Source organism: Marmota monax, unplaced genomic scaffold, assembly GCF_021218885.2.
Source record: "Marmota monax isolate L192 unplaced genomic scaffold, Marmota_monax_Labrador192_F-V1.1 WCK01_AAM20220418_F8-fsc00123, whole genome shotgun sequence".
NCBI classification, from domain to species: Eukaryota; Metazoa; Chordata; class Mammalia; order Rodentia; family Sciuridae; genus Marmota; species Marmota monax.
In genome coordinates, this window is record NW_026692159.1 from 494,320 (window position 1) to 638,498 (window position 144,179).

At 38.9% G+C, this 144,179-nt stretch overlaps 1 long non-coding RNA gene across 2 annotated transcripts; it reads left to right on the top strand.

Annotated features, from left to right (window-relative positions):
- The first annotated feature begins 30,272 nt into the window (after window positions 1-30,272).
- Window positions 30,273-90,985, top strand: LOC131423311 (uncharacterized). Of its 2 annotated transcripts, XR_009224689.1 has the most exons (7): window positions 30,273-30,323; window positions 32,087-32,120; window positions 32,953-33,105; window positions 33,188-33,230; window positions 34,003-35,988; window positions 49,538-49,611; window positions 87,407-90,985. It is a non-coding gene; the product is annotated as an uncharacterized LOC131423311 (long non-coding RNA). The 2 variants fall into 2 exon arrangements; XR_009224690.1 differs by lacking the exon at window positions 33,188-33,230.
- The last annotated feature ends 53,194 nt before the right edge of the window (window positions 90,986-144,179 follow it).

The window sequence follows — 144,179 nt, forward strand, 5'->3', positions numbered from 1 at the left end:
ACCCCTTTCAAAAATCAAATTCAAAACTGGGTGCCAGGAGTTGTCACACTGTCCTTTTGTAATTTTTCAAAATCTTTGTCAAAGAATTTCCCAATTTCCTAGAGGGTCAGAATAATATCTGTGCTGGGATGGTTTTATGATGAGACAGTCCTTTCACTAAAAGTAAGGCTCAAAGAGGAGGGGAAATGGAATTATAAATAGTGGGAGTGGTTTAGGGTACAGAGAATTTGGGCGAATGGGAGATTTTTGACTTATGCTTGACAAAGGTAGAAAGCAAATTTCTTGATATTTATGAATCCCCCATGGGATTGCACCCTTCTTTTTCTCCTAAATTCCCAAGGTGAAGCCCCCTTCCAGCCTATCACCCCACTATAGTCTACCTGCTTGTGAACTTCAGAAGCAATTGTAAATTGGGGTGATAAAAGTCAGGGACAGTTTTTGGATGAACTCTCTGAACATCTATTTTGTCAGCATCCCTGCATTTCTGCTTGTCAAGAAACTGGACTGAGAAAGGTTGCTATTTTTCTTAGCTACTGAAGTATAATCCTATAGTCAGTCAGGTGAGGATAGGTATGGTGCCTATCTGCCTAACCCAGGATGGGCAGATGCCTTGAATCACACCAATTCTTTCCATCTGCAGAACACTTGAGGCCTACAGAAGTCTCCCAAATAGCTCATGAAACCGAGAGAGCAGTTGCTATCTACCCATTTCATAGATGATCAAGTATGGAAATTGACACCATAAAACCCACTGGACTGATACATGACAGAATTCAAGTAGAGCCAGAACCCAAAACTTTGAAGGCTTCAAAAAGGCATTTAGCTCTGCAAGGATTCTGAAGTGAGAACTCCTCATGAAATGCACGCCATGCACAGCACCATCTCTTTCCTTGGAATCCTCAGCCCTTCCTTGCTTTCTCTCTTTACCATCTTCCTACTTCTGCTCCCAGATTCCCAGACAATGCCTCTCCTCATCTTCTCTGCTTCTCCTGTGGCCACTGACAACTCTTTCTTTGACTCTACACAAAAGTACAAGGAGCTATCTTATGCCCCTTCCAGGTCCCTATCTCTGCTTCTTTTCTAAGCTGAAATTAAACGACTGGCATATCCTATGAGAAATGAATCTTTTGGTAATTAGAGAAGACCTCTGTGCTGATGCCATAAATGGAGCTGCTTCGGCCTGTAAGATTTAGCCACTTACCCCCCATGGCTCTCAGCTTCTTTTCTATGCATAGGACCACAGTCTCCATTGAGAGGTGGCACAGAACCATAGACTCAAAAGTGGTCATTCCTTATCAGTCTTCTGATTGTGCTGACTGTGCTTTCTCTACAGTGATAAACTAAAACATTGTCCATAGCTCAGTTACTGCTCCCTTACAACTTGCAGCAGGCATTTCCTGTGGATTGAATAGATACTATTTCAGGAGCGTAAACATACTGTAGTTTTTTAATGTATATGAATGTTATGTTTAATTGAATATGAATTGATTTTAAAACATTGCTGAATTTATAGTAGCAGTTTATCAGCAAATAGTTTCTACATGGACAAATACTGCTATCATGTGGAAGTTAATGAAACATGTCAATGTTAAAATGATCTCCTAATATTAGAGAGAGAGAGAGAGAGAGAGAGAGAGAGAGAGAGAGAGAGAGAGAGAGAGAGAGAATGAGAATGAATCTATAGCAAAAAAAAAAAAACAAAAACAAAAATGAGCTCACACTCAGAAGGACCCAAGTTCTAAATATGGCTCCCTATATGCTGAATGATCTGGAACAAGTGAGTTGTTCTCCAGTCTTGTATTTTTCCAGTCTGATAAAAAAATTTGGTTGGGCATGGTGGAGCATGCCTGTAATCCCAGCGACTCAGGAGGATCGCAAGTTCAAGGTTAGCCTCAGCAACTTAGTGAGATCCTGCCACACACACAAAAATAATAAATAAAAAGGTCTGGGGATGTAGCTCAGTAGTTAAATGTCCTTGGGTTCAATCCCCAGTACCGAGAGAGAGAGAGAGAGAGAGAGAGAGAGAGAGAGAGAGAGAGAGAGAAAGAAATTAATTTGCTAACTAAATATTTATTGAGAATTTATTTATTGTTACATTCTGCTAAAATGTGTTCAGTACTTATATCATTCATTAGCCTTTTTAATATTCACAGTAACCCTCTGATATAGGTATTATAATCTCTTTACAGAAAGAAAAAGTACTTGTTATTATTATGGAGTTTCTCCTTTTTAAAATACGTTCATTTCCTCTAGAATTCACTACAACCCACAGTTAGGATTTTAATAATTTTTTTTTTATTTTTTCCAAGCAAAATTGATTCTCCAATTATGATTTACTAAATCGTTTCATCACTTATTTTATATGTATAGCATCTGCTTTGGGTCCATTGTATTCTGGTCCATTGACCTGTCTACCTACTGTACTGTGTTATTGTTTCAATAAGTATAATTTTAAATGATTTGGTGCTTTTATAGGGCATATGTTTCTTTTTTTAATTTTTTTCTTAATATTTTCTTGAGGCTAAAAATATCCAGGCTATTCTTGCCCATCTATTCCCCATGAATGATTAGACTGGTATTTTCAAGTTTTATGGAGGAAAATGACATTAGATTAATCTAACTTAGAACTAACTTTTTCAGAGCATGATATGACCCTTCATTTATCCTTACTGCCTTTCATATTCTTTTTTAAAAAATATTTATTTTTTAGCTGTAATTGGACACAATACCTTTATTTATTTATTTTTATGTAGTGCTGAGGATCGAACCCAGGGCCTTGCATGTGCTAGGCGAGCGCTCTACCGCTGAGCCACAACCCCAGCCCCACTTTCATATTCTTGAATAAAGTAATATAATTGCATTCAAGTAAGACTTATACATTTCCTGTTAATTTTTTTCTGTAGATTATTATTATTTTTTAAATTTTTATTTTTATTAATGTGTTAATTTACATTTGAATGGATTCTGTAGCTTAGGTGTGGACTGTTTCCCAAAGGCTTGTTCCCCTGCATGGTGCTGTTAGGAGGTAGTGGAACCTTTAACAGGTGGGGCCTGGCGGGAGGTCTTCTGGTTGTTGGGGGCATACCCCTGAAGGGGATAATGGGACCCCCAGCCCCTTCCACTTTCTCTCTTCTGACATCCTGGCCATGAGGTGAGCAGCTTTGTTCTGCCACACACTGCTGCCATGATGTGCTGCCTTACTGCAGGCCCCAAGGCAAGGGGGCCAATCAGTCATGGACTGAAACCTACAAACTGTGAGACAAAATAAACCATTTATCTTCAAAAGTTGAATATCTTGTTATCTGTTATAGCAATGGAAAGCTAATACAATGGGGGTACTGTATGATATTTCAATAATAATATAATAATAATATTACTATTATTTTTGCTATTGTAAAAATACAGAGCTCCCTTTTGAATAATAAATAAATTTGGATTTTGAGAACAAAAATCACACAAGCAAAGACTTAGTGAAGAAAATAAGCATGTAGTGTCTAGGGGAGGTGAGGGTTAATTATTGGGTAGAAAAGCTGTATAGATGGCTCCCTATTATCTCCAGGATAAATTTTCTGATAATACTTGCCTCACCTCCTTGATAGGGCTATTATGAAGGTTCTTGAAATGTATGAAATATGTGAAAATTAGTCTTCTAGTCTAATGCAAAATAAGTAGAATTGTTAATCGGGAATCTATATGTGTTAGATGAGTACATTCTGACACCTTGTGGTCACTTAAGGGTATATGTGATGTTGTAATTCCATTGGTTGAACTGAGAATGTGTGGATTGTCTACAGAATCACATTTGGAGATTAAAGTGGGGAGTTAGGGATAATCTAATCCAACCCTCTTGTTTTACATGTGAGAAACGTGAGGCCAGAAAGCGAAGAGACCCTGCCCAGGCTTGCACAACTGCTAATTACAAGAGCTGGGACCAGTTTTTCTGGCCTATTGTTCTTTTTGCTTTATCATGTACTATTTCTATAATTTTACAATTATGGAAAAAAGAACTAAAATAATTATAATATTAGATTCCAGAAAATCATATGTATGTAATTTTTATGTCATTTCTGAGGCATTTAAGTCATTTGTATGAGTGCATGTATATATCTACACAAGCTCTGTGCTTGATGCTTGGGTAAGACAAAGGTTTGGGGCAGGCAAAAGATGAGGAATTCATGTGTGACCTTTAGATAGATGAATAAGCCTGTTTTTATGATGGGTGAGGGACAGTGGCTCAGTCAAGCAGGCATCTAGTGAATGTATTAAAGAGAAAAAAAAAAGAATCCTTTCCACGAAGAGAGAGAGCTACATGCCACAATGGTGTCTTTCCGGTTCATAGAACTCTGAAGCAAATGGTCTTGTAGGGTTCCTGAAGAGAAAGCCAAGAGAGAAGAAAAACCTGCCACAAGTGAGACCCACAGGACTGCTGTGTATGTGCAATTTGTATGCTACACAAAGGGACCTGATGGGTGAGAGCAGGCAGTGGGACCCGGAATTCAGCCTGCACTTTCTTTGCTATGCAGTGAGCCACCAAACCTGTTTCTAATGTGTCACACAAAAGGGATGCTTTGCTAATTCACTAACCCGAAGAGGTATCTTTTTCTAATCCATTTGTCCAGGTAGGACACCTTTCTCTTATTAGCACAACAGCACTGTGTAAGCTGGTGGTGGCCACAATCTCACCTTCTGGAGTCATGCTGCACAATGCTGCTGGCATTGGCTGGAGTTTCCCACTTGTTCTTCCAAGGTCTTTGACTTCTTGTGATAGTCCAGGAATTGTATGGAATGACTGGAGGAAAGGATCCCAGATAGAAGGCTGTGGAAAGAGATCCCAGGGTGGAGACATGTTAAAGACAGATGTAGATTTAGGCATATTAACTTGATATTATATAATGAACCTGAAGTGTAGTTAAATGTTAATAAAATTAATGCATTCCAAAATTCAGTAGAATAATGTTTTGTATTTGCAAAATTGTGAAGGACAATTCACATTAAGTATTTGTCAATATTAATGTGGAACAGTAAAAATCTATTCCATTTGCTTTCTGGTCTGCTCTTGTTATAGCACACATTGGGAAGCCTCTTCCTGGGTTGAGGATCTGTGTTGTCTTTAAAAGGTCAGAAAGCCAGTGTCAGGAAAGAATGAAGAGCCACACAAATTAAATGTTATATTATGTAGGTTTCCTTTTCTTTTTAAGAAAGTGAATCATTCTGCATAAAATATATCAACAATGAATATTTACTTCCTGACTTTACAGACTGTCTTTTGAGATTAGCAGAATTCCCACTAGCATTCAAACAAAAAAAAATAGTAAAACCAAACAAAACACAACTTTAAAGAGAGCTGTGCGCTTGTAAATTGTCTACGTCTAGACTAATTTTCTCTACCACCACAATGCATGCATCAAATTACACTTAAAGTCATACAGCCACGGTTATATTATCTGGTTGGGATTGAGGGTTTTGTGAGTGTTAACCAAAAATAAATGAAAGAGAAGAAAGCAACAATCCCTAAAGAGAATGATCGGGTTTTAAATACAAAAGATTGTAGTATTTCATTTCTGAGCAAATGCTCATCCAGTTATTTTATGGAGAATGCTGATGAATCAATCCACAAGCAGAGACAGAATCATTTAGCATACAAAAGAAGCCCAAGCTTCTTTTCTTTTCTTTTTATTCTCTTTTTATACTGTGAATTGAACCCTGGGGCACTCAACCACTGAGCCACATCCCCAGCCCCCCTCCTTTTTTTTTTTAATTTAGAGGCAAGGTCTCACTGAGTTGCTGAGGCTAGCTTTGAACTCATGATCTTCCTGCCTCAACCTCCTGGGCCACTGGGATTATAGGCATGTGCCACAATGCCTAGCTATTCTTCTGAAATAACTATAATCTAACTGAATGTGAACCATGTATTGTTTTACCTGAATACTTGAAAGAATTTCCATTTTCTCCTTGTGCTCTGATTTCATCATTTGATCTAGATGGTGATGCGCTGAATTTTATGGGTGCTGCAATATATTTGTGAGAGCTTATTGTCTTGAGAGTCAGTAGTAGTGAAATAGAATTACTCCTAGATATAATATTTACTTCACTAATGGTTAATACTACTCATTAAGACCGTTAGTTGTCCTGTTAATTTTCACTCACCTGAATAAACCATGTGTAAATGAAATTGGCATTCCACTAAAAAACACAAAACTAAGAAAACAAGAGAACGTTGGAATTTTACCCAACCATGAATGGTGGCACATGCCTGTAGTCCCAACAACTCTGGAGCCTGAAGCAGGAGGATTGCAAGATCCAGGCCAGCCCGGGCAACTTAGTGCAACCCTATCTCAGAATCGTTTTTTAAAAACTGTTTTTTTAAAAAAGCAGAAAAATAGAGTTGGAGTTGTAGCTCAGTGGTAGAGAGCTCACCTAGCATGTGTGGGGCTCTGGGTTTGATCCTCAGCACCAAATAAAAATACATAAATTTTAAAAAGGTATAAAAAATCAGAAAAATAAATTGTAAAAATAAGTAAATAGTACGTCTCTCTTAGGATTATCATGATGGTTTAATAATATAGTTGATGTTCATAGGCAGTGTCTGGCACTCAACAAATGTCAGCTATCATGTATATATGTATATATATATTATATTATATATATACACACACATACATATATCAAGTAATATATATTACAAATATAAATTACATGTCTCTATATATCAAACAAATGTCAGCTGTTATATGTAGTAATATCTGCATGTGCATAGTAAATCAGCTTAATATACCTCCAACCTCTGGGTAATATTCAGAGACCAAGATAAGTGACTATCTCCTTATTTGGGGGAGATTGTACTGAACAATTAGGCTTGAGATAGAAGAATTTGTGTAATATTATTGGTATATTAAATAGTGTGTTTCAGGTAACAGAGTGTTGGGAATCTTGTAATCCAGTAATTTCTATACCTATATCTACATCTTAATTCCCCTAAGAGAACTTTAAAAATACAGATTCCTAGGTACCAGTCCCCAAATGATTTGGTATATTTGGGGGTGGGGTAAGATACTGAATATTTGTGTTTTAAAAATTTTTCTTCTGGTGATTCTGATTCAAGATTAGTTTTGAAAACTACTGACATGGTGTGGCCTCTGGGTGTCCTAATAATCAAATTCTTAGAATAATCTTTGATCTGTGTAGCTTATGTATTCTCTCTTTAAAAATGATTCCCTTGTTTCTAATAAAGGATCCATTTGAAGGTTGATTCTCTGCTATAAGATTAATTACTCATTTTCCATTCCTTTCATCTCTCCAGTTGGGCTATATCCTCCCACAAACAGGATGAGCTCCACTCTAGAACCTGGGAGCAGTCTGGCCTCCAGGAAGGGTACCGTGCCTAGATTCAATACTACCAGTCTTGTTACAATCCTGTATTTGACTATAAACTCTAGCTATTTTAAATGACCTTGTACCTTGTTCCTTGAGGTACTAACAGAATCCCTTTCCTTGGTTCCCTACTTTTAGGACTAGGGTTCTGCCTTATTCTTGAGAGTTCTCCTTTTTTCACTAGAGTCCTGTTAGTGAACCAAAGTTCATATGGCTGGACCTAGTCACTACTTTTTCCTTTTTTTTTTAGTTATATTGATTTTATTTTTTTAAATACATGACAGCGGAATGCATTATAATTCTTATTACACAAATAGAGTACAAGTTTTCATATCTTTGTATATATTTTCATGCCAATTCATGCCTTTACATGTACTTTGTTTTTCTGCATTATAATTTTTATTACACATATATACCATAAATTTTTCATATCTCTGTTTATATATAAAGTATGTTGACACCCAATTTGATTCTTCATACATGTACTTTGGATAATGACATCCATCACATTCCACTGCCCTTGCTAATCCCCTGCCCCCTCCCTTTCCCTCCCACCCCTCTTTCCTATCTAAAATTCATCTAATCCTCCCATGTTCCCCCTCTCTACCTTTCTATTTCCTTGCTTCCCTGCTCTTGATGTCTCTGTATTCTGACTTGTACTCTCTTTTAGTCAAAGATACCTTTACTTTTCCTTCTGTAATCCTTGTTTCTAATGTTGTTTGGGGGGATAATACTGAGTATAGTTGTGCCTAGCTGAGTTGCTATGAGATTGGGTAAGTGTTATTTCTAGAATTGTTTAGATATTTCCCCAGATCTCTTAGGGTATTGATGCTTTTTACTGACCATGAGTGAACCTATTATAGCCCAGCTGTTTCTTTGAAGTCTGGTCCATTCTATAGCCTGCGTAGGGAAGTCAGACAAGAAGTATAATAGAATGCACTCATAGCAGATGCAGCTTGTAGGAAAGGGAATGTAGCACATCTGTCCTAAGAGTGAGGCTGGGGATAGAAAAGATGCATTTTAGTGGAAGAAATCAATTATGCTTATACAAATGGAGGAGGATCTCTGTTTGAACAGGAGAGTGAAAGATGAAAAGATCTGAAAATTTGACTTAAACACAACCAGCCCTTTAGCAGAGCTACTGAAAATAATTTAAACAATTCTAGGCTACATCAATTTGTTTAATCTTTTCAATAACTCAGTATAGCACAAACATTAATGGATATTATCTCTATTTCATAGACAAAAGATATTAGTGTTCAGTGAGGTACATTGATTTGGATAGTGTTATATATTCGACTCTATAATATCCTCAACTACTCCCACTGCTCTAAATACCACTTATTACTCCCAGTTTTTATCTGTAGTTCAGATCTCTTGCGCAAAACTGTATCCAGCCTCCTATACAATATCTCCAGTAGAATCTCAAATTCAATATTTCCAAACAGAACTTCTGATTTCTATTTTGCTGCTTCAAATCTGTTCCTTGTCCAGTCTCCTCACCCATTACCTGGCACTACCATCAGCCTAGTTGTTTATGCCCATAAACTAACAGTCATGCTAGATTTTATTTCCTTTATTAAAGCAATGACACCCTGTTGACTCTACCTCTAAAACAGGTCCCTTGGGAAACTGAGGCAGGAGGATCTTGAGTTCAAAGCCAGCCTCAGCAAAAGCGAGGCCCTAAGCAACTCAGTGAGACCCTGTCTCTAAATAAAATACAAAATAGGGCTGGGGATGTGGCTCAGTGGTCAAGTTCCCCTGAGTTCAATCCCTGGTACCCAAAAAAATAAAATGAAATAAAATATGTCCTGAAGTTGAACCCTGGTTTCCACCTATTCTGCTTCTACCTAAATCAAGTCATCAACATGTTTTGCTCTTGTAAGAGCCTCTTTCCAACTCTCCACGCTTGCCATTTTCAGCATAGTAGCCAAAATTGTACTTTAAAATCATTTCATGTCATGTCATTTCCCTGCTTAAAGATCCTGCTTTGCATTGCAATTAGATATCCAAGTTCATTTCCATTGTCAATAATAGGATCCTACATGATCTAGCCCTTGTCTGTCTTTTTTACCTTATCTCCTATTTTCTGTATCCCTGGATATGTCAAGTTCATTCAGTCTCAGGACCTTTGCATCAGTTGTTCTTCAGTTCAAGAATTGCTTCCACAAATAGTTTGTTTCTTTTTATCCAGGTCTCACCTTGAGTGTCACACTCTCAGAGTGGTCTTCAGTCACCACATAGGATGCACTGTCACATTACTGTTTGATTTCATTTACTATCTTACATTTTTATTACTTGTTTTACCCTTGTTATCAGTCTGTCTTCTCCATTAAGCTCATAAGCTCCTTTGAGTCCTGGACCTCACCTGTCTTGCTTGCTTTTGTATCTTGGCACCTAGAATGGCGGCTTTACTCCACCCCCCACAATGCTTTGCTGCACAGTATCCAGAAGTATTTTTGATAATCAGAAGTAATTATTCTAGTCTTCTTGTGTCCTTCAGCTGAAACTTGGACTATTTTGATAAATTTTTAGCACCATTCTCTGAAAGTCACTAGAAAATCTCCAAAGGAGAATGTTCAGAATGGTGGAAATTTTTGAAACATATCACAGGAGGACAAGGTCATGAAATTTATGTATTTCATCTGGAAAATAGAAGAATAAAAAGAACCATCTCAGGTTCATCACTATTTCATCATTCTTTTGCTCATTTATACTCTCTTGCTCTCCCCAATTTTTAGTACTGATGCTGCTAGTTGGGTTAAAGAAAATCTCAATTCTGAGCCTTATTATCTCCTTATAACAAAAGACTTCCAACTCATATGGAAATTAGATTTTGTTAAAATTCTCAGTGGAAAAGTTGAGCTTCCTGGGTGACCTTCTGTGATTTTATTTATGCTGTACTGACTGGTCTCGTGCCACCGTAGATGCTGTTCATAGATGCAACTAGCTAGAACATTCACTTAACTCTTTTATGTAAAATATTTAAACACGTTATGTTCTCAAATTTCCTAAGCATTAGCTTGCAAATGCCTTTATCTCCCCACCATATTTTTCTTTATCATCTAGGTTAAAATAGAGTTATTTTTGCTAGTAACACCAGGCATGGGAATATCAACAGCTCAGGATACAATCTCAGCAGAATGTGGTATTAACTCAGTTTTACTGAATGAACTTGTTCTTTCTGTCCTTCTCCAGAGACTGGTTCCTATTTTCCCAATGAAATAAGTCTGAATATCTTACCTTGTTTTAATGTGTGGCTCGGTTGAACCTGTTATTATACCCACTGTGGCTCAGTGGCGCTATTCTTCTTGCCCCAAAAGGGGATTCAAGGGTCAACTCTCACAAAAACAGTACCATTGATGAGTCCCAGATGACTACCTTTAAGCATCCTCCCTAAACAGTTTATTCCATTTCAAATATTTAATTTAATTTTTTTTCAGTGCTGGTGATTCAACCCAGGGCCTCATGTAGGCCAGACAAGTGCTCTATCATTGAGCTCCATCTCCAGCCCTAAAATGGGTTGCGTTTTAACACAGGAATAATTTAGTTCAGGCCTAGAACAGAGCCACTCCTTTGATATAAATATTATTATAAGAACATGTCAGTGAAAATATTTGTATCTTATTTAAAAGTAGTAACACTCTAGAACACAAGATGGAACCTGTAATTTTCCCTTTTCCTGCTATCCTTTCTCGGAGTGGATGTTACAATTATGCTAGCATTTTTTTATGTGGACATAAAATTTTATTGCTAAAAATATTTACAATGCCATCGTAAAAATAAAATTACCATCACAAAAAATAAAATAGACAATTTCAGAGGGGAGGGAAAGGATAGCTGTGGTGGTGGATCTGGCACTGGGTAATGCTTGGGAGCTCACAATGTGGGAGGTGCCGTAGAGGACTTTACAACTAGGGCAGTGGGTAAATATTCCAGCAGAAATGGAGGGCTGCTGGCCTAATATTTTCTTGACCTCCTACCTCTGGCATTTTGGTGCCTGAAAATTATGTTGCTGCCAGGAAATTTGGCTCTCTTTGAAAGGATGGGATTGCAGCTGGATCACCATGTATACAAACTGGAAGACTGCTCAATGTCCTCTGTCTTGCTTAGTGCCAGTTGAGCTGCTTCTTCTTCCTGAAGATTCACAGTGGCCACTGGTGGCTCAACCTCTCCCTATGCCAGAGTTAAGCTGTTTTCTAGTTTTGATGGCTGTTCTTCCTCCACCACAGGGCTTTTGGTAATAGGCTGCCTGAAATGTAAACTGGGCCGCTGCTGGAGAATCTGTGCTCTCCAGCTCTGTAAGGAGTCTCTGGACATGGAGCATCCCCTCTGATTCAGGCATGGTGAACAGCAGGAAGGTTCTGAGAGACTTCAGGTTGTCCATGTCCGAGGACCTCAAAAAAATCTTCCGGGGGAGGGAGGGCTGGTGTTGTGGCTCAGTGGTAGAGTGCTCACCTAGCACGTGTGAGGCCCTGGGTTCGATCCTCAGCACCACATATAAATAAATAAACAAAATAAAGGTATTGTGTACCCCTAAAAATAAAAAAAATCTTCTGGATAGAGGTAGAGCCACATTTCAAAGATGGAGAAGAGGGTGTTCTTTCCTTGAAGGTACTCCTCCTCAACATCTGGATGCATGTTTTTTTTTTTTAATTTAATGTAATAAAATTTAATTTTTAGTTATAGAGGGACACAACACCCTTATATTATTTATTTACTTTTATATGTTGCCAAGGATCAAACCCAGTGTCTAACACATGCTACGCAAGCGTTGTACCACTGAGCCACAACCCCAGCACTGGCTGCACATTTTTATACCTTTTACATAGTAGCTCTAGCACCTTCTGGGTACTGGACAAATTTCATTATATATACAAAAATTCATGGACATGAGAGGTATTCCCCCTTTGCAGGGAGGCACCAGGCCATTCATGAGCTCCTATGGGATAAGTGCTGTGAAGGTTTCCAGTAGACAGGACACATCCACTGATGAATCTTTGTCATATTCTCCCTCCTTCTTCACAGTGTGTAGCAGCTTCTGCAGGATCTCTGCTCCTGGAGGACAAGCCAAGAGGGTGCAAATGAACTCATGGTGGGAGCACCCAGGGATGTCTTCTCTCAGCCTGCTTGCACAGGCCTTACCCAAGGGGGCTACAGCCATGACCTCTGCATCCTCCTCTGGGCTCCATACTATCCCAATGGCCTTTGCTAGTATTGGGGAGGTTGGGCCCAGGAAGTTATTTTCATTGTTTGAAATGAAGTTCCTCGTCAGTCATTCACTAAATATTTCTGGCAGCTATTAAAGATTATTGCCTGGATCCATTCTTTTGCCAAGTGTTGCCAAGTAGTTTCTAATCCTCTTGTTCGTTTTGCATTTATTAGCTGAATTTTTTCTAAAAAAACAAGAGTTCCCCCTAATCAGTTGCTTGATTATGTTTATATGCCATCTGCACAGGAGAGTTAAGACAAATATTTGAATATTTCCTTTTACTTATATTTTCAAAATAAGGGATTGTTATCCTAGCAGCTACTAGTGGTAACCAGTGATTTGGGAAGGAAGCGTTAATTATGATATTTATGTATTTAATGCACTGCAGTCATTCTTTTGGAAGCTCATTATTCTGGAAGGTCAAGAGCCACACTGCATGTCTGCTCCCCACATCTTCAGGCCCACAGAATGAAAATGAACCAGAGTGGCCGGATAACAGATGACAGAAGCAGCAGATCACTCTGTTGTAGACTAGCTGATTTCATCCTGCAGCCTGCACCTGGACCTTGAACCTTGGTGTGAGGGTAGAGATGCAGAGCGAGTAGAAAGTCCTCAGCTCACCAGAACAGGGTAGTGGTTGAGAATTCCCCCACAGCCAATATCTCTAAAAATAGGGAACTAAGAGCCGGGGGTGTAGCTCAGTGGTAGAGCTGTTTGCCCATCATGCACAAGGCCCCAGGTTCAATCCCCAGCATTGCACACACACCAAAAAAAAGTGGGGGAGTGAGTGAGAAATGACCTCACAAAATTGCCTACTTTGCTATGCTCTTGAGGGTCAGAGGGTATTCTGCTGACACTTTGGTTATACTGTGGTTGAGCCTGATCTATGTGACCTATGTGGAGACACACAAGATTGCCAGATTCCCCAGCATCTTTTATCAGATTAAGGAAATTTCTTGCTATTCCTAATTTTCCATGAGTTTTACCATCAAAGAATATTTAATTTTATTGTTACTTTTTTCCTCTATTATCCATAGGATTATGTTTTCTCATTGAACTTTTTGCTCTTCCTGTCTGAAATGCTTTCCCTACTCCTCAACTATTCAGAGCAAGACTCAGTCATCTTTCAGTATTCAACTTGGATTTTGCCTCTAGCCTGGAAGCCTCTCATCCATTTTCCCCCTCATTTTAAAAAAATATATTTTTTAGTTGTAGATGGACACAGTACCTTTATTTTATTTTATTTTTATTTAGTGCCGGGGATCAAACCCAGTGCTTCATGGATACTAGATAAGTGCTCTACCACTGAGCCACAACCCCCGGCCCCCATTCTTCCCCTCTTAGGTAGCTGTTACCCATCTCCTCCACCAATCCTCACTATACCTCTATCAGAGTATTGACTACATTGCATATTACAATCTACAGATTTGTTTTCTTTCTTGCCCATTTTACTTTGAGCTCCTCAAAGGCAGGGATTGTATTTTTTCTTGTCTATGTCTCTGGTATAAGAATTGGCTTATAGGAGGCATTTAACCACTGTTGTGCAATACATTGACTGCTCATTCATTTCACAGTTACTAGCTGTCCATTGTGTTCTAGGATATGTGAAGAAGAGATAATGAGTATGGCAAGAGAGGACTGGTAAGCCTGCAGGTGTCAGCATAAGTGACTCCCATTGAGCAGAGCTAGGGAAGGAAGAGGCCAACAAACAGAACACTCTCATCTTTTAAGTACTTCTTTTTAGCAAATTCCTACTGAAAAATAAGAGGTTGAATTTGGACAGGTAGAGCAAGTAAGTGGGAGGGTGGGGCCAACCCAAGTCTGAGTTCAAAATCCATGTTATTTCTGTATGACTTGCTACCTGTCTTTCCCTTAGGAATGACTGCTCACTTCTGGCTCTGAAATTCCATAAAACAGACATTCCAGTGCAGGATGCATGAATAATAAGCAGATCATCAACTACAGATAACATCATTGCCATTTTTCTTTTTGCAAGAGCAAATACTTTTCTTTTTTTAATTTTTATTATTGGTTGTTCAAAACATTACAAAGCTCTTGACATATCATATTTCATGCATTTGATTCAAGTGGGTTATGAACTCCCATTTTTACCCCGTATACAGATTGCAGAATCACATCGGTAACACATCCACGTTTTTACATATTGCCATACTAGTGTCTGATGTATTCTGCTGCCTTTCCTATCCTCTACTATCCCCCATCCCCTCCCCTCCCATCTTCTATCTCTACCCCCTCTACTGTCATTCATTTCTCCCCCTTGTATTATTTTTCCCTTTCCCCTCACTTCCTCTTGTATGTACTTTTGTATAACCCTGAAGGTCTCCTTCCATTTCCATGCAATTTCCCTTCTCTCTCCCTTTCCCTCCCACCTCTCATCCCTGTTTAATGTTAATCTTCTTCTCATGCTCTTCATCTCTACTCTGTTCTTAGTTACTCTCCTTATATCAAAGAAGACATTTGGCATTTGTTTTTTAGGGATTGGCTAGCTTCACTTAGTATAATCTGCTCTAATGCGAGCAAATACTTTTCCAAGGCATGGATCCTTAGATATTACTTCCCTTTAGGGCACTTACCACTTAGTGGTGTGCCCCAGAGAAAGTTATCCCCCCTTTGTGGGATAACTGCATTTCTAAAGAAGTCAAAAAAGTCTCAACAATGTCTAAGTGACTAAAATACTTTCATCTATTAAGGGAGAACTAAAAGGAGCTGGAATTTGATGGAAGTCACCTCCTAAAGTAATTAAAAGGACTGAAATGAGAAAATGCACATGAAAGAACCTGACATAGTAACTGGCACTAAGTAGGAACTGCAGAGGTTTTTTTTTTTTTTTTTTTTTTTTTTTTCATTTGTACATAATTTATTTGAGGTCCCATTCCTGTGAGGCTATGCTCTATTGCAGATCTAATTTGATGTATTACACTCAGCTTTTTCATGTATGAAGACAAAAGGTAGTAGGAATTGGTAGAAAGAATGTGACTTTGGGATAAAAACAGATCTTTGTTGGACTCTTGGTTCTTGTCATATCCTGTGTGTATCCTTTGCTGGTCACTTTCTTTGACTCAGTTTCCCCCATGGAAGAAATTGAGTGAGTAGTATTTACCTTAAAATGTTGCAGCAAAGATTAAATAGGATAATGTCTAAAATTTCTCATGTCTGGCACACCACAGTATTATTGATATAACATCACCATATATCAACCTTAAATTATTACATACTTTGATTGTTCTTCAAATAATGAGGCGCTTCCCTGTGCTCCCCTGCAGCCTAGAATTCAGTATGTAGAATATATAGTCCCTTGGATAAAATTAACTGGTTAACATAAAGATAAAACCATGATTTCTTTCTCTTTAGGGGTACCAGGATTGAACTTGGGCACTCAACCACTGAGCCACATCCCCAGCCCTATTTTGTATTTTATTTAGAGACAGGGTCTCACTCAGTTGCTTAGTGCCTCGTTTTTGCTGAGGCTGGCTTTGAACTCTCCATCTTCTTATGTCAGCCTCCTGAGCCACTGGGATTACAGGCATGTGCCACCAAACCCTGCCCATGATTTCTTTGGTAGTCTCGAGAGCTGGCCAACTGAGATGGTTTTAGTGTCTTCCAAAAAACAATATTGAAGGGTGCTGTTCTGTTTAAGAAACATGAATGTCCCTTCAAAAAGTGATCAGATTGTTCATTATCCATTTAAAACACTTTTTGTTTTTCAAAACACGGTTAATTATATACATCAAAAAACAATAATTTGCAAGTGGGAATCTAAATTTGTTGTCTGAATGATGTGATTCAGACCAGCCTTGCTGATAATAAAAATAGTGGATGAAATATTTGCAAACCTACCTTTCTGAAAGTATGGAAAAGCTAGTAATATAGTAAGGAACTACAAGGCAAAAATCTAGGTGAAAGTGGGAACTTGAATAGATCTAGAAAATGCTGGAACTGTTCTTTCCCTGAGGTTATTTTCCCAAACCAGTGAATTTATGCTTCAGTTTTTAGCACCTTACAAAATGATGAGAAAAGAAGTCAAAAAAGTCTCAGCAATGTCGAAGTGACTAAAATAATATAAAGCTTTTTTTCCAACCACATTTGAATTAAGCCAGAAACCAATAACAAAAGTGGGAAAACTCCATGAATTCAGAGATATGGGGAAAAACTATAATTAGAAGATATTTTGAAGAGAATGAAAATGCCACATAATTAAATTCTTTCAATGAAGCCAAGAAGTACTTTGAGAGCATTTTATAGCCTTAACTCTATATATTGGAAAAGAAGAAAGACTAAAAATTACTGAGTTAGTATCCACCTCAAGAAATAAGACAATTTAAAAAACACAATAAATTCAAAGAAAATAGAATGGAAATTACCATAAAGGTAAGCACATAAAATAATGAAATAAAAGCACATATAACATGTTGAGTATCAATAATGCCAAAACTTAGTTCTTTGTAAAACTGACAAAATAAAGAAAGCTTTGGTAAATCTGATCAAGGAAAAATAAAAAGGGTCACAAGTAGTCAGTTTCAAAAATGATACATGAAATATCACTACAGATGCTCTAGAGGTAATTTAATATAATAAGGGAAGATTTGAAACTTCAAATACTTTAATGAAGTAGACGTATCCCTAGAAAAATGTACTTTAGCAAAACAAATTTTAAGAAAAGTTAGAACAAAACTTTAAAAATATTCCCACAAATTAAACTCCAGGTCCAGACTGTGCCAGTAGTAAGCTCTACAAGTATTCGTGGAAGACAACTTACACAAATTATAACATAGAAAAGGAAGAAGAAGGAACATGATACAATTCATTTTATGAAACTAGAGTAACCTCGATGCCAAAATCAATCAGGATAGAACAAAAAAAGAAAATCACTTTTCTGTGTCATGGATGCAAAGCAAACTATCACCAAATCAAATATAACTGCATTGAGGCATATAGCTCAGTGGTAGAATGTGGTGAGCCGCTTCTGCCGTTTCTGCAGACTATGGTCGCCATTACAAGATGGCGCTGGCTCCGCTGTGGTCTGTGACAAACAACTCCTTATTTGGGAGAGTTGGCGCATGGTTTTTCACCACCCTATGAGAAAGCTCCACGTGGCAGCTTCGCATTGGGGCTTGAGATGCTTTATTAAGGCTGGGAGGGGCATCCGAGGGAGAAGAAATATCAAGGGCCTGAATAAACTGCTGAAAGAAGATTCCTGAGTTGCGTCTTCCTTGCGGGCAAGGGGTCGCGACAAGTGGTGCCGAAACCCGGGAACCAGAACTTTCAGCAGTCAGGGGTGGTGCACTGGTTAGTCACAGGTAAGTGGGATCCGCGACCAAAGCGGGGTTAGTCCCAATAAGTGGGATCCGCGATCAAAGCGGGGTTAGTCCCAGGTAAGTGGGATCCGCGACCAAAGTGGGGCAGCTCCTCTGTAAAGAAAGAGAGAGCATTACATTTTATTGCAGCTGCACTGTGTACTTTCGCTTCTACTTTCGCTTTTGTTTTCTGTGTTTCTTTTGTTGTGTCATTTCGCTTTTGTTTTTTGTGCTTCTTTTGTTGTTGTGTCATGGGTGCCGCATCTTCAAGTCTGCTTCTCCTGGCCCTAGATGGCCTGTTACGTTCCAAGGGCCTGGAAGTGAAACATAGTACTTTACAGAGATTTTTACAGAAAACAACAGTGCCAACTCCTCTACAGGAGTAGGTTGGTCCTGGTTTCAATGGCTGATTTCCAATGAGAAGGGGGCTTCAGCCGATATTTCTGCATTGGCTCAATTGCTGGGAGCCAAAAGCTGGCTGGCTAATGTTTCTGGCACTGTTAGGGAGAGTGAACCAGGTAATAGACTTACATCTGTTTCATTCAACTCTCTGCTATATAATGCCACATTGCCCCCTGCAATGGTCTGTGTCCAATCCCTGTTCTTGCTCCTTTTGGCTAATGACACCTCGTCGGGGATGCTGGATTGTTCTAATGTTACCTGTCTCTTATCTGAGTGTTGGAATGGTTCTTGGACTGTAGCAGTGGTTATGAAAATTCCAACTTTTGTCCCAATCCCAGTCACTGCGGACCCAGATAAATTCCCCATTGTTGAGCTACTTAGAGTCCGCAGGGATTTTGGAATTATGGCAGCTATAGTGACAGCTGTGGCAGTGTCTGCTGCTGCAGCGGTTACGGCCGGAGTGGCCATGGCCAGTCAAGTACAAACTGCTGCCACCATTAATCAAGTTGTTCAACAAACTTCCACCATACTTGAATCCCAAAATACAATTAATCAACATATTTTGTCAGGGATTTTAGCTGCCAACCAAAGAATAGATTTACTCCAAGCTCAGGTAGAAGAATTGGCTGACTTGGTGCTTTTGGGTTGTGTTGACCAACGTGCACATTTATGCATAACCTCTGTCAGATTTAATGATTCCAGGAATGCCTCCCGCATCATTGGCGAATATTTGGCCGGAAATTGGTCCATGGCAGCGGAAGACATGATCCAGTCTCAACTAACCCAGATAGCTGTCTTGAACAGTACCCGTGTCGATCCTGTGACTTTGGGTCAATTCACCGATTGGATATCTTCTGCTTTTTCCTTCTTCAAAGAGTGGGTGGGGGTAGGCATTTTTGGTGCAATGTGTTGCTTCGGTATGTTCCTCTGTTTGTGGTTTCTCTGTCGCCTTAAGGCCCGCAGTGCTCACGATAAGGCTATGATCATACAAGCTCTTGCAGCTTTAGAAAATGGCAACTCACCTCAAGTATGGCTTGCGCATCTTAAACAGTAAACCTTTGACATGGTCGTTACACCCCAAGTTATTATAACATTGCACTGGGATCGACATGACTTTCCTTGTTATTCTCTTAGTGTTGGAAAGCCCTTGCACTCTGCCAGTCTTACTGCCATTGCACGCAGTTGGGTTTCCACACTAGTGCTTTTCTATCGTCTTAAAGTCCGTGCCTTTCTTTCAGGGTTCTGTCAACTTGTTTGTCGTTATAAACAGCCACAGTTCAGCCTCAGCTATCCCCCTTCGTCCACCATCGTCACGATACAGGATGCGAGGCAAGGCACTGCACTTGAGTGATCCTTGACGTGGACCTCAAGGAGAGCATGTCCTATTGCATGCGGGTTAGACGCGTCCACGCCCCGCCCCACGAAAAAAGGCGTCGGCTGATATGGCCTCAGATCTGGGGAAGGGCCCTCCTTAGGACTGAGCCATACTATGCAGCCACTTCTGCACAGTGGGATAGGACCTCTACTCTCGCCTGTATTGTTTTAAGAAAACAGAAAGGGGGAACTGTGGTGAGCCGCTTCTGCCGTTTCTGCAGACTATGGTCGCCATTACAAGATGGCGCTGGCTCCGCTGTGGTCTGTGACAAACAACTCCTTATTTGGGAGAGTTGGCGCGTGGTTTTTCACCACCCTATGAGAAAGCTCCACGTGGCAGCTTCGCATTGGGGCTTGAGATGCTTTATTAAGGCTGGGAGGGGCATCCGAGGGAGAAGAAGAAATATCAAGGGCCTGAATAAACTGCTGAAAGAAGATTCCTGAGTTGCGTCTTCCTTGCGGGCAAGGGGTCGCGACAGTAGAATACTTGTCTTGTATGGGCAAGGACCTGGGTTCTATTCCCAGCACTGTTTTAAAAAAATGAGTTGGGTAGCATGTGCCTGTAGCTCCAATTATTCAAGCAATTGATGCTGAGGATCACTTGAGCCCTGGAGTTCAAGCCAGCATAGGCAACATAGCAAGATCCTGTCTCAAACACACACATACACACAACATATGAAATAGATAATACATCATCCAAGTTAGATTTATCCTAAAAAAGCAACATTGGCTAAACATTTAAGAAGCAATTATAGGGCTAGGGTTGTGTCTCAGTGGTAGAGTGCTCTCCTAGCACATGCGAGGCCCTGAGTTCGATCCTCAGCACCACATAAAAATGCATAAACAAAATAAAGGTATTGTGTACAACTAAAAAATAAATATTTTTTAAAAAGAATCAATTATAATTTATCACACTAACCAACCAAGTACAGGAAAACATATTAAAAATTTCAGCAAAAAAATTGACAAAATTCAACATCTACTCATGCATTAAAAAAAAAAAAACTTTTATCAAACTAGGAGTAACATGGAGCTTCCTTAATCTAGTAAAATACTTCTGCCTTACCTCAAAATTAAAAACCTCTTCTAGGCATAATACTTACTTGTGAAATGATGAAGATCTTTCTTTTATTTTAGGAATGAGGCAAGATTGTCTGTTACTACCACTTTGCTGATGATCCTTACTAGTGCAATAATGTAGGAAAAACAGTTTAAAGGTGTAAGTATTGGGAAATAAGTGATAAAACTGTCATTGTTTGCAAATGAAGTGATTATAGACTTAGAAAATATAAAGGTGAGTACAGATAAATTTGAAAGAGGTTAAAGATCTAAATAAGTGGGAAAATATACCATTTTCATGCATTAGAAGACCCAATATTTTAAATATATCAGTTTTCTTCAGATTGATTCATAGAGTCAACACAATGCAACCCCAGGCCAAAGTCTGTGTTTTGGAGAAAAGCAAAACGGGAACTGTTTCACATCTTCTTTTGAAGTGATGGTAATTAAGAGAGTGTAATATTGGCACTGGGATAAACAAAACAGGCCCCAGTGGAGAACATGCCATATAAGGACACATGATATGTGGCAGAGTAGTTTTTATCATGGTAGAAAGGATGGATTTTCAATAAATGTTGCTATATAATTGATCTAGTGAGAAAACGTGAAATTGGTCCCCTAACTTACACCATATGCAAAAATTACAGATGTCTTATGGACTTAAATGTAAAGGCAACTTTATAGTTTTAGAAGTAAACATAAATTATATTTGTGATCTTGGAGTAGGGAAAAACTTTCAAGAAACAAAAATTGCTGCTAACAATAAATGAAAAGTTGATAAATCTGACTACAGTAAAGTTGATAAATTTGGTTTGTTTACAGCTATCATAAAGAAAATGAAAACATAAACCACAAAGTAGAAGGCAGTTTTAACACTGATAATCAGCAAAACACTGATACCCAGAATGTACAAAAAAATACGACCCAATAGAAAAATGAAAATAGCTCCTAATAACCACATTACATTGCAAAAAACAATAATGATGATGATGATGATATTAAACCTCATTATTAATCAGGAAAATGAAAAGTTAAACCATAGTAAATACCATTCTATTCTCCCCAGAATGGCAAAAATTAAAGAGTCTAACAAAACCAAGTATTGGTGAAGATATCAAGTAACAGAAATTGCATACATTTCTAGTAAGTGTACATTGGCATGACCTCTGTGTGAAATAAATAATAGATGAAAGGACATAGAGATGAAAATTTATTTTTGACTGTCTACCATGTGTTATATACATTTAATTCTCAAGACAAGTAAGTTTTATAAGTGAAGTGAAGCTTACATAAAATGAGTCAGGATTTGACTCCATGCCTCTTCTATGTTATATTTTGTTCCTAGTGAGTCATTCAGTGGTCTGGAAAACAAATACAAATGTTAGCAAAAGAACCCTTTAGATCAATTAATTTGGATATGTGAGCTAGTAGGACCTGAACACCTGCCATGTGAGAAACCTGAGAAATGTGTATTTAGCATTACATGGAGGGCCATTTGTTATGGATGGGAGAAAACAGGTTTAGATAATTTATTCATGTCAAAAGAAGTTGTGTTCAATTTTTAAAAATATGTTTTTAAAATTATCATTTTAACTTATGAAGTTGTGGGATGTTGTGTGATAATTTCATTAGCATATAATGATCAAATCAGGGTAGTTAACATTTTCATCTCCTTAAATATTTAAATTGAACCCAGGGCCTTGCGCATGCAAGACAGGCACTCAACCAACTAAACTATATCCCTAGCCCCAAACATTTAAATTTTTGTATTAACATGAAAAAATTGTACATATTTATAAAAGTATAGTGTTGAAAGGATAAAAGAAATTGAAGTTAAAATGTAAAAGACCAGGCATTGTAAAGCGTCTAAGCTGCAAAGCCTGAGTTAAAATGTAAAGGACCAGGTATTGTAAAGTTTCTAAGCTATACTCAAAGCCTGACATTCCTATGGCAGTTAAGACAATTCCCGGACCGCCCATTAGGTGTGTGTCGGAATCCCCCCCACCCCTTGACTACCTAGTTGCTTAACAACCCGGACCCCGATCAGCTCAGTCCGGGGGCCTAAACCAATCAGTTTGAATGTATACCCCGCCTTAGGACTAACCTATCACCCCCGCCCGACCTGTTCCCGCCAATGAATGTACTAATCATGTTCGAGAGTTGTTGTTTGATTTTCCCGCGGTATATGGTATATGGTGATTTGTTGAAGGGGACTGTGATGTATGTAAAGTCCCTGCCCTCCCTAAAAAAATGTATATAAACCCTGCTCAAGATGTTCTCGGGGCTCTTGGTCGCTCTCCCTTCTTGAGTGAGCACGGAGCCCCAGCGCGCTGGATCCTCAATAAACCCCCTTTTGCGGTTGCATGAGTCGGTCTCTTGGTGGTCTCTTCCTCCGTCGTTTGCCGGTCCCTTACAGTGTGATATTTCAATACATCTGTATGATATGTACTGATCAAATGAGGGTAGTTACCATTTCCATCTCTTATAATTACTTTGTTTGGAACTTCCAAGTTCCTCTCTTCTAGTTATTTATTTTTTTTTTCTTCTAGTTATTCTTCAAACATACAATAGGTTATTTTTTTTTTCTTTTTTTTTTTTTTTTGGTACCGGGGATTGAACTCAGGGACACTCAACCACTGAGCTACACCCCCAGCCCTTTTTTGTATTTTTAATTAGAGACAGGGTCTCACTGAGTTGCTTAGGGCCTCGCTAAGTTGCTGAGGCTGGCTTTGAACTCACAATCCTCCTGCCTCAGCCTCCCAAGCAGCTGGGATTACAGGTGTGTACCACAAGTGCCATCACACCCAGCAACAATAGGTCATTGTGAAATGTAGTCTTTCCACTCTTCTCTAGAACTTATTTCTTCTGTGTTTGTTATCTGACATCTCACTATCCTTCCTCCCATGTCCGCTTTGGATATAATGATTAATTAGATGCTGTTCTGCTGTGTACCTAGCAAATCAGGTTACTACATAATGAAATATGATTTCTATTTAAGTGCAAGTTTAAGTAGCATTTGAAATAACCTTAATCAGTGGAGAAGTATAGTCCATTCAAAATGTAGTCAGATAACTAGGCATGTCTCATTTCAAGTTTTGTTGGTATATAACCAGGAATGAAAATGTTGGGTCATAGGGTAATTTTAACTTTTTGAGGGACTTCCAGAGTGTTGTCAACAGCAGCTGTGCCATTTTATACCCCCACCAGCAATGTACAAGAGTTCTCTATATCCTAACCAACAGTATTTTCCATTTTCTAATATTATAGCCACCTTAATGCATGTGAAGTGGTACCTACTGTGGTTCTAATTTCCATTTCCCTAAATGACTAATGATATTGAGTATCTTTTCACATGCTTCTGAGCTATTTGTATATCTTTGGAGAAATGTCTGTTCAAGTTTTTTGCCCATGTTTTAATTGTTGAGTTGTAAGTCTTCTTTGTATTTCCCCAATACTAAACTATTACTAGATACATGATCTTCACCTATTCTCTCCCATTCTGTAGGTTGTGTTTTCACATCCTTTATAGTGTCTTTTGAAGCACAAATGGTTTTAATTTTGAAAAATCTAATTTGCCTATGCTTTCTTTTGTTGCTAGTGTTTTGGGGGTTATATGTATGAATCCATTGCCAAGTCTGTGGTCAACTTCTTTCTTCACCAAGTTTTTCCCTGTTGAGAGCCATGGCCCAGTCAGAATGACGCCTGGCATTTGCCAGAGAGAATGGTTAAAAGATTATGCCAGTGAACCATTGAGATGATGATTTGAGTTAAGCTATATATAATTGCTGTGATGCTGGATTGATTGAATTGTATATTTGACCTTTACTGTCCTGTCGGGCAATAGGGCGGCTCTTGCTGCCTAGGGGGCCCTACTTTGGAGTTCTCTGCGGGTCGAGAGATTGGACAGAGCCCGGTGGAGGGAGTGTGTTCCCGTGTGGTGTGTGCAGTGCCGGTGAGAGTTGGAGAATAAAGAGTTGCTGTTTGAATCTACAAGGCTTTGTGGCGGCTCGGTTATTTGTGCCCAGCCAGACTGTGGCATTTCCCTGGTTTTTCTAATTTTTTACTAGATTCCACATTATCTCCACATTGTCTTCTAAGAGTTTTATAGTATTGGCTCTTACATTTAAGTTTTGACTTATTTTGAATTGTTTTTTGTATGCTGTATGGATTTTCAATCTTTTGCATATGGATATCCAGTTGTTGCAGTACAATAAATATGTGGAGAAGAATTGTCAATTTCTTCCTTTAATTCTGTCAATTTTAGGTATCTTTTAAAAACCTTTATTCTTCTACTTGCCTCTCTGGAATCCACCCCAGCCCAGAAAATGTTCTGAGTCAGGGACCACCATAGGTCTAAACCCACCAGCACAATTCTCTGGAAAGAAGGTCCCTGTTATTCCCTTTAGTAATGTTCACCAGGAGTGCAGGTTGACCTCACAGGGCCACTAATCTGGGGAGTAGGGATGAAAGTGGGCAGTGTAAAACACCCCAACACTCTTGGGGCAATGCAGCAACTTCTTTCTTCACCAAGTTTTTCCCTGGTTTTTCTAATTTTTTACTAGATTCCAGAATTCTCCAAAAAGTTGATTCTTGAGAGTTTTTATAAGCTCATTAGTGACTTTCATGAAATAATGGAGCCCTGCAGTCCCCACTCTGCCATTTTCAGTGATATCCAGAGGAGTCCTTTTGGAGATGGTGCTGTGTTATATATCTTGATATTTCTGTGCATTTTTCAAAACTCAGTAAATTGTACATTTCAATCTGTGCCTTTCACTCTATGAAAATTATGCTTTAATAAAACCATGTTAAAGAAATCATTCTGGCTGCTGTGTGAAGAACATGTTGGCAGAGGCCACAGCCCTAGTAGGAGGCTGTAGGGATTCCTTAGGCCAGAGATGATGGTAGTTTTAGACTAGAGATGTTAAAAGAGTAAGTAGACTTACTCATGGGTTACTAAATAAGGTTAAGTGTTGGCATCAATTTTTTTAGAATTCTTTGTGCTAGACTAATGCAGAATCTTCCACCGCAGCTGTAAGAACTTCCCTGTAGTGGATGTGGAGCTTTTCCAGAAATTCTAAATCATCAAGGTGATAATTACATCCACTTTTCATTTAACAAATTAACTAAACTATTTCCCTTTTATAAAACAATGTTTTGGTGCCTCAAGAATGTATTTTAGGGTGGCTAGTAGAGATCAGCTGATAACCATAACTCAGTCACTCAAGTGGTTTATTACTTTGCTGAGGGCTGGGAGTTAACTGTGTTGGTTTTGACAGTTATACAGGTTTTTACCTTTTTTTCTATTATGCATATTGCTCATTATGGGGCAAAGGTCAACATTTTTTACATGTAATAGAAATTTTCAAATGGATACAAATTTAAACAAACCATTAGCACTGTACTTCAGAACTGTTATCACAAGTCACATAAAAGTTACAAAAATGATTTTTAAAACCAGAGTTATATTACTGTTTAAAGGGTTCTCAAATCAGAAAAGGCTAAAACATTCTAACTCTGTCCCTTTCGTTTTGAGAAGGAAAAATGCCCTGTCAAGTAATCATGAAGTCTGTAATCAGCAGGAACTGCTATGGGCTTACCACCCGGTCCTTGATTGAGCCAGCAAGAATACACTGAGTCTGAAATAGATGCAGAAGTTCATTACTAACAGATGGCATAAGCAAGATTATCATGGGGTCAACTCCCCACATCCTTGGTCCCCCAGGAAGGTAGTAAACCAGAGGGTCCAGATGACAGATGACATGAGCAGTGGGTCATTCTGTCACAAAGGAGCTGTTTCCAAATAGTCTATCTAAGCCATTCTATAGCTTGAAGTTGGACCCTGAGGGAGGAAGCAAGATGGAAATCCCCATGCCTTTCTAGAGTAAGGAAGGTTGGTGAGAAACTGCCCCTGGCCGCTTCCACAAAATAGAAAAGTAGTGAGAAATAGTCCTCACAAGACTGTTTATCTCACATGTTCCAGGGAGTCTCACAGGATACTTGGTCAAGATTTAGGTCAGCTTGTACCTGGGCCTTGCTTGTACACCTTGTGTGAAGATGCATCAGGTCAACAGGACATCTCACCAGATGCATTCCTTTGTTACCAAGAACGCATATGGAAAATTAAGAGAATTCCTTTTATCTCTATTGGTAGATGGTAATGTGAAATGCTTATTTATTTATTTTAATAAGAATTAAAATAATATTTAATGGTTCATTGATCATTCAGTGTTCATTAGAAATCCTCCAGTCATGGTAAATTAGAATTAGAATTTTACCACTAGATGGCGCATGACAAATATTCATCCATTTGGTGAGTATGATTGTCGTTAAATCCAAGGTGTATAAAAATTTTGCCTTTAAATATGATTATCGTGCAGAAATTATTTTTCTGAAAGCATTTTCTTTGTTTTCTGAATTCTACTGTTTAATAATTTTTTTCATTTTAAATACTTGAAACCTACAGAGGAGTATATAGTGAATGTTATACTTGACCTAGATTTACCAATTACCAAGTCTTCATAATTTTTTCTACAGTATTTAAGACTAATTTGTATACATTATGGCTTTTAGTTTCCCTTTTTATTTTCTACCCAGGAAGCAATCAAGAATCGCACATTACAGTCGGTTGTCATATCTCTTTAATCATTAATCTAGAAGTTTTCCTGCCCCCTACCCCTTTTTGAAAATATGACAATGACATTTTGCAAGGTTCAGGCCAGTTGTCTTCTAGAATGTTTCACAGTATGAATTTTCTGGTTGTTTCTTCAGGATGAGAGTCAGATTGCACTGGATGGAGGTGGGTACCAGGGATTGAACTCAGAGGCACTTAACCACTAAGCCACATCCCCAGCCCTTTTTTTATATATTATTTAGAAACAGGGTTTCACTGAGTTGCTTACAGTCTCAGTGTTGCTGAGGCTGGCTTTGAACTCATGATCCTCCTGCCTCAGCCTCCCCAGCTGCTGGGATTACAGGCATGCACCACCGCACCTAGCCAGATTACATATTTTGGACGAGAATTTACCTAGGTGATGGGTGCTTTCCATTTTATCCCAGCTGTGGCACATTTCCTTTTCACTGTCATTGATAATATGAAGTTTAACTAGTTTATTAAGTTGGTATCTGCTAAATCTCTCCTTGAAAATAAATGTTTTCCTCTTTTATAATTAATAAATAATTTCTGGGAGATATTTTAAATCCTGTGAATTTTCTGTTCCTTAATATTTCACCTGGTGTTTTTGGTGTGCATTGATGATCCTTGCCTAAATCCATCATTTCACTGATGTTTTCTAAATGGTCATATACAAATTTTCTCATTCCTTATAAATATAGACACTAATATTATTTTATAAAGAAGTGATTTACCTGCCCATCATCACTTTTTTTTGTAATTATTGTGGACTCATAGATTCTTTATATTCAATGTTTTATAATTAACTACCATCATTTTTATTTTTCATGTTAAAATTGAACTCAGTTTGGCTATTGGGAATCCTTTTAAGCCATCTTCTGTGTCCTTTGGTATGTTCTCATCCTTAACTGGTTCTTAATTATATGATATGTTTCAAACTCATCTTATATTTTCTATACTAGATATAGAATCAGCTATTTCTCCAGTAAACCTTGTTTTCTTTCAGTGGGGGAACAAACAGTATTTGGAAAGCAACATGTAGGCATTAAATGTATTCATTATTACAGCTGTGTCAAACTTAGTGCTACTGAGATGTCATTGCCTCCTTTCAGTGGGTGGGCCTAATAATATACATTTAGAAAATCATGAGTTTATACTAATACTTCCAATTCAAATCTGTCTCCGCAGATGTCTTCAGGATTCTCTTCATTTTGTCAGGTTCTATATTTGTATCTCCTTTCTCCCAGAGTTAGAACTCTGCTTCCAAAAAAAGTCAATCCATTTATTCATTTGCTCTTGTCATACTGTAATACATATATAGTATCTCTGTGTATGTGTGTATGTCTTATTGTGCAGAGTTTTAGGATTTACTTCCCTGATAATATTACCAATAACAAAGATTGTGTTGAATGTTTTTTGGTTAGGAGCAAATGGTGATATATGTTGAAAATGTGTATATCTGGGCTTGCCCCAAACCTACCTGTGAAGAATCCTTGGGAATAATTGGTCCTTGTAATCCTCATTTTTTATAAAAATTAACACTCCAAACACCCTTGATGTTTGTGATGCTATGAGCAATGTTGTGATTAAGAACATGCAGTGAAAGTTTGAGGACAGCCTAGACTACTTAGTGAGACCCTGTCTCAAAATCAAAAATAAAAAGGGCTGGGGATGTGGCCTAGCAGTAAAGTGCCTCTGGGTTAATCCTCAGTACCGGCCCACCCCCGGCCAAAAAGTAGTGATTAAGAACACAGGTAAGAAAGGTTGATATCCAAGTTCTGTTACTTAATCTCTAAAATTTATTTTTTCTCCTCCTCCTCCTCCTTCTTTCAGCATAAGGTATTGAACTGGATTGTCAGGTATTTCCTATGTAGTAAAAATTATTTTTCAAAAAGAAGATTAATGTACTGGATAGTTTAGGTTTGTGAAAATAAGCCAACATATTATAAAAACTGCACTGTAATGATAAATGAACATTGTCAATTGATATGCAATATATATTTATGTATTTAAAAATTAATTATTTTTATTTCCTCCACCTATTGGTTCATTACTTGAGGCAAATCATGTAATAGTCTTACTTGCAAATGTTACTTAAAGTTGATAAAGGAAAAAGATAAATCATACAAAATACTTCTACTTTGCAACATGTGCATATTATTAGATTATGACCTTTTAGAAGGGGGAGTAGCCTGTGTTTGATTCACTTATAATCCCTGCTCTCAACACAGTGTTTTCAATGTGGTGAGATTCACAGACCTGTGGGGTCAATGAATGGCTCTTTTTTATTTTAGCAAAATACACATACCATAACATTTATCATTTTAATGGCTTTCAAGTTCAATGGTATTAAACACACTCACATATTTGCATTACAGCACAGGTCCACTGTGCATTGCATCAAGAGAGGGGGCAAAAACAATCTCTGCTTTTTGTTGTGGAATGTCATCTGAATCATACTCTTTCCTCTGGATAGCTTGTTATTGCATTCCTGACTTTCCTTATTACTTACCTGGGGAAAATATATATTGAATATGAAAATGATAATGCTTGTCATCAGAGATCAGACCTTGTCAGTGTTCTCTGATGCCTAGTAGGACTACCGCAGGAAAAAAATATTAATGAGAATGTTGCTAGGAGACGGAAGAGACAAAAGCCCATGGTCTTGTAGGGGTTCCACTGGAAATCAAGACAATTTAAGTATGTTTCGTATCAGAGGTTTAATCATTAAACTCTGTTCTTCAGTGAACACACACATTTTAGCATATAATGTTTAGCATGATGTTACGTTTGGGGGGGATTTTTGAGGAGAATCTTAAGGCATTTCATTTCTTTGCATTGGGCTAATCCCTTTTTCAGAGCACAGCTTATTTTCAAGTGGCTGTTGCGTTGCTGCTTTCCCCCACCCCTTCAGTGCGACAGCCTCAGAGCTGGTGGAGAGACAGAGAGCACGCAACTGGTAAGTAGCTGAGAAAGCGTTCTTAAAATAGTTACCGAGGCTCTGCTTTTCAAAGCTACTGACGTGTTTTGATGCAGTAGAAAAATACAGAGCTGTATAGGAATTTCTCAAGTCAGTGGCACTAAGAAGCTGGATTACATCACAAATATTCCATAGTTGCTTTTCCAGTTTAAAGCTTATTTCTTGAATGGTGAATGAGTTGCTAGAAGGAAATAAAGAGCCTTCCCCTCATGATTCTGGTAAGATACTTCCCCCAATAAGATTTATGAAGATATCACTAAAATGGGAAATTGCCTTCAGAAATGTATCTCAGCTCTGTGTTTGGCTTAAACATGATGAAATGTGTTACGTATCAAGATGTTGTCAGATCTGCTTTCTTTTTTCGGTGTGTAGAGAGCATGAGAAAAATATTTTGCGCTGGAGAAAAGGATGCAATGATATGTCTTTTTTCTTTTTTTAATTAAGAAAATTTTGTGACAAGCTGTTTGTATGGGAGAGAGAATGAGGGAGAGGGCAGCCTGTAATAACATTAAGATTGATTGCTTCATGTGAGAGATGAGCATGTGTTGAACTGCAAAGATTAGAATTCAACTTTAGGATGAAAAACTCTGAAAAAAATGACAAATATTTTGAGTGTGCCTTCATTGGAAAAAATCATTTGTATATTGGATGTCAATTTATACAGTAAAGACAGAATGTTCTCAGTGGTTCTTTTTTTCTAAAAATGGATGTGAGTAGGGTAGCAGAGATTCCTAACAACACAGCTTTTACGTTTGTTTATGTTTTTGTAGACTGGTTTCTGCCAGAAAAAAAAGAAAATGTAATGAAGTGATGTTTTTAAAATTTTCTTTGGAATTTGGATTGTTTTGACACTTCAACAGGAGGAAAGGAGAAAAAAATAGATTGGATTGGATTGAAGTTAGATGAAAGAGCAGCAATCAGAGGAAAAATGAAAATGGAAAAGCTTATTAGAAAGTCCACAAAACAGGCTCTTTCCCAAGTTGAACATGTCTGCTGGTAGCATGTTTTGCAGGGGAAAGGGAGAGAGTGTATTGAAGGCAGGGAGGGGGGCATCAGCAGAGCACTGCGGCAGAGAGTGACTGACGCATCTAGGGACATGTGACTGTTCTCTGGTGTAGTGAAGAAAAATTTCCAGGACTCCATCTTGTATAAGAAATTCTATACATACTAACACACAAATGATGCTGTCATCTTGCTGTGGCGCATAGTGAGTTCATGTTGTGTAATTTTCCATTGGTTGACATTGGTGCTTAATCTTTGCTATATTGTCTTTGTTCTTAGACTTTTTTCTCTGCACTCCCAGAGATTTTATATGCTTGTTAAAATGCTGTTTTGCCTTTTATTATAAAAAATATTTTTGTAGAAAATTTGGAAAAATATAAAGACTATAAGAAGTACCTCAAATCCTATAGCCCAAAGGTAATTTCTATTAACCTAATTACTGTCAGTTTTCTCTAAATATATACATAGAAATGTATATTTTATATAAGATGAAGACTGTGTGTACATGCAGTTTTTATTCTGCTTTATTCATTAAATATATCTTGGGAGCAACTCCCCATATTTTAAAATATCCCTCAAGAGTGTGACGTCGTTTGGATGCCTAATTTGGATCATAAAGGAGTCTCACTAAATGTCCAATGTTGAATGTATATGTGTGCATTATTTTGCTGTTACAAATAATTTAAGGAACATTTTTTTCATATAAATCTCTGTGTGCTTTTCTGTTTTTCCCCCCCTAGGATAAATTCAGACGTGGAATTCCTGGATCAAATGGTATGAACCAGTTTAAGGTTTCTTCTCTTGACCCAAGACATATTGCCTAATTTATATATCATATGTGGCAAAAGCATTATTTTCCAGTCATTGTTTGTTCATTGATTTCTATCATTTATTGTGGTTGTTTTTGGCATTTTGCAGCTTTATGGTTTTAGATTTCTACATCTGTCAATTGTTGATTTGGTGAGTTGTTTCCTGTGAAACATTCACCTGTATACGTATCTACCTGTACTTTTTCCCTAGTAACTCAATTTCTTCATGTTTTACAATTAAGTCTTTAATCCATCTGTAATTCATTTTGATAAATGGTATAAAGTAGGGTCTAATTTTGTTTCTTTTCCAAATAGGTCGCCAGTTGTCTCAGCATTATTTATTGAATAATCCAACCTTCTTCCACTGATTTGATACGGCAACAGCTGTTCTCCCATTAGATAGGGTGTAGCTTTCCACAGGTCGGCCATTTTCTCTCCACCCAAGATGGTTACCATCCACAGTGTATTCGTACCTTCCCGTAGCGCCTGGCAGCATACTAAAGCATCATGTTTGTGCTCTGCCTTTCAAGACCCCTAGGCACATGCAGTTGTGGACAGTGGTTTTCAAACAGGATTTCTTTTTCATTTTAAATATTTGAAAATTTTATCTTTGTCACATGTTTTTTTACATGAAAAGTTGAGGAATCCAATTATATAAAACCACTGCCTAAATGTGCTCCCTTGGACACAACTAACTACCCAATTGTATGTTTAAAAAGAAATAACTCCATGTGTGGGGGATCCTGGTAGTGTTAGTCCTAAGTTTCCTCCTTTCAACCTCTTTTTCTACTTCTCAGGTACTCGAAGAGTTAAAGATGTCTGGAGTCAGTGCCTGGAATTTTCTAGAATGGTATCAGAGGAAAAAGTCAGAAATGTATGAAGAGCAGAAATAACAATGTTTGTCAGCTTGTTGCTGGCAGTAGTATGCTCTAGTATTCAAAGGATGGAGGGTGAGTTCTAATCCAAGCTACCACTGTTATCATCTCTTCAAGATAGGGAGATACCCCAATAATCCACTTCTTTTCACTGCAGATGGAAGGCTCAAGACATAAAACATGGAGGCTTTTAGTAGAAGGTGGGTTAAATATTGCTGTAGAAATATTTGACAGTTAAAAAAAATCAACTGCTACCCAGTGCTGCATCCCCTGCCTGCAACATAGCCTTCTTTTTCTGTTGACTTCTGGCCCTGGCCTCTAGTCTTTACTGACTGGAAGGAAAAATGGGGTGAGTGGGAGGCTGCCTTGCCCACCTTTATTGCAAGGAACTTTGCCTCATAGACAGTCTCAGTCATTTCCCGACTTGCCGCATTAGGCTGTGATTTGTTTATGACTGGAGGCTGGTTTCCCTGGCAACGGGAGCTCACCAGGGCATGCGCATCCACTCCTCTGCAGTAGCAGAATGCGGCTGTGGGGTGAGGGGAGGGGTCTTGGGGGCAGCGACTGCTGAAGGAGTTATTCCGCAGACATGACGTCAGTTTTTCTGTGTGAAGTGCCATAGTCATTGCGCACACAACATTGCGTTAAAAAACAGTCCTCAGAATGCTTTGAGCCTCTTCCTTTTACTTCCTCCTAAATTAGCTGTGTTCAGTATTTTCACCAGTGACTACAAAGTCTCTCTAATGGCCCGTTGCCCCTAGGGCCCCAAGGGGATCCATGTAGTGTGGGTACAGGAAACAGACTGCCATGTTTCAAAGTGCAACCATTTGTTGATTGTATGGCCATGGGACAGTTACTTAATCTCCTTGCCTCAGTTTTCTCATATGTAAAATGGGGATAATAGTAGCACCTTTAGAACAGTATCTGGTATATCGTAACCATTAAAAAAGTGCTGTCTGTTGTTATTTGTAGATATTAAGGGAGCCTTGCCTGGAACAGACTTGCGCCTGCGTGTCCAACTATCCCTCTAATGCCTACAGCTGGCCAGAGAGCATGCATTTCTCCTGCAGCATGCGGACTCCTCCCTAGCCTCCAGTCATGTCCCCAGGTGCCTCCAAAAGAACCAGTGAAGGAAGACTTGCCCTATAGCACAGGGACACTGTCCAGTTCACTAGACTCTCCCAGAGGCACACACATGCTCTCAACAGAGAGACCTGGCTAAGGGGTGCTGACCTGCCCACATAACAGACTTCTGACACCATTAAGACTCTACCCATGACACACAGACAATCCCAACACCAGAGACTGGCTCCACATTACATAGACCCTGCCCAGGACACACAGACTCAACTTATAGAACACAGATTCTCCCGGCAGCACACAGACTCTCCTCATGGTACATGATGCTCCTATGCATGCCCCACTGACTGAACCCAAGCTCATAGATGTCTTATAGCACTCAGACTCCCCTCACGTCACATCGACCCTCTCAAGGCCACACAGCATATAGACTCTCCTCACCTCGTGGAAACTCACCACAGAAGAGGATGCTGCCCACAGCACACAGAATCACTCCAGACCACACAATCTCTCCACAGAATGTAGACTTTCCCTCCAAACACAAACTCATGACACAGCTCAAAAAGCCACCCCATGCCACTAAAGACTCCCATGAGACACAGACTCACTGCATGGCACACAAACAAGTACCACAGAACACACACTACCCCAAGAGGACACAGAATCATCCCACACTAAGCAGACACTCCCTCAGTTATGCATGCTTACCCCATGAAACCCAGACTCAACCCATGTTACAGAGACACTCCCCACAGCACTCAGGCAGGCTTTTCCCGCCATGCGCAGATGCCACAGTACACTCTGCGGCATGTATGTCACGCCTGGATGCACAGCATTGCACCACAGCACAAAAAACTAGTCCTCCAGTGCACCATTCATTTCCCAACAGACATGCCAACCACACAGTGCACACACTTGCCTTATAGGCACACATCTGCCCTACAACATCTGGGCCTTCCTCCACAGCCACAGTTACCACAAGACACACATTGTAGCCCTGTGCCACCAAAATGCAGCCCAGTTCCTCAGATACATCACAGCGTGCAAACTGGCACTCCAGTGGACAGACTTGTACCACAGCAGACACTCCTGCCTCAGCACCTCACCTTTCTCTAAAGCATTCAGGACGCCATCACATGTGTGACCCACGGTACCCTCACTAAGCCCACACCATAGATGCAAAAGCCTACAACATGCAGGCACCTCCCTCAGCATGAAACCTCACCCCCTCAACACTCAGAATTATGTCACAGCACATATCTGCTGTACAGCTTCATGTCACAAACCCATATTTCTTATAGTAGATACATAGAACGCATGCCCCCAAACACATGAAACCATTTGCCAGGTGACCCAGATTTACCACAGAGCACCCAGAATGGTTTCACTGCTCACACTAAGGCCTACACAAACAAGACGTGCCCCATCATGCTCCCCAGTTCTCCCATCAATGTATATATTTGCCTCCCCACTCATATGGATGCTGCTGAATATTGGGACTCACCCTAAGTGTACAGACAAGCCTTTGAGACAGAATTACCCCATTCCGTACTCAGATCATACACACAACACTTAGACACGCCTTCAAGCTCCCAGGCATGCCTGTAAACACATAAGTTTGTTTCACCACACATAGAATCACTCCGGAGTACAAAACCTACAATATACAAAAGCATTTCCCATTGTGTAGACATGCAGCACACACATCATCCCTCCTTTGTAGAGATTTCTGTCCTAATGCACACACATGCTTTGGTTACCATACTATTGGCCTACAACAGAGATACAGCTTGTGTAATGGTTAAGAGCAAGGCCCGTGGACCCAGACCACCTGGGTTTGAATGCAGATCCCCATTCTTGCTAATTGTGTCACCATGGGTAAGTATATTTTTTTCTTCTTTGGTTACTCACCTGTAAAACCAAGATAACAGTAGTGCCTACTTCAAAGTTCTATTGTGAATAATAAATGAATGAAGATATGTTAAGTGCCTAGTTCAGTGCCTGCTGCATAGGAGCAGTTAGAATTGTTACTTTATGTTACAATCACCACCCCTTTCTACCACCACCATCACTAGTAAAGCAAAAAGGGCCTATCCCAATACCTGCCATCATTGGACAGTACAAACATTCACCACATAATACATAGACTAGCCCTGGAGCATCTAGAAAGAGTGTGCAGCACATAGACACCTCACCATAACATCCTTACACCCTGTGGAGCACAGCAGAACCCTAAACCAGGAGCCACTCACAAAGTCCAGAATTGCACTGAAATTAAAAATTTTGTTATAGCAGTGCACAGGCTCACAGACCGAGCTCACAATGTGCAGATGCATGGCACTCAGCCTTACCTCACAGAGGCAAAGACCCCAACATATATCCACACCCCCTAAACTCATAAGTATACCCTATATCACACAGACACACTCTCCTACACCCAGATTTTTGTCCCATAACACATGGAGTCCCCAGTTGTTCACCAACATGTTCCTAAGTTCATATTCCTAAATTTACAGCATAACATTATAATTGCAGAACCCTGGTCCTGTAACACATTCACTTACTCCTATGTTATGCTTGACCCATAAATAAGTATACCCCATATGTACTAACTTGCCCATAAATCTGGAACTACCATACATACGACCACATGCCCCACATCATACAGATTTGCCATGCTATACCATGCAGAGATACCCCCTAAACACAGGCCCTTCCTATATACACAGTATCACATCACAATGTACAATATTGCAGAATTGCATTAAAACACCCACATCTTGCAGAATTGCATTAAAACACTTACACAAAGTAAAGGCAGGCAGACACACAGTGCCCAGGCTGGCACAAGGCCAAGACTAGTCTCAACTCACCTTAAATCAACCCATATAATGCAGAACTTAGCCCACAACACCTAGACTCTGTGTGGTGGAAAACTTGTACTCAGAACCCCCAGCTGCCTGGCTTCCAATCTCACATCATTACTAATTTTGTCACCTTGGAAAGGTTTCTTGACTCCTCTGTGTCTTACTTTTCTCATCAATAAGCAATAATAGGGGTACCTATGTCATACAACTGTTAAGAGGAATAAATGAGTGAATGCCTATAAAATGTTTAGCATGGTACCTGGTAAAGAATTGGCATTATTGATGTTAGTTCATCTTCGTATTGTTACTGTCATTCTTCATGCATGGAGCTGGACCATGACGGTAAGACTCAATCTGAAACAACTGGAAACATCCTACTGCATGCAGAGTATCCCCCATAAATCCAAGAATCACATCACAACTCACCCCTCTTTCCTTACACCTATTTTGACTGCACCTAGCCTACGGCACCTACAAGCATTTACCATAGTCTCTGCACAACACCTAGACTCATCACACAATTGGATATACACTGTAGTGTACAAAGATAGCCATAATACATACACTCATACATATAAAAACTCATCCCAGTTCAACTAAACACTCCACAATATACATGCTCACCCCAGAACACCATATTGGCTCTTTGACACAAACAATCTACAACACATAGACTTCTACAGAATACAGAAGCCTATCATACTACCTAATCTTGGCTTCACAACACAAGGAACCAGGATGTGTCCCCCATACACAGATTCTCCCTGTAATGTACATATTGGTTTAACCAAACACTGTGTTGCCTACAAAATGCCAAGAATTGACTCATGAACAGATATGTTGGTCAACAAACATTAAACATCTCTCAATGAACACATATGCCCCATAATACACAGACTTGCTCCGCCACACACAGACAGCCCCATGTCATCTAGGCTCAACTCACAACTGCAGACTAACCCATAACATGCAGCAATAGCCTTGGAAAACAGTCTCTCCCTACCACACACAGACTGGCCACATTAAATACCTCTTCCTGCCACAACCTCCCTCCCAGCAGCACATCCTGTGAAACATCATACACAGCAAAACATGCACAGATATGCCCCACCCACACAGGCTTACTACAGAAGACCCAGACTTGCCCTGGAGCGCTCAAATCCACTCTACAACGTACAGACTTACACTCCAAATGCCACACTAGCCCGCCAATCAGTAGTCATGCTCCACAATCCATGGATGAACCATAACACACAGGTGCACCTCACAACACGTGGGCATCCACAGACTCTACCATCAGCACAGATGGGCTTCCTGGAATGCTTTCCAGACCTAAACTAGTGTAGAAGAAATGTTGAAAAGCACACTCCACTTCCACTAGCCTTGCTGCATGGTACCTGGATTCATCTGAAGCACACAGATTTGTCCTGTCAGATACAAAATGGCCCCCCATCACCCAGACCAGCTCCAGAACACCCAAACAGGAGTCATAGAACACAAACATACCTTCAAATTCTTCCCACAAAATAATGACTGATCTCATAGAATATCTTTCTGCACAACACCAACGCTGGCCTTCAAGCACACAGAGATGATGGATGATACACAGGCACTTTCTACAATAACAGATATTTTTCACAATATAAAGACTTGCTGTAATGTAATCACACAGGCCCCTAGCCTAATAGAATCACCCCCGTGAGAACTGAACTCACCCTGTGACACCCAGGCCTTCCCCTAAATACATGGATGTGTCCCATAATACATATAATCCCCAGGAAACATAGATTAGTCCTGAAAAACATAGGTTTTTGATTCCATAGCACCAAGACTTAGAGAAGAACACATGGAAATTTTGAACAAAATGCACATAAAACACCACGATGTATAGACATGCCCAATGCCAGAGTCACCCCATTATAGCCTCACTGTAGCACACCAACCCAGAGACTTGCCTAAGACAGGCCAGCGCAGGAGTTCCAGACCTGTTCCACAAAGCCCTGAGTGCTCCTTGTCAACCAGACTTACTTTGCAGTAGCCAAGCTGGATCTGTAATAACCTGACTTGTCCTGTTACCACCAGACTGACATGGCAATATCAAGATCACCCACACAGCACATAGAAAAACCCCCTACAATGTTTTCTTGTCTCCACAATTCTGAGACTTTCCTCACAACACACAAATGCTGAAAAGATAAAATCTGAAACAGTAGGATTTACCCCCATAATACCCAGATTTCCACTTAACACCCAGAATGGCCCTGAATAAACCCAAAATACACCACCACAAGCACACCTGCCTTGCAACTCCAGGCTGTACCTTACTTCATGTCATATGGCATACTCTAGAATACACAGATTAAGACATGGCCTCAGCACACATAGGAATGTTGAATAACACATACAAAAAACCCACTTAAATCACAGATACATCCTGTAACACCCAAAATGACGTCATAAGACTCAAGATGCACCCGACACAACTAGATTCACCCCCAAACACCTGGACCTCTCCATCACACTCAGATTTGTCCCACAACACATAATAATGGCCCTTGGTCAAAAGAATCTTCACAACCCACAGGTTGGCCATAAAAATACCCCATCTTTTTGCCTTTGCTATATCAAGACTGGCCTCATGGCACACAGAAACAGTGAGCAAAACACAGAACCCCCCCCAGTGCATGGTGTACCTCATAATCCCCACATTCACTCTGTACGACGAGCCCAGTGACACAGAGATAATCCCCACAATAGACAGACATCCTCAAAATCTATGAACTAATTCCACAACATACACTGTCCCCATAAATGCCTCTTTTGTTTCTAGAACAGAAATGCTAGCTTCACAGAACAGAGAGAGGCTGGGCAGCACACATGCAATTAAAACCCCTTAGGCATAGTACTCATCATCCAGGTTTATTACACAAGGAAAGAACTTGTCTCATGACATTCAGATCTACCCCACAACGCCAGATCGGTTCCATAAAATCTCACTTCTATGCCACCAAGCCTTGTCTCACAGCACAAGTCTGCAGTGCTGGAGAATATAGAGACAAAGCCCCTAATATACACAAATGTCACCCAACTGCACTCTACAACTTCCTGACTTGCCACAGAACGTCCATGTTCCCCCAACTACCCAGATTGGCCTCATAGCACAAATCACATTCTCCATAATGTACTCTCCCCACACAAATCAGCCCTGTAAAAATCTTTCTTTTGCAATATGTTTTCCTCTGATCTCACAACCTACGGGAAGAAACCCTCAATGCACATATGCACTGTATAACAACTTCTTGACTTGTCTCACAACACACAGAAGGGATTGAAAACAGACAGAAAAATCTCTCAGTACACACATAGACACCAGTACTCACTTCATATTATAGTCGCACAAGGCAAGATCCATACTGGCCTGGCAGTATACAGACATATCCCACCACACACAGATATGCCCACAAAGACCCAGGTGCTCCCCATAACACATAATAACCCAACAAAATATCTTGAGATTCCATAATGCACAGTTTTGATTTATATAGCACATGTAAATGCTGAAGCAAACCAGCAAATCTTATACTGTCCATAAATGCTCCACTAGTTGAAGGCTTGTTGGCAAAATATTCAAACTTACCCCATGACATACAGATTTGGCTCATGAAGCCATACTCACCCTGGATCACAGAGACTAACCTAACAGCACTTACACATCCCCAAGATAAGCCCTACAAAATGACTCCTTGCCTTCATTACACTAAGGCATACCTTGCAGTACACAGAAAGGATGGGCAACACATACAAGTCACATAAGAGACATGCCCACAGGACCCAAACTTCCTGCACAACACTCATACTGGAGCACTCATACTCATCTGGGAGCACTGATTATTCCACAACATACACACACAACCCAGCATGTACAAGCATTTCCTCCATAGCAACCAGACATGCCTTACAATGTAGAGTCAACCCTCACAACTTAGACTGTCCCCAAGTGATGCAAAGAATTTCAGAACACTGCAGAGTTCTCCCTACAATGTCCAGACCACCCTCACAGCACCCCAAATTGCAGTAAAACACACACTCAATCCAGAATATATAGCTTCTCCTACCACTCACTCCTCTAGACATCTTACAATGCACAAATGGGCTTACTAAGATACTGGTGCCTCAGGGACATGGTATTGCACAACAACTTACAGACATTTCTCAGAACAGACACTCATGGGGAATAGACACACAGTATGCAGTTACATCTGCAAACACACAGCTTGGCCTCCTTGCCCTGCCAGCATATTCTTGGCCAGCAGCTCTAGGACATGTCATAGAAAACAGGCTTGTCTCACCAACACACGAAACTTTCCTAGCTTCCAAATTTGTTCTCCAATGCCCAGACGTCTGCTTCTATGCACAGTGTGAGCCTACAACACAGACTTCTCCACAAAAAAATAACCACTTTGCAATGCATGGCAACCACCAGATACTACCCCAAACACAGACATGCTCCACAATGTCAAGGAACACTCCACAGCTTCCATAGGAACCCTGCAATTCTCAGACTCTTCCATAACTTCCACACCAACCACAGAGTACCTAGACCAACCTAAGATGTCACACACGTTTCATGACATGACTCCCAGAACAGACCATAGACTCCCACCATCATGTACAACTCTACCTTACAATGCAAAAATTCACAAAATGCCAAGACTCATCCCAGAGTGCATCCTATTACCATAACACCTAGATTTGCCTCAAAAGTGAGCTCTACACCAGAATCCTACAGAAATGCGTCAAAACTCCTACAGTGAACTTCTAATCAAAACACTTGCTCCAGAGTGCCTGCATTCAAATACCAGGACGTGGCCTACAACCTATAGGTAAGTTCCACGATGCCAAAAATCTCTATAATGCACAGTCTTACTCTAAAACCTACAGTTACCCCATTGTAGCAAGAACAAATCCCAAACATCCAGCAACACTTACAAATTGTCTTGCCATACAATACTGAGACATGTCTTAGGGTGCCCAAACTAGCTCCACAGTCAGTAGATACAACTTACAATAGGAAGATGTACCCTGTTGACAGAAGGACTTTCTCACAAACACTAAGTTGCTTCAAAATGCATATAATCACTCTGTAGTGTAAATACCCCTCAAAGAAAACACATGCCCTTCCACACCTAGAATTGCTCTGGGACTGACAGGCTTGGCCTGCAGAATCAGGTATTGTTGTGCAATACCATGTCCCTGAGGCACCAGTATCTGTACCCCATATTGTACAGATACGTTCCTCACCAGACATGGGTTTTATAGCCAATTCTCACCCCACAAGTCACCCTTAACCCACCCCCTAGATACAGTCTACGATGTGCATCCTCACCCTAACAACACTTTGGCAAACTTGCCAATGAAAAGATACATCCTATACTGCACCTTGAAAATTTATGGACATTCTCCACAGTCTCAGAATTACTATGTCATTTTTAGACTACCCCCAAGTGCAGACTCACTCCACAACACCTAGAATCCAGTCACAGCAAGCAGACCCAGCCCATATTAGATTCTCCCCACAATGCACTCATATGCTCCATGACACTGACTCATACAGCACCCAGAATATGATCCCAAACTCACATCACCCCACAACATCAAAACATGACCCACAATATGCAAAAATGTACATGAAAACAATATACAACAAGGCCCACAATATATAGCCTTGCTGCCACTCAGAGACACACCCTGTGATGCACAAACGTACCTTCAAAATAAACCATCACCCCCAACAAAGATTTACAACCAAGACACACTTAGTTACATATGGTGTACTCCACAACACAGAGAATCTTTTTTTTGGGGGGGTGGGGGGTGGGTACTGGGTACTTTACTTCTAAGCTATATTCCCAGCCCTTTTTATTTTTTATTTTGAGAGAGGACCTCACTAAGTTACTGAGGCTGGCCTTGAACTTGTGATCTTTCTGCTTCAGCCTCCCAAATTGCTGGGATTACAGACTTGTGGCACTACACCTAAATAGAATTGTATATTTTTTAAAAAAAATAGTTGTAGATGGACACAATATTTTATTTATTTATTTTTATGTGGTGCTGAGGATCAAACCCAGTGCCTCACACATGCGAGGCAAGAGCTACCATTGAGCTATAACCCCACCCCTAGAATTGCATATTTTTTATATATTTTATATAACTTTATTTATTTATATGTGGTGCTAAGAATTGAACCCAGTGCCTCAAGCATGCCAAGCAAGTGCGCTACCGCTGAGCCACAGCCCAGAATTGCATATTTTTTTTTAAAAAACTTTTTTGTAGTTGTATATGGATAGCATTCCTTTATTTTATTTGTTTATTTTTATGTGATGCTAAGGATCAAACCCAGTGCATCACACATGCTAGGCAAGCTCTCTGCCACTGAGCTATAACCTCTGCCCTAGAATTGCATCATACTGCAGACTGGACCTACAATACACAGTGTGTCTCCACAGTACAAACACACTATCACATCCCAGACTTGTGCCTAATGACCCAAACTTTCTTTACAACAATAAGACATAACCCACACCACATCTGAAATTAGTCTATATCATACAGACTCACCCCGTGGTGCATAGAATTGGACCACAACTTCTAGAAACACCGCTGTGTGCAGCCAGAATCTCACACTGGAGGGATTTAGCCTCTCAAAAATGTGCATTTCCCATAAAGCCCAAACGTACTTTAATGTACAAAAAATAAGCAATATTACACAGATTTATTATGGGATCTCTGAAATCAATCTGTGAAACGTAGTCTCTCCCTATGACTTCAAGCCATTTCCCACAATATATAGACTTAACTGTGTGAACCACAGACTCCAGACCTGCCCTGTAGGGTGAGGTCGGTTTCACAGTTCATAAACTCCCTAGGAGTACACGTGAGTGCATCCAAAATACTACAATAATAAAAGTCATGGCACCCCAAATCACTCCCACAAAACACACACCAAATCAAATGCCCCAGAACTCACAAGCCACATGATTCATAGAGTCAGCCTACCACTACTTCACCTCAGGCCATCTGTGCTTGCCTCTTTGAATGTAGAAAATAGCATCACAATGCATGCACAGACCACCACCACAAAAAATTCCTTCACAGGATCTGCAACTCACTGACATTTCAAGCTGCCCACATACTTGCCAGTAATGCTTAGAGCCACTTTCTTATCAGACTCACCCCTTGACATTAAAGACTTATCACCCCCCAATGCATAGACCCAATCCCTGATGCAAGAGAGACTTCATTTTAAACAAAAATATTTTCTCCATCACAAGATTGACCTCACCAGACTCATCCCATTATATCTAGCCTTGTGCCATGACACAGAGACATGTCATTTAACCCAGAAATTAGCACCAGAGTATTCCGATTAGCCCTGTAGTCTTCGGAGACTCAAACCCTAGACTGCACCATGATGCAGAGAAGAGCTACCCACAGGGAGACATAATGCATAACATACATACTCACCCCACAGCAAAGAAACTTACCCCACATTTTGTAATACCCAGGCCTATTAGAGTGCTCAGAAGACCATACAATACCTAGAGAAGGGCGTGATGTGTGTGCTCACACTAGAACATTAAGTCACTTCACGAGGCCAAACTTCGTCTTATATTGATTCCCAAAGGACAAGTCATATTGCTCCTTAGGATCTGAACAGAGGACCAACGTGCTCACACAGAGCTTTGGCAAGTGACTACACTTCCTTGAGTTCATCTGCCCATTTGTCAACATGTATGAAATCCTTATGCTATTAAGGATTAAATGAGATTGTTTCAGAAAAGGGCTAAAGTTCAGAATAAAGCCTTTGAGGGCTGACATGCCTGCCTCCAGTCCCAGCTCCACCACTTCCTGGTGCTGGAAGCTGTTAGGTAGTTGGAATGGTTCTGTGGTAGAGTATGAGGAATATGAGTTTGCTGAAGTCAGACCTGCTTTTGGATTCAGTCCCTGCCACTTATTGGCCTTATGACCTTAGCTGAGGCACTCTAATTCTCTGGTTCACAGTTCTTCATTTGCAAACTGAGAATGATACTGGTTCCTGCCTCCAAGACTGTGGTACAGATTAAATAATACCTGGTGCCTTAATCTTAACTTTCAGCCAAAGGACAGTAGAGTGGGGAAGGCAGAAGCAACTTTGGAGCCCTTTTAACAAACAAGCCTGGTGAAGCAGGAGGCAGCATGTAGGCCCTACTTCCAGCCAGAGGTGAGGAGGAACTAAGGTGCATGCTGGCATCTTCACCAGCAGTGCTCCGACAGGAATCTCAATATCTGAGCAGCTACTTGTTTTTTGTCTTTAGATAATATAAAAGCTTGTGTTATCAGACCGGTCACTATATTCAGTAATCAGTATTTTTCAGAGGAGGCTGTAGTTTTATTTTGCTGACCACTTCAAGAAAAGGAAGAAAAATTTGAGCTCCTCCTGCTGGCTGTACCTTAGAAAAGCAGGTGTATAAGTGATCAGAAAAGTCTTCCTGGGAGAAATTCCCCCCATCCATTCATGTTCATTCATCATAGAGAAGTACATATACCCTAGAAGACACACACACACACACACACACAACTTACTAATAGTACCACAGATGTTTATATTGATGCATCTACACAAAGAATTACTAATATAAACAGTCTTAACCCATACACCATACCTTCGCACAGTTGCAACCAGAGACATATATTTACATAAATATGAACATAAACTCTAAAGTACCAACAGGGGATGTGTGATGTACACAAGATACACATGTGTAATACACAGACATGCACACAGATTCCCATAATCTTTATGTAGGCATATAGCAGTATATAGTCTGAAACACTTGACTCGTACAGACGCAGGGAAGCCCACAGAGAGCATCCAGAGGATGTATTTACTTATTCCTGATCTCTAAGATGAGAAAACATGTGTACACAAAACACATAAAAGACATGTAGATGCTCCTAGAGGCACAAAGCACAGATATCTTCTCAGAAACTCCCAGCTGTTCAGGTGGAAATGTGGACAAGCACAACTGAACCCACATAGACACATACGTATTTGCATGTGTCTACACATACCTGTAGACAGATGTATAGAATCATTCATATGTAGATACAGGTGTATGTGTCTTTACTGATATGCAGAGACATTTAAATAAACATTCATAAGTGATAAAGATAGGGACTAATATAGTTTTGAATATGTATGTACACATATGCTCACAGTCACAGATATACACACAGAGACATAAATTATTAAAACACACATGCATAAGCATGCTCATACCCACATACATAAGGGCTTGTGTTCACTATTAAGCATATGAATACACACATGTATGGTAATGCACATGCATATGGGTATACTTATGGACATATACAAGAACATGGCAGTACACATGTACATAGGGACTCATGCATGTACCCACAGACAAAACAGAGACACACATGAAGAGACATCAACATTCACACACAGACACAGTGGTATATCCATTTAGAGCATATACATACAAGCACTTACATCTGTGCTTAGAGAGAGAGACATTTAGCAGAGTCACATACATATGCAGATCCATGCTTACGGAAACATCCACTTATACATAGAGAAACAGACCAAAAGACAAAAACAGACCAAAACACATCTATAAGGTCACATTGACTCACTCACATACACAAGAGGAGAATGCCAGGTTATGTGAATGTCTAGAAAGACAGATACATTCACAGAGGCACAGGCATGTGCATGGAGACAAGAGATGTACATATACCCATACCCATGTATACTCACTTGGAGGTGGACACAGAGACTTGTACAGATGCATAAGAAAAATACAGATTTATTATTATGCAGACTACCACTGAATATGCACATATATGTAGAGACCTGTAAACATTTACCTATACAAACATACTCATAGAAATATGCAGGTCTGTTGGCCTGTGCTCATAGATGTGAAAGTGTGTACACCCACAGAGAAGGAGTTCAACATTCATTCACAGATACATACTGGTACACACACTTGTGTGTGCACTCATACATATACATGCAAACATAGATGGGCATACATAACAGAGGCATGCACAAATAAACCCCAGTACAGAAAGCTATGTATGTACCAAAGTCTGCAGTTCCCACACGTACTGAGTCCTCACATGCACAACAACATTCTATCTACACACAGCTGCACTTGCTCAGAGACTCTTTGAAGACATTAATTTGCATGCAGACAGATTTATATTCAAACATACATGCATGCTCATAGACAGAAGATGGTCTCACAGGCATACACACACACAGGTGGATGAACACATGGATAAACACCAAGGCTTACACACGTGAATATAGAAGCTCCTAGTCATGAAGAGAAGTACAGGCAAGAATATAAAGGTACAGATGTGGAGACTCACACCCAGATGTACACATTATGTACATGCAGATGCATAGAAATGCAGAGACTCACACAGAAGAATATTTGCAGCCAGTTAATATGGGGATCAAACATGTCTGCACAGACACAGATGTCATCTTATAAGTGTGGAATCAGCAATAGATAAATATAGGTACAGTCCTACATATTTACATACATATTCACCCTCTTACATGGTGATGCACTCAGAACCTCTTGCAGACACATGCACACAGAGCTCTATAAATACACTTACATATAGACACACAAATGCACATGCAGATGTACACTTACATGTCATGCCTTCTCTCAGAAAGACCAAGGTAGATCACATTCTGAGCATATAAAAGACATACATATATGTCTATACATAGTACATACCTAAACACATTCGAAAGTGTACACATACAGACATCCATACAGACAGATGTGCACACTCACATACCAACATATACATACATTGACACACATAGTCACACACAATGATCTGTAGATCTACTCATATGCTCATAATGGTACACAAGTTCTAAATGTATGTTAAGTATATGAAAACACATAGACTTACATGTGCCAGAGTAGCTATGTAAGTCCTCAAAACAGAAACACAGACTTACATGCACAGAGACACATGCAGATTTATACTTATAAAAACACAAACATCCAGGGGGCACAGTGGCACATGCCTATAATACCAGCAGCTCAGGAGGCTGAGGCAGGAGGATCACGAGTTCAAAGTGAGGCCCTAAGCAACTCAGTGAGACCCTGTCTCTAAATAAAATACAAAATAGGGCTGGGGATGTGGCTCAATGGTTGAGTGCCCCTGAGTTCAATCCCTGGTACCCTCCATTTCCTCCCCCCCAAAAAAAAAAAAACTTTAATCACATGTAAGAGACATACAAATACTTTTTAAAGGAAGTTGTGACTTTAAAAAAAAAAGATTATTTTTAGTTGTAGTTGGACACAATACCTTTATGTTATTTATTTATTTTTATGTGGTACTGAGGATCAAACCCAGGGCCTCACACGTGCTAGGTGAGTGCTCCACCACTGAGCCACAACCCCAGCCCCTGGAAGTTGTGACTTTTAATGAACCTTAGTCTTAGCATCTTAAACAAAAACTGAAAATTGTCAAGCCCCCTCAGTTGACTACACTGTATAAAAGTAGATCAGAAAGATCATACACAGAATCAGAGATCACATGGAAGCACAGAAATATCATCTGGTACATAACCAAATATAGAAAGATACACACACACACATACACACACACACACGTGTATGTGTGCACAAACAGCACCAAAATGTCACATTTTAATACTTAAATGCATAGCTATTAAATGCAAAACATTTTCATCCCAGAACTATCACTTACTGTCTCATTGATTTGGGGTCATTTTTTGCTTTTGCACAGGTAACATAGGGGTAATCTTGGCAGCTATTGTTCAGAGTTGTTTGAAGATTCAGTGAAATAAAGGGATTAACCTTACCGTTTGGAATGTCATAGATGTCGCTGCTGCTGCTGCTATTTTTTTATTTTGTTAGAGCCAAAGTACTTATCTAGATAGGATTTGATTTTTATGGTCAAACTGCATGATTTTATTATATTGATTTATTAATTAACTTTATTTGTAAATGTTTTAATAAAGAATCATTTTAATGTATTAATAAAAAAATGTGGGGCTGGGGTTGTGGCTCAGTGGTAGAGCACTTGCCTCGCATATGTGAGGCACTGGGTTCGATCCTCAGCACCACATAAAAGTAAATAAACACGGGTTGGGGATGTGGCTGAAGCGGTAGCACACTCGCCTGGCATGCCTGCGGCCTGGATTCGATCCTCAGCACCACATAAAATAAAATAAAGATGTTGTATCCGCCGAAAACAAAAAATAAAATAATAATAAATAAATAAACAAAATAAAGATATTGTGTCCATGTATAACTAAAAAATGTTTTTAAAAAAGAATATATTATATTCACAAATAAGATTATTTCTGAAATTCTCAAAGGTGATAAGGCTTTCTTCCTGTCCCTGGAAAATGGAAAGACTTGAAACAATTATTTCCTGTCATTATTATTTGTTGTTGTTATTACTGTCTTTAGCATTTTTTTTCCCTTTTGCAGAAGCTGGAAGATTGAGAGTGGGAGAGAGAGGGCTTCGTGCCAAGTGCACACTTGCCACCTAGTGACCATATCGAGTAAGTACAATATTTGTGCATTGCTCTAAACTGTTCAAAGGTTGTGTAACCATACTGGTAAATAAGCTAGAATACATCATGTTATAGGGGTTTCTGCTATATCCTGAAATTAAAAAGCAGTCATAAAAATGAACTCCTTTGAAAATCTCATTTCCCACACATGCCCCAAATTTGTATTTGGGTTTCATAGGTGATATGTTCTACAGCAGTGGTTTTACATTTTCTATTTGCCACCTAAAATCATTTTGAGAAACCGTGTACCCCACTACATTCTTGTCTTAAAGTTAACACCAGATATTTACTATAAGTTTAAACATTTGCAGAGTTATAATTTCTTACCATATTGTAAGTACTTGTGGTTTTAAATAAAATGATTTCATCATATGTTGCATTGTTCAGTGAAATAAAAATGCTGTACTAATTTGAATTTTATCATTGTTGATTTAAGGAAAAATACAAGGAAGTAGGTCTACTTTAGTCATCAGAAATTTATATGATTTTCCCATGTCCTTGAAATAACCATTCCATTCAACTTCCTTCACATAATTTATTCTAAGGTAATATATTTTTATGTTAAAAGGCCTTTTAATAGTCTCCTTATAATACATCTCTATAGAAAATATATAAGGATGAAAAAATTTCCCTGTGACTCTAAGCCTCTTAAGTATTAAAAATTTTCTCATTAAATTGTTAGTACCAAACAGTTGATCAGAAGAACATAAGATATCATACATTTTGGTAAGTAATTACTAAAATGGAAAGTAGAAGTGGTTGGAAATGCATCTCTTAAGTAAATGTGACCTTATTTTTCCCCAGATTAGTTTATGACTCTGAAAATTACTATTATTTCTAATAAGACAGAATGCAGTATTTTTTCTTATTTTTCATTTTTACAGATAGAAGAACTCAGATAACTTTGTTCTTACAAATAAGTGGAAAGAAAAGGAATGAGTGTATAAATCATAGGTCAAAAATTATAGAGTGACCTATCATCAAAAATAATTTTTCTCTGGGTGCAGTGGTGCATGCCTGTAATCCCAGTGACTGGGGAGGTTGAGATGGGAGGTTAAGAGGTTCCAGGCTAGCCTCAGCAACTTAGCAAGACCCTGTCTCAAAAAATTAAAAAGGACTGGGGATGCAACTCAGTAGTAAAGCACCCTGGGTTCAATCTCCAGTACCAAAAAATAAGATAGAATAAATTTTAATGTCTTTAAATTTTTTAAATAAAATTTATGTTAATTTTATTTTTAAATAAAATTTTAAAGTTTAAATGGACAGCTTGATTAGGTCAATTTTTAATTCCATGAAAGCAAAGAAGCCCTCTAATTTACTAAAGGATTTGTTGCAGAACCATTTACATTTTCAGTTTCCAGAAGCTTACCAGAATGGCTTTACTAAGATTTATCAAATGACCATTATATCTGTTATACTTTGAGGCAGTATTCTTAATCCACTATAATTAAAAAAGGTTGGGAAGATCAAAATACTTAGATTAATATGTATTTGCCAATACAATAATTTTTATAAAATGCTTTTGACTTATTGCATCCTTTAAGTATAAAAACTTGCTGCAGATTTGAATCAACAATATTATAGAAAATATTTACAATTTAATTGGCAAAGGCTATGTTCATGTCAAAATAATCAGCCAAATCAGATTTATTTTTAGAGAAAAAATCTGGCTCTATTTTTTAAATGAAAATATATCAAGATGCATTTTGATGATCAGCATTAAAACCACAGAGAAATCAAATAGGGAATATCTCTTGTTAAATAAATAACAAAGTGAATATAAGATTAAAATAATAATGAGGTATTTATCCACTTCAAAGTAAATTAAGAAATTGAATACTAATTTCATTTCTGGTATGTAATTTTTTTATTTTAATTTTATTTATTTTTTAAATACACAATAATAGTGGAATGCATTACAGTCATTATTACACATAAACTGGCATGCAATTTTATTTATTTGTTTATTTATTTTTGTGGTGCTGGAGATTAAACCCGGGGCTTCGCATATACTAGGCAACCATTCCACCACTAAGCTGCAGCCCCAGCCCCTGGTATGTCATTTTAAATTAAACAGTAAAATATTTAGCAGATATTAGAAGACAGATGAAACAAGGAATCTGATGGCAAGTACAGTTTCCTTTGGTAAATATGTATACACATGTTTTTAGAACACTAGTGTTGGGTTTCTGGGAATAATTAATTACATATAAAAATATTTTAAGTCCATGAATTTTGTTAGAACACAGAATCAAACTTTTCAGCCATATTTTATGAAAGAAGAAAGTATATATTGCTAAAAATAACTGCTGTAGAAACTAGTACATCCTAATTATTTTTGATAATATGAGATAAAAAAATGTTTTTTATAAAATGAGATGAAGATTGGTTTTAATTGGAAAAGATATTTCAAGATACAATCTGAAAAAATGGGTTTTAATTAGTTTAATTGAATGATGTACCTTATCTGAAAGAAATCACATACAATTTCTGTGCATATATTTTACCAGTATAAACATTTTTAGTGCTGGAAAACAATCCAATTATAGTTAAAGAATCAGCATCAACAATGCATACTATTAGCCAGGAGGTGCTTTTCTTTCTTGTTGACAACACATTTTAGTGCTTAAAATTGAGAATAACTGGTGGGGGGAGTTTTAATTTTAAATACGCGGAGGATGGGCAGTAAAGTTGTCCTTAGGCAAATTAATTTTAAGAGAGAATACACATGAAAGTTGAGAATCAGAAAGTGGAAACCCGGATCCTGTCCCTACTCATACACTTTTTTTTTTTTTTTGGTACCAGGGATTGAACTCACTTAACTACTAAGCCACATTCCCAGCCTTTTTTTATATATATATATATATATATATATATATATTTTATTTAGAGACAGGGTCTCTCTGAGTTGCTTAGGGCCTTGCTAAATTGCTAAGGCTGGCTTTGAACTTGCCATCCTCCTGTCTCAGCTTCCTGAGCTGCTGGGATTACAGGTGTGCACCACTGTGCCCAGCCCTACTCATGTATTTCTTAAAAGATTTCATGTACCAGTAGCCTAGTTTGAAGACCATTGTGCTAGACTATCCCCAGCAGGATTGCTCCTGAGCAATGTATTATTGTCTTTGTTGGAATAACCAGTTTATTGTAGTTCACATTTACAAGGGTACAGTGGATGTAGCTCCCACTTTTGAATTTCTGCTAAATGCTCTTATGGTTAATCATGTTTCTGGAAGGGATGATTTTGTTAATAAATGCATACCTATGTTGTCCAGTTTGGGAACCGCAAGTCACATGTAGCTGTTGAACATTTGAAATATGGCTGGTATTAATTGAGATATGCTATGAGTGTAGATACACAGTAAATTTCAAAGACAGGGAAAACAAGAATTTGGCTAATATTTTAAATTGGTTACAGGTTGATAATATTTTGGGTATATTGAGCTAAATAGTAAATGACATTAAAATTAATTTCACTTGATTTTTAAACTTTTTAAAATATTGCAACATGAAAATTGAAAGCTGGGGTTGTGGCTCAGTGGTAAAGCACTTGCCTAGCATGTGTGAGGTACTGGGTTCGATCCTTAGCACAACATATAAATAAATGAATAAAATAAAGATCCATCAACAATTAAAAAGAAAATTGAAAATTTTGTATGTGATTAACATTATATGTATTATAAGATAGCACTGGTCGAGAGCTCCTATCGAAAAATCTCTAACTTCCTGTAAAGCTACAAGTATGGAAAAAATTAATTTATTCTCTAATCTAGTCTAGTATATTAGTATTTTGATATAATCAGTATCTTACTGGTGTTTTGGTTTTTATGTTGGAGAATTTCTTGTTGTGATCAGGTACAAGTAAAAATGAAGCAATATTCCATTAAAGATATTTGAAAAAGAATCTTTAATTAGTAACTAGAAATTTTCCTAGTATGAACTTGGGTAAGCATCTCAGTGATTCCATGTACAGCTTTTCAAACTCTTCAAAATTCCCAGTGCTGGATATTGTAAGTATTTCATTACATCTGAGATTTTTTAAAGGTAATTCTTTTTATGTAACACTGAGAAAAAGATATATTTCCCAGAGACACTATTATGTAATGCTTTCATGTCTATAGAGTTTTAATTTTATACTCACAGAAAGAGCTTATTTAGACTTATTTATGCATATATATTTATAATTTATCATGATATTACAATAGCCATGACCAAGTCTATGCATATATAGACAGTGACAACTCCCATTCAGCTGTCTCTTGGCCCATAGTAACTGCAGAATGCCATTGGTTCTAATTTCAGAGATGAAAAGATGAAAAAATATGCATCTTAGAATTGATTAAGTACAGTTAGTCATTTGTCTCATTTGTCAAAACAAAAGGATCATGCAGGGCAGAAAGCCAGACTCCAAGCCATATCAGCATTGGAGTTTAGACGTCAGCAGACATCAGTGAAAATACCCTTTCTGAGTATTGTATTTAGAAAAAAACAAAACATGGCTCTCATTTAAAATGTCATCATAGACCTCTTAAATAACATTACATTATACACTTTATCCTTTGATAGCTTTCCCAGCATTCTGTTATTGGTTTCCTGGCTGGGAAGTGGGAAGGCTCTGGAACAATGGGGATGGGTGGATCCATGGCTGGACACAGACTGGATTTCTCCATACTGAAAATGTCTAGCATCTCTGCACTGAGAACCGCTTAGCACAGTCTTGTATGAGGCTGTGCCTTCAGTGGCTGTTTGTTCTTTATAAGTGGGCTGACAAAGGGATCCTTTTTTCTTGTCATGATTTAGTTTGGTCTTAGCATCATCAATGTATCCTTTCTCAACTGAAGGGCCTAAGAGGGGAAGGGATGGAGATTGAGCTGCTTTCCTTCTTTGGTTTTATATAGTATTTGAAAGGGACAGCAAGATGTATCAGGATTCCACAGGAAGTTTATTATATTACAAATCAGTGAAGTAAAAAGCAGATTTGTCATCCAAGAATTGTGACACATCTCTGATTCTCATAGTACTCTTGATGATGCAAGAGATTTATAAGAGCTAACAAAACCAAAAGTTTTCATGGAATAAGAATAAGAAAACAGATGACACATTTTGTCCGTTAACCCTACAGTTGAACATTACACTAAGACTTGGGTATCTCTGAAGGCTTAGCAACATGGTCAACTTTATGAACTTGTGACCTAGGCCTGGTGCTAAAAAGGTCCCCATGTTTGGTTTAATAGCGGGCTATCACTGACTTGAAATTTTTAATAAGTTTTGAGGAAAGGGCCCCACATTTGTATATTACACTAGGCACCACAAATTATGTAGCTGATATTGTTCAAAAGGAGATATTTATCATTGACTAATTCACTGAAGTTTCAAAATTAAATTCGAAGTAGTGCCTTTGTAATGTTTGTAAGGAAAGAAGCAACTGAAGGAAATACAGAGGGCAGGAGGCTCAACAGGTTTATTCAGGACAAACCTGCAGAGGGGGTCCAGTGAAGACTGAGGGTCATCTTCCTCTTTCAGCCTAGGATAGATAAAGGGGCATGAGGGAGCAGGGGAATTTTTGCAGTTAAGCCTTGCTAGGAGATTGTCAGGGAGGGGTCGTTTTGGTCCTCACCTCCATTCTTTGAGGTGGTCACTGTTTTATGCAGAACCAGGTATTTTTAGGATTCTAGTCCCAGATAACAATTTCCTTACTTTATATGATGATGGAGTAGTTGTCTGGGGTTTAAGGTCAGGCTGAGTCGGAGTCACTGTGAGGTGACTCTTTAAGATGGAGGATATGTATGTTTCAAAATGGCATTGCCTATGTAGGTTCTTCCTAACAATGTTGTGCATCGCTTCTTGTCATCTGTGCTCATAAAAATAGAATCCATAGGTACCATTATCATTGTTGCTATTGTTAGGAGTAATAGTTGTAGAAGAGTTAGAGGATTATTTATGTTACTCAGCAGTACTTTATATCAATTCCCCATGTATTCACAATATGACCTGAGACATCTTTAGTGTCTGTTTTCTCAAATGAAAAATGCCAATGGCATTATACACTTGCCCTACTTAACCCCAAATGTTGAGGCTAATTGTTAGGATAAAACTGAAATTCCCACGGAAGTTACTTTGAGATCTATAAAGATTGAAACAGAATAAAAGATTATATATTCCTCTCCAAGGCATAGACTCTGGCTGGCAATCACCTGCCTGGGACCCTAGGAGTCTTGTCGAGCTCCACATTGATGCTACTGTGGTCCATGATTACAGAGCAGGTATTCCAGAAGATCCTAGAGCCTTAAAATCAGTTCCTTTGAAATCTCAACAGCCGAAGCAGGGCATCTCACTGTTCTCAAAGATTTGGTCCAGGTACCTGGATAGAAATGGCAGAAATGCAAACGAGATTAAGAGGTTGGGAAGAGGGGAGAGAAAGTGCAGCCTGGAAAGGTACTGTGAGCCCCTGGAAAACAGCCACAAGTACTGTGGGGCCTCAGAGTTGGCGAGGGAATGGTCAAGAGTGCCAGTCACTTCAGACAGAAATTTTCTTGTTGCCCAGATGGGAATTGTATTCAGAGTTGCTGTTATCTGAGGAAAGGAAACTTTAGCTTCTGATGTGTAAAGAAACTTTTTTGTTTTTTGAATGTAGGGAAAAACATAAAACTAGAGCCTTGAGGAAGTCCGGAAATACCAGATGGCTTTAAAGCATGCAAGACTGCAGGGCTAGGCATCCAGCTCAGTAGCTAGGCTCTTTTATCATATGCACAACACCCTGGCGCAATCCCAGTATCAGGGAAAAAAGAAAAATGCCTAGAGATGCCTTCTTTGGTACATCCTGAGGGTCTTATTTAAACAATTGCAGAGGTTTGTGATAAAATGCAATGGAGAAATAAAAATAGAACTTAAAATGAGGTCATAAAAATGCCATCAAAATGATGACTTACACATCACCTTGACAGTTATTCCCAGTTCCTGATGAGAGCCAGTGATTGACAGCTTGCTGTATTTCAGTTATCCCTTTTACATTGCTGACAGTGTGTGTCTCCCTGTTTCTCAATCCTATAGGCACAGGGAATCAACTTAATTTAACCTCAGTATACTTTTATATTGGTAGGGAATTTCTGGGCTATTTTTATAGTAAGCAAACTGAATATATAAATTGCATTTTACCTAAAGAAACCTTTTCCAGAGGCACCCATAGTGTGTATTTGACTATAATATAAATTATTTAGTAGGTCTTATTAAAAGGCCCTATGTTGACTATGTTGAAAACCCACCAGTTATGCATAAGGGCATTTAGCCGAACTAGCGTGGCAGGGGGTACATTGGTAGGATTTCTGTACAGAGGAAGGTCAGAATCTTAAAGTACATGAAATTCCTATTGACAAAGTAAGTATTAATTCAGTCATTTGAAATTTGCTCTTGGATTTGTATATTAAATCCAGAGTACTTAAAGACAGGAAAGAAAAACTTTCCTTTCTCCTGCATCCACCAAGTAGAAACTTTCTTAATTTTCTTTTCCTATATCATTTTCTCCCCTGTTGAAACATGGCCTTTTTTGCAAGTAAATAAATAAATGAACTATTTAAATCCCACACAGAGATATATTCAGGCAGTGGTTCTGTATCCCAGTATTTTTCATATGCACATAGGCAGGAAATTCCTATACAAGGTATCCCCCTAAAATCTCATGCAGAAAGCAATCAGTGTGACCTTGAGCTACCAAAGTACTCAATAAATACCTGAAAGAATGTTTCTAAGCCCAAGTATATGGAGAGAGATGGATATTTGTATTGGCAAGATGTCAGGTATTTGTTACTAGATCATTTTGACTCGACAGGTGTGAGAAAGGAACACAGAGATTACACAGGGACAAGAGATAGTTTCCGTAAACTCCAGCACTTGGAATCATAGCTTAACGAAAGCTACAATCAGCTGGGCACAGTGGCACACACCTGTAATCCCAGCGGCTCAGGAGGCTGAGACAGGAGGATCACGAGTTCAAAACCAGCCTCAGCAACGGCGAGGTGCTAAGCAACTCAATGAGATCCTGTCTCTAAATAAAATGCAAAGTAGGGCTGGGAATGTGGCTCAGTGATCCAGTGCCCGAGTTTAATCCCTGGGAAAGTTACAATCTTAACAGCTTCCACAAAGAGGAGGGATTTTTTTTCTCTTTATTCTGCTTTAATTTCACAGTGGTGAGACAATCCCCAGTTATTCAGAGTTATAATGCATCTTGTTTGTCCAATTTTTAACATTACCCAGTATGAATTGAATGTGAATTTTTACAAAAAAGTGAAAGACAGCCTTCCCAATCTATGATATACTTACAAGATATTTAAATATTTGCACAACAGAAGCAAGAGAATCTTTATCGTGGGGCTTACACAAAGTCCAGTTAATCTGCAGTATTCATGCACCATATGGAGAAAATAACAAGCAAATGGCCACAAAGGTTTCTTCTCATCAGTCGTAAGTGGCCAGGGAACCAGAGCCTTGCACATGACTCCTGGTGCAGTCTGAGCACTCATTCCTCAGCTAAACATCATTTTCCATTGACTTTGTGACATGGCCAGATTGTATTATTGACTCACTCAGAGTTTCCAGATGGTCTGAAGATGCCCCCAAACTGCTTTACAAGGAACTATAGGCATAACCTGTGCTTCCAACCAATGGTATTTCACTCACTGAAAATTAGGTCATGGTGGTACAGGAAATAATAAAGTGGAGGGTAGAAAGTTCTGTGCTATATTATTTTTAGTCAAGAGCTTTAGTGTCTATTTTTCTATTACTTATCCCCATTTTAGTCACTTGTTATTTCATATGGTGCCTGGGAGAGCGGGCCCAAGAAAATATGTAAAAGTAAACATCAAATAGCATTGGCAAACTGTATTGATCATATACATTGCTCACAGTGAAGTGGGAATGAGCCTGAAACTTCCTTTCCCCCTTCAGGTGCTCCCCACAAGTGTTAGGAATGAGCAACACTACAAGCCTGTATATACAGGAAAAGAGAACCTGTTCAGTTATAAATATAGCATTTTGATGTTTTCCTTCTTCTAGATTTCTAATTAAAAAATAGTAATTGCATATATTCATGGGGTACGAGGTAATGTTTTGATACATGCTTACATTGTGGAATGATTACATCAAGTGAATTAACAAATCCATCACCTCACATATTTATCATTTTTTGTGGTGAAAACTTTAATAATAGACCCCTTCAGCAATTTTGAAATATGCAATGCATTTTTATTTTTTACAGTCAACTTCTGGGCAGTAGATCACTAAAGCCTTTTCTTCTAGTCCAACTGAAATTTGGTACCCTTTCCCCCTTACCTCTAGATTGTAAGCATTAGAACTGTTCACTACATAACCTGAAAAGTGTGATATATTCTGTATCTAAAAACTAAATAATAATCCCTAGTGGAATGTGAAGAAGAAGTGATTTAGCATGTTCCTGCTTCACATAGTTGAAAGCGTGAGTGGAATCCAGTGTGAAATTACTTTGGGAAAGTGTTCACATTCTTGGAGGATTTATACAATCAGTACACATGACCATGATCATTCAGAATTATGTGATTAATACTCCATGGAAGGGTTAAAGTAAAAATTGTGACAAGAAGAGTGACTGCTTCAAATTTATTTATAGGGACAATAGGACAGACTATTTGGTATTGGGAATGTTCTATTAAAAAAAAAAAAAAGAGTCATGTAGTTGCTCACATTGCACCATGTTCATGATCAGGTATTCTGCCTAACCCTGCCCTTGAAATTTACTACATTACTGCTCTCTGTCTTCCTCTTTTCTTGATACCTGCATTCCTACAGTATCTACCTTGCAACTGCATTTGTTCCCACATACATATGTCCCACTCCAAGACCAGTTTCAAGCCTGCTTCTTTCCCTTTGTCCTGTCTTTGGTGTTCTGAAGGACAGGGTACATGAGCTTCTAATGCAAAACTGAGTTCTTCCTAAAAAGGAAAGATAAATACATAAATACATTTTCCTAATTGGAAAAAAAAGTAATAAATGCAATAAAAACTTTATTTAGGTAAAGGATAGGATGAGCTGAATTTTGCATTTTTTTCACAGTAGGCAATCTCTGAACTCATGAATAAAAAATTGCATTGGCATGCATCAAATCCTGGCCTTCCTTTTATGGAGAACAGCACAGTTCCTTTTATGGGGAGCATGTGAGGCCAGGTGTACTGGCTTTGATCTTTGTTTTATATTTTTAAATTTTTAAAAATTTATTTATTTATTTATTTGGTATTGGGGATTGAACCCCTGGGTGGTATTGGGGATTGAACCCCTGGGTACTTAACCATTGAGCCACATCCCCAGCCCTTTTATCTTTATTTACAGACAGGGTCTCACTAAGTTGCTTAGAGCCTTGCTGGTTTTGAACTTGTAATCCTCCTGCCTCAGCCTCCCGAGCTGCTGGGATTATAGGTGTGTGCCACCACATCTGGCTTTGTCTCTTGATTGACCATGGGACAGGATGGCTGTGCATAGCCTCCCTTATCAAGAGCCACCTTCTTTTTAAGAGGCAGAAGTGGTCACTGGTAGTAAAATTCCTGCCTGGGCCTTTAGTGTCCTGGCCTATTTAGCCATATCCCACACACATATCCTCTAGTCTCTGCTCTCCTTCTCCTTATCCAACAATCTGGTTGTAGGGCGCAAATCATACCATGGGTGACCATGCCTTATGCAGTTAACAGGGCATGTCATGCTCTTTTACAGATTTTTTTTTAATCTAGGAAAGAAGAATGTAAAATATTAACTTGCACCCCAGAAGAAACCACCTCACATTGATTTTAATGAAATGTTATTAAAGTTACAGATTTAAAATTTAAGTATTCAGGAAAATGTGCTTTTTATTTAAAAGAAGTGAAGCCATATGACAGTGAAAATACTTCATTCAGTTTTATCCTTTATTTTTAATATGTATTTAGTTGTAGATGAACACACAGTGTCTTTATTTATTTATATGTGGTGCTGAGGATTGAACCCAGTGTCTCACACACACAAGGCAAGCACTTTACCACTGAGCTACAGCCTCAGCCCCTCATTCAGTTTTATCTTAATGGCAACAGGAAACAGTCTGAGAATGGTACATATTTCTTCCTTCAACTTAGGCAGTTAATAGGTCAGTGCTCTACCATAATTTCTACCCATTTTGTTCAATGAAGTATCTTACTGGTGAGCCCCAGTACTGGCAGCACACCTGTCAAAGGGGAAGGCAGAAAACTTAGAGTCAACAACTAACTCCACTTTTGACCAGTTGGGTGATCTTTATCTCATTACCAACTTTTGCATCTGTAAAGTGGGAAGAACAATAACATTTGCTCTGCCTACCACACAGGGTGATTATGAGCCCAAGTGAGGAAATATGTAGGAACCCACTTTATAAAATCTAATGTGATATACATCTATATCTTGAATAAAATTTGTTGGCATATTTTGTAAAGCTAAGGGTAATTCAGCTGAATTAGATTCCAACCTGTATCTTGGAATTAATTATTATTCATGGGTGTAAAAAAGGTGACTTCCCCAGTTCTGAAGTGGCTTTCAGGTGACAACCCTACAGCATTCCAAATGTGAGGCAGTTTTCCAGACATTATATCCCAATTATTACCATAGTTAAAGGAATATAAACCTTTTTTTTATATTGAGAATATAAACCTTTTTTTTTTTTTTTGATATTGAGAATTTCCCAAAATCACTCTTTAAGTGCTCTGGATAACAGGGAGATGGGATGATTTTTTTCGATATATTTTATTCTCCCCCAGCTTGAAGATGAGCAAATTGGCCTCATTTATAAAACAATGAATAATAGAAGAGGCTTTGCAGTTTGAGGAGCAGAAATGCTGATTCTGATACATCCTGGTGGCTGTGTAATGAGTCTGATGTTGATTCTCCCAAGAAAGAGTTGAGGAGCCATTAGAGGCTTAGTGAATGGCCCATTCATCAAGGAATAGGGAGGAACAGAGATCCAGTTTGTGCCCAGGGGAAAAGATTTAGTCTCAACAAATTATAGAAAGAAGCAGGGGACAAGGAAAGAGAACAATGGAGGGAAAAAAAGACATAATATCTGGGGGTAACTCCTTGGACAGTATTTTAAGTTTTGCAGCTTTATGTCCTAGGTGTCCATCGACCAATGAATGGAAAAAGAAAATTGATATAAATGCACACACTGGAATGCTATTTAGTCTTAGAAAGTAAGGAGATCCTGTCATTTGTGACAATCTGGATGGACCTAGAGGACATTTTGTTAAGTGAAAGAAGCCAGGCAGAAAAGGGAAAATACTGCCTGACCTAATTTACATTTAGAATCTTAAAGAAATTGAATTCATGGACATCAAGGGTAGAATGGTAGTTACCAGAGGCTGGGGATAAGGGAGAATTAAGAGATGTTAGTCAAAGGGTTCAGAGTTTCAGTTAGGAAGAATAAGTCCCGGGGATCATTTGTAAAACAGGGACTACAGTTAGTAACATCATGCATATTTAAAAATTGCTAAAAAATAGATCTTTAAGTGTTCTCTCAAAAAGTGATAAGTATGTGAGATAATACATATGTTAAATAGTTTGATTTAGCTATTCCACAATATAAACATATTTGGAAACACCTGGTTATACATAATAAATATATACAATGTTTTTGTCCTCTCTGCTGTGCTTGCCAGAGCTGCTGATCTGGAAGTGTGGGTTCCCCTCACTCTGGCTTCTCAGTTCTGTAGGCTTTTCTCCCACCCTCCTTTGCTTGCTTCTATCTTTGCCCACCATGCTCTTTTTCCTCAATTCAGCTGTCCCAAACTTGTCCCATACTCCAAGGCTCATTTCCAATGCATCCCTGTAATCTCTTCCACCAGAATGGGAAACAGAGTCCTCATCGGTTTCTGCTATTGATGTCAGTAGAAAAACCTCAAAATGCTATCAATCCCAAGGTCAAAAGGAGGAGTTAGAGGAAACGAAGCCCCTAGACATCCTTATGGGAAAGGGCTTCTCTGTCCTTAACATCAACAGTCCTTCACTGTGTCTGTGGACCCAACTGTGGGGAATGAATGGCCTTCTCTTGCTATCTTTAAAATATGGTACATGGATACTGCCAGATTAACCGAACTCTGTGGAAGCCCCACGATAAAGATCCCCTTGATTCTTGCATGCAGATATTTAAATATCTGTAAATGCATCATAGATTGGGAAGGCTTTCACTTTTTTTTTTGTATAAAATTCACATCCAGTTCGTTTTGTCATATTGTCAAGTTGGACAGGCAAGGTACAGTATTCTTCTGGGTAAATGGGGATTTCCTCACCACTGTGAAACTAAAGTGGGCTAAAGAAAAGCCTCTTTTTTTGTGACAACTGATAAGATTGTACCTTACATCTTTAAGCCATGATTCCAAGTGCTGGAGTTTACCAAAGTTGTCTCTTCTCCCTCTATAACCCTATATCTCCATTTCTCATACACATCTGGTCACAGTGTTCTGATAATGAATCATATAGTTATAAATTCATTTTTAAAAACCATGTCTTGCATAATGCATGCCTTTGAACACCAAGATTTTGTCATTTGTTTCAGTTATTTGTATGTTCCCATCTGCAAGCATCCAAGCATCCTGGGGGTAGAAGTTGTGTCTCCTTCATTTTTGTGTCCCTCAGAGGGCCTAGAACAGTGCTCATATGGGTTTCCAGTCAGTGAATCCATCAGTGTGTATATATGTTGCTAGGTGTCCATATGTTGGCTGTTTGCACAATTACATGGTGTAACAGTGTCAAGCAAAAAATAAACCATCATTAAGTAGGACAGAACCATCTCCAGGTTAACACCAACACACCACTGAAGAGAATAGTTCAAGAAACAAAGGACTCCACCACATTAACCCGCAGCTCTATCAGGTGCACATAACTGCACTTTAGGAAGGCACATGCTGATAGTTCCTAAGTATCATTTTTTTTTTTTAAAGCTTTTTAGTTGCCACACGCTCCTGAATATCAGGCAGGTGGCTATTTGTGTTTAAATGACCTTTACTGACTCTTATTTCCTCAAAAAAACAGATGATAGACTAAAGAGGTTGTGTAACCAACCAGTGGCCTATAACACCCCAGATACTCTTTTGTTTAATAGAAGTCTGTTAATAGGGCATCTGATTGTTCCTACCAGATGTGTGGATTGTTCCAGAGAAATCAATCACTCCATTCAACTGGGAACCTCCTGAGTTAATTTGGCCTTTTCACTACCTCATTCTTTTTATGCTGAAATTAATGGTTGAGGAGGCATCAAATAATCTGTCCAAAGTCTGCTATACTAAAAAAAATGAAAATGAGTTATTTTAACATAAAATGAAAAGCATCTGATAAATATTTAGCTGAATGAAAAAAAATTTGAATCGCTGATGACAAAGATCAGGAAAAGATGAATTTCTTTTATTTTTTTTTCATCATTAGAGAAAATACTTCTTTGCTAACCAAGAAAAGGGAAAATTAGGACAGATGCTATCTTTTCAACCACCCCTCTCTTTCAGGATAGTGAGAACAGCCTAAGATTCCAGAGTCTTTAGGCTGTCACTAATTATTAGTCTAATCTGGGACAAGCCTGCCACCCTTGGGCCTCTATCACCTCATTAATAGATAAAGAAGGGACTGGGGTTGTGGCCCAGTGGTAGAGCACTTGCCTAGCATGTGTGAGGCCCGGGGTTCGATCCTCAGTACCACATATAAATAAATTTAAAAAGTGAAAAATCCATTGGCAACTAAAAAATATTTTTTAAAAATAGATAAAGGAGTAGGACCAAATATCCATGGGCTCTTCCAGCTCTAAGTGTCTGCAACTCCATGAAACATCCTTATGTTTACCACTGTATACTGTGGCATTTGAAAAGTAGTAGCTGACAGAGATGGAATGGCCATATTCATATGGGGGGAATTCCCATGAACATATTGCCTTAGCTTCTAGAGTACCACTCGCCAGTACAGAGGATGTGCTCTACAAGTAAAATATGCAACAGCTTGCCAAGACTTAGGATGAAAAAAGAGAGACAGAATTTGTTTTTAATATTTATTATTTTTAGTTTTTTTCGGCGGACACAACATCTTTGTTTGTATGTGGTGCTGGAGATCAAACTCGGGCCTCACGCATGCCAGGCGAGTGCGCTACCACATGAGCCACATCCCTAGCCCTTAGGATGAAAAAAAAAAAAAAAAACTATCCCTTTATTTTTTTATTGATTACATGTTAAAATGATAATATTTTAAATATGTTTGGTTAAACACAACATGTTATGAAAATCAATTTACTGGTTACTTTTTACCTTTACCTTGTGCTATCCAGAATATTTAAAATTAGCAGGGCATGGTGGTGCATGCCTGTAATCTCACTGGCTTGGGAGGCTGAGGCAGAAGGATCACAAGATAAAAGCCAGCCTCAGCAACTTATTGAGGCCCTGAGTGACTTAATGAGACCCTGTCTCAAAATAAAAACTAAAAAGGGCTGGGGATGTGGCTCAATGGTACAGCACCCCTGGGTTCAATCCCTGGTACAAAAATAAATTATATCCATGGCTCATATGATATTTCTGTTGGACAGTCCTGGTCTGGAAAGTTACCCCTGATGCATATGACCTGAATTTCAGTTACTCAGAAACCTCCCAAGGTTGAAACCATTTAAATCAGTGGCTCTTAGCTTTGGATGTACATTAGAATAACATTGGCATCTTTTAAAAAATAGTGATCCGTTCCTTCCTATGTTTCTGATTCAACTAATACAGCTCAAATGATCTTTCTTTTTAAATTTATGTATTTATTGGGTTACAATGTGATAATCTGATACATGTACACAGTGTGTCAGGGTGTAATGGCCAAATTAGGATAATTAACATTTCCATCTTCTTAAACATTTATCATTTCGTTGGGTTTAGAACCTTCAAACTTTTCTGGTTCTTTATAAAATATATAATATTTTTTTTTGTAAATGGTAGTCACCCTATCATGCTATAGAATACTACAACTTTTTCCTTTTACCTAATTATTTTGGTACCTGTTATCTGACTTCCCTTATAGTGACCTTTCCTTATGGCTCTGAATCTCTTCCACAAGGTCATGGGTGATGTAATCATAAAGAAATGGCACTTGGTCATCTGAATGCCAGAAACACATGTAGCCCTAATTTGGAGAGCTGCTAGATGAAGGGGTATGCACCTCTTAAATAGCCCTGACCCTTGACTGTCCTCAAGAGCAAAAGAGCTGCTCCTTAGCTCTTTCAGGGCTCAAGGAATATAAACATCTCCATGATTAAAAGAATTCCTTCTACCATATTTTTATTGTTGTTTTCATTTTTCTTTTAGTAGAGGACTATTTCTTGACTCCTAAGGGAACTAAAGAATGGAACATGGAAAGTGTGGTTTGGTCTGATCTCTAAAATGGAGTAGTCATCCATCTCACCTTAATTCCCTGTGCATGCATAGGCTGTATTTTCAACCTTCACCCTCAAATTCTGGATGCCATCCTCTCTGATGTCTGCCATCCTTGTGTGCTTACTAGATCCTCAGTAACTTGAGGTTGGACCTTAGCTAAGGAGGGAAGCTGATCTTCTGATAGTTCTCTTGGTTCCTTGAGCTGTATGTAACTTCCCAACCTCTATGGATGGCAAAGATTGGTAGTCAATGAATTTGGAACAGATTTTCAACATAACATTCCATTAGACTCTACTGAATTATATATTGGGATCCTGGTAAGTCACAGAACTTCCTGATTATAGAGGTCCTTGAAAAAGAGGAGTTACTATGATCATGAATGTCAAATTTCATGTCACTTACGGTAGTAGTAATATCTTGTCAAGGCAGTACAGAGTTAGTGAAAGTTGGGGTAAATAATCCTTTGTGTCCACAGTACCAAGGCTTATCCTCTGCCTAATATTTTAGATCAAATACCTCTTCCCTGAGTTATAGATAAAGTGTTGTCTGAGTTATTTGGGGAGTGACTCTGCCACTTACTAGCTGTGTGACCTTGGATAAATAACTTCTCCTAAGTTCCACTTGTAAAATAGGAATCATAACAGTATCTACCATACATTCTTGTTATGAGGACTTCATAAATCGCTCTATGTATTCCCCACACCTTGTAGAAGATGTGTCCATAAATAGCAGCTGAAGAAAGATTCGTGGAATGAATAGATGAGTGAATTTATTAATATTGCTGTGAAAGGTATGTGTTTACAAAGGTGACTTCTCTTTGAATCGATCTAAAAGTCCCAGGGTTTAGTCTGAGAACTAGTTGCCAAAATCTAATCAGCTCCATTAGCAAATATGCCAATGTAGTAGAGCTCCATTTCCCTGGCATTTTCACAGGATAATATGCAAGACATATTATCAGTATTATCCCTAGCATTCAGACACAGATTGAGAGCTAGAAAAGCCATCTTCTACCCATTGCCTTACACTGGCCACAGTGTGGAAATATAAATATAAATACATTCTGCTAAATGAGGAGCCATTGTAATGGACAAGCATGAGTTAGATTGGTAAATAAATATATATTATTGGAACATATATTTGAGTGCTTGAAGAAAAAAAAGTGGAATTATATGAACTGCTTATGTAACCTTCCCACCCCTGTCAAATAGAAAGGGGAATGAGCAGCCCAACTTTTCTTTTTAAAAACAGCTGTAATAGGATGGTAATATTAACCCAAAAGAAAGACATTATGAGCCATGATGTCGATTATTGTTTCTGTGAGGTGAAGTTTAAAAAGATCACATAGTCATTTTTTTTTTTTACTCAGGGTGGATCTTCTGCAAATCAATCGTAACCCTATAGTCATAACCTACATCACATCTGAATGAAACTTCAAAGAAAATAAAATTGCAAACCTATTGTATTTAGAGATAGTTGTGGCTATGATGAATAAAAGTGACACGCTTTGAAGTTAGGTCAAGTGGAGAGCCATTCCACCCTGGCATGATTCAATGGAATTCCAATTAGAAAGCCAGATCACCTCCACAGCTTCGTTTTTATTGTTTTGTAATCCCATGAGTCATTTTCTTTGGGCATCTCCATCATAGGAGCTCTATGCAGTGGGGTTAGGGGACAAGAAACAATAGGACAAAGTGAAGAAGAGAAAAACAGGTGCAATAAGAGTAAGGGAGGCTGGATGGACAGCCGGCCCAGCAGGTGCCTTGGTAAGCTGGGTCACTAAGTCATTTGGAGCCTATGTGCCTGGAGGAACATAAGGAAATACACATTCATGATGTCATTTGCTTTATTTTCAATTTAGTTAACAGCTTTTCAAATCAACATGGTATTTTCTAGCAATTAACTGTAATTACAAATCTTAAAAACATTTTTATGGATAATTATATGCCTAATTATTCTTCCTTCATTTTCATTTAATCTAAAAGAATTTAACTGTGCCATTTTGGTAAGTGCTTAGTGTTTTTAAAACTGATAGTGAATATTCTATTACTTAAATATTTCATAGACTTTAGAAAGTTTTCCCCAATCTGCTGGCTGTACCCTCACTGTCACACCTATGCTTACTTGGAAGGAACTGTCATTATTGCTGAAGAAAAGCTGTTCTGACAATGTAATGACAGGGCCAATTAATCAGTGAGAACAAGAGAAGAACTGAACTCCCATTTTGTCTGATGGTGATTGGCTGCTTGGCAGCAGGCCACCAAGTGAGTTATTGATCTATTGGAACCTAGCCCATTTGCATTTCACGATTGGATTAGATTTCTGTCATCAGGCTATTAAAACTGTGTATTTTAGGAAATTAAAAAAAATTAGAAGACTAATCTGTGGAACTAAACAGGTTTAAACTATAAACCAAGGTGAAACAGGATAAGGCATCAACAGAGGAGCAGCTAAATGACAGAAATACTGACTACTTGGATGCAGATGTACTGAATGAATCTCAGAAATTCAATTAACTGGCCTCCATAGCATTCAGATTCTGTTGTGGTGAGGGTAACATCTGAGTACTGATGAGGAATTTCAGGAAGTGATATACTTGCAATGAATTTTTAGTAAAATGGGCAGAATAGGGGCTGGGGATGTGGCTCAAGTGGTAGCGCGCTCGCCTGGTGTGCGTGCGGCCCAGGTTCGATCCTCAGCACCACATACAAACAAAGATGTTGTGTCCGCCGGAAAAAAAAATATTAAAATTCTCTCTCTCTCTAAAAAATAAATAAATATTAAAAAGCTAGAAGAACATGTTCCTGTGCTGATCTTATTTGGATTTCACAGAACAACTGCTCAGAACGTTTGTCATTTACCAAAGAGGAGTTAGGGCAGAGGTTGTCACTCTTGTGGAATGGAGGAGTATGGGGGCCAAGAATATGGAAAGAAGAGAACAAAGGACAGAGGGGGTGAGACCAGTATTTAAAAAAAAATGGGCAGAATAAAAGGGAGGACACAGAAAGGGTAGGATCAAGTTGTAGTTCAGATGGCCTATTAGCTGTATAACCTTTCTGTGCATGATTTTTCAGAGGGTAAGTTGGATAATGGGCAGTGTTTCACACATAGTGGAAACTCAAAAATGCCCCTTTTCTCTTTTCCCATAACTCTCAGATGTGTTATTCTATAAAGAACTTAGTTTTGGTCAGGCGCAGTGGCTCATGTGGGTAATCCCAGCAGCTTGGGAGGCTGAGACAGGAGGATCATGAATTCAAAGCTGGCCTCAGCAAAAGTGAGGTGCAAAGCAACTCAGTGAGACCCTATCTCTGAATAAAATACAAAATAGGGCTGGGGATGTGGCTCAGTGGTCAAGTGCCCCTGAGTTCAATCCCCAGTACCAAACAAACAAACAAACCTCAGTTTTGACGATCACTTTTTTCTGAGAAATTTTATTTTTACTTATTCATCAATTAATTGCATAGGAATAACCTATTATTGTAGACTCATCTAACTTTTATGATCTTTTGAAACCTTTCTATCATTCTATTATAAGAAAAACAACTTATTGCTTTTTATCTAACCAGGTACTAAGATAATTAAATAATTATTTTAAAATCTGATATGTGCTGGGTGCTGTAGCACATGCCTGTAATCCCAGCAGCTTGGAAGGCTGAGGCAGGAGGATCACAAGTTCAAAGCCAGCCTCAGTTATTTAGCAAGGCCATAAGCAACTTAGTGAGGCCCTTTCTCAAAATAAAAAGGGGTAGGGATGTGGCTGAGTGGTTAAGTGCCCCTGGGATCAATACCTGGTACCCTCCCCCCACCAAAAAATGGGACGTGAAAGGAATACTAGGGTTGGGACACAATTGCACTGGCAAATGAACACATAGTTTATTTTCCTAGAATATATGTAGCTATTACATGAAACTAATATATAAAAATAATGCTTTCTTTTTGGGTTTTATCACTTTGTCCCATTCTCTTGGAAGACATTTAATATTTGTTCTCCTAATTTCTACCATGACAAAAATAACAAACTGCCTCTAAATGTCAGTAATGACAGTGGTAACTGAGGTTGCTTGTCTGTATAGGTGTGAGGAACAGGCCCTCTAACCCACAGCCCTTCTACTACTCACAATTTACCTTAGCCTGGGTGGTAGATTCCCATCCAGCTCCACCTTCTTTAATTTATTCTTTGGGAGCACCTGTGGGCCCATCAGTAAGGGGCTACATTCATTATGATGAATCTGTCATTCAGAAAATATTTATTGAGTCCATTTACTGGACCAAGAACTCTGACCTGTGAGGGGACTATGGACATGCATAAAGCATAGCTCCAATCCTTGTTAAGGTGCTAATAGTCTAGCAAGGGACTAAGAGCTGTCTACTGGTAACTCTAAAGTACAATTTTTTTTTAAAAAAAGTCACAAAGGGGAACAAGTTGCTGTTGGAGCTTAGAGAGGGAAAGGAGTCCTTCTAGTTGGGGGCATTCAGGAAAGGCTTCACTGTTTATGATTCATTCAACAAGCACATAAGCAGTGACTGTGCTAGGCTGGGAATATAGAGACAAGTAAAATACTGCCTATCCTCAAGGAGTTTATGTCCCAGGGAAAGCAGATCCCCAGACTACTACCTTTACCATGGGATACAATTAAGTGTTATAGATGAATAAGAACAAAGTTCTGTGGGGGCCTAGGGATTGCTGTCTTTGGGGAAACCAATAAGGGTATCGCAGTTGAAGTAGAGGTTACAAGGTTTCCTTTGGAGCATTTATGGTCTAGTGATACATGTAAATAATTCCAGTACCAGGTAAAAGATGCTAAGCACCCTAAGAGAAATTCAAGCAAAGGGCCATGACCAAGAGTTCATGGGTGAATGTGTTTATTCTAGCTGAAGTCTTGGGTATAACATACTAAAGAGGTTGAATTGGATTGCCAGGTGTGGTGGCATGCCTGTAATCCCAGCAACTCTAGAGGCTGAGACAGAAGGATCATAAGTTTGAGGCCAGTCTCAGCAATTTGGTGAGTCCTTAAGCAACTTAGGGAGACCCTATCTCAAAATTTAAAAAAATAAAAAGATGATGTAGCTCAGTGGTAAAGCACCTCTGGATTGAATCCCCAGTATAAAAAACAAAAACAAACAAACAAAAACAAAAAACAAAGTCTAATTGGAGCTGGGCCTTATAGGATGAGTAGAAGTCCTCCAGGGAAAGGGGGAGTAGAAGGAACACATGAACAGAGGTGTGACCTGTTACTGGTGAGTGCTTTGAAGTTCTAGAATGGACTCTGATGGACAGAGCCACAAACTGATGACAATATAAGATGCAGCAAAATCACAGAAGGTGCTGAACTCCAAGATGGGTCATTGGACTTTTTTGACTAGATAGTGGGGAGTAGCATGTCTTTTCTTCTTTGTGCTATGGGATTAAGCCAACAGTAATGAAAAGTGAGGGCTGTGCCCTCAGACTACCTGAGTTCAAATGTTACTCCATCACACACTAGCTGTGTGAGCTTGAGCAAGTCTCTGCCTCTGTGTCAAATGGGGATGACAGTAATATTGTACCCTCCGGGTACAATCAGAGGATTAATTTAGTTCACATTCATGAAGCCCCTGCAATAGTGCTTAACAAGAAGCCACAATCTGTGTCTATTGTTCTTGTTAATGGTAACAACAGTAATAGTCTTGATATAAATAGTTGCAACTTCAAGAAATTCTTGTGCTGTGAATTTGTAGGGACATACTTGGGATGACCTGAGAAAACCAGAAGTGAACCATAGGGGCTATTAAAATAATCAGTACTCTCCTCTTCACACAATTGTTGAGGTATACCTAAGTTGAACCACACAAGAGACACATAAATTGCCACACCTCAGTAGCAAGAAATGGCTGAACCAGAATGTTGACCACCAAGACAATGGCGGCCATCAAGAAAATGGGTCCAGAGCCATGTCTGAGCTAAAGAGTTTCAGGGACTTCCTCTCTGTGTGATAATACAAATTGCACACCAGCAGAGTTTGCAGATAGAAGGGTTCATCTGTGGTTAAACTGAAGTCCATACACAAAGTCTAATGATAAAAGCATTCCATTCCCAGGCCCCAGATACCTTAGTTCTCACACCCCGACCTCATGTTGAAATTTTAATATTAAATTGCAACTATCTGCAGGTAATCCTAAAGTTTCCCTCAGAGACCTTATTCACAAGAAATGGGACCAGCCTGGGAACAGTGACCTGTAAAGCTCTGGAAGGTGCATTTTTGGACATGGTGAAGTGCATTTAGCAGCTGGTCCATGATTTGGTACCTTCTCGCTGTGTGTCATACTGCACAGATAGCAGATGGATGTCATCAGCAGCTTTCTTGAGAGTGGTCCTAACCTTTGATTCATTTAATCTGGTTCTTGATCATCACTAAGCACACACAGGCTACAATTGCAAGACAAAGGCACCTTAGTAAGTACCCAGAGAGTCCACAGATGTCCTTTCCCAAATGAGCTTTAGCACAGAATGATCCGAGATCCCATTGAGATTCACAACAAGCCCCTGGAAATTTCTGAGATACCAAGCAATTAAAATGGATCTTTTTTTGAGATCTCTGTGTCTTTCACTCTCAAAGCTCTGTGCAAAGTTTCTTTTTGTAGGCCTAAAAGCAGGGAATCATATTGCATTGGAAAATTTGTTATTATAGGTCTTAATCAAAAAAGGATTTAAAGATAAGTGGTGACAGGTGTCCTGCCAGGACACACAGTTCTCCAAGGCTTAAGTATCTTCTTCCTAGTGTGCAGCTTCTATCAGAAAATGGATCTAAACTGATTTTGTTTTGATAAACATTAATTAAATCTTAACTTAGGAAAAATTGTGTTTGCCTCCTTAGGATTATTTTGAGAGAGAATACTTCAGATGGCTCATGTTTGTTTAAAAAGACTATCCATGGGATTGGGGATATGCCTCAGTGGTAGAGGACTTGCCAAGCATACCGAAGGTCCTGGGTTTAATCCCCAGCACTGCAAAAAAAAAAAAAAAAGAGAAAGAAAGAAATGAAAAAGAGAGAGAGAAAGAAGACTGTCCATGGAAGTTTCCTAGAGCAGATGTTCTTATAGAAAATAGAGATACAGTCATTCATTCAAAGAATAGAACTAAAAATGTTGAAATGAGAGGACCTGAGTTCAGAGGTTTAGCAAACAGATCAAGGCCCTTGTATCAGAGCCAACATCTATAACCTTGAACATGGCAATGTTCGGACTCAGTTTCTTCATTTGAAAAAATGTAGGAAAGAAGATCTGTTTAAATAACAGCATTGTACTGAGGGAAGATTATTAAAATACTGAGCTCTGGGAAATGCTTTAAAAATTACAAAGGACTATTCAAATGTAAGGAATTACTGTTGCTATCATCACTGTGCAAGATCCTGTATCTTGGGCTGAAGTTATAGCTCAGCGGTAGAGCGTTTGCCTTGCACATGTGAGGCACTGGGTTTGATCCTCAGCACCACATAAAAACAAATAAATAAAGGTTAAATTCTTAAAAGGGGGCGGGCGGGGGAACCTATAGCTTAGACCTAGCTGCTCAGTTTGTCTAAATGAGAAAAATAAACGAAATAGTGCACTCTCATCTTTCCCCACTAGATGGCAGGCGAGTCACTTGGTAAGATACTGGGTTAGGTATCTTAAAAAAAACGACAATAATATTCTGGTTAGTGAGGCAGGGAGGCAAGGGACAAGGGACAAATTAAAAATCATGAAAAGCAGAGACAGTTTTATTGTTAAAAAGAAATATCATTCAAACACCATTGGCTTGCAACTTAACAAAGTTTTTTGTCTATGAAAATAAGGTCTTTGTTATTTGACTATGAGCAAAAAGGACAGCTAAGCAAATACTTTCTGAAAAAAAAAAATTAGGGACTGGGGCTATAGCTCAGTAGTAGAGCACTTGCCTAGCACATGTGGGGCCCTGAATTCAATCCTCAGCACCATGTGAAAAATAAATAAATGTATTGTGTCCATCTGCAACTTCAAAAAAGATTTTAAAAAGTGTAGTCCACTCAGGGTTACAGACTGAACGATTATTTGTAAGAGCATTTCACAGGTAATCTATATCAGGGGTCAACATATGCATCTGTGAAAGGCCAAATAGTTAACATTTCTGGCCTTGCAGATTCAATAATCTCTGTTCAAACTATTCAACTTTGCTGCCATAACCTGAAAGCAATTACAACAATATGAAAATGAGTGGGCATGGCTGAGTTATTATAAGCTTTTATTTATGGACACCATTTTGAAATTCATATAACTTTCAGTTGGCACAAATATTCTTCTTTTGATTTTTTTTCCATTTAAAAGTGGGGCTGTAGGTCGGCACTGTGACACATTCCGGTAATCTGAGCTACTGGGAAGGCTGAGGTAGGAGGATAGGAAGTTTGAGGCCAACCTTGGCAATTTAGCAAGACTCTCAACAATTTAGCAAGAACCTATCTCAAAATAAAAAAAAAATTTAAAAATGCTGGGGATGTAGCTCAGTGGTAGGGAGCTTCTGGGTTCAATCTCAGGTACTGCCCCCCCCCCCAAAAAAAGGTGGGGCTGCATTGTTTTTTTAAGACTTCTATATCTATGGCTGGATATTTTGCTCTAGTCTTCCAAGAAGGACCATTTTATTTTTTTAGATTCATTTCTAAAGCCATGTGATCATTAACTTTAGACACAAATTAAAACCCAAGTCAACCTTATTGCATCTCACCCCATGAACATTGAAAACGGAAGGAATATATTGCCTGTAGTTTACTCTCATGTCTGGGCTGAAAAGCTAGAGAAGAAACTTAAATTTTCTGCTTCTTTGCATAAGTTAGAAAAACTAAAAGCTAGTGTAATGATATCCCTTGTTAACCTCAGCCACTGAAGAAAGCTGACAGTGTTAACTCAGATTTCAGAAATTATCTGAATTTTGGATTGCGTAGATTTAGAATCTGCATGGAAGAGCAACTAAATCAGATGGGCAGTCCCTGTGTGCACAGAGGCTGCCTCCTAAAAACTGTCATTGCTAATATTACCACAATGTTTTGTTGCCCTAATTTGACGAATTTACAATGAGATACTTTTGTTTTGAGGCAAACCAAAGGTACATTTCTCAAGGTTCTTGCTGCTTCCTTTAGCAGCATTTGATGAAGGTTCTTTCATATATTTGTAATAGATAAAAATCAACCCCACGTTGTAAATCCTCTTTTTAAATCTTAAAATTATGTATCAAGATTTTGGTTGAAAGTGTGTAGGATAAATTAAACTTAAATTGCATTCTATTAACCAATATGAGTATATTTTAATAAGCATAGTTACATTTAAATAAAGTTTTTTTAACATTTATTTTTTAGGTGTAGTTGGACACAAGGCCTATATTTTATTTATTTATATGTGGTGCTGAGGATCGAACCCAGGGCCTCACATGTGCTAGGCAAGTGCTCTACCATTGAGCCATGATCCCAGTCCCTGAAATAAAGTTTTAAAAAGCAAAGTAAAGAAATAAGTTACTCAAATTTGTTATAAAAAAATCATAAGAACTATTCTTTGCTCAAAGATAATACAGAAATGGTGGCAGGCCTGATCTGACTGGCAGGTAGTATTTAGCAGATCTCCAGATTAATATTAAAGACTTAAAGAGTGTTCACTGTCAGAGTGACAGTATCCTCAAGTAATATGTGTATGTGTGCATTTTCAACTTCTATACTAAATATTTCAATGTACTTTATATTTTTACACATATAAATTACTAAAAATGTGTTAAAGACTATAAACAAACATTTCAAATAGTCCTTGCATTTGTTCATAGAGTTGTCAGAAAAAAATAGAACTCCTAGTTAAATTTAAATTTCAGTTAAATAATGAGAAAAGTTGAGTACAGTATACCCTCCTTATCCTTGGTGGGGGCAGACAGTAACATTCCAAACCTGCAAAGTGGATGCCTGAAGCCATGGCTAGTACCAAACCCTATATATACACTATATTTTTTCCTATATACACATATAAATTTAATGCCATTTCCATCTTAACTGCGCACTGTGACTGTAACTTTGCAGTATAAGGTGTGATGGCAATAAAAACTAACATGAATTTCTTTTTCCTTCTTTATAACTTTTACCTATAGATTGTTCTCATTGTAGGTATCAGCAATCTCAGCATACAAACTTTTTCACTTAAAGGAAACATTTCACGGCTTTTCTTTAGCATATCCAGATGGCTAGCATCACTATGTTTGTGCTTTCTGGTCATTATTAAATAAAACTAGGGTTACTTGAACACAAGGAGTGTGATACTACACCAGTCAATCTGGTAACTGAGGTGGCTACTAAGTGACCTGCAAGTGAGATGGAGCAGGATGGCAAGAGATTTCACCATGCTATTCAGAAAATGATGCAAAATTTAAAATTTATGAATTATTTTTGGGATTTTCCATTTAATATTTTTGGACTATAGTTGACTGTGGGTAACTGAAACCATGGTAAGCAAAACTGTGGATAAGGGAGGTCTACCATATTCAAAAACTGTTCACTGTTTATCTGATTCAGTTTTAGCTGGGTGACCTGAATTTGTATTTGCTAAATCTGACATTTGTTCTTGTACTTACAGGCTTTGTTCAATCCTCGTTTATTAAATCCTTAAAAAAATAAGCAAAGGTCTGAAGTCAGGACTCTGGAAGCAAAATATATCTTTAGGGATTTGGAGGAAATAAGCATCTTGCCTTCCCCGTGCTTTCTGCCCAGGGCCTCTGGCATGCTATGCAAGCACTCTTCAACAACCTCAGCGGCATATTCAGTGTACTTTGACACTTTAAAACAACTGTGTGGCATAAACATCAGGGTTTCCCTGCCCAGTTTCTATGGCAGAGCATGCCAGGCTACCAGTCTTACTTGGACAGTGAGTAGTATACGATTTGTAAGAAACCCAGAGTAGCCTGTGCACCGGCATTTGCCCTTTTTGTTGCAAACAACTGAGAGAAATTTGAGGTCTCACGAGGAGAGTGAGCACAAACAGCAAATCCAGTCCCCAAAGGCTGATGCTTTGAGGAGCTGGACTTCCTTCAGATCACTTCCCCTAAGACCTCCACCCTTCTCTAAGAGCTTATTAGCTTTTTCATACCTGTTGAAGGAGGCTGCAGGTGTGCACTGGCAGTAAGGGTAGGGCCTGCTTCAGCGGGGTTACTTTGTGTACCTGTCAGGATTCACTGCGGGTGCTAAATGTTAACCCATATTTAAATCACTTGGTGGCTTTTCAGGGAAGACATAAAATGTTAAATCCTACACTAATCTGATAGTCCTTCCAGCTTTAAGATTTCACTGGTTTGCATCTAGTCACCTCAGCGACTGTTACCACTTTTGAATAACAAACACCCTTGAGGTTCTCCTGTCTTTGAGATGGTTCACCGGGAGTGCCTCTGCACTGGCTGCATCTTTCAGGGACAGAGTGGAGGCAAGGGTGGTGGTGGCATAGCGGTGCAACAAGGAAGTGTCCTAAGTGACAACTTGCGGCCCTTGGTCCTCCAGATCCTTTCAGGTTCGATCCCAGCCAGTGTAGATAGAGGTGAGCCACAGTGGTCAGGGGACGCTGGAGTATGGGGTCAGGTTTCAGCAGAAGCTGCAGGTTGGTCAAGGTGGCACTAAGGGCTGTGTCAGAGTAAGCGCACCATAGAGATGAAATGGCCTGGCCTGGAAAGCTTTCTGGTGTTCAGCTTCAACCACTCTGGTTTCCCTCAGGATGGCCACAGATAACCAGAGCCTGGCATCCAAGGGAACCTGCCTCTTCAGCCGCCTCCTCCCCATTCCCAGGCAGCCCTTCCCAGCATCCTCCCCTGTCTGCATTCCACCCCTCTCCAGCCACAAAATCCCCTCTCTCACCCACACCCTCCAGATCACCAAGGCCAGAACTGGAGCAAATCCAACGAGGTCCTTGCCCCAGGCACAAAATTTAAGGGGGCATCAAGATAATCAGTAATCAAGATAAATAATTCTCATACAGTATCTTTAAACTTCAATGTCAAAAATCCCATAAGGGAGAAAATTTAAAAATGTTTGCAAAGATGGGATCTGACATTGCACTTGAAAGGCTTGCCTCTCTTGCCCCACCCTAATCCCCTCTCTGTGAAACCTCTCTGAAAGTGATCCCCTCCCCGGACCCTGGCTGGGATGTCCGGGTGTGTTTGCCACCCTAACTGTGCACCGGGAAGCAGGGACTGCTGCTTCATCCTCTGGTACTTCCTGATCCCTGAGTTGGGAGGATATGGAGTTTGAAGGAGACTCAAGGGATGAGATCATCCCCGGCCCCACATTCCAAAGCTCTGCAGTGCAATGACTAAAAACCCTCAGAAATGAGCAAGGGAAGCTGCACTCCCTTAATTAGGAAACCATTAAGGACTTGGATTGAATATAAAAACTTTAAAGCAACCACAAGGAGTAGGAAACAGACTTTAGAAATTACTTTGCAAAAGAATGGTGCCCCTCTATCCTGCCCTCAGCATTTGGTGATATTCTAATTTAGTTTGAATTTGCATTGATAAAAAGGGCTTTGAGCTCTCATTATTGGGGGAGCCATTTGATGTAAGTCTAGTTTGCTGCATTTGTGGCTGAGGGAGGTCTTAGTGGCCCGTGTCACCCAGGAAGAGATGGCATGGTTGTATTTCAGGCTGGCTTTGGTTCCCTGCTTCCTTTTGTACTAAACTGGCAGGTGAAAGGGGGAATGGGAAGAGCAAAGGGAGGATGTCATCTGGAAATCTGTGTGTCTCCCCCCCACACCCCCTTCCCATACTAGGGATTGAACCTTGAGCACTCTACCACTGAACTACATCCTCAGCCCTTTTACTTTTTATTGGGACAGGGTCTCCCCAAGTTGCTGAGACCAGACTCCTTTGGGATCCCTGGAATTACAGGCATGTACTATCAGCCTGGCTTCTATGTGCCTTTTCTGGGAAAAAATAATAATAATTAATAAAATAAAATTCTTTGGAAGCTTTGGGTGTGGCCAGCTCCTCAAAAGGGAGTTTGTTGGAGCACCTGACCAATCCTTGGCCTGCTAAGCACAGTTTGCTTCCTTTGAGAAAGTATTAAGTCAGAACTCTAGTTAATCTAAAAGAGGAAGAAGAAACTTGGGGAGAAGGATCCTTGTGGGCATCCTTAGGGCTCACAGGAGTTCACAGCTTTTGTTTCTTATCTGCCCAAATTTGACTTTTCTGCTCTATGACCAGCAGAGGGCACTGTTGCTACAAAGACTCTTTGACTTTGCAATGGAGAATTTTTCAGAGCTATAAAAAATACTTTGATCCAGTAAGGCCTATGAACGATTTTCCATGAAATTTTAATGTAAAAAAATAGATCATTATTAAAAATTAATGGATGTCTCTCACCAGTGACCTGTTGACCACAGAAGGATAGTGAAAATGTTTCATAATGGTCCTTGTTATTAAAGATTAACATAGCAAGAACAAACAAGCAATGTAGAATAAATATCATTATACCACGAAGTTTTTTTTTTTAACACGAATAGGAATTTTGCCTGTAGAGATCAAGATCATATCAAGAAAGTTTGTGAAATTTGCTGTTATTCATTTGGAAGAATGAAAACTGGGTTGTGAATAGTCATATGATCTTAATGATTTATGATTCAGTTTTCTCCAATGAAATATGATCTATATCTGCAGTAGTAATATAAGAGGAAAAATGTAAAAGATTTTTAATAAAAAAGAAAACAATGTGCATGATTCAGAACAAGATTAGGATTGAAATCTGCTATGTTTAGCTAATATTTATGGCAATTTAATGGAACAGTTGGATCAATACTAATCTGTTGTAGTTTTGTTATGAATATATGAAGCAAAAAGGAAATGTAGGTTTGAGAAACTGAAACTCATACTTTGAATTGGAACCTATGAGTTCTGGATGTTTCATTTTGAATATGATTTTGTTCATTGTTTTTCTGCAAGTATTGTCTTTTTGAACAGAGAAGGCCTTTTTAATTTAACCAACAGTCTCTTGTTGTGGGATAATTTTGGAGCAGTTAAGAATGATAAGACAAGAGCTGGATGTGGTAGCCCATGCCTATAATCTCAGTGCCTGGAATAGCTGAGACAGGAGGATTGCAAGTTCAAAGCCAGCCTCAGCTACTTAGTGAGCTCCTCAGCAACTTAGTGAAATACTGTCTATAAATAAATAAATAAATTAATAAATTAATTAATTAATTGATTAAAAAAAAGGGCCAGGGATATAAAGAGTCCCTGGGTCAGATCTCCAGTACCAAAAAAAAAAAAAAAAAAAAAAAAAGGAATTAAAAGACCTGAAGCTGAAGTTCATTAGGTTCAAGTTGATTGTGTAGCTATGTATGGAGTCTAGAGCATGGTTGTATGGATATGAATTTTGGACTTGAGGGCTGGGGGTGTAGCTCAATGATAGAGCACTTGCTTAGCATGCATAAGGCCCTGCGTTCCATCCCCAGCACCTAAATAAATATTGGGCTTTGCCATTTAATGAAAATGTGACCTTAGATTACTTAACCTCTGTGAACTTCAGTTTCTTCATCTATAAAATAGAACTAATAGTAATAATAATACCTAGACTGTATGAAATATCAAATTCCAGCCTACAGAAAGAGTGTGATCACAGGTGCAGATGTGATTTTGGTTTGGAGCTACTGAGTAGACCAGTGTTCATTCCTAGAGAGCCTTTTGGACGAAGGTACAATGTAGCACCCACTGAAGCAGGAAGCAAGAATTAAAATGGGGCACTGTTTAGGCCTAGCAGTTTGGAATCTGTCCTGTAAGGTTTTGGGGAGCCACTGCAGGTTTTCTGAGCAAGAGAGCAGCATTAACAGAACAACCGTTTGGGGGACCAACAAGCTGGTGTGTGCAAGACAGGCTTTCGATATAGCCAAATCCATTGGGAATGTTTTATAAAATGTCTTAGGTTGGAATGAGAACTTTACTTGAAGTTGGAGAAATGGAAAAGAAAGGTAGAAAATATTTGACAAAGGGAAGATTAGCTCTTGGAAACTGCTTACACGCAGGGACACTGACAAAGGCTAGAGCGCAGATGCAGAATCAAAGTCAGCTGCCCTGGGACCCTCTCTCCCTTTGTACCTTTAAGGGAACCTTCTTGATCATATCCCTGACATCTGGTTCTTCCAGTGTCCCGTATCTCACACCTTAATGCAATAGCCCAGTCCATTTTACATAGGTATTATTACTTAAAAAAGTCTTTCCTAATATTGAGCTCACAGTCTTCTGTCTTACCCATCTGGAGGGTCTATACCTGCCTTTTTGGGGCAATGGAGAAATAATCTTACAGCAGCCTGAAATGCAAAGATTGAGTTCTTTATAAGATGGTGTATTCCTGTTTGTGATGTCTCTTCTTTCTTAAAACTAGAAAACCCAACCCTGGTATAACTTCACAGGTGTCATGGTTTGGATATGAGGTGTCCCCAAAAAGCAAGAAGGGGACAATGCAAGAAGGTTTGGAAAAGATTGGGTCATAGCCTTCACCTAATAAGTGAATTAATCCCTGATGGGTTAACTGAGTGATAACTGGAGGCAGGTGGGGGTGGCTGGAGGAAGCAATTCATTGGGGATGTGGCTATAGGGTATGTATTTGTATCTGGTGAGTGGAGTCTCTCTCTGCTTCCTGATCATCACATGAGCCACCTGCCTCTGCCATACTCTTCCACCATGATATTCAGCATCACCTCAAGCCCCGAGAACTGGAGCCTGCTGTCTGTGGACTAAGACCTCTGAAACTGTGAGCCCTCGAATAAATTTTTCCTCCTGTACAATTGTTCTGTTTGTATCTTTTAGTCACAGTAGCAAAACTAAAACAACAGGGAATGGTTCCCTGAGACCCTCAGGGAGTGCTTAGGAACTGTCTTAGGAAGAGCTTGTATTGCTTTGTACTCTTTATACCATTGAGTTTATTGGGCACTGATCATGTGGCGCCAGGCCAGGGACTCTGCAGAGAAGGGATGGTTGAAGTCGCAGAAGCTGAGCTCTCTCATACAGAGAAAAAAAACAGGGGCCGGGAACTAAATGGAAAGAGTGGCCAGGGAGGCTCACAGGTACCCTTTGCACTCTGTGCTTTTTTCTATTAGCCTGTTATCAAGGGGCCCAGTGGGTATGATAGAGGAAGGCTTTTCTGGAGCAGTTCAGTGTGGCAAGTATTTGCTGCCAATGTGTCACACCCACTGTATACCAGGTGCACTTCAGGCATGAGGGATGCAGGGGTGAACTAGAAATGCAGTCCCTGCCCTGGTGTCGCTTACATTCTGAGTGGAAGAAAGATTAATAAAGCAACTCAATTTTGTTGATAACTGCTATGAGGAGAAAACTAAGTAAAAGATCAGAGATGGGGTGAAATTTTAGAGAAGGCAATCACAGAGGGCTTTCCCAAGAAGGTGACCTTTGAATAAAGGCCTGGGTGAACACAAGCCATATGGATGAATAAGTCTATATGGGAGATATTCTTCCGAGCCAAGAGAATGGCAAGTATAAAGGTCCTGCTGAGAGGCAGAAGTGTCACTGGCAAGTTCAAAATGAGGCCAGTGTTACAGTGTCATTTCATTGTAGTGCTCTTTCCCTGTGAAATAGGGCACAGTGAAGGAGAAGTATGGGAACATGAGATGCCCTTGGAGAGTAAGCCAAGGGCAAATCACCGTAGGGCCTCATATTCCTAGTTGTTCCTCCATCGACACTGTGTGTTGACTTTCACACTTTTGTAGACTAGTCCTCATACTTTTCAGATGTCTTCTATTTGAGTCTTGGATTCTGTGTTTTCTGTTTGTAAGTGGTAATTCCATAATCCAGTTCATTTCCATAACATCCAATGACATAAACTTTTTCTTCCCCATCATGAGGGAGAAGAATTTCCTATGCATTCCATTATCCAAACTTAGAAATAAAAGAACAGGTGAGATTTATCCTAAATATATGCTGTTTTATTCACTGCAAATGTAACCCCTTTCAAATATCAAGATGGTTGACATAACTCTATTACACTGAAGACAATCTGGTATCTGAAGGCCTTTATGATTTGACCCAATTGGTGAGATGGTAGCCTGCCATCTTTCCCCTCTCTATGTGAACATCTGTGCCAGAAAACAAGGACCTATTCTGTTCCAGACATTGTCATGACATTTCTAAATGATTCAGACCCAGGAAAACAGAGGACACTGCAGTGAAATGTTATCAGAGTAAGTTTTTTCATCAGAGTAAGCATGGGAAGGAGGCTGTGAGAGCTTCCATCAGTGCTTGAGAGCCAGCATGCCACAGAGAGAGGGAGAGAGAGAGGGAGGGAGGGAGGGAGGGAGAAAGAGGGAGGGGGGAGAGAGAGAGAGAGAGAGAGAGAGAAAATGCACCAGGAAAGCTTCCTAGAAGGTAGGGTGTTGAAGCAAGTGCTGGAGGTTGAGGCAAGCTGGAGGATTGAAATGGCCCTTTAACTGGCTGACATATAGATGGCAGAGGAGAAAGGAAAGAGATAGTAGTGAAAGGTGAGTCTGGGAAAGTGGGCAGGAGCCAGCACACAGGCACAGGCTGGACTTTATTTGTTGAGCCACTGGGGACTCAGAAGTGTTTTTTTTTTTTTAAGTGTAGTTGGTCACAATACATTTATTTATTTATTTATTTATATGTGGTGCTGAGGATCCAACCCAGGGCCTCACATGTGTGAGGCTAGCGCTCTACCACTGAGCCACAACCCCAGCCCCTCAAGAGTGTTTTAAAGTGGAGGAAGTGCCGGATTTAAACCCTGTTTCAGAAAGGTTTCAAAAGTGGCAACTTTATTTTTTTTTATTTTTATTTTTTTTTTTAATTTTTTATTGTTGGCTGTTCAAAACATTACATAGTTCTTGATATATCATATTTCACAATTTGATTCAAGTGGGTTATGAGCTCCCATTTTTACCCCATATACAGATTGCAGAATCACATCAGTTACACATCCATTGATTTACATATTGCCATACGGCAACTTTAAATTAAAAAAAAAGAAAAAGAAAGAAAGACTTTGTGGAAATTTCATCATTGGTCACCATTTCTGGGCATTATGGTTTTTTTTTTGCTACCCGTGATTGGCACAAAAATAGAACTTTAGCCAGCAAAATTCACAGTAATTATTCATTTGGCAATGCTTCCCTCCCCAAGCTACCCTAATCCTTAAAATTGATCTTTGAAACTGAAATACCAACTTGGCCACCTTGAAGCTCTGTAAGTATTAGAACCTGCTAGCTCTACACATAAAGAATTCACTGAGAGAGATCTCCAGGTGGTTGTAGATGGACACTCATTTCTTCCAACGCCATTTTTTTTTTGAGTAGTCCATCCTTTCTTCAATGCCTTAAAATACCACCACAGAACTTTAAAAACATTGAAAGAAAACAAGAGAATGTATTTCTCTAATATTAATGAGGAGAAGGCTTTCAAAGCAAGGTATGATTATATAAATATTGGAAACATTTTTATGGCAAAAGACAAAGTAAAATTTAAAAGTAAATGAGAGTCTTGGAGAAAATATTTGCCCCATAGATAGCATAAAAAATGAGTTCCCTAAAATGCTAACAATACCTGCAAATCAATAAGACAGAAATGATCAAGTGGAGAAAGGATTTAAAGAGGAAACTAAAGATGAATAGAAACAGATCACCATATGGAAAGATGACTGAAGAAGTGAAAATTAAAGCCAAAATGAAGCCAGGATAATGGTGCATGCCTGTAATCCCAGGGGCTTGGGAGGCTGAAGCAGGAAGCTCAAAAGTTCAAAGCCAGCCTCAGCAATTTAGCAAGGTGCTAAACAACTCAGTGAGACCCTGTCTCTAAAATTGAATACACAAAAGGGCTAGGGATTTGGCTCAGTGGTTAAGTACCTCTGGGTTCAATCCCTGGTACCAAAAAATAGAGAGAGAGAGAAAGAGAGAGACAGATACCATGTTATTCACCTTCTAATTGGCCTGTATCATAAAGGTCAACAATGTTGGTGAGAGCACAAAGGGAAAAGCAGTCTCATCCATTGTTAGTGTGTGTGCAAGTTGGTACAAGATTTGTAAGGGCAATTTGGCATATATTATTATTCTAAATTTCTGTCCTCATTACCTTGTAAATAGTTCAAACTACCTCTGTTCCTGACTTAATTTCCTATTTTTAAAAATATTTTATTTTTTAGTTGTAGTTGGACACAATACACTTATTTATTTATTTATTTATTTATATGTGGTGCTGAGTATCGAACCCAGGGCCTCACACGTGCTAGGCGAGCACTCTACCGCTGAGCCCCAGCCCCAGCCCTAGCCCTTAATTTCGTATTTTTGTATCTGTGTCTCCCAGTGGTGGTGTTTATGATTCTTGCCTCAGCCTGGTAGTCTGACCTTGACTCCCGAGATCCGTGATCCCTTCGCAACTGCAAGTCATTCTCACGAAACATTTGAATTCACGTCTTCACCTTTGAGAGCTTGAGCACAATATGCAGATTGAAGTCACTATCTTGTCATCTTGCTGATGGACTCATGTGACAAGACCAACATTTAGGTTGCTTGCTTCTGTCCTTTTTCTTCTGACTGTTGTTGCTTCCTTGTAGCCAGTAATCACATACATGTTGTCACACAGAAACCGTTTAGCTCTTTTTATTTGTCTTGTGAATCGTATCATTTAGATATGTATTACAAAGTAATAATGTATACTGCTCAATGATACAAATCTGTCGATCATTATAAATTTGCATGAGTTAGGGTAAGAATGGTCACCAAGCAAAAGAGAGATGATAGGAATGCAAAAAGAGTGTAAAGGTGAGAAAGGTAATGTTGATATCAAACAAAAGGAGAGTTCTTCAAATGATCGATAATGGGGAAAGCAAGAACTCCATAGGGCATTTTTCATGTTAACAAATCAATAATTTGTACAATAAGGAAAAAGGAGGAAGGTATTTGGGCCAGTGTACTGAGGGATACACCAGAATCATTGGGAAAAATCATACATAACTTGAAATGTCAGAATAGAGAAAATGGAAGTAGATTTACACTTACGGTCTCTAAAAACAGAAGGCTGAAGAGGCCTCTCTGCTGTATGTGTCATCCTCCAGTGAGCATCACAAAAATGTAAGTTGGATTTTCGTTCTGTTCAAAAAACAATGACATTCATCACAATGACAATTCATTATGGGTGGCTGGATGGGCTTAAGAAATGTTGTGGTCTGTGTGAAAAGAAGTGCCTGGCAGAGGAAGCAGGTTTTGAAGCTTCCACAGAGTATCCTGAATAATGGAAGTCACTAATGGAGGAACTGGCCATTGGTCCGAAGAGCAGGTCTTCAGTGCTGGTGAAATGGGCCTGTTCTCGAAGCGCATGCCAACTTGCATATCCACTGCAAAGGATGACAAAAGAACCAGAGGCTTCAGGCCTGGAAAAGACAAGCTCAAAGTCCTGCTTTGTTCCATTGCTTCTAGTGACTTCCCTGTTAATTTTAGTTTGCTTCAGAAATTCTGAAATCCTTGCCCTCTTGAAAGAGAATCTCAGAAACGCTTTTCTGTCTATGTGAAGGGAAGCCATAAAATATGGATCACTGAGAAATTCTTTTTGAACTGGTCTTTGAAATGTTTTGTTCCTGAGGTTAAACAATATTTAAATGAAAACAATCGCATATCAAAAGTGTTGCCGGTTTTGGACACTGTTCCCACTGTGGATGCTGATTTGCATTTACCCCAGGGTAGCTCCACTCTTTCAACTCCCACATCCTGGAGGTTCATGTTGTACTCAGCACCAAGAAAGTAGCTTGGCAAAATTTCTCCATTTGTAATGGCTTAACAATAGTAGACAAATAAGTGAGAGGAAGAAAATAATCAACCCTTAATGAAATCTGGCAGAAGTTTGGAATGAGGCTAAAACTGATACTGAGGGGCTGGGGTTGTGGCTCAGCAGTAGAGCTCTCACCTCACACGTGCAAGGCCCTGGGTTCGATCCTCAGCACCACATAAAAATAAATAAATAAATAAAATAAAGTTTATATATATATATATATTTTAAAAACTGATACTGAAGGCCTCTGTCCAGTGGTAGAAGAAATCGAAAATGTTATAACATTTGCAAAAATAGTTGAGTGGTAGAGGGTTTGAAGAGATTAAGTTAAGTGACATTGCCCTAAGTGACTCTCACCCTGAGAAGATGGTTGAGAAATATTTCATAGATGTGATCACCAAATGTTGATAGAAGATGCCGCTGTAGGTTAACCTCCAGAACTCAAAGTTGAGGCACCTACTCTGAAAATCAAATTGTTGGGATGACTCAGAAGAAAAAGGACCTGCAGGGGGATATATGACCTTCAGGCAAGGCTTAACTGATGACTCACAACCCTATGAAGCAGTCATAGGAAACCTGCAAAGAGAAGTCATTAAGTGTTTTGTCTCTGATCTTTTAACAGGGGAGAAGAATCTGGACCATCTGCCATGCCGTTCAGACCTGCTCCACACATAGCACCGCACACAGGATAGCTGGATCGAGGGGTTAGACTCTGATAGCTCTAGACTCTGATGGCGACGTGGTGACCCATGTGCTGGGGATGAAACTGGAGCAGAAGACTGAGCTCACTTCTCTGCAAACCGATTCCCATTTTCTCTTTCCTTTCCCAATTGCTACTGCCGCGACCAGTACTTTCACTGGTGCATTATCATCCTTACCCTGAAGTCAGAGAGAAATAGAAATCATTGTCCAGTAACCAGTATTGCTAATGTAGAATGTGCAAAATATCATTGACATTTACTTCAGTGAACAAACCAGTTGTCCCGGCTTTCACAGTATTCTCTTCTCTGCTCCCTCCCCCAACCCCTTTTTTTCCCTAAAAGGTCTTAAATTTCTCCAGCACAGATAGTGTGGGGGTTTCAGGAACTCAACCATAGGGAGGGGACTGCAATATCTGATTTGACAATTTGATTTTGTGCTCCTGATCCTGAAAGTTGTTTCACTTCTGACTAAGCCTAACTTGCTTTTTTACCAGAAGGGACTAGTCTGCTCTAAGTTAATTTGTTTTGCAGTGATTCTATAACTTAGCTATTGGCTGGTCTTGAAAGGCAGTACATTTGTGCAGAATTCCTGGATTTACATTGTTACCTAACTAAGGAGGAAGAGCTGTTATACTTCATTTCTGTGGTTCCTCTCTGTTCTCAAATCTGGCCTCCCAGTAATTTGAACAGTAGAATATCCCGCTAGATTCTGATACTTCCTGTGCTGGAGAATTCATTTCCAGATTGAACATTTTTTTATTCCCACTGTATCCCTTATGTTTACTTTATTCAACTCAATTGTTTTTATAGAAGTCATTGTTTCAATTTTGGAATTCTCCAGGCAGATTTAACAGATGGGAAAAATAAAGTCAGAAAGCCAGAGAAATGAAGCTAATATAGTATTCTAAGAATTCTTAGCAAAGACATTAGGAACCTACTGTTCTCTTGGCTACTTGTACACAGTCTCATTGGATGTCTATTTTGAACTCAGTTGGACAGTTACTCTGGGAACCAGAGAGACAGGAAGTCTAAATAGCATTGTTGTTTCTTCTCTCTTAACTGCTGCTTGGGCCAGCATTGTTGTACTGGCACCATAATTATATGTCATGATGAAGAGCAAACATCCTGAATAGGAAAAGGAGGAAAAATAACTCTTCAGCATGTAGTTGCCAAAAAGGAACTTATATAGCTAAAAACCATAAAGACAACCTGGAATGATGAGATTTGGGTGCAGTAGTCAAATAAATGCTACCTTTGAGTAACAGCATGAAAAATGACAGCACAGAATAAATTGAATTTGCTCTTAGAGGAAACATAGAAGGAACCTACATGAGTTGTGATTAGGAATGGGGGAATCCAGTAATTTTCTCCCCAGTCTGGAAGTCTGAATGATAGGCTCCCCATAACTGAATTTGAAGTGATCAGGAAAAAGGGGAGAAGATGAAGGCTACAAGGACATGCCTGCATAGTTACTTGAGATGACAGATATTCTTGAGAGAAAAGTTTATCAGCCTCATTGGTTGACCTTGGGAGTACCTTAAGCCCTTTCTTAGAGACCAAGGTAAGTAGTAATATTATTTTCTTTTCTTATTATTTGAAGAGTTGTGATTCACATTTTAGTCCCTTCCAGAATAGAAAGTTAGGCATAGGTGCCTTAGGAAAAAAAGGTATATGTAGCATCAATTTCTGGAAAAGAAAAATAGAAAGTACCTCCCATTTCTACTTATGTTTTTTTCTTCTAGGTTATAGGATGTAGGTAAAATAATACATAAATATTAGTGTATAAAACATCTTAACACTTTGCATCTATTGTTTCCATAAACCTAAGTGGAGAAGTCTGTGTGGTAAATATTTCAAGTTTCTGTGGGTTATTTGCTTAATTATTTTTTGGAGGGTGGGTACTGGGGATGGAACTCAGGGGTACTCAACCACTGAGCCACACCCCCAGCCCTATTTTGTATTTTATTTAGAGACAGGGTCTCACTAAGTTGCTTAGCATGTCACTTTTGCTGAGGCTGGCTTTGAACTCATGATCCTCCTGCCTCAGCCTCCTGAACTGCTCAGATTTCAGGCGTGTACCATCGTGCCCAGCTAATTTGCTTATTCTTAATCATGCCTAGAAGTAAATATTTTTAAGCCAATGATCTTTTTTTAATCAGTATATTTTTTATAATCAGTGCTTCTATATGCTTTTAAAGCATAAGCTTTCCCAATCATGTAGCATTCATTGAGATTACTGCCTTGGCTCTTGTTTCTCTTAATTAGACCAGAATTAGAGAAATCAAAATTTAAATTGAATTGCATCCACTAGGAACTCTTAATGGAAAATAATAAAATTAGCATGGTTTTTTGTTTGTTTGTTTTGTACCCTAGGGATTGAACCTAGGGATGCTTAACCACTGAGCCACATCCCCAGACCTTTTTATATTTTATTTAGAAACAGGGTCTCACTAAGTTGCTTAGAGCCTCACTAAGTTGCTGAGGCTGGCTTTGAACTTGTGATTCTCCTACCTCGCCTCCTGAGCTGCTGACATTACAGGCGTTTGCCACAGCATCCAGTGAGGAATTGAACATCATATAATCTTATTTGTTGTGGACCTTGGCTTGATAGATGGAAACATTTGTCTGGGGCCTAAGTCATTTGAAATAAATGTTAGAATGAATCTAGTTCTTATTTAAGACAAAATTCAGTTAAAATAATCTAAGAAGTATCACTGATAAGGGTAAATAATGGACATATTTTAATGTAGTTCAGTTCAAGAAGTCAGTAGAACTCACAGGAGGATGTGAAGGTTTGGTATAGGCTAAATGGAGCAATAGAACTTCATGACAGCACTATAGTGTAAACAGGTATTGTTCTTCTTTAAGTGAAAAATAGCCCCCCAAATTGAAAAGCTAACATTTCTCTGAGTAGGTTATATGCTGACATTTCTTTGAGTAGTTTTAGTAGAAAGGCCCTTTCTGTTGCCAAATGGTTTGGGCGAGTTCTTTTTTATTTTTCTTCTCTTTTTTTTTTTTGGGGGGGGGGCGAGTTCTTGAGATGATATTAAGAAGCACCTTGAAACTTCCTTCTTTATAGATATATTTCAACCCTCTGGCAAAAAAAGAAAGAAAGTGGGGAGAAAGGGCAGTCCAGGCTGCTGAAATGTGGAGAATATATTTAAAAACTGGTATTACATTTAAAAAGATCTTTTTTATTTAAAATCTTTTAAAGTTCAATTTAAGTTCAGTGCAGAGCCAGCTCTTTAAATTACATCTGGATCACATAGCTGCTGCCACCTGAATGCTGGTCAAGGGTTTCCACAGCGTGTTTAAGTCTGATGGCTTCTGTGAACAATGGTTGTGATGTGAAATACATTGATCACTGAACTTTTCATGGTATTATTATCATTTAATGTTCTTTGATGTTGGTGGGTTATGGTTGGTTAGGTATTTGGAAAGAAATTTGCTGTGAACAGAGTATGTGTATATATATATATATATATATATATATATATGTGTGTGTGTGTGTGTGTATGTATATATATATATATATATATATATATATATATATATGTTAGTGAACCTTAAAATCAAACAGAAAATAGATAAAAGAATAAATGAAATATTTCAAGCATGAATACCAAATATTGAGAAATTACATATGAATCTGGCGTACTTGAGACATCCACTTCATCCTTCTTGCATTGCTAACCATCATGCCAAATACCTAGAGTTGGCTCTTGACTTCTTGGCAGTAGTATGATGAGCATAAAAATGAGAAGGACATGGGACTCAGAGTGAGGGCTTTGACCAACTTCCTATCTACTTGGGGTTGGGGCCTCCTTTTTTTTTTTTTTTTTTTGTACAGGGATTGAACTCAGGGACACTCAACCACTGAGCCACATCCCTAGCTCTATTTTGTATTTTATTTAGAGACAGGGTCTCGCTCAGTTGCTTACTGCCTCAATTTTGCTGAGTCTGGCTTTGAAGTCACAATCTTCCTGCCTCAGCCTCCCCAGCCGTTGGGATTACAGGTGTGCACCACTGTGCCTGACCCCTCCCTGTCTTTCTATGAGTAGTGCTGAGTCCTAGCAGTATAACTTTGGGGGTTTGTGAGTGTCAGGAATCAGCATGGAGCCTGGGCTTTGGAATCAGACAAACCTGCTTTCAAATCCTGCCCCTCCCAGTTACCAGCTGTGTGACTGGGCATGTTTCTTAACCATTGCAGATTTCAGTGTCTAATCTGTAAAACGGGGTCAAAAATACCTGCATTATTAGGGTTGCTATGAGAGTATATGAGATGCTTAGTGCAGTGCCTGGCACATAGTAAGCGCTCAATAAATCATTGCTGTTATTATTATTATAACATAAATAAACATTATCTGACTAGAATTTTTACTTCTGTTTTGGCAACAATTTAATATTTCATTTCCCTCCAAGTAAGGTATGCATTGATGGTATTAAGATAAGGAATAAGAAATGCTTTTTAATATTTTTCTTTCCTTAAGACAGATACCTAAGGCAATACTTCCTTTGTTCCTAAGTTACTCTTTGTCCTGCAGTGATTATTTGTGCTGTATTTATAATGTGGTTATCATTATATGATATTTATTAATATGATGGTTAGAGATGATAGCTTTTTTGACATGGATATATTCCCATTCTCTATTAAATAATCCAGCCCCTTAGATCCACTTTAAAGATAATGAAGTCACTCTGATTGGTATAAGGGGTAAAGATGAAGCTACATAGAACCTACTTTGCTTGGCTGTCAAGTTTTTAGCTCCTCTGTCTTTGAGAGAAGTTGTTTTAATCTAATTCATCTTACTAGGCAAGGACATTCCTCATAACTAGCATCTATACTTCTTTGTACTTCATCTATTTGTGATGGCATTCAAGAACTTGAAAGTAGTGATATTCAGAATGCTGAATATTCTTCATGACTCTGGTGCTATGTCTGTTGGGTGACAGAACTATCACTGCCTTAATTCAAACCCCTTTCCAGTATTACTGCAATGGCTTCACATCCCAACCCTTTAAGTGTTGTAAGCTGTCCTTGTATATATACTTATTAGTCTTTACTATTGGTACCTTGCTGCTCAACTAACTTTCCTTGTGTATAGTTCTGTAGATACTTACTTGTTCAAAAACTTTCAGTGACTGCCCATTGTCTGTATATTCTACTGTTTAATCTTTAACTCATGGCCTAGTCCCAGAGTACCTTACCACTTTTGACTGCCTGTGTTCTCTTTCGTGTCATATATGTGATAGTCCCTGTCTTTCTCAGCCTTATATAAGGACTAAGGACCTTCAGTCTATAGCTTAACTCTGATTCCATAAGCTTGGCACCTGAGCTCTGGTAGATAAAAGCAAAAATGACATGTATTACCTGAAGCCAGGGTGCCTGAGATGAGCCCATCAATCTATAATCTCTTTCATGTTCCCCTCCATATATGCCCATATATGTGGTTTCTTCTCAAGCCTCCAGGTTACTAAATTAGGACATCTTCAGGGACCCTCGGCCCCCTTGCTTGGGGATCTGAATGAAACCCATTTAATTTCGGCTCTGAATTCAAGGCTTCTGTCCATGTAGCTGAAACAGTTACCTAGAGATCTACACTCACTTCTTGGGTTCTTGCCAGCCTACTCTCCAGAGTGTCATCATATCACATGGTATTTTCATTTATACTGGACTTCAGAATGCTCCATGTTTTTCTCTTGAATATGAATGCTAGCCTGGCATGCACCATACTCTAGATTTGGCATCTCAAGGGATTGGAAAACAGACCATCGGACCAAATCCAACACAGTTGATATTTTTTTTAAACAAAGTTTTATTGTAGCATAACCATCCTCACTGTTACTCACTATCTATGGATGCACTATAGTAGCAGAGTTAAATAGTTGAAAAAGAGGTCATGTGGCCTGCAAAGTCTTAAATATTTACTGTCTAATCCTTTATAGAAACTATTTGCTGAACCTTGATATAGAGCCAAGTAGTTCCCCTTGCTTAGATATGCTTATTCTTTGGTAATTCCCCATTCCTATTTTTGTCTACCCACAGAGCCCAGAAGACCAGTTCATTGAGACTATGAAGATAGGTTCCAACCCATGCAAACTACTTATTTTTACTTGAATTTCCCTACTTCCTCTTTGTCATGTTCTTAAAATGTCTTTCCCCTGTATTTTGCTTTTGAATAGAAGAAATGCTGTGGTCATAAGTTATAGTCTCATGATTCGCCTACTTTTTAATGTAATGTCTTAGCCCTAATGTACAAGTTTGTCAATATGGACAATATCTCTAAACATGGCCTTAAATATCTCTAAGGTTAGGCCTTTCCAGTCTTTGTTGTCTCTAATTCAAGTCTTCCAATATCCACAGCTTCACAACATCTCTAGTTGCCAGATCTTCCCCATATTTTAATGTCCATATCTTCCAGTCTCTGACCTGCAGCATCTCTGGTGCCCACATTTTCTAATATCAATAAGAGTCATTAAAAGTCTAGGTCTTCCAATATTGTCACCAGTCTTTAAGGTCCATGTATTCTCTGTCTCTTTCAGTGTCCAGAGTTGTAACTTCCAAGACTTCTATGGAACCAATCCTTCAGTATTTCCTAAATACAGGTCTTCTAGAGTTTATGTATTTCATAGTGTCCAAGTCTAACTTTTCTAATATCTTCAGGCATTTATATCATTCAGTTCATATATATATATTTTTTTCTTAAATTCTGGTTTTACGGTTTCTTTTTATTGTTTGTTCTTCCAGTGGCAAGTCTTTTGATATCTAAAGATCTGGTCTTTCAATATTCAGGTGTCCTAGTATCCCTGATGTCTGAATGGCTATGTCTCTTAACATTTAGATCTCTTAATATCTAGATCTCCTAATACCCAGGACTGCCCTTAACATTTAGATCTCCTAATATCCAGGTTTGCCAGCATTCTCAAATTCTGACATCATTAAAACTTAATTCTTCCAAATTTTATATCTTTTATCAGAAATATGTCAATATCCAGATTTTCCAATGTTTCCCTATATCCAGGGCTTCTTATTTTATGATTTCTAAATGCCAGTCTCCTCTATTATCTATACCTGCTGGTGTTTAGGTGTTCCCAGGTAAAGGAGTTGTAGTGTCTGTAATATCAAGGGCTTCTAGTGTCTGTGCCTTTCAATATCCAATATCCCAATGTTCAGGGCCACCAAAGTCTCCAGTGTCCAGAGTAACCAATGTCTCCAAAATCCAAGGCTTCCAATGTCTCCAACATCCTGTGCTTCCAATGTTTCCAATGTCCAGGGTTTCCAATGGCGCCAGTGTCAAGGTCTTCCAACAACTCCAGGTCTTCCAGCAACTCCAAGTCTTCCAATAACCTCAAGGTCTTCCAGACAATCCATGTCTTCCAGAAAATCCATGTCTTCCAGATAACCCACGTCTTCCAGCAGTCTCCAAGTCTTCCAGTAAATCCAGTCTTCCAGTGATGGTAGGTCTTCCACAAAATCCAGATCTTCCAGGAAAATCCACGTCTTCCGGAAAATCCATGTCTTCCAATAATTTCAAGGTCTTCCAGCCAGTCCATGTCTTCCAATAGTTTCAAGGTCTTCCAGCTGATCTGTGTCTTCCAGAAAAATCTATGTCTTCCTTCAAATCCAAGTCTTCCCATCAATCCAGGTCTTCCAGAATAAATCCGGTCTTCCAATTGATCAACGTCTTCCAGAAAGAAATCCAGGTCTTCCAGTCAGTCCATGTCTTCCAGAAAAATCTATGTCTTCCACTAAATCTAGGTCTTCCAATCAATCCAGATCTTCCAGTCAATCTATGTCTTCCACCAAATCAAGTCTTCCAGTCAACCCGTGTCTTCCAGACAAAATCAGTTTCTTCCACTAAATCCAGGTCTTCCAGTAAAGCTATGTCTTCCGGACAATTCATGTCTTCCAATAATGTCAAGGTCTTCCAGCCAATATATGTCTTCCTGAAGATCCATGTCTTCCTGAAGATCCATGTCTTCCAGAAAATCCATGTCTTCCAGAAAATCCATGTCTTCCGGTAACCTCAGAGTCTTCCAGCAAATCTGTCTTCCAAAAAATCCAGGTCTTCCAGACAATTAAGGTCTTCCTGAAAATCCACGTCTTCCAAAAAAAGCATGTCTTCCAGAGGATCCATGTCTTCCAATTGACCTCCAGGTCTTCCAGCCTATCCACATCTTCCAGAAAATCCTTGTCTTCCATAAAATCCATAGCTTCCGGAAAATCCATGTCTTCCAGCTAATCCATATCTTCCAGGAAATCCGTGTCTTCCAGGAAATCCCTGTCTTCCAGGAAATCTGCGTCTTCCAGGAAATCTGCGTCTTCCAGGAAATCTGCGTCTTCCAGGAAATACGCGTCTTCCAGGAAATCCATGTCTTCCAGCTAATCCACGTCTTCCAGGAAATCCACGTCTTCCAGCTAATCCACGTCTTCCAGGAAATCCACGTCTTCCAGCTAATCCAAGTCTTCCAGGAAATCCATGTCTTCCAGGAAATCCCTGTCTTCCTGGAAATCCACGTCTTCCAGGAAATCCACGTCTTCCAACCAATCCACGTCTTCCAGCCAATCCACGTCTTCCAGCCAATCCACGTCTTCCAGCCAACCTACGTCTTCCAGCCAATCCACGTCTTCCAGCCAACCTACATCTTCCAACAAAGCTACGTCTTCCAACAAAGCTACGTCTTCCAGGAAATCCACATCTTCCAACAAAGCCATGTCTTCCATGAATCTATGTCTTCCAACAAATCCATGTCTTCCTTCACCTCCAGGTCTTCCAGCATCTCCAGGGCTTCCAGCATCTCCTCATCTTCCAGCATCTTCATGTCTTCCAACATCCTCAGGTCTTCCTACAGCTACCCAGTCTTCCATCAGCGGGCTGAATATCTGCGTCTTCCAATGTCTCCAGTGCCGGTCTTCTCACATCCAGGTCTTCCACTGTCTGCAATATCCAGGTATTCTAACATGCTTAAAGTCCAAGTCTTCCAGCCTTCCCCCATGTTGAGTCTTTTTCAAATTTAGTCTTCCCTGTCCAAGCCTTCCCATGTTCAGATCTTACCACAGATTTCCCAACTCAGGTATTTCTGCTCTCATAAAATTAGCTTCTAAAAATTTAATAGGGAATTCCTTCTTATAGGCCAGATTTTATAGACCAACTGTACTGATTTAATTGTCTTTTTTGTTATTAGGAAATGTGTATTTATTCTCTCTACTTTTTAAGATAGTATTCAGGAGAAAAAGAAATTTACAGAATAAGCAGATAGGATTGTCATGGTGAATTTACTGCTTTCTCATTGCTTGTAGTTTTTATAGTCAACATGCTAAGGATCAAGTGAAATTTTTATTAAAATAAGAAAAATTCATGTTTAGAGACTTATTTCATGTGAAGTTAACATCTAGTGTATTTGTCCAATTTTTAATAACATTAATTTTTATTGGTCTTATGTAACATGATGATGATGATAATAATAATATTATATAGCATTTGCTGTGTCCAGGCACTGTTCTTAGGTCCTTACATGCATTAATTCATTTAATCTTCACTACAACCCATTGAGGTAGGTATTACCATCATCCCCGTTTTACAGATGAGGAAATTGGCACACAGAGGTAAAGTAACTTGTCTTTGGACATGTCAATTAGTAAATAATAAAACTGGGATTTGAACCCAGCTAGCCTGTTTCCAAGAGTCCATGATCCTAAACACATTGCCATAATATCTTCTTTTGAAAATCAAGGTGAGCATTATAGGATCTGAAAGTTGATGGCTCCCATATTATGTGTCAAATATTATAAAAGTTTATATACAAAGTCTTGTTTATCCTGTCACCACCATCAGAACCTTTTTGTATTCATGACTTTCATTCCTCAACCAGCTACTCCCATTCCCTTGCTCATATATACTGGAAATAGGTGGAAACATTTCCAGATACCATTTTTAGTTTTGACAGAAAGAATATAAGGGGTCAACTGAGCTCAAGTACCCTTTGACTTAGAATCATATTCCTGACTTCATGTTTGGGTACAAGTGCTTCAACTTTAACTTTCCCAACTACTTTCAGCTTTTATCACTGACCATTCCTCAGTTTGAACTTTACTCTCTAGACCACTTACCATTAGTTTGTTTCTGACCTCCAGGATCTACCTGCTTCTTCAAATATCACTGACCTCCTGGGTTCCTGATCACTGCCTTGTATCCAACTAATGGTAACTACAGCTCCTTAAATCCCAGCAAGCTAACCTAGAGAACTAACTACTTGGTTCTCCAAGTCTCAGCTCTCACCAGACACTTGCAGAAATGTTGCTACCCATGCCTCTGGCTGCTATGAACGACACGAAAGCCACACAATGAAGTGACAGTTAGGCAAGTAATCACCATAAAGATTTAGAATCCTCTACATGGTAATAAACAGGAACAACAACAATAATAATTAAATAGCAGCATATCATCTGAATTACAGTTTACGAAGTGCTATCACTTCATTGTTCATCCATCCATTCATTCAACAAATATTTATTGAGCGCCAACTGTGTGCCAGGCTTATCTGATGGAACCTAAAATCGGCTGGGGGAGTACAGACAGTGTACAGATAATTGAACAGTTATTTATCACTTGTGATAAAGCCATGAAGGAAAAGTAACATAGGCTGCTGTGAGAGTTTGGAAAGTCAAGGAAAGCATTCCTCAGGAAGGAACGTTCATGGTGACTCAGAAGGATCTAGTTTCTCATTTGGTTATCACAATAACCTGCAACTTAGATAAGATGTTTTTATATCAGTTTTTACCTAAGCAGAGTAATGACAGTGGCCATGGGATTTGGGTGTTGGTTGTACCTCTTTTTTTTTTTTCTTTACTATTACATTCTGCCTTAATTGAGGAATATAAAGCTGTATTCTTTAACTTAATACTTTCACGTCAAGGAATCTATCAAAGGACATTTAAAATGTGGATAATTCATGCTCAAAGCTGTTCTTTGCATATTTATTTGGTGGAGCAAAAAAACAAACACCTAAGAGTCTAGCTTTAAGGAAATGATTAAGTTAAGTGTGCTGTTTACGTATAATGTAATATTCTTCCATTAAAATATTTATGGCATGTTCAGTATATAATGTTGAGTGAAAAACCAACATACAAGATGATATAAAGTGTGGCTGCAACTACTTAAAATATATAACAAGACAGAAAAGACTAGAAATAAATACAGTGGTGATTGTGAACTAATTATCACTGGGTGAGCAGGATTATGTATGATTCTGTTTTCTTTTTTATATTCTTGTTTTTTCCCCCAAAGTCCTTACAATGACAGGGTATTTTCTATTCAGGAAAAATGTTTAAACAGTTGTACACCAAAATTCATTATTAATTTATCCTTTTGCTTGTATATTTAATCAAGTTTACTTTTGAAAACACTTCAAAATGTAAGTAAGCAAAGTGAAAAAAAATGAATTCTCAAATAATCTCAATACCCAGAGATAATCACTGTGAAGATTTTGGTGAATATTCTTCTAGACTCTTTCAAGGGTATCTTTATTTTCTTTTACAAAATGTAGTCATTCTACCATTTAACCTATTTCTTTCACTTCACAATAAACTGTAACTTTCCATGTCAGCAACTGCATTTGTGTTCTAATTTTAACACATAATTTACTTAGTCCATCTCCTATTAGTGGACATTAAGTTCCTTTCAATATTTTAGTCTTGCAAAAATTTGCTGTGATGAGCATATATGTTGTGAAAGTTGTGCTCAGTACATATTATGTGCAAATTTGTTAAGATATTACTTAGTATAAATTACTAAAAGGAGAGGTACTTTGCCAAAGGCCTACAACTTAATGCTTATCACAGGAAAAAATGACAAGCAATTCAGATGTTCAACAACTGGCGGTTATTAAAAAATTATAACTCTATGATGGAATACTCTCCAGCCATTTGAAGCTATATCATACAAGAATATTTACTAAAATGGGAATACGTTTGTAAGGTATCATTAGTGTGAGAAGTAGGGCACATGAAAATGTATATGGTATTCATATTTTGTACAAGGGAAACAAAATATATTTGAAAGAATACCCTAAAATGTTAGTTTAAAAAGTCCCAAAAGAAAAAAGGATAAATTATGATAATATTTACACAATGTGGTACTATATAGGAGTGATATGAATGCACTAGAGCTACACATAAAAATATGGGTATGGGCTGGGGTTGTGGCTCACTGGTAGAGTGCTCGCCTACCATGCATGAGGCACTGGGTTCGATCCTTAGCAGCACATAAAAATAAAATACAGATATAGTGTCCACCTAAAATTTAAAAAATAAATATTTTTAAAAATATAGGTAGATTTTACTTTTAGAAAATTAAGATACCAAGTCCCCAAAAGATTGCATATAATAAGATATTTTTTTTTTGTTCCAGAGGTTGAACTCAGGGGTGCTTATACACTGAGCCCCAGCCCCCCACCCCTTTTATTTATTTATTATTATTTTTTTAGTCAGGACCTTGCTAAGCTGGTTAGGGCCTCACCAAGTTGCTGAGGCTGGTTTGAACTAGCTATCCTCCTGCCTCAGCCTCCCAAGTCACTGGGATATCTTTTTAATATTCAAAAATAAGTACAGGGGCTGGTGTTGTGGCTCAGTGGTAGAGCTCTTGCCTAGCATGTGTGAGGCACAGAGTTCAATTCTCAGCACCACATGTAAATAAAGATCCATTGACAACTAAAAAGAAACAGCTAAATACTGTATTTTTTAGTGCTACATATATATGGCATACCAATAATTTATTAAAAGGCAAAAGAATATTAGGCAAATAAATGTGGATGATGATCATCAGTATTGAGGAGAGTCAGAATAGGGGAACATTATATAAATGAATTTAAACTTATCAGTATTCTATTGCTCCAGTCTTGGGTGGATAACTGGATGTCAGTATTTAATTGAAATCATCATTTATTATTTAATACTTGAATTATTACTATCAGTTAAAAGAACAAGTGAATGGATAAAAACAAAAGAGTCATGCATGGATCAATGAGATAATATGCATAATCTAAGAATTATTCATTTAATTCTGCTCTATGGACTCATTATTTTTTAAAAAAAAATTTAAAAATATTTATTTTTTAGAAGTAATTGAATACAATACCTTTATTTTATTTATTTTTATGTGGTGATGAGGATCGAACCCAGGGCCTAGCATATGCTAGACAAGCGCTCTACCGCTGAGCCACAACCCCAGGCCCCCCCATCATTATTTTTTGAGAGGTGGAAATACACGTGATTTTCATTCTTTTCGTTCTTTATTCACTAAAATTTATATTTTAAAACATGTATTATTTTTAAAATTAAATTCAGTTTAAACTTCATGTTAATGTTTTTTTTAAAAAATGTTTTATCCTTTGACTTTGACACAGATATATATTTTTAAATATATATTTTTTAGTTATAGTTGGACACAATACCTTTATTTTATTTATTTATTTTTTTATGTGGTGCTGAGGATCGAACCCACCACCTTGCACACACTAGGTGAGCGTTGTACCACTGAGCCACGTATTTGAGGCAAGCACTCTAGCACTGAACCACAAACCCAGCCCCATGTTAATGTTTTTAATGATATAAGAAACACAATATTGTAAATAAGCCCAGAATTACATAGAGTGATGTCTAAGATATATTTAAAATGCATAACAGATACTGAAAAGTGTTGACATGTTAATAGTAATTACCTCTGTGTAATGAGATTTCAAATTTTTTTTCTGCTTATACACACACACACACACACACACACATACTTTGAAAGAGATTTAGCATGTATATTTCTATATAAATATTTATATGTAAAGTCCAAATATTATAGGGTGAGCTTATGTTTGCTACTTTTTTTTTTGTTACAAATACATGCTCATGTAAACAGTAAAAAAGGCAGTAGTACATAAAGTAAAAGTTGAAAATATCCATCTCTTAATCCCATTGCCCAGGGGTAACCATAATTATTTGTTTTGCATTTTCCTGGTAATTTTTCCTTTAATGTGCATGTGTTCTTGTGTGTTTTACAAAATTAAATCATCCTACATGTATTGTTCTACAACTTGCTTTTTTCATAGAGAGTCGTTTTAAAAAAATGCTCTAGGCAGGGCTGGGGTTGTGGCTCAGTGCTAGAGTGCTTGCCTCAAATATGTGAGGCACTGGGTTCAATTTTCAGCACCACATACAAATCAAAAAAATAAAGGTGCATCAACAAGTAAAATGAATAAATAAATAAAATTTTAAAAAATAGCTCTAGGGTATTCCACAGTAGCATGTACTACATAATTTATTCAATTATTTCTACACAATAGATCTTTAAGTTGTAAAGTTCGTTACTTTTATAGATAATACTATAAAAGTATCCTTTTATATCTACATTTTGCACATTTACAAGTATTTTTATAAGCTAGGATCTTAGAAATATACTTTTACATCAAAGTGTTTGACCTAATTTCCTTCCTGGCATGCTGGACATTATCATTCTTTGAAATTTTTGTCAATATTTTGGATAGAAAATCCAATCTTATTCCTTTAAACTATTTTCCCCAGTAGCTAGTAAAGTTAAGCATCTTATTGTGTTTTTGTTAACTATTTGTATTTCCTCTCTTGGGAACTGCTTGTGCTTATCCTGTGCCTATTCTTTTCTTGTTATTTGTCTTTTTTTCTTATCAATTTGTAACAGATCTCTGGATATTAGAGCTAGTGTCCTTTTGTCCTATGTACATTGCAAATGTCTATCATCTATCTTTTAAATTGATATATGGTTCTGTTTGCCATAAAGAAGATTTAATGGCCAGGTGTGGGGGTACACGCCTATAATTCCAGCAATTTGGGAGACTGAAGCAGGAGGATTGCAAATTTGAGGTCAGCCTCAGCAATTTAGCAAGACCCAAAGCAACTCAGCAAGACTCAAAATAAAAAGGGCTGGGGAGGGCTGTGGATGTGGCTCAAGCGGTAACGCGTTCACCTGGCATGCGTTTATCCTCGCACCACATAAAAATAAAATAAAGATGTTGTGTCCACCGAAAACTGAAAAATAAATATTAATTCTCTCTCTCCTCTCTATCTTTAAAAAAAAGAAAAAAAAAAAAACAAAAAACGGGCTGGGGATGTTGTTCAGTGGTTAAGCATTCCTGAGTTCAATCTCCTATACTAAAGCAAGAAAAGAAAGGATTTAATTATGTAAATAGTCAAACATTTTAATCTTTTATAGTTTCTTGATTTTGTTTCATACTTAGACAGACTTCTGTATCCCAAGATTATAAAAATATTCTATATTTTCTTCTAAGATTTAATATATTCTTATTGCTTAGTGATTAAATCTCTCTGGAATTGCTTTTTATTTTGTGTAGCTTTGTAATGTGAAAAGTAGAAATCTAAGTTTTGTTTTTTCAGAAAAGATAACCAGGTTCCCAATTTATTTATATAACTTAATTATTTGTAATTTGGAATTATACTGAATTATACTGATTTGGAATTTCCTTTCTGTCACATACTAGATGGGTATGTTCCTTTTCAGTTGATCATTTTTATCTTAGTACCTCACCACTTTAATTACTGTAGCACATTTCAAAATAGGGTAAGACTGTTCTGCCTTCATTATTCATTTTTTCAGAATATTCTCAACTATTTTTGTGCACTTTCTTTTTCTAGATGAATTTTAGAATTAACTTCCATTAAAACAATCTCTTGGAAATGCCTGAGACCTTTTGAGTAATAAGTATTACATTTGGAAACATGGTGGCATTAAAGAATTGTTAGGCCTTTTTTATTTTATAGTTGTTACTGTGCTAATGTGAATGGTACTGTTTTTATTATATATTTATTACTTTTTAATTGGCAGCTAATATTACTATATATTTGGGGGGTATGGTATGATAATTTGATACATGGATACAATGTGTAATGATCAAATCAGGGCAATTAGCATTTCTCCTCCAATATTTATCATTCATTTGGGAGCCTTTGAATTCTTCTAGTTATTTTGAAATATATAATAAATTGTTGTATACTGTATTTACCCTCTTGTGCTATAGAACACATGAACTAATTCTTCCTGTCTAATTGTATTTTTGTACCCAGTGACCAACCTCTCCCCATCCCTCCCTCTCTCCTTACTGTTCCCAGCCTACTCTCTACTCTGTTTCTATAAGGTCAACTTTTTCAGTATTCTGCATATGAGTGAATCACATGGTACTTGTCCTTGTGTATCTGACTTATTTCACTAGAAAACTATCCTTCCATTCCATCCATGTTGTTGCATAACAGGATTTCATTCTTTTTATGACCAAATAATACTCCTTTGTGTGGGTGTGGTATGTGTGTGAGTGCATGCACATGTGCGCACACCATATTTTGCTTATTGATTCACCCATTGATGGACACCCTGGTTAATTTCATATCTTGGTTATTGTTGATAGTGCTGTAACTGCATTTTCAAAATTTATTATGAATAGTATATAGAAAAGCCATTGACTTTTGGGGGATAGTGGGGAGTGAATACAGGGGTACTCTATTAGCAAGCTATAGCCCTAGCCCTTTGGGGGGTTTATTTTTATTTTATTTTATTTCATTTTATTTATTTCTTGTGGTGCTGGCCTTGTGTATGCTAGGCAACCACTCTACCACTGAGCCAGAGACTGAGCCCTTATTTTGGTCTGAGACAGGATCTCATTAAGTTGCCGAGGCTGGTCTCAAACTTGAAATCCTCATGCCTTGGTCTCCTGAATAGCTGAGATTACAGGTGTGCACCATCGTGCCATGTATCCAGGTATCATATTAAACTTTTCCTAGCTCTAGTGAGGTTCTTTCTTGCAGTTGATTATTTTGAATTCCTGAATACACATATTGCCAGCTATAAATAATGAAGTATTTGCTTTTTCCATACTGTTTGCATTTAATTGTTTTTCTTTTAGCACATGGGTAAATATATACTTTCAGGACAATGCATATTTGATCCATAAAAAATGGGCAACGTTCTCTTGTTTTTCACTTTAATAGAAATAAATGCCTATTGTTTCACTCTAAAATGATTGCCTTCATTTCTGATGTGTGCCCTTTTTCAAGTTATGGAAATGCCTTTTTATTATTGATTGACTTATAATTTTATTGGGAATGGGGGATAGAGTCTTACCAAAATTCCTTTTCTGGCATCTGTCTAGAAGATAACAAGAGAGTAACATGGTTGTTGTCTTTCTTAATGTAGTTAATTACCAAATGTTGATCTATTCTTGTATTCCTGGAATAAATCTGACTTGGTCATGGTGTTTTGATGTCATTATTTCCTTTAGGACAGGAAACTCCATGTTAACAAGTGCCTCCTTACACTTTTCACATTATGGTATGCTGAGGTAGATAGACAAGATACTCAGGCCAGAGGCAACTGGCTTCTCAGGCATTGCTTGGCTGTACCAAAGCCTTAGGGGATCAAAATTACAGTATACACACAACCTATCCACAGGACACCAACATGCCAAGACACACTTGGGAAATTCTCATTTATTGCTTTCATTGCGTGATGCTCTTTTCCTGATTTGCTATATCAGAATTATGTTCCTCTTATGAATTGACTTTTTCTTTTCATTTTCTACAGTGTAACTTACACACAAACTACTCCTTAAATAATTGGTAATACCAATAAAACCATTTTGTCCTGGTACTTGTTTGGGGGCTAGAAATTTAAATCTTTCCATTTCTTCTGTGCTTATTAATTTTTCTACCTCTTCTGGAGTCAATCTGGTGAAGACCTGCCCTTTTCATGTAGATTTCCAAATGTATTATTGGAAGTGCACACAATATTGTCTATCGTGTATTAATTTGCATATATATGACAGTATACCATTTTTTAAAATATTTATTTTTTAGTTGTAGTTGGACACAATACCTTTATTTTATTTATTTATTTTATGTGGTGCTGAGGATCAAACCCAGGGCCTCACATGTGCTAGGCGAGCACTCTACCACTGAGCCACAACCCCAGCCCAACAATATACCATTTTAATTCATTTCTTTGATAGGACATTCCATAGGTTTGTATATTGTCAGTTATCTGGTTTCTTTTTTAAGAGCAAGCACTTTTAAAATATAAGTTTCTGCTTTTGTTAATGCCTTCTTTTTGCATTCTTGATTTCTATTTGATCTCTTTCTAGATTCTTTCAGTGAATGCTTGGTTTATTTTTTGATCTTTCCTATTTTTTAATTAATGTAGTTAGATTATAAATTGCCCCTAAATATATTGTGTCCCATAGTGTTCACGTGCAGTGTTTTCATAGTCTTTGTTTAGTCACCTGAGTTGTAGTTAAAGCTTTGTTTTCCTTTTTAATCCAAGTGTTATTGAGAAGACTATGTACTTCAGCATGGTTAGGCTTTAGTTGATGTATTTCTCTCCCTCTCCACTGATTGCTACTTATACTGTCTCATATATGGTGAATATTTTGTGCATGAGTTATACATTTTGGAATATTTTCTTCATCTCCTGTATGTAATAAATGTTCCGTGTGCAATTAAAGCAAATATGTATTTCTTTTTGTTGGGGTAATATTATGTCATGTTTCTACATATTAAACCAAGTTGGTTTGTTGTTATTCAAATTTTCTATTTTGTCTGCTTGGTCTAAATTTTCTGATAAAAGTATGTAAACTCTCCTACTTCATTGTTTTGTCACAGACTCCTGTTTCTAACCATTTTGGTTTACATATTTGAAATCCTTCAGTGCATTAGGTTTCATGGTTGTCTTATTGGATCATCTTAGCTCACAATATAAAGATATCTTCTTTGACCCATAGAATGCCTTGACTTTTCTTTGCTACCTCTGCTTTGTTTCTGTTAGCATTTGCCTGGTATTTCTTTATCCTTTTCAATATTCTCAACTTTTCTCTGTTGCTTTGTTTTAGGTGCATCTTTTCAAAATAGCACATAAGGGTTTTTGTTTGTTTGTTTGTTTTACTCCAAGAATGCCTCTCTTTAAATTCACAATTAAAGTTTTCATATTTATTACAATTTGGTACTTTTTATTTATTTTTGCTGGAATTTTATTATTTTTTAATATTTATTTTTTAGTTTTAGGTGGACATGATATCTTTTTTTTTAATTTTATGTGGTGCTGAGGATTGAACCCAGTGCCTCATGCATGCTAGGTGAGCACTCTACCACTGAGCTCCAACCCCAGCCTGAGTTTTATTATTTTTTTATCTTTTTGCTGGATTTTTCAAAGCATTGTATTCCTCTTTCCTATAACTATTTAGAAGTTTGAAATATCACTTTTATTCTAATGATTACACCTATATATATATATATATATATATATGTATATATATGCATATAAATATATATACACACACACACACATAAAGTATACTTTTGTACTGTTGAAACTTTTACGGTGAACATGGAATATCTTTGTAATAAAAAATAGAGAAAAAAATATGCTTTTAAATGTGTCTAGTATTGATTCCTTTCTCAGTCCCCTTGCTCATGCTTTCACCACATAAATTTAAGATCCTTCCACCACTCTCTCAATCCTTCACTTTTCCTGGCTTTCCTATTATTGCTACCAGATTAATTTCCTTAAATATCATTTTCCACAGATCACTCAAAAAAGAACACTTCCAATTTCCTAGTTGAACCTGAACTTCTATACCTGACATCCAAGTTCCCCACCATCTTCCCTGTGTCCCCATCTCTGTTCTCTACTTACATACTAATTCCCTGCTTCAGTCAGCTTCATTTCCTCACTAGCTCATACGTCAGCATTTGTTCCTCCTTTACTTGCATTCCTTTTGTTTTCTACACTTTTTCTGTTTTCCCAGAGTTCTGCATTCTTGTCTCAGGTTTGTTATGGTGTCCTAATATTTTTCCATCAGAGAACACCTGCATTTTCAGGGAACATTTTTGTCGTAACCATATGAGGACAAAATTCATTTTTGACCCTCATACCTTGTAGCATTTGTTTTTTTAAAAAGATGCATTCTGACATATCCTAAAATTACTTGAAGTTGGGATTTATATTATCCTCGTCGCACAAAGACTGCCTTACACTTTTAGTTAGTAATAGTGCTGGCAGCCATTACCTCCATTTAACCCTTTCCTCCGTTTGAGTATGCTGAGTCCTCCCTAGCAGAGGAGATTCAGTCTCACTCCTGTTGGGTCATATCAGCAGTTATTTCATGACCTTGAGCTCCTCTGGAAGTTTTTATCACCTGCTCCAGGCCTGGGGTCCCAACAGAGCCTTTTTATTTCATTTCAGTCTGTTTCTGGAATGGAACTAGGAATGGGGCCCAAGAACTCCAGGCACTGAAAAAACTTATATATTTTTTTTTACCAATATAATGAAATAATCACCTACAGCACTCCCACCCAATAAAACAAAATCTTAAATATACTTTTTACTTTTTCCTCTACTATCTTCTCCAGATGACTGTGTCCCCAAAATTCCTAGCAGCAGGTACAGCAATACTGTTCTGGTAGTGGAATTCTGGTGGACCACCAAAACTGAATTATCTTTGTAATTTGTGGTACTGGGGATTCAACTCATGGGCAGTCTTACCACTGAGCTATTCCTCTTGCCCTTTTAATTTAATGTTTTATTTTGAAACAAGGTCTTGCTAAATTACAGAGGCTGGCCTCCAGGTTATGAGCTTCCTGAGTCACAGGGGTTACAGGTGTGTGTCACCAAACCTGGCTCAAAACTAAATTCTTGATGAACTGCCACCTTTTCATAGATTTTTAAATAATTTTGTTTTTTTACACTATGCCTTTTCTGTTTTAGGACTTTCGCCTAACCATTTTCTTAATTTCCTAGCCACACTATCAGAGATTGAGACACTATTTTCCTGGTTACCACTGTTATCACTGCATCTTCTACTTGTATACACTTCTCTCTTTTTTTTTTTTTCTCAAAATGGCGGTATAAAGTCTATGTTTTTCATATCTCAACAAAGTTTTATTTAGTACCTAGGATCCCTGGGGATGTAGCTGCAAATGCCCTCACAGGATGGTGTCCTGACTCCTAAACACACCCCTGCACCATCACCTTTTTCTCTGAGGGCCTAAGGAAGAACCCACACAATATATGTGCCTCCATTTTGAACCAAACTCAACAAGGTCCTGTCCTCATCAGCAACATGGAAAATGAGGTAATATGCAAGTGCCCATGAAATATCTGACCCCTAAGTTCCCAACTAAGGGACTATATCTTGTCCTCAGCCTCTTTCCCTCCTCCCTGCCCCGTACTTCTCTGCTGCCATGAGGTGAGCAGCTTTGCTCCACCATACCCTTCTGCCATGATGATCTGCCCTACACAAGCCCAGAGCAATGGGGCCAGTGACCATGGACTGAAACCGTGAACCAAAATAAATCTTTATTCTCTAAGTTGAATTTCTCAGGTATATTGTCACAGTGATGGAAAGCTGACCAGTACACAATACTGTTGTTTTAATTGCACAAATTTAGCTTTAATGTAAAACTTGAACTCTTCAAAGCTCTTCAGATAATTGCAAATATTTTTATCTCAGTGCCATACTGTTTCATCTTTGCAAGTAGCAATTAAAAATCAGAAAACCCAGCCACATTAATGTCCAAAATTTTCAGACATTAATTTTTTATCTAGAAGCTCCAAGTACATTCTTGCAATTAGATTCTTTCTGTTCACCTGTATAATTCATAATATTGTTTATCATAAGTACCAACTTATAAAACATCAGAAAATTAACATTGCACACTTCAGTAGGAATTTTGTGTTCAGGTTACATTTACTTAACTGTCTAAATTCATTCAGTCTGCCATAACAACATGTTTTCTTATAAACAACAGAAGATTTTTCTCATAGATCTGGAGGTTGTGAACTTCAAGATCAAGGCAGATTGGATGTCTGATGAGGGTCTGCTTTCTGGTTCATATATGACACCCTCTCACTGCATCTTCACATAGTGGAAAGAGCTAGAAAGCTCTGTGGGGCCTCCCTTAAAAAGGTACATGAGGGCTTTGCCTTCGTGACCTAATTACATCCCCCAAAACCTCCCCTCCCAATCAACATTGGTGATTAGGTTTATACATACAAATTTGAGGAGGACACAAACATTAAGACTTCACCTCTTAACCTCAGTTTTCTTCTTCTCTCACAACCCTCGACAAGCCAGGTAGTGGTGTTCTTTACATGATTTCTTATAAAAACAAGGACAAAGCAAACATTTAAAGTTTTGGTGCAAAGATTTACCCCTTTTGTGAGTTAAGATATACCATCTCCACAAGCCAAATTTTGAGTTTAGTGGTGACTTAATGGTCATCCCAGAAAAGAAATACAAAGCCAAAACTTTTTTGTAGGTTACTTGACTGCTAGAACCTGCATTACCTATTATACTATAATAACCCACTTCATATTTCAGTGGTTTAAATCCATAACCCTTAGTTTTGCATATGAGTCCATGAAATAGGCGGGTATTTCTTATTTTGGCTAAACTCACTATGTGTCTGTCGTCAGCTTTGGGTAAGGTAGGAAGCTCTGTTGATCTTGGCTGGATTCTGACATCTTTTGGAGTTTGCTGAGATAATCAGGGTCCCAACCACATGGTCCCTTCTTCCTTCATCAGGCTAATCTAGGCTTGTTCTCAAAGTATGGCAGAGCTCCGACCAGAAAAATAGAAGTATTCAAGGCCTCTTGAGGCCTGTAGATGGAACTGGCATACCATTGCTTTTGCAATGTTCAGTGGGTCAGAACAAGTCACAATGGCACTCCAGATTCAAGGTGGGAGGAAATAAATTGCACACTTTAATGGGAAGGACTGCAAGGTTACATTGCAACAGGTGTGAATGTTGGAGTCCATTAATAATGTCCATCAATGTACTTAATCCACCAGAGTTTCCCTTCTGCCCCCAATTAACTTTATCTGTCCTGCACACAAAGTACACACTCCCAAGAAGTTAATCTTCCCTTGATACAGTGAACACACAATGATGAGAAAAGGACAAGACAACCATGATCAATCCTCACATTCAAAAAGAATGCAAGGCACACAATAGTCACTGGTTTAAATGATTCAAATATCTCAGAATAAGGATGCTAAGGGATGAATGTGTTCCTTGATTACAATATGGTTCTAATCACTGTAAGAGGTCACACTGTTTGTTGTTCTCCATGGATGTTGGCTCTGCCCTCCTAGAACATCTCAGATATTCTTTCTTTACCTTGATGACTTCCAAAGGAGATATACCCCTTGAGAACTTTCTCAGCCTGCTTGCTATTCATAGAAAGTTGGGGACCCAAAGGCCTGTTTGTATTTTGAATTATTTAGTCCCTGTTAGTCCAGATTGGTGACACTTTTTTTTCCAATACAATCCCCCCAAATATTTGAACTTTCTATGAATCTGAATCAACATTAGACAAAAACTCCATCCACAAAGCTTTTTGAGAAAAGCTTTCTCTCAGGTGTAATCCCATTTACTTTGGGCATGTCAGTCTGCTGTGGGACAATAGCCTTAAGATTCTTGGAAGTCTTTTTGTGTTTTTGCTATTAAGTACCACCTTGATTCTCTCAAAAGTATTATTAAAGTGTTTTATAATTATGATTTGTATCATCTTTAGATTTTAAATAGACTGGGTTTTGTTTGTTTGTTTGTTTTTGGTAGTTTTTTGTTTGTTTTGGGGGTAATACCCTCATTTGGATTGAGAAGCTGGAGAAAATAAAGTTTATTTTTCAAACTGTTCAATTTTAGCTCTCTTATAGCCCCTAGAATTGTACTTACAAACTAGCTGTTCCTTCTTACACAGCTCAGAATAACCAAGTGACATGTTCGATATTCTTCATTGAGATCTCTGTATTGAAATTGACAAGTTCATTAGGAATATTTAAATTATATTAAACAACAGTTTTTCCAATTATTTTACTATATAAGTTGCTACATCTATAATAAAAATTTTCTCACCACTTTTTAGACTTCCATTATTAGTTTTCTAGATCAAAACCAGACTCCACACTTCCTAATGTGAAGGGCTGCAAGGTCACATTACAGGAGCTAGGAAGGCAGTCACTAAGATCAAGTACTGCATATGGTTTTGCTAAAAGTCAGGTACTAGACTTTGTGCTGGGACCTGAGCACCTTTTCCACAGTTACCTTTGTGTAAATGTCAATTTCCTATACCTCTTGGGAAATTTCCCCAAATCTGAAAGCTTTTAACTTTTAACTCTTGGATCTCTTAAGAAGCACGTTTATTTAAAGCAAGGCAGACAGCTTGGCATCATGCTACTGCCACCTACCCACCTTTGAGGTTGGCAAAGTAGCCACAGAAACCAAGGCTTCAAAATAACATTTTAATATGACACGCAAGATTAGGGAGGAAAATCCTACCTAAGACTTCTAGCCACAGAGTGAAAGTCTGGGAAATATTATTTGTTTGTTTTTAACTTGCCAACTTATTTTATTTTATGGTTGTTTTATTAAAAGAAAAAAATCATGTCTGAGGCAAAGAGTTGGTTGTTTAATGCTTTAGTTGAATTGTCTCAAGATTTTTATTTTTCCAAGTAGAAATTATCTTTGTTCTATAGGAAACTTGTTCTGAAATCTTTTTGTTTGAATTTAAAGAGCTAAATTAATTTATAATACATTTTTACAAGTTACAATACTTCAAGGCCATAGCTCTCTTTCAGATTATTTTTGTAAAAAACAATTATATTGCATATGTTAAAGAAGAGTATTCACAGTTTTTTTTCTAAAAACAAACTTTCATTCTTTTCCCTTTCAATTAAGGAATTTCTTGAATGTATACTCACTTTTTCCTTCCTCTGAATCTTTTGCCCTATTTGTCTTTTGGGCCCAACTGATTCCAGTTAGGGGAATAGTTAATGAACTCTATTATTACAAGGCCTCTTCTCCAAAGGAAAATTCCACAAGAATCTAGCAGTTTGGTGTCTTGGGATATTGAGTTTCTTCACAGTTCAGCTCAGGTCACCATTTTTTCTTTCATTTTACCAGTGTTTCTTCCCAAATCTGAGAGTGGTAGTGATGGGCTTCTTTAGGGCAGTCTCACTTCTGACACCAACTACAGAATCTAATGAATATTATAAATTGGTGAAAAGATACAAAAGCACTCATGCACACACATAGACGCACATGTACATAGTAAGATAATATATATTACATACTAGTTTTGCATCATCAGTTCATCTGTTGACAGGCCCCTGGGCTGAATTCATATATATCTTGGCTATTGTGAGAATAGCATCACAATAAATACATATGGGTATGCAGGTGTGACTTTTGTATGATGACTTCATTTCCTTCAAGTATATAGGCAGGAGCAGTGGTTCAGCTGGATCATGTGATAGTTCTGTTTTTAGTTTTTCTGAGGAATATCTATAGTGTTTTCATTGCCCACAGTAAAAACAATAAGTTTGCAAAAGGGTTTGCAATTCCAGGTACTGGACAGAGAGAAAACAGAAGAGATGTAGAATGTGAGGATTATGAGGGAGGAGAGAAAATAGAAGAAACAAATTAAAGCAAGAGTGAAAGAACATTAGAGATTGGCTGTTAGAAGAAAAAAGAGAAAGAGATTCAAGGGAAACACGTGAGTGAGAAGAAAAAAATACATAAACATAACCGAAATATACTAATCAAATATCATAGCCTTCAAAAGACTGAGCCATGAAAAATAACTGCCTTCAGGGCTGGGGCTGTGGCTCAGCGGTAGAGCTCTTGCCTAACATGTGCGAGGCCCTGGGTTCGACCCTCAGCATCACATAAAAATAAATAGATAAAATAAAGGTATTGTGTCCAAAGAACTCAAAAATAATATATTTTTTTAAATTGCCTTCAAAAAATGCTAGAAATGAGAAAAAGAGAGACAAATATGTCTTTGTATAAGTGTCTATAAACCAGCCAGGTCACAATTACACAGAAAAGAGAAAAATTCTCAATGAAAAGTTAAAGAATTGTTTCCGTTGGAGTTACAAAAAGTCATGGTTTCCCTTCTTAGCAGTGCTAGGTGGGGTGGGCTGGAGCATGATACCTGGTCCACCCTCTGGGTGGGGTTCTTCATGTTGAGAGGAAATCCTGTAGGCAGAGCTCCTGGAGGCTGGGTTTATGCTTAGGTCACCTCCAGGTTCTTTGTTGAATGGCGATTGGTCTGAAGATTTAAAATCAGTGCACCTGCAGGGCCCAGCAGCTGCTGGTCAGTACTTGGGAACTGCACCTCAGGAATCTCCCTTGAGTTCCACTCCTGTGGCAGAGGAGCCAACCTTCGGCCCTCTACCACCTGAGGACCCTGTCTTTCCTGGACTCAGATTCAATCCCCAAACTCAGTCATTGCTGCCTCTGTCCTTTTGAATTCCAGGCCAGGCTAGGCATGTCTCTCCCAGCCCGTCCTGGGAGTTGCTTGACTCAAGGGGCAGTGGGGAATCAGGTGTGTTGTCACGGCCTGTATTCCCCTGTGTAAGCCCCTCTCCAATTTGAATTTCTCATGGCCTCTTAGACGTACTCTATGACGTTCGGGGTGGGTTTGTCAAGCCTGATTTTTGGACCCAGATCAGGTTTGCCAGGACTAAGCTCCCATAGCTAAAGGCCTCACTGCGTATTTGCAAGATGGCTTCCTCCTCTGTTCTCTGCGGGCTGCAGGGGAAAGACTTGGCTTCTGGGTCAGTCTGGCAGTATCTTTGATCTCTGATCTTTTCTGCTACAGGCCTCGTAAAATTGTGGGTGTCCTTTATTCACTATCCCTCCACTTTGCCTGTGAAGGGACTGCTCTGTATTTCGTGCCCCGCTTGGGTTGTCAGGTTTGCTTCCCCCACGTCCAGGCCTGTGGCACAGCTACAAAACGGCTCCTTCCTGGTTTACAGGCTTCCAGGGGTGATGTGGCTTCTTTCTAGCACAAGGATATTGTGAAGCAGGCCTTTCAGGTTAGTCGGGCAATGTCTCTGGTCTCTGCTTTCTCCATACCCAGACACACCATACACCTCCTAAAATGTGGCTTCCTTTAATTCCCTTATCCCTCTACTTTGCTGGGGGAGCGGGGGCTGCTCCAGCAGGCGCTGGTGGCGGCAGTGGCAGTAGTGGTGCTGGTGCTGGGGATTTCTTCCCTATCATCTCCAGCCTCAGTCCCTGATCTGCTTTGAATTTCCAACATTAATTCCCAGTAAAGTGCCCCCATTTTATTCACCCGCCTTGCTGAGAAGCTGCCTACCTGCTTTCTTGGTTTCACACCACTAAGCAGCCAGTAAAGGGGACCTCCTCTATTCTTCCATCTTGATCTCTCCAACCTTGAGTTCATTTTTGTACAGGTGAGAGATGAGAATCTAGTTTCAATCTTCTACATGTAGATATCTAATTTTCACAGCACCATTTTTTGACAAGGCTGTCTTTACTGTATGTTTTTTGACATCTTTGTCAATAATCATTTAGCTGTAGATGCATGGGTTTATTTCTGGTTCCACAATTTGGTTCCATTGGTCTATGTGTCTGTTTTTATGCAAATACCATGCTGTTTTTGTTACTATGGTTCTATAATATGTTCTGAAATGAGATATTGTGAAGTCTTCTAGCATTCCTCTTTTTACTCAGGACTGCTTTGACTATTAGGGGTATTATGTACTTCCATGTGAGTTTTCTCTAGTTCTGTGAATACTGTATTTTGATAAGGATTGTACTGAATTTGTAAATCAGTTTAAGTAGTATGGTCATTTTAACAACATTGATTCTCCCAGTCTATGAATATGAGAGGTCTTTCCACCGTTTAATGTCTTCTTCAATTTCTTTCTTCAGTATTTTCAAATTTTCATTGTAGAGGTCTTTCACAATTCTCAATTTGGTTTATTCCTAGGTATTGTATTGTATTTATTTATTGTGTGTGTGTGTGTGTGTCTATTGTGAATGGGATTTCTTTCTTAGCAAGTTCATTATTGGTGTATAGAAAAGCTACTGATTTTTTTGTATGTTGATTTTTTTATCTTGCTACTTTACTGAATTTTTTTAATCAGTTCTAGTTCTAAAATTATTTGGTAGAGTCTCTTGGATTTTCTACATATAGAGTCATACCATTGGCATACAGGGATAGGGATAAACTGACGTCTTCCTTTTATAGTCATATGCCTTTTATTTTAGTAACATATCCTGATGGTTCAATTTTCTAGCTCATATGTGAACATTTCTTCTAGATTTTTCATTTTATTGGCATACATTTTTCAAAACACTCTCACCACTTTTAATATGGTACTAGAAATTTTAGCCAGCACAAAGAGGAAGAAGTCCATTAGAATAGAGGAAGGGGAACAGGGGGAGAAGGGGAGGGAAAGAGGAAGCACTGGGGACTGAAATGGAGCAAATTATAGTGTATGTACATATGATTACATCAGAATGAGCCCCACTATGTGTATAACTATGATGTGCTAATAAAAACAGAAGGCTTTTTTTTTCTTTCTATTTTTTGGAATAATTTGAGCACTAATGTTAGTTCTTCTTTCCAAGTCTGGTAAAATTCAGCAGTGACTCCATCTAGTTTTGGGCATTTCTTTGTTATGTAGTGTTGAATTTAATTCCAGTTGGGCTTCATAGTGTAATCTCCCTATGGATTCTTGGACTATAGTTAATTTGTTTTTATACAGTGTGTACCATAACAAAACATAAGGGACTCACTTTCTCTGTAGGTCTCCCAAGAGTAAGGTCCGTCTTTTAATTCTGGCAGGTGTGGTATAGACAGAAGAGTACAAGGGCTGCACCCTCTGTTAATCCTCAAATGGGTATGGAAGCCCTATCAAGTGATATTTTCTCAGGCACTTTGATATTGGGCTAACCATTTATACCCTCTCTGAAATTTTATGGTTTTGCTCTTTTTTTAAAAAAAATAGCCACTTTTATTATTTAATCATCATCTATTATTATTTCATTTCAGCAACCATGTCTTTAATTTTATCTGGAATTTATTTGGTTCCTTGTGCAAGGGGAGAATCAGTTTTCACTCTCTTTCTACCAATGTTCAACCAGATGGCCCAGCAGCCATTAGGATACTGCAGTACTGGATCATGATTAATTACATTGGTATATATAGGCTGGTTGTTCCTGACCAGTTACTCATGCTACTTTTCTGCTGTGGCAGTAGATCATAATGTTTTACTAACTAGAGTCATAAAGCATATTTTCAAATTCTAGGAACAAGAATTCCACTTATTTAAAAGTCATCTGGTCTTGAGTTCATTCTTCTGAGTGGATCTTAGAATAATTTTAAATTAACATTTAATTTACCTCTAAACCTAAATAAAGAATACCTAACATCTTCACAGAATTTGATTTGGATATCTAGGAAAATTGCATTTCTCTCCATTGACTCAAGTCTCTTTATGTTGCTCGAAAGGTTTTCTTCATATAAGTCCCCATTTTTTTTTTACCTAAAGATTAGCTCTGTATATTTTATTTTGTTGCTATTATAAGTTGTTATCTTTTTCTAATTAATTGTTGGTGGTACGTAAGAAGGGCAGTGACCTTTGTAGTTTAAATGATTATCTAGTTATTTAAGACAAATCATTATTAATTTAATTATTTGTTAATTCTCATGGATTTTTGAGGAGTACATGTTCTCTCAGTGATTAGGCTTTCTCTGGCTGTCCTCCTCCTCCTCCTTCTCAATTCTTCAGTTTTGCTCTTTATCCTTATAATTTACAAAGCATGTGCATCCATTAGTTTTTATTGTACAGCTACATGAAAATTCTGTTGTTTGGCAGTTTGGGCTGAGCTCATCTGGGCAGCTTTTCTGCTATTATTTTCTGCTATTATCTTCTATTATTCATGCACCTTCAGTTAGCTGTAGTGAATGGCCTTGCTTGTCTAGGGATTGGCTAGGTGTCATCTAGGATGACAAGAATGACTAGATCTCATAATCCACAACACCAGTCTGGGCTTACATGGTAGTTAGGGGTTTCAGGAACAGCAAGGAAGCAAACTTGGCTGTGCAAATGCTTTATTTTCCAGCTTGTACTTCCATCATATTTGTTAGTATCCTATTGGCCAAAGCAAGTCACATTGCCAACTCAGACACGGGGAGTGAAGAACTAGATTGTACTTGATGGAAGGATCTCAGATATCATATTGCAAGGGCAAACATGCAGAAAGGGGAAGAATGGCTAAACATTTTTACAATCTACCACATTTATCTTCCTCATTTCATCCCCTAATCCTCCCTTCATCCAGACTGACCTTGCTTTTCCACAGAAATGACAGGCATGCTCTCACCTCAACGCTTTTTTTTACCTCCTGATCCTGGTCTTTTCTGTCACATATCCACATAACTAGTTCCTTTGGCTACTTTAAGACTACGAGTCAGCAATTTAGCTAGATCTCAGCTTGGCAATTATTTTGGTCTTGCCAGAGTCATTCGTATGACTGTGATCACCTGGTAGATCAGCAGGGTACTAGAAGGCATCAGATGTAATAGCTTGTGTCTGTTCCACGTGACTTTCAACCCATCAGACTAGCCTGGGCTTGTTCACAAAATAGTCATGGTTCCAAGCAAGTAAAGAATGTAAGCTTTTGGGCTGGGGTTGTGGCTGGGTGGTAAAGTACTTGCCTAGCATGTGTGAGGCCCTGGGTTCAAGCCTCAGCACCACATAAAAATAAATAAATAAAATTAAGGTATTGTGTCCAACTACAATTAAAAAATTTAAAAAAAAAAAAGAATGCAAGCTTTTGTAACAGGGATCCTTTTCATGCTTTGAGTATAAACTTTACATGGTTTTTTCCCTTTTTTTTTTTCCTTCTCCTCTACTCCTCCCTAACACCAGGAAAAACAAGACTAACATTTTTGCCATCCCAGGCTAGGATATTTTGTCCTTCACTACCCATAAGAATAAAGAAACTCCAGACCTGGGTACTGGAACCATATGCAAGGGCACAAGTTGGCCATCACTTTTATCTGCTGATAGTAATACTTGAATCCCAGCCCTCCGTTCCCCCTGGCAGTTAGAACTACAGCATTTGTGAACTTAGTCTGCTGCTTTTCTCATTGGATAGCAAATAATAAAACTTCTTTTTCCTTTTTTCACAACTTTGTCCTCAATACTGGATGGGTATTGGGGACAAAGACCAAGCTTTTGGTATCAGTTTCTTGAGACATAGCTTAGAACTAGCATGGCATTACTCTTACCACATTCTGTTGGTTAAAGGAAGTCACAAGGCCAACCTAGAGATGCCACTTTTGATGGAAGAGGCTTCAGTCACATTGCAAAGGAGGTGGATAGTGGGAAGGGAGTAATTATGGCTTTTCTTGCAAGCAACATGCCATAGTAGTTCATTTCAGAGCAATAATCTGAAGACTACATCTTTAGACAGGGAAGTAGATCTTCTGTTATTCCTTTAATTATGTTTTCCCATCTCTCCTTTCTCATTTTCATCACTTAGAATCCATGTTAAATCAATACTGACTGACTTTTAGTTCTCCATAGTTCACCAACTTTTTTTTTTTTTAGCATTACTATCATTACCCTCAAAATATTCTGAAGTATACTTTACTGCAAATTTCTAAATTTCTAATTTGATTCCCTACTGTGATTCCTTCTCTATTTAGACCTTCTTTTTAGGTATTTTTTTTTAATTTTTTTAAGTTGTAGTCAGACACAATACATTTATTTTATTTTTATTCATTTTTATGTGGTGCTGAGGTTTGAACCCAGCGCCTTGCACGTGCTAGGCGAGCACTCTACGGCTGAGCCACAATCCCAGCCCCGAATTTTTCTTTTTTAATCAGGAAATTATCTGTATATATGACCATAATATATATTATATTATCCCCAAACTATTTTCTTTCACAATTATACCTTTATTTCACAGGAGCTTGTTCTATTCTTTTATGGACAAAATATTCCCTTGAATCTTTCTGTTTTTTTTTTTTTTTCCTGAAGTTTTCTTTTGTTTCTTGCATTCATCCTTTGGGGTTAATTTTTCTCTTCAGTTTTACATCACTTTTCATGCTGTTCATTACCTTCATGTAATGGGCAATGTTTTATTTTTCAGCTCACTTCCTCGGTTGCTCCAATTGGTCTACCAATGACCAAAGTAGAAATACTACTGTGGTTGTTATTCACTCTGGATCATGTAACACCAAGTTCTCTGTTTGAGAAACAGTTTAATAGAAAGCCAGTACTTGTAATTGGAATTATTGTCATTTATAGTATCTGACCATGTGATGGGGACTCCTGTTTACCACTGTTTGATTTTTGTCTCATTAGCATGTTAATGCATGTGGCAGGGATTCCCTGACAGCAGTCATAGAGATCTCCTGCTGCCCCACAGCTATAGCCAATTTGGAGCATATTGTTATGAGTGTTTCCTGTCTGGCCTCCAAGGGGAATCTCATGTATTTTATTTAGCCTATATTTTGAGAGACCATTCTAAACATACTTTATAAATTTGGTGAAAATGCATCTAGCCATTTGCATATGATATTGATATGTGTTGATAACACAATATTGTTTATGATTTAGAATAATTAAAACCTAATTTAAAATATTTTGAGGTATTTCATAGCATATTTTTTATATATGTGCAGTGAAAGAATGCACCTTTATACTGTCTGAATTTATTTATTTATTTAGGTTCTGGGATTTAAACCCAGGGGTGCCTAACCACTGAGCCACATACCCATTCCTTTTTATTTTTTTTAATTTCTAGACATGGTCTCCCTAAGTTGCCTGGGGCCCTGCTAAGTCATTGAGGCTGGTTTTACACTCCTGATCCTCCTGCCTCAGCCTCCCAAGCTGCTGGGATTACAGGCATGTGCCACCATGCCCAGCCTGTCTGAATTTTCTAAACACATGTGTAACTTTTAAAAAAATGTTATTTGGGGTTAACTGATAGTAGGGTTATGGATAATTTTTGTTTCCTTTGTTATATATTTTGAATAAAAAGAAATAAAATGCCACTTAAAAGCAAATTATGTGGGGCTGGGGATATGGCTCAGTGGTAGAGACTTCCTAGTGAAGCCAGAATTAGATAGGTAAATTGAGTCAGGTTGGATCAAGGAGGCCAATTTTGAGTGACTCTGGCAAGCTGGAGACTGTCCACTGAGGGATTGAAATGTTAATTCCTTCAGAGCCCTTCCTCCACCCTTATCAAGAACCAGCCACTGCTCCAAGCTGTTGCCAAGGTAACCTGTGGCAGGAATTGCCCCTCCCTACAGGGAGCTATAAGGTTGTTAATTAATGTGTCCTGGGCTGCTCCATCCTGCCCTTCCCCCTTCAGCCCACCTGTTTTTTGGCCATTGGACCAAGCATTTTCCTAGGCCTAGTCACGTATGCAGGAAGGAGAAAGGTAAGGGGAAGGGGGAGGGGGCAGGAGAAATGAAGGAAGCCTAGGACTTATAAAAAAGGGCAGAACACCTTGCTTCTGGGGATACCAGGATACCAGCTATGGCTCCTTTCTCCCTCCAGGGAGAAGTCTATATTACCCCTTTTTATTTATTTATTTTTAAAATATGTTTTTAGTTGTCAATGGATTTTTATTTTTAAATTTCTTTATATTCGGTGCTGAGAATCGAACCTAGTGCCTCACCCATGCCAGGGAAGCACTCTACCACTGAGCCACCACCCCAGCCTTACCCCTTTTTAAATAAGCCCTGCTTTATATGCTTGCCTAGGGGTGCTTCTCTAATGTTGAAACATGTGAGGAAGCAGGACTCCTCACTGATAACTGGTGGTATCACTAGCACGTGCAAGGCCCTGAGTTCAATCCCCAGCACCACACACACACACACACACACACACAAAAAAAAGCAAGTTATGCAATAGTAGTAGTTCAACAGTGTTAACATGCATAGAAAAAAATGGGAGAAAATGTTTCAAAATGCTACTGATGGTTATGGATGACTTTGAAAATCTTTTCTATATACTTTAGATTTCTTTAATGAGTATATAAATTTTCCTAAGCAGAAAATTTAAACATTTTAATGAAAGTGAGTTTCATAAGATAAACAAAAACATGGGACTTATGTTTTGTACCATGTAATTTATGAGTTTATCATTACAAAGTTGGTACATGAAATTGCTGGCTTAACCCTTTAAATGTGGGAGGATTCATGCATTTCTGGAATTACTTATCATTGTAATGTTGATGCTTAAAATCATTGGTTTTCTTTCTCTTTAACTACGGGATCATTGATATTCTGGAATAGTTAGGGAAAACAACTTTTGCTTGCTGAAACATTGAGGATTAAATAGAGAAGATAAAGAACTTGTATTTATAGTTTGGTTTCATCTAGCACCTGGCCTTCTAATATTTTCAGGTGGAAGGGTTCTATGTCTTAAAAATCATTGCATTGTCTATAATGCCTAGTGTAAAACAGTCACTAAAGTAATACGTGATATTGAAAAAAGTAGTATAGTTCATTTTATGATACTGCCTGGACTGGTATTTGACAGTAAACTTGTTCTTTTACAATATGGAGAACATCAGGAAATCAAGGCACAAAAAGGTTATACATATCTTGCCCAAGATCACACAGCTTAAAAGTGTGAGGGTTGGTGTCTTAATCCTTTTTGTGCTGCTATAACAGAATGTCAGATGCAATAAAGGATAATTTATAATGCACACAAACTTATTGGCTTATAGTTATAATGCACACAAACTTATTGGCTTATAGTTCTGGATCAAGGTGCTGGCATCTGGCAAATGCATCCTCATAAAGATAGAAGTTGGAAGGGCAAGAGTGCAGGAGAGTGAGTTCACTTTTTTTAACAGCACTGATGCTACCCCTGAGGGTGAAGCCATCATGGATTAATCCCCTCTCAAAAGTCCTGCCTTGTAATACTGTTGTGATGGCAATTAACTTTCCACAGGAGTTTTGGAGGGGACAAATATTCAAGCCATAGCATTTGAGCTATAAATTCAGGTTATCTGGCTCTGTAGCTTTCTATGTCAAGCAGCCCAAGAGATTTGGCTGGTAAACAAACAAACACAATTAGTCCAGATAGATTCAGACAAGATAGACAGCAAAAGCAAGATAATGACAGTGTCAGCTACCCATTTTGAGAAGCCAACTGCACAGAGTAGCTGTGCAGTCTGATAGTTTACAGTTCTCCCCCAAGGGAATTAACATGGACCACTCCTCCCCACTCAACTTCCAAGAAATCTGTTGAGTGGGCAAAAGAGTCCATAGAGCAAGTGAGAGAGGGCAGCTGACCAATAGCAATAAGTTAGAGGTTTAGTTGATAAGCCCACGCGGCAGCATGCGGGTGAGGAGCTTGGTCATGGTTTACCAAGCACCATGTAATATTTTAGGGAGGGATTATACAAGGCTGAGGTGTCCCTGAAGGAAAGCATTGTGTCAGAAGAACTGCTGAGTCCAAATCAGAAAAAAATGTTTGCGTAGCCATTATAAGATTATATTACCTGCTCTTGAAAGTTTAGACAGGTATATTGTGGCAATAGGCCTCGAAGAAGTCACTAAAAAGATCCACTAAAAAGTCACTAAAAAGAAGTCACTAAAAGTCACTAAAAATATCCCTTGTCGTCCTCGTACAATTCCATTTTTATGATAATTTTTCTCAACTTGCCTATTTTCTTAACCTTCCTAAGATAAATTAGCCAATATAGTTTGTCTTTAGAAGACCATGGAAATGACACTATAGCTAATTTCTTGGTATGTAATAGTTGAATATAAATTCAAGAAGAAATGTGAAGAATCATATTTATGAGTAGTGGAAAATGTGTATAATGTGGAGATTCTCTCCAATTAAATTTCTTTTTCTTCCAGATGTGCATATATCATGGATGAAGAACTACATGAATTAATAGCCAGATATGTTAAGCTTTACAAATAGGAATTTTTTCCATTGAACCCTGGTTTAGTTTATGCTTCAAAACAAACCTTGAAATTAACCAAATTGATGAGAACCCCATATGGGGAACATGCTTATTGAAGCTCAAGCAAAAACGGACACAAAAAACAAACCCCCAAATTGGAAGAGTACTAATAGGAACTCAGAGGATTAGTCTCTAAGACCAATTCACTGATCTGAACTACTATGAACTATTATGTCCTTGCCTTTGAGTTGTGGAGCTTGACATAGTGAATCAGATTTCCATAGTGGTGTAAGGGTAAAAGAAATTGAAGTTAAAGTGTAAAAGTTAAAGGGTAAAAGACCGGGCATTGTAAAGTTTCTGGCCTGCAAGGCCTGAGTTAAAATGTAAAGGATTAGGTATTGTTAGGTTTCTATGCTACCTGCAAAACCTGAAATTCCTGTAGCTGTTAAGACAATGCTGGGAACCGCCCAGTAAATATTCCCCCTGACCGCTTGGTTGTCTAATAACTCAGGGCTCTGTATGATCTTGCACGTAGGCATTGCAGGGCCTGGACCAATCAGTTTGAATGTAACCCCCTCCTTAGGAATGACCTATCACCCCCGCCTGACCTGTTCCCGCCAATGAATGAACTAATCATGTCTCAGAATTATTGTTTGACTTTCCCGCGGTGTATGATGATTTGTTAAAGGAGACTGTGATGTATGTAAAATCCCCGCCCTCCCAAAAAAGTGTACTTAAGCAGTGCTCAGCCCCTGCTCGAGGCTCTGGGCTGTTCTCCCTTCTTGGGTGAGCACGGAGCCCCAGCATGGTGGTTCAATAAATCCCCTTCTGCCAATTGCATGAGTGGTCACTTGGTGGTCTCTTTCTCCGACGCTTCGCTGGACCCTTACAGTGGACCTCAATGCATTAGCCTGTTTTGGAAAATCGGGTAGTTCCTCAGAACAGTAGCATGTTTATTGCATACTGTCCTTTTGCTATCTCATTGAATTGTTGTTGTTCATTACTCAAGTAGTTCCCAGTATTGAGGTTACCTAAACCCATAGGAGGAAATGTATGATTTCTGCAGTTCACAGTTGGACAAATCTCAATTGCTACTTTCTGGGAAGCAGTGTTGGTTATGACAAACTAATAGGACTTCAGTCCAAACAAATAGTCATGATCTATAATGGAATTGTGAAAAGATTTGGAATTAATGAGTTTGAAGAGGTACCCCAAATTTCTACTTTGCTTTTGAGTAAATAAATCTTGTAAAGGATCCCTGTGTATTTGGAATACAGGATATGGATTCATAGTCCCGACTTTCAGAAATGTCTTTAAAACCTATAAGGCTGCAATCTTTAATTTTTTAAATTTTTCTTTAATTGACAAAGGAATTAAGAAGCAATTTCTGGTTTTATACTTCATTGCCTCTAAGCTTGCTTTCACATTTAATTCTCATGTTATATACATTTTTAATAATTTAATATTTGAAGTATAATAAAGCTAAAAAGTTGCAGACATTCTAATATGGAAAATCAAAATCGGAATTAAACTACTGTCTGAGTCAGTAGAGAGATTTTGAAGAGTTAGTGTAAGGAATAAAATTGCCTTAGGGTTTTTCTTTCAAAAGGTTTAGTTTGACTATTGTTTTTGAATATGTAATAGAAATGTTAATCTTGTGACTTAATTTAGTGTTGGTTTGGGTGTGAGGTGTCCCTCAAAAGCTCATGTATGAGACAATGCAAGAAGGTTTAGTTAGAGGTGAAATGATTGGGTTAATTTACTAATCAGTGAGTTAATCTCCAAATAGGGATTAACTGAGTGGTAGCTAAAGGCAGGTGGGGTGTGGCTGGAGGAGGCAGGTCATTGGGGCATGCCTTTGGGGTATATATTTTGCACCTGGGAGTAGAGTCTCTCTCTCCACTTCTCTCTGTCACCCTCTTCTGCCCTGAAGGTTAGCCTCACCTCCAGCCCCAAGGAATGGAGCCAGCCTTCTATGGACTGAGAACTCTGAAACTGTGAGCCCCCAAATAAACTTTTCCTCCTTTCTAATTGTTCTGGTCAGGTCTTTTAGTCACAGCAGTGAAAAAGGTGACTAAAACATTTAGTCACGTAGAAAAAGAGAGAACCATGTTGGTAAAAGGTTTATGAATTAAGTAATAGCAATGACACTGATAAGCCCAGTCTCAAACATGACGTGATTCTATTGCACTAAGCACATGATTTACTTTGACTGTTGGTGTAAATACCATCTTGTATGATTTTTTCCCCAAGATTATATATAAGTTCCTCCCAAAATATATTTGAAACAGGCTTAGGAAGGCAGAGAAGCAGCTGTTAGAGCAGTGACTTGGCTTCTATTCTTAACTCTGCTACAATTTAACTATTGTTACTTGGGGAAAGTCCCTTCTCTGCCATGGTCCTAAAATTCTTTATTTTCATCACATAGAGATTAGACCAGAGGCCCTTAAGGGATACTGCTGAGCACTAAGTATCCACCTGATAGATTATAAATGAATCTAAAAGTATGAGTTCTTTCCTCTATTGTTTCAGGCAAGTGGCACACAATTCCAGAGACTGTCATTTTATGTACAACTAGAAGAATCTACTTTTTAAACACTCATACAGAGTGCTATACTGCACTAAGCAATTTACAAATACTGGTAAACCTATTTAGTTCTCATAAGAACTGTTAGGTAATTTTATAGATGGGAAGCTGAGGTACAGAACTTAGGTAATTTGCCCAGGGCACAAAGCTAGTAAGTGGGAGAGTTATTAGCAGTCTGGCTCTGAAGTCCCTGTTCTTAACCATTATCCTATACTATTAACCTACTCAGAATGTTTAAAAGTTTCCAAAACTTGATATTCCTAAAGTAAAATCAGTACATGGCTTAGGTTTGCTGAACACTCAAATTCAGAATTAAAGGTTCCCACAGTGTCTCTTTACACACAGCCAGCTGCTGGAGCTCTCAAGGTTTGCAGGAAGAATGTTTTAATAGCAGTCTATTTTCAAAGTTGTCCTGAGATGGTTGTGGTTTATCATGGCTATTTTCTTGCATTTTATTTTTTTTAATATTTATTTTTTAGTTGTAGTTGGATACAATATATTTAATTAATTTACTTATTTTTATGTGGTGCTAAGGATTGAACCCAGGGCCTCACCCATGCTAGGCAAGTGCTCTACCGCTGAGCCACAACCCCAGCCCCTATTTTCTTGCATTTAAAACTTTAAGTTACTGTTGGTGTGTTTTGATGAATATTGTCATCAACAATATGCTTTTCTTCATTCTCAGTTTTCATATCATTCCAATGTAGACTTACCAACAGTAAGAAAGTGGCCCATTGCTGAGTTACATAGTTCTCAATGACCTCTCTCTTAGCTATAAAAGATTGTAAAAGCTTTGGGATTACTTATTCCTTGTTTTAATGTTCATTCTCTTTATATCCTATATTGGCAGGTGAAGAGAATGGAGGACATATTTATTCTTGCAGTTTCAACTTATTCCTGCAGTCACTCATAGAAAATTTTAAGAAGGCCCAGCACTGTGGAAAGAATGCTGAGGATTAAATTGTTATATGGCACTATATTTTCACATCTTGAAAACAACAATCCACCTTAGCGAGACCCTGTCTCTAAATAAAATATTTTTAAAAAGGGCTGGGGATGTGGCTCAGTGATTAAGTGCCTGTGGGTTCAATCCCTGGTAACAAACAAACAAAAAAAACGAAACCAAAACAACAACATAAAAACAACCCCATGATCTAGTGGAAAATTTAGGTTCTAATTTTAGTGAAAAAGAAATATACTTCAGTTTATGCTTTTTTTTTTTCTAATCATTATAAAGGTCTAGACCAAACCTATTACATTCCACAGCAAAATTTGTAGTCCATATCAAGCAGCATGTCTTAGATTTCAGGAGATGTGATAGGTTCAGAAATAAAATATCAGTGTACCCAGTAAGTCTCAAATTAGAACAATTTCCATGACAACTTGTTTGCTCTTCTTTAATAAAACATTTGCACAGTTCCTATACAGAATCTGCATTCTGGTTTTTGGCTCCTGGTGTGTTATTTTATATGTGAGATGTCATATGTTTTAATTCTGGTATCACATGCTGATATTTTTAGATATAGCAAAATGTTGCTATTCCTTGACTGTGAAGTAATTCCTAAGGAAATTAGGTCATTTGTCTTATCATTAACAAATATTATATAGAAAGATTAGTGTTATGGTTTGGATGTTTGGTGTCCTCTAAAAGCTCATGTGTGAGACAATGCAAGAAGGTTTAGAGGTGAAATGATGTTCTACCTTATTTTGATCTTTGAGGAGCGGAACCTTCTGTCTATGGACTGAGACCTCTGAAACCATGAGCCTCAAATAATCTTTTTCTCATCTAATTTTTCTTGTCAGGTCTTTTGGTCACTGTTTAATCAAACTGACTTATTTGTTTGTTTATAGTATATCCATTGATATAATCCTTATCAACAAAGACAAATTAAGCCCTTCCTAAAGGCAGGCACACCCTGAGGCATGCGTATAGGCTTTCAGATGTTAAGGAAGCACCATCCTTTTGGGGAAAGAAGATGCGGATTTGAAGTGAGACACAGAAATCCCAGGGGCCAGCCAGTGGTGCCAACATTAAGTGATAGAGGAGTTCAGAGGAGTGAGTGGTTGTTGAGGATGGGATACTAGAGAATGGCTTCAAAGAGCAGTTGACCCTTGAATGAAATACTAAATTTTTCCTGCTAGTTCTGCTAAACCTATGGAAAGTACTCCATTAGCGTATGCCTTAGTCAGAATTCTCCAGAAAAATAGATCTACTAGGATGGAGATATATATATATATGAATGTATGAAGAGGGGTGTGTGTGTGTGTGCGTGCATGCACACGGATGCATGCACACATTTATATATATATTTAGTGTATCTATCTCCTGGGAATAGGCTCACATGATTAGTGAAGCCAAGCAATCCTATTTGCCATCTGCAAGCTGGAGAACCAGGAAAGCCAGAGGTAGAGTATGAGCAGTGGCTGGTCACTGCCTTTTTACTTAGAGGTTTCCAAGTCAGGCAATAAAGGACCCAGTTTAAATGGACTTAGCTTAAGGAGATTTACAACCGCATATTGCAAAGTCCAGGGACCAAGTTACAGAATTGGTTATAGTTGCATCTCAGCACCTACTAACAGGACTCAGGTCGTTTCCATCCATCCATTTGATCATCTTCAGCCTTAGGGTTGTCCTATCATCTTGGAAATGAGGCTTTTGTGGCTTCAAGAATTGTCATCCCACAAGACATCATGCAAAACTGGAAGAGACAAAGTTCCTTCCTTAAGCCTCTTTTTCAGGGCCAAGAGGTCTTTCCCAGAAACCTCTGAGGAGCTTTCCACTCACATTTCATTGGCCAGTAAATCTGTTAACCAATCTACTATGCTAGACACATAACAACAGTGAAGAAAAGCAAAACCTTGGGTCTTATACAGTGTCTTCTTATTTTTTAAAAAGGCAATGGCTTTTTTAATGTAACTTGAAATGTACACTGTGTCAGTCCTTGTACAAATAAGTAAAACTGGGAGGTTAGAAATAAAGAGTTAAAAAAGACACTACCAGAGTCACAAGTTTGTTCTAAGCCAGTAGAGATCTATAAATTCCTTACCTCCTATATAGGTAAACTAATCTATCTTTAACTGATACGATTGCCTAGTTTTTTAAAAAAAAAATTGATTTTATTTATTCTAATTAGTTATATATGATAGCAGAATGCAATTCAGTTCATATTACACAAATATAGCACAATTTTTCATGTCTCTGGTTGAACACAAAGTAGAGTCACACCATTCGTGTTTTCATACATGTACTTAGGGTAATGATGTCTGTGTCATTCCACCGTCTACAATGTTTTTTGAGGTCTTTAAGAAAACACCCTTCTTCCCCACCTGTTTCAGAACAATTGAAAGAACAAATATATGATGAGTAGCATCAAGTTATTATGTTAGTTACCTTTGGAGGCCAGTTTGGAAGATGTGACTTCAGGTCTGTTAGTGAACAAGGCTTGCTAGGACAAAACCCCTACACTAGGCACATTTATCCACTCAGCCACAGCAACACTAAGCCTTGCTAGCTTCCCTTCCTCTTAAAGAGGCAGAATCCCTCTTGGAGCAGAGAGTAGCTAGAAGCCAGGGGGCGGGGGGGGGGGGAGACCAGAACTGAACTTGAGCATTTCCTATCTACCAATTAGATAAGTCGCTTTGCCTATAACAAAGCTTGCTTGAGTTTTTTTTCAATTAGAAAGTGGTAATCCGTGTCTTTTGCTCAGCCTAATTTGGCTTTGGACAATAATGATTTATAATTGCTTTCTAGAAAAGCTTCTTTATTACATAAAGCCATACTTCAACAAAATGGGGACCAGGTCATGATACATTCTGTTTGTGTGCATGTATGTGTGTTACAAACAAATTGTATGGTTTGGGCTGGGGCTGTAGCTCAATGGTAGAACTCTTGCCTAGCATTTATAGGCCCTGGGTTCAATCCCCAACACCATTAAAAGGAATTACCACATGTGAACTTTGATGTCAACATGGACCATGCTATTATCCAGAGCTTCTGAAGTAGCAGAATCAGAGGGTAGAGCTAAATCAGACCTAGAAAAATTTACCAAGTTTTAGGTTCAAGATGTGAAGTGAGACAGTAAATAGCACAGCGCAGAAAGTCACAGGTTGTCAAAGCTAGAATGATACAAACTGCTTAGGATGCTGAAACGATAGATTGCCAAAGTGGAGCTAAACAGAGACTGTGGATTAATATTAGGGTGCCTTTACATTGTGGGTGAGGTGGGGTGGCCTGACTCTATGCTGTGAACATGATTTCATAAAGGAACTCTGAAGGGCTTAATATCAGCTGTATTGAATACATACTCTAAGAAATTCTGAAAGAATGGGCTGTCCCTCCACACTCCCTTGCATTGCCTGTTGAAGCCCAGCTTTCTGTGTAGTTGGGTAGGATGTGGATGATTTAAACATGATGCTGATTAGAGCAAGCTTCTAAGTAGCTTTCACAACTGTGTTGCAAGATATTGGACAGCTGTGTTGCCTGGGAGGTTTCTACATTAGCACTGTTAGCACCTTCCCCAGGCTGGGATCTAGAATTGTGTGGGAAGACGTGAGAAGATTCCTTCTGTGAGTCTCTGTGCTGAGGCTTGGAAATAAGGTTCACATATTTCTTACAGTCACTACATAGCACAGAAAAGAAATCCATTTAGTTGAGTTTGAAAGGAATGCCCATCACTTCTACCCTAGAGAGTTTCTCTTGAAATTGTTCACTCAGATTGCGCTGTAACTACCTACAGGATTGTAGGGAGTTCCCTCCAGATTTTCCTGTTGAAATATCCAATACGAACTATGTTGCAGAAATGTCAAGAAATGAGTTTTTGATTAAGATTGTGATTTCATTTCAGAATGGTACAATAAATAAATTTGTTGTTTAGAGCCATCCTTCCAAAGGGATATCTTGTTCAAAAGTATAGTGTCAGAGTTGAGAGAGGTAAGTGGTGGAGACCTCTATGTGTCTCACCTTCTGTATATTTTATTTTTTATTTTCATTGATGAAAAATTAGACAAAATTATGAAAGTGGTAGCATTTTGATTTTGTTTCCTTTTTAAAATAAATAATATATTAGCTATCCTGCCCCACAGGGAAACAGTGTCACATTTTTGTTAGAAGCAAACATTGCCCTCCCTTTTTTTCTTTGTTACCAGCTATTTTTATTCCCACTTTATGTTTTAGATATTTCTACAACCAGCTGATGTAAGATCATCTTTGAGGTCTCTTTAAAACCTTTGTGTACATTATGGAGATTTAAAAAATAATGTGATACTTTACTTTGAAAAACAATGCAGTCTAAAAATGAAGCAAAACACTGTGAGTCCAGGAGTGATCCATCTAGGGGTACTGTAGGTTGTACCCCTACTTTAGAGTAGACACAAGATAATATCAGTCATGGTTATGAGTTGAAGATGTCAATGGTGTATCTACAACATCGCCCCATTAATGCTTTATTAAATACAGTTGTGATAACTGCTATTATGGGGCCATTAGACGATGCACCACACTATAATTATTTATGTATCTACTTTCCCTTTTGAAGCTGAGTGTTTCAAGGACACAGACCATGTCTCATTCATTTTTCAAATCTGTGCAGTGTTAACCTCAGTGCCAAACCTTGTAGTTTTCTAGGTAGAGAAAAAATGGAACTGTCTTCATTAATCTCATTCTGATGTCAGATTTGTCAAACCCAAGCTCCATACTGATATGTTAAATTTTTGCCTCATGCTTATTTTTTTTCCTAATAGATACGTGCCTTAGCTTCAGCTGTGAGTCCATCCTGTTGTAAACCATGTGTACACAGGGGAAAGGTGCATGGTTGTTCACCCTTTCATTTGTTAACTTCTCTGTATGTTGGGTTGATATTTGAGGGCAATAGGAAGATGGATGATGTGTAGGTCTTCTAAGTCCCCTAAGGGAAAGAAGAGTGAAAGGAACCATTTGTGTGGTCTGTCATTCAGCCAACTCCTTCCGGCCCACAAAACTCAAAGCTGCTGGGTTATTGGGATTTGAGCTGTACTCTTGCTAATGTATGGAAAATGATTTCCTGCTCAAATTCCTTTTTGGGACTTTCTGAAATGAACATCTGCCATGCCTTATAACAAGTTTTTCTATATTTTGTAATAGAATTGTACATGATGGAGGTGAGAATAGGGGTGATATTTTATGTGTTCCAATAGCATAGATATAACAAGTTCCCAAATACTTATTTTAGGCAATTTGATAACTAACAGAGGTGGCCTGATGTAAAGCCCGGTGTGAGACTCTTTTCTGTTACACTTTTCTTTGCTATTTTTCTGGCATGATTGTCAGTGCACAGTACTGGGAAATCACCTCCCATCTTTTTAGCTTTCCTGAGTTATCTATAAAATACTAATGTAATTTACAATTCAAGATAGATGATGCTTGGAAAACATACATTCCAGAACTTACATATCCAAACAGGAATATTCATTTCATCCTAAGGACCCTGGCATTGCTCAAAATATATTCTTCCTTTTAGAGACAGTTATCTAACCAGATGAGGATATTTTCCTCATAACTTTACTTGAAAATGCACATTGAATTGAGAACATTGTGATTTACTTTCAAATGCATGTCAGACTGAGGACTGTGATCCAGTTCAGCACATTCGGTTGATTCACTTTTAAATATTTCAGAAATGAAAAATGGGTTCACAGAATGAAGAGTTGCCATCATTGAGGAGACACAAATAAGCCAATGAGTGAACCCTTCTGGAGGCTTCTTGAAATGAGTGACAAACATGTTTGGAGCTCTGGCACCATCACCAAATCACTGCATGTCTTCCTAAGGAGACAAGCTGAAAGCAACAGCGATCATCTCCAAAATTGAATGTCATAGAAGAGTGAACCATAGACAGAGGAAAACTGTGGTGTGACCTGTATGACTAGTTTGTTAACCAGGCTGGGCTCAGTGGGATGAAATATGAAAACACTTTAATTTCTCACAATAGTGACTTTCAAGCTCATTCCAGAATATTTCCCTTCCTGCTTGAGGACAGTTCTCATGCAGACTCCTTAGCTTTGTCAGTGATGATAGTTTTAAAAGAATTGTCTCAGACTAAAGTACGAAAAAGCCAAGTCAGATAAAAAACAGAACTTGGATCTTTCAATTGAAAGCTTCTCTCCTGCCTTCTAGCATGGTAGGTCAGGGTTGGAATTGCCACAGGCAGTCCCTGAGAGGGCAATGCGTGAAGCTGTAAGAGGGCAGCCAGAGCCGCAGTGGAGAGCCCAGGGAGAGAGGCCAGGAATGTGGAACATCTGTGGAGCGATGCTGCAGGCCATGAGTAGAGCCAGCCTAAGAAGCCACATGTGCATCAGCTGGCAAGGCCATGGGGGAGGGCTCCCCAAGCCCGTTTTTAGCCCATATCTCACCACTATATGCCCTGCATGCCAGGCATGGAGCTGTAAGATTTAATGTTTGTCCTGCTGGAGTTTCAGTCTTGCTTTGCTCCAGTCCTTCCTTGATCTTCCATTCTTCCCTTTGCGGGTAGCAGTGTTCGCTCTGTGCTATTGTATGTTGAAAGTATGTAACTTGGCTATTTATTTTTACAGGAGCTTGCAGCTGAGTTTTTCTGGAGTCTCAGAGTGAAATAGGAATTCAAGGACATAGAGCACAGTCTCAAAAGAGAAAGGTCCATAAACTGTTGGGAATGCAGAACAAAATTCTTACAACTTTGTAAGCAACATAGCCTGTGTCCTTGCCCTCAGCTTGCTGACTGGCTGATGAAAAAGCAACAAAACTGCAAGATAACCCCAAGGCATCTGGAGGAGCCACCCCTTTAGGGAGTATGTGCACGGAAGACTTTAGAGACCAAGAAATGGCCCTAGCTGCATAACAGTAAGACATAACACTTGTGGGTGGAGATTTAGGATGCTAATGAGATGCGTGATGTAAGAATTAGCATGACTAGAATATTGTAGGGCGATGCTCAGGCACAGGGCAAACTGGAGTAAAATTGTGTAACCCCACCCTGACCCTACCTCTAGTTCAGGCCCCTAGCTACTATTCCACTGTAAATCTTAAAACCTCAGACCAACACAAGGCACCACACTCTGAGATTTTCTGCAGTCTCATTCTCCAGTCCTCTTTATAATAAATATTTTTCACTGCTACTTACACCTGATGCATCCTTAAATTCTTTGCTGTGATGTGGTCAAGAAGCCAGAAGGTCTAAGTAGAGGTATCCTCTACTGTCAGAGACATCCTCAGACCCCCTTATGATAAGAGGAGACTTTGGATTTGGACTTTTGAGCAAGGATGTGTTGGGTGCAGAGCAGGCTGAACTGTGTTGTCTGCAGGGCAGGCTGAACAGATGTTGACTGCAAGATAGCCCACGCACTCAAACCCCCCTCTATCTGGTCCTTTATCACCTGTTTGTGTCAAGTCCCGCTTAAGGCTGAGCACTCAACCCCCCTTGGGCCAACAAGGCAGCGTGCAGACCCAGAGGCCCCATTAGATTTGGGCTATAAAAACTCCCTCCTGCCAGGCCCCCCTCTCTCTCCCTCTCTCTCTTGCTCTCTCTCTCTCTCTTGCTCTTTATCTTTCTTACGCGTGCTCTCTGTCTCTCTCTTGCTCTTGCTCTCTCCCTGTTCATCTCTTCTCTTTTCTCTCTCTCTCTTTCCTTCTTTCCTTTCTCTTTGTTGCACTGCTGCAATAAAGATCTTTTGGTTGCTCCGAGTGTTGTGGTCACTTTCCTTTCAGGATGGAGCTGTTAAGACAATGGGGACACCTAGAGGTGGACTAAATGCATTTTGTATTTTGAGATGGGTATGAGTCTTTGGGGCCAGGGGTGGAGTGCTGTGGTTTGCATCTGAAATGGCCCCAAAGGGCTCATATGTTGAAGGCCTGGATCCCAATGCAGCAATGCTCAGATGTGAGGCTTTGGGGAAGTGATTGGATCATGAGGGATCTGACATTACCAGTGGATTTGATATATTAATAATTTGATGATATTAGTGGGAAGTGGGGGAAACTTTACGAAGTGTGGCCTAGTTGGAGGAAATAGGGCACTGGGGACATGACCTAGAAGGGTACATGAATATTATCCCTTGCCCCTTTCTCTCTTTCCCTCCTATATATATTCATATTCATTCCCTCTCTGTGTGTGTGTGTCTGTCTCTCTCTCTTTCCCTCTTTCTCCCTCTCTCCTTCTGGAACTACCATGTGAACAGTTTTCTTTCACCACATCCTTCCACCATGATGCTCTGCCTTACCTTGGGCCCAGAGTAATGGAGCAAGCTCACTCTGGAATGAAACCTTCAAAACCATGAGCCAAGATAAGTTGTTTATGTAACAACTTATGTGACAAAAAGCTGGCTAACACTGTCATTTTGTTATTTTCCTTCTGGGAGCAGTATGGAGATTCCTTGGAAAACTGGGAATGGAACCACCATTTGACCGAGATATCCCTCTCCTCAGTTTATACCCAAAGGACTTAAAAACAGCATACTACAGGGACACAGCCACATCAATGTTTGAATATTCCATGTTTCTCACTTTCTAGTTCAGCGTAGAAGTTTGATGGTTTATTATGTAGCTAGTGTTTGATTCTTTCCTGTTTCTCCTTTGTGTGTTTACTCTTCCAGTGGGATTTTTTTTTCTTCCACATGCTATCATCATTGTGTTCATCTTCCCTTCGAGATACAGGATTCTTTTAAATATCTTCAGCAATAATGGTGTAGTAAATGAGTTACTTTAATTTTTTTCTTAGAAAGTCTTTATATTTTTCCATTTTTTCCCCCAATGTGGGGATCAAGGGCCTTGTCCATGCTACATGCTCACTGATCTACACCCCCTAATCCTCTCTTTCAATTCTAAAGGATAACCTTGGTGACCATAGCAGTTTTGGTTATTTTTTTTTTCAGGACTTGAAATATATAATTTCATGCCCTCCTGGACATTAAAGTTTCTACTGAAAAAATCTGCTGTTAGTCTCATGGCTTTAACTTCAAATGTGACTTGGTACAACACTATTGCAGAGTTTAATATTATTGTTTTGTCATGGATTTTTGGCAATTTACCTATACTGTTATGGAGAGGTTCTTTTTTGGTCATGTCTGTTTTGAATTCTAAATGGCTTGCATACTTCAATGTCTTTGTAATTCCCAAAATTTGGGAAATTTTCTATTGTTGTTTCATTGAATAGGTTTTCTATGCCTTTAGCCTGTAGTGCTTCTCTCTCACCTATTGCAATTTTGCATAAGTTTGTTTTTTTAAGCGTGTCCCAGAAATTGTGTAATCTGTTCATTCTTTTTTTTTTTTTGAGGGTGTGATATTTTGTCATACTTTTTCTTTTTTGGTACTGAGGATTGAACCCAGGGGTGCTTAACCACTGAGCCACATCTCTAACCCCTTTTTATTTTGTTTTTTCACTTTAAGACAGGGTCTCACTAAGTTGCTGCAGCTGATCTTGAACTTGCGATCCTCCTGCCTCAGACTCCTGAGCCTCTAGGATTACAGGCATGCACTATCACACTTGGCTGTCATGATTAATGCTCTGATATTCTTTTTTCTTCTTGATCTAGTTTATTGGTGAGGCTTTCCACTGAGACTTTCATCTGACTTGTTCAACTTTTCATTTCCAAGATTTGTATTTGGTTTTTTGAAAATGTTTTCTTTATTTGATTTTTCATTCATATTTTCTGTTCTCTTGCTTAATTCAATCAACAGTTTAACTTTTTTTAAAAAAATATTTATTTTTCAGTTGTAGTTGGACACAATATCTTTATTTATTTTTATATGGTGCTGAGGATTGAACCCAGGGCCTCGCGTGTGCTAGGCGAGCGATCTACCACTGAGCCACAACCCCAGTCCCATCAATAGTTTAACTTTTTAAAAATCATTTGTTTGAGTTCTTTACCTAACATTTCATATGTTATGCTCGAATTCAGGACCCCCAAAGACCACCAGAGACCAAGATCGATGTAAACAGCAAAGAGGTGTTTATTGCGAGCTAGCTCAGTCCTCCGCGTGCACACACAGCAACTGGTGACGCTGAGAGGCCCCGAGCCCAGGGTTTGCAGCAATTTTATACATTCTTTGGAGAAGGCAGGGACCCCCACATATGTCATAGCATCTCTTAGCAAATCATCACACACCATCGGAAAATCATAAAACTCTAAAACGTGATTAGCACATTCACTGGCGGAAACAAGTTGGGTAGGGGTGATTGGTTACTACAAAAGGGTAATTCATTTGAACTGATTGGTTTAAGCCAAGAGGGGTGTACGTGCTGAACTACATGGTTTCCCAACTTGTTATCAACCACCATAAACTACTGGGAGGGTCATCTGGCATCCCAGGTATTTCCCTGTCTCATGCTGACTGGTGGCTGCTAGGGGGTTGCTATGGATCCCCACCTAGCCTGACTGAGTCAGGGACACCTGGGGCACCATATCTTTCCTGTTATTTGTAGATAAACCACTTAGCAGGGTGGGAATGTGCCTAGGAGTGCTCTGTGGGTTTTTCCAAGGACAAAGGTCATGTCCCTTCCTTAGACAGGCTTTGCTCTGAGATAGAGGCTGGTTTTTCACATACACATTGATATTTTTAGGATCCATTACACAAAATTATGAACTTTAGGAAGTGTCATATTGCCTTATTTTTTCATATTGAATTTCTATATAGAGATTTGTGCATGTTCTACTTTTACGGGAGCACCTTCCTAATAAATGAGCTTCCTTTAATGATGTGTCTTGAGGTATCAGTTTGTTACATAGTGTTGAATTTAATCCCATTTGGGTTTCATCTTGTGACTTCTTTTGCTGTACTTAGTGATTTGGGGCTCAGCGTGTACCATATGGGAACTTGAGGGACCTACTTTCTCTGTAAGTCTCACAGGAGTAGGGTCCCTCTTATAATTCTGGCAGGTGTGGTGTAGACAGGAGAGTATGTGAGACACATCCTCTGTGGTTACTCCTACAATGATAGTAGAAGCCCCTATTAGGTGATGGGGGTTTCAGTGGGCCCAGCTGATATTGGCTCTGTTACTTGGAAATGGTTCTGATATTGGTTGTTCTAATTATGGTGAAGGGCCCAAAGCTTTTATCCTCTGTTTAGACACTGTTGTTAGATAGGTGAGTCAGCCATGAACAGGTGGATAGGGGAAGGACAGTGTAAGACAGCAACTTGCAGGGAGTCCATAGGTCACAGGACTAGAGATAATAGAAAACTGTCAGAGCCAGCAAAAAGAAACTATTACTGCACAGTTGTCACCCTGACCTGGGGAGGAAGGAAGCTAAGCCATAATGCTCTCTAGAGATATTCTAGCAGGTTTTCTCTTCCAGCAGTTTCATAGGTTTTAACTCCTTCAGAGCCCTTGGAGTCTTCCTTAGCATGACAAAGGGAGGGTACTTCCTGAGGCCAGCATAGAGGGGAGGTGGAGGCTTCCAAGTTCAGTCTTTCAAAACCTCAACTCTTTAAGCCCTCTGTCAACCTCCCTGAGGTGGCCCATTCAGTCCATGTCCTGGGCATCTGTACTCTCTTTCTAATCATCCTCTGCTTATTACTCTGTGTGACTCAATTGATACCCTTTCTACAGGCTGCTTCGGCTAGGTGTCACACTGCACCACTGTTGCGCTTCCTGCTGTTTTATGTGGACAGGCAGGGTCCAGGATCTGTGGCCCTCACACCAATGTCAGCAATGTGCAATTTGACAGGGTGTGGGAGTGGCTGATGTTGAGGACCCTTGTAGGTTTGGTGTCCATAAAAGTCACATTATTTCTCTTTGTTGTTACTGGGGGATTCATGGAATGGGAATGGGATGTCAGACCCACCCATCTGTGCCCACTTGTGGATGTATCATTGTCCCTGAGCTTTGGTACCCTCTCTTCTGTAGGTTGACGTGTTCGCCAAGGTTTAGGCGGGACTGAGTGTGGTTGGAGCTAGGGGCAGTTCCTCTCAGCAGGGATAGAAGCATAGCTCAGTGGCAGAGAATCCGCCCAGTGGGCACATGTCCTGGGCTTCATCCCAGGCTCCATGCACACACACAAAAGATCAAACAACCAGGGAGGAGGGAAGATGGCGGCGAGGGGAGTGCATTACCCCCGTGTGCTGCTTCACTGTGTGGGAGTATGACAAGTCAGGACGGCTAAAGGATATCTTGTTAGGAATTTCCAGCAATAGTGGGGTGCGCCGGAACCTGGAGGAAGGATTTCCATCGCACGAGGATCGGCTACGGGGACTCAAACGCGAGAGGTTTGTCGCACGGAGGGTAAAACTGCTTATTCAGCAAATCGCCCCGCGGCTAGAGTCTGCAGCGCGCGCTGGGATAGAGACGCAGGGTTACAGCGCTGCAGTTTCTGCCAGACGCGCAAGCACCGCACTCAGGGCTGAATTCTGGGTTCGAGACGGGGAAGGAAGCGGTCCATCTCGGTTCTCCACACCGGTCAGACCACAGAGGAGGCCAGCAGCCACCATGTTGGTAAACTGACGTCACCACACCTGTTTTTGACTGACCGCAGCTCATTCAGCCATAGAACAGGTAATTTCAGGCTGCAATTCGCCTGCGGCTTGCAGACAGATTGCTAGGGTTCAGCGCCTGGGGGCTTCTTAAAATCTGATCTTATCGGAGTGAACACGGAGCGCGGGGCGGCCAAGTCCCGGCTCCCGGAACCGTCCCGGAACCGCCCTGGCTCCGGGCTGCGGAGCCTGCGGAGGCTGCTTCTTGGACCCTGCTAATATCAGAGCAAACACGAAACACCAAGAAGCCGAATTCCAGCTCCCGGAACTGAGCCCGCGGGGACTGCTTCTTGGAGCTTACACTTATAGGAGCTTACACCGAGCACAGAGCGGCCGAGTTCCGGCTCCCGGAACCGTCCCGGAACCGCCCTGGCTCAGGGCTGCGGAGCCCGCGGAGGCTGCTTCTTGGACCCTGCTACTATCAGAGCATACACCAAACACTAAGCGGCCGAATTCCGGCTCCCGGAACTGAGCCCGCGGGGGCTGCTTCTTGGAGCCTACACTTATAGGAGCTTACACCGAGCACGGAGCGGCCGAGTTCCGGCTCCCGGAACTTCCCTGGACCGGGGCTAGGAGCCCGCGGAAGCTGTGTCTCGGTCCGGGTCCTGCTGAGGGCAGGTCAGGACTCACCCATTGCTTGGGTTGCCTGGCAAGGGGAACGAAATGCTGCCATTCGCATAGGATACCAACATGGCAGAGATCTGATGTCAGCAGAAAGCGGTGGAGGAGAGATCTTCATCAATACCAGCGGTGACATAAGCAGTTGGTCTCCTGGTAAGGGGGGTGAGGCTCAGTCACCCGAGTCTCCTCAATTTGTCCTCGAGCCAGAGGGAAGGAGCCGGGCCGCCGCCAGCCCCCGGAGCAGGCCCAGCGGCTCGCCAGCGTGGTGACCGCGTGACCCCAATTGGAGAGGGGGCGGAGCGGAGCCGCCACCCACACCCGCCAGGTGGGCAGACCCACGACCCAGTAGTACATGGGCGTGGTAGGAGGGGCAGGGCAGAGCCGCCCTTCGCGCTTGCAAGGTAAACAGACCTGTGACAGCCTGGCGGGTCAGGCCCAGTGGCCTGCCAGTGTGGTACACACGTCACCCCAACTCGAGTAGGGGCAGAGCAGATCCTTATCCCACGCCCGGATCAGGCCCTGCCGGTGTGGTGGTCACGTGACCCCAATTGGAGTGGGGGTGGAGCGGAACCGCCACCCGTGCCCGCAGGGTGAGCAGACCAGTGATCAACCTGCAGATCAGGCCCAGGGGTCCGCAGGCGTGGTAGGAGGGGCAGGGCAGATCCGCCGCCCGCGCCTTCAAGGTAGGCAGACCTACAACAGACCGGCGGATCAGGCCCAGGAGCCTGCCGGCGGGGTACAAACACCACCCTAATTGGAGTAGTGACAGAGCAGAGTCGCCTCCCTTGCCAGGAACAGACCCAGCATCCTGCAGGCGGGGTAGTCACGACACCCCAATTGGAGTAGGGGCAAAGCAGAGCCTCCACTCGTGCCCGAAAGGTGGGCAGATCTGCGACCGACCAGCAGGACAGGCCCAGTGGCCTGCTGGTACGACAGACACGTCACCCCAATTGGAGTAGGGGCAGAACAGAGCCGCCACCAGCTCCCAGAACAGGCCCAGTGACCTGCCGGCGTGGTAGCCACGACACCCCAATTGGAATAAGGAGAGAGCAGAGCCGCCGCCCGCACCTGCAGGAAAGATACGCAAGCAGTATGAAAAGACAAGGAAAGAAAGGACCACAAGCAATGCAGGTCAACGCAACTTTAGAAGAGGTAACAGCTGCAGCAGATGGAATGTCAGATAAAGAATTCAGGATATACATGCTTCAGATGATCTGGAGTATCAAGGAAGACATTAAACAGCAAAATCAGACAATGAAAGATCACTTCGACAACGAATTACGCAAACAAATCCAGGAAGCAAAGGATCAACTATACAGGGAGATAGAGGTTATAAAAAACAAGCAATCAGAAATCCTAGAAATGCAGGAAGCAATAAACCAACTTAAAAACTCAATGGAGAATACTACCAACAGAGTAGAACACTTAGAAGATAGAACATCAGACAATGAAGACAAAGTATTTCAACTGGAAAAGAACATAGACAGCTCAGCAAGACTGTTAAGAAACCATGAGCAGAACATCCAAGAAATATGGGATAACATTAAGAGACCAAACTTAAGAGTCATTGGGATACAGGAAGGTACAGAGTTCCAAACCAAAGGAATGAGCAGTCTATTCAATGAAATAATACAAGAAAACTTCCCAGACTTGAAGAATGAGACAGAATCCCAAATCCTAGAAGCCTACAGGACGCCGAATGTGCAAAATCATAAGAGATCCACACCTAGACACATTATAATGAAGATGCCCAACATACAGAATAAGGAGAGAATTTTAAAAGCTACAAGAGAAAGGAAGCAGATTACATTTAGGGGCAAGCCAATCAGGATAACAGCTGATCTTTCAACACAGACTCTGAAAGCTAGAAGATCCTGGAATAACATATTTCAAACACTGAAAGATAATGGGTTCCAACCAAGAATTGTGTATCCAGCGAAATTAAGCTTCAGGATGGAGAATGAAATTAAAACCTTCCACGATAAACAAAAGTTTAAAGAATTCGCAGCTAGAAAACCATCTCTTCAAAACATCCTAGCCAAAGTATTACAGGAAGAGGAAATGGAAAATAACAATGAAAACCAACAGTGGGAGGTAGGACAGTAAAGGGGGGGGGGAAACAATCAAAGAGGAAAACAAACAATGTTTAGTAACAGAAATAAACAAATATGGCTGGAAGAACAACCCATATCTCAATAATAACCCTAAATGTTAATGGCTTAAACTCACCAATTAAGAGACACAGGCTAGTAGAATGGATCACAAAACAAGACCCAACAATATGCTGCCTACAGGAGACGCATTTGATAGGAAAAGACATACATAGGCTGAAGGTGAAAGGTTGGGAAAAATCATATCACTCATATGGACTTCGGAAACAAGCAGGCGTGTCCATACTCATATCAAATAAAATAGATTTCAAGCCAAAGTTAATCAAAAGGGATAAAGAGGGACACTACATACTGCTTAAGGGAACCATACACCAACAAGACATAACAATCATAAATATTTATGCCCCAAACAATGGTGCAGCTATGTTCGTCAAACAAACTCTTCTCAAGTTCAAGAGTCTAATAGACCACCACACCATAATCATGGGAGACTTCAACACACCTCTCTCGCCACTGGACAGATCTTCCAAACAAAAGTTGAATAAGGAAACTATAGAACTCAATAACACTATTAATAACCTAGACCTAATTGACATATATAGAGTATACCACCCAACATCAAGCAGTTACACTTTTTTCTCAGCAGCACATGGATCCTTCTCAAAAATAGATCATATATTATGTCACAGGGCAACTCTTAGACAATATAAAGGAGTAGAGATATTACCATGCATCTTATCTGATCATAATGGAATGAAACTGAAAATCAACGATAAAAGAAGGAAGGAAAAAGCATACATCACTTGGAGAATGAACAATAGGTTACTGAATGATCAATGGGTTATAGAAGACATCAAGGAGGAAATTAAAAAATTCTTAGAGATAAATGAAAACACAGACACAACATATCGGAATCTATGGGACACATTGAAAGCAGTTCTAAGAGGAAAATTCATTGCTTGGAGTTCATTCCTTAAAAAAAGAAAAAACCAACAAATAAATGATCTCATACTTCATCTCAAAATCCTTGAAAAAGAAGAGCAAAACAACAGCAAAAAAAGTAGAAGGCAAGAAATAATTAAAATCAGAGCTGAAATTAATGAAATCGAAACAAAAGAAACAATTGAAAAAATTGACAAAACTAAAAGTTGGTTCTTTGAAAAAATAAACAAAATCGACAGACCCTTAGCGATGCTAGTGAAGAGAAGAAGAGAGAGAACTCAAATTACTAGCATATGGGATGAAAAAGGCAATATCACAACAGACACTTCAGAAATACAGAAGATAATCAAAAACTATTTTGAATCCTTATACTCCAATAAATTAGAAGATAGTGAAGGCATAGATAAATTTCTTAAGTCATATGATCTGCCCAGATTGAGTCAGGAGGATATAGAAAACCTAAACAGACCAATATCAATTGAGGAGATAGAAGAAACCATCAAAAGACTACCAACTAAGAAAAGCCCAGGTCCCGATGGGTATACAGCAGAATTTTACAAAACCTTTAAAGAAGAACTAATACCAATACTTTTCAAGCTACTTCAGGAAATAGAAAAGGAGGGAGAACTTCCAAATTCATTCTATGAGGCCAACATCACCCTGATACCTAAACCAGACAAAGACACTTCAAAGAAAGAAAACTACAGACCAATATCTCTAATGAACCTAGATGCAAAAATCCTCAATAAAATTCTGGCGAATCGGATACAAAAACATATAAAAAAAATTGTACACCATGATCAAGTAGGATTCATCCCTGGGATGCAAGGCTGGTTCAATATACGGAAATCAATAAATGTTATTCACCACATCAATAGACTTAAAAATAAGAACCATATGATCATCTCGATAGATGCGGAAAAAGCATTTGACAAAGTACAGCATCCCTTTATGTTCAAAACTCTAGAAAAACTAGGGATAACAGGAACATACCTCAATATTGTAAAAGCAATCTATGCTAAGCCTCAGGCTAGCATTATTCTGAATGGAGAAAAACTGAAGGCATTCCCTCTAAAATCTGGAACAAGACAGGGATGCCCTCTCTCTCCACTTCTCTTCAACATAGTTCTCGAAACACTGGCCAGAGCAATTAGACAGACGAAAGAAATTA